The sequence below is a fragment of the Epinephelus lanceolatus genome, chromosome 1 (assembly GCF_041903045.1).
Source record: "Epinephelus lanceolatus isolate andai-2023 chromosome 1, ASM4190304v1, whole genome shotgun sequence".
NCBI classification, from domain to species: domain Eukaryota; kingdom Metazoa; phylum Chordata; class Actinopteri; order Perciformes; family Serranidae; genus Epinephelus; species Epinephelus lanceolatus.
Window position 1 is genome coordinate 10,025,018 of NC_135734.1, and position 140,896 is coordinate 10,165,913.

Sequence of the window (140,896 nt, forward strand, 5' to 3'; positions counted from 1 at the left end):
GATTCCTAAATAAATATTCTCCTCATCGCTAGATAGGCCTACTCCTGAAAAACTTGAAAAACTCGTGGGTGATGCCATCTCTGTCTGCGCAAGGCTTTCTGTCCTACGAGGCCACCATCACTTACCCGACGGGAGGGGTGAGTGAGTGAGCGCGAGTGAGCCCTGCAATCTAGAATTTGACTACTGATGTCACTGTTACTCACCATTTTTACACACTGAGGCTTTAAGATCCAAACATTCAAGAGGCTTTCAAATTATCAAATTATGCACAGAGGTCTCTTCCACTCCAAAACAAACAGACCTGGTGATTTAATTTGGTAAAAACACTGATTACAGCAGTTTCACATTATAAATCAGGAGTTTTCCAATGATGCTCATTGCAGATGGCCTTCTAACTACAGGGACTGACGCAAAAATGTGAAAGCATGAATGGCCCTATAGAGCCAGTGTTTGGTTTGTCTGTTTGAGGCTATTGTAGAAACATGGCTGTGCATCGAGTCAATCTCCATAAACAAAGACTGGTTCCCTGTGTAGATATAAACGGCTCATTTTAAGGTAAGGAAAACATAGTGATTATTATTTTCAGGTGATTATACGCTAAAGAAAACATACTTATTACATTATGTTCCATCTCTGCCAATATATCCCCCTAATCCTACACACTTGACCTTTAAGTTACATCATCCACCTTAGGGCATCCACCCTTAATTGCTTTTCCAGTAGTGGTTTTCTCTTTGTTATGTAATTTCCATTTAGAGATTGTATTTTCCAGTGTGCTTTTGCAAATTGACCTTTTTAGTTTCTACACAGGCAGATATTATTATTACCTCCGCCAAGTGTTTTCACCGGTGTTGGTCTGTCTGTTTGTCTGCAAAATAACTCGAAAAGTTCTGAACGGATTTTGATGAAATTTTCAGGAATGGTTGATAATGGGACAAGGAATAGATGATAAAATTTATGTGGTGATCGTTTGAAGCTAAGTGGATCAAATAATAAAATGGTGGGAAATCCGAGCTGCTTGGTGGAGGTCTGTATTGTGTATAAAATACATCAAAATATGATAAATAATATCCCTCTGTAGGGAAAAGATGGGAGAAAAGAGAGAGGAGACCAACATGAAAACACTGATCATACAGTTTTTGTAAAAATCGCACTGGAGTTGACCTCATATCTTATTTCATGATCCTCTACTTAGAGAGTCCACTGTGAATATGAAAACAAATCTGGCAAATCCTTCAAATCACAAACTGTCTCTTCATTCTTAGAAACCTCATTTACCATTTCATACTTAATCATTGCAAGAACATTACAGTCTGGACAAATTGTCAGTTGTGCAACTCTTTGTTAAATATTACCTCCTTTTGACAGGGAGGAGAGATCCATAATGCTCCCTTCTGCCTCATCTAGCTGCTATCTGTCTATCTCAGCGGTTCGCAGGGGTTTGACTGTCTGCGTGCAGATGATGCGTGAGGGTGTCCTGAATCTGACAATTACATCTTGCAATTGAGTTAGATGTCTGAGCCAATGCACGTCTCTGCTTTCCATGTAACGGGAAAGATAGAGAGTTCCCGTCAGGTGTCTGGGAGGAATCATTTAGCGATGTGTGTGACGTTAGTGGCGATGAATAAAGACACACAAAAGAGCCTGGTTTGCAAAATTAAACAAAGGCATACTCTCAATCCTTTTTCGAATTGTAGCAATCAGACACCTGTTATTGAAACCATGCTGTAGTCTCACAGGAACAGTACAGTGACCTTCAACACTGTATCAGCCTTTACAGAATTATTTAGACGCTGGTCTCATGCTCTGATGACATCTTTCATACAAGTTGCTTTTTTTGGAACACAGTACGTCAAGGTGTTACTGCTGTCGATTTTTTCCTTTTCCTTTCATTTTACACATCTCTAGTTCCTGTCAGGCTGTCAATCTCCTAGTCTGTTAGATCACTGTACACCAAAGATATGTCAAGAGATGAATCACCACTGGTTGGAGAGGGTCTTTTCTCCCTCCTTTCTGTATAGATCTGCTGATAGACCACTGTGGGGTAATTTGCGTGAATTAAATATGTTCTCAGTCCAACTCCATTAATAAAAACATAAAGTAATCCTGCTGGTGAGGACCATAACATGATGTTCATTAGAGAACCAGATATTTCCCTTGCTTCTATCTAAAATGTGTTACAGAGCTTCTGTAAATTTATTTCAAGTCATTAAGCAAGGGTGTTGCTTACACACTTGGATAGAAACCAATCCAACAATCCAACAATGTTTGATCAAGCAGCTGCAGAACAAATCTTTCTCTATCCACAGAGCTCTGGCATGTGGAGGGGCGGATTTCCTCCAGTAGCCATGCCAACCACATACATCTCCAGGTTTCAAAGTAAATGACGTATGGAATAGTGAGCAGCATAATCCCAAGAGCCACACAATGATGATTCTGTATGTACCATACACCCAAGACCCCACACATTTTATACAGTGATGTGAGTCATATAAAAAAGCCATACTAAAATGTGTATAAAACAAAAGAAATGCACCAGTGAAAACAAAACGTGACTTTTTAAAAAAAAGAAAAGAAAAAAGTCTTGTCCTCCCAAGCATTAAATGCATGAGGTTTGCTGTTTTGAACGGTTTGACACAAACATCCATCAAATGTGTGCTAATGAACCTCTGCAATGGACCAAGTTCATTTACATGCAGCAGGTATTTCACTCCGGCTTCTTTTCACACTTCACCACTGTGCTGCTTCTTCTCTCAAGCTCCACTACTTCTACTACATTATTGGCTAGTGGAGGTTTTAATTGCAACCAGTGTCATCTTGCAGTGTAAACAACAGCCTAGTATAGAGGAACACTATCACGATGAAGACATCCTGTTTTTAGCTTCTCTCTCTGTCATACAAACTCGAGGTACTGATGCTGATGATTGCTGTTGGGTTACAAGAGACCCGACAAGTGCATGTGCGCCTTAGTTGCTTTAGCTTTATTCAAACATAATAATAATAATGATATAATAATAATAATGTCTTAAGGTCAAGATCTCCTTTGCAAGAAACACTGGAAAACAAATTGCATACATACAAGATCACAACAAGATGAGACAGTAACATCAAATCATCTCAGTAATTAGAACTTTAAAGCTCCTAAAGGAGTGAATGTCTCTAACAGTTTGCAGAGGTGGGACCAAGTCATTGTTTCCAAGTCACAGGTAAGTCTCATGTCTTTGCACTCAAGTCCCAAGTCAAGACAGGCAAGTCCAGAGTACTTAACTTTGAGTTTCAAGCCCTGAACAAGTCATAATGCACTCTTCAACAAATTTAATGTCATTTTAACAACTGAGTAATAATATAGTGACTTTACAGAAATCTTAAATGTTTGTGCTTGAGGGAAGATATCAAGTATTTTCAGGGGCTGAAGTCCAAGTGAAGTTATGAGTCACTGGTGTTAAATTCCAAGTCGAGTTGCAAGTCTTTTTTGATTTTGTCAAATTGAGTCCAAAGTCAACAAATTTGTGACTCGAATCTGACTCTAGTCCAAGTCATTGACTTACTGGAAACCACTTCCAAGTTTAAAGATGGTATAAGGAGCTTTTAAAGCTACCCTCTCCTGCAATGTGACCTTATGATTGTTCACTTTTCCCCTCTCCCTTCCCACGCAGCTGTCTCTCAGACCCATGGCCAGACCTGCCAGGGGTCAAAGGGTACAGATGACCCTGACCCAAGGCCAAGGGGAGGGCCATGAAAAGATCTGCGGTTAACCCTTAAATGGAATCAAGTACAACAAATTTTCTTACTGACCTAAATCATGGACAATTCAAGCTATATATATTTACATGATGAATTAATTCATCCATCCTTTTTCTAACCGCTTATCCTCTTGAGGGTCACTGGGGGGGGCTGGAGCCTATCCCAGCTGGCATTGGGCGAGTGGTGGGGTACACCCTGGACAAGTTGCCAGACTATCACAGGGCTGACACATAGAGACAGACAACCATTCATGCTCACATTCACACCCAGGGCCAATTTAGAGTCACCAACCTGCATGTCTTTGGATTGTGGGAGGAAGACGGAGTACCTGGAGAAAGCCCACACTGACATGGGGAGAACATGCAAACTTTGCACATAGGGGCTCCCTCCTGTGATCGAACCAGGAACCATCTTGGTGTGGGGCGACAGTGCTAACCACCACACCACTGTGCCGCCCATTATATAATTGTAATTTTATGATTAAAACACATTTCAGCGTGCCATCTGATACTGCTCTGATACTAACTGGGTATGACTGGAAAAGTGAGAGCTGAAAGACATATACTCTTTACACCATTTCAGTTCTGCACACAGTTTAAACCAATACTTAATTAAAGTAGCCCTCTAGATTGAATGAATAGGCCTAAATGAAGAAAAAAAATATTTGTTCACTCTGATTTTATGATTTTATGATTTCAATCAATGTTTGATTTTACTTTTCCCTAATCATTCATTGGAGGGCATTTATTTGGCCCAGGAAACACATGTGATTACCTCTGCTTTTCAAAATAAGAAAACTAGGTCTTACCAGGAGATACAAGTACAAGTGGATACAAAATTCATGTGGAAATATGATTAATTGGATTATATATCACAGAATATCACAGGACCTTGAAAATGGAGAGACAGTTACAGATATGTAAAAATGATTTGCCACTGTACTTCCACAGGACCTCCTGCAGGCAGTCTGATTAGATTAGTTAGTCTTTCACACTGGAGTATAGAAGAATCAAGTCACGCTTGATCCTTTTTAACATTCCAGGGAGGAGGTACTTAAACCAAAATTCTGGGATTTAGTTACTATTTTAAAAGTGTGTAATACAAATCAAGATCATTTACAGTCCAGCTTTTAAACCTTGTGTCATATTTGCTCGGCAGGAAGTCAAAGTCACAGGCAAACTATTTGAAGATTTCGGTCCTGCCCTTTAATTGGTGTTTTTTAATTATTTCATTCCATATCTTTAGGGAGCTAGTTATCCAAGCATTAGTGGGGTCTGCAAGATGACTGGTTAATGAAGGGTCTGCAACTAATGTATTTACTGGTAGTCCTTCTGCAATTAAGTTTCCTATCTCTTTCCATCTTGATCTCTACAGTTAGTTTTTCAGTAGTCGACTAGAGGCCAAATTAGAGCCACTCCATAGTAATCCTTCAGAGCTAACATCTTTTGTATACCAGACATCCAGATTCATGCAAGTATCTAACTTGTTTGAAATTAAATCTGTGTGGCTCCACAAACAACCTATGATAAATATCAGGGGGCCTAATACTGATCCCTGGGGGACAAGAAGTCTTATTTAACAAACTAATATAACTCTTCAGGGATTATTTGTCAAAATTAAAAAATGTATTTTGCCTTCCATCATCAGAGAGAAGACACTGCAGCTGCAGTCATAATCTATCTGTTCATCTTTTGGTGTTTAGTCTATTTCAAAATTACGAATAATCAAGGTCTTTGCTTGTCACTGGCCATGATCAGGCATTTTAAAGTGGTATAATGTTTTATACATAATACTGGGATTCCTCCTGCACTTGTTGAAGACCTTGACTCGACTATAGGCTGGTAAATTAATCCTCCACAGCGCTGGAATAGTCTATATATAATTAACAAAGACAAGATGAATGGACTTCATATGTGAGTGACACTAAAATAGAGAGTGACTGCCATTATTTTTTCATGATACAGATGGGTTCAGTGTAGGAAAAAGTCAAAGTTTTCCCTTTATGATCAGAAGGCTTTCAATAGGTAGATAAAAATAAAAAATGAAGCTTAATATGAATCTTATTTGGAATTCATCACGACTTCAGTCTTATTGATATGCCATACCACAGTTCTGGTTCTCATGAAGTCTACAACATTCAAGTGTGGTCTGACATCCACATGCTGTTCTCTTATTGATCACCTATTTTCTCTTGTGTTCTGCCAAGATCACCATCAATATTGCCTCGCTCTAACACATATTGGACAGCGGGTAATCCAGTCAGCTTGAGAAGTCATCAAATGGTAATATAGGTGAAGCCTGTGTCTACTGCAGTACAGTGTATGGAACATATTTACAATAGAGTCTTGATCCCTGATATGAGAAAACATGTTATAACATACCTATTTTTTTAAAAAATATTTTATATATAATTTCTAGGGATGTTTTGTATCATGTAATTATTTATATTAATTTTATTCTATCCATAAATGTACTGAGGAAAAATAGGTAAAATATGGTTGAAATTACACCGTGATAGACACAGTTATTTGATGTAATTTCTGAAGCTGTTTTTCATCACTGGCTCATGTGGCTCTCAGCTTGCCTGCCATCAAGCAAACAATTTCCCAGTCAGTCTACCTCTGAATCTCTTACTGCGTTACTGTACATACAATCACTGGCAAGTCTATTACTCTGAACACTGGCTCTGACCTCCTACTTTACAACACAGAGCACTGAGCTCCATCACAAACAAGTGAACCCAACAGGTCCCCCTGATGGTTCTGTCCGAGTTACAAGAAATATCAGGACTCTTAAATGAAGGGCTTGCTTTAGTAGGAGTATTGTACCTTATCTTACACTGTTTCAGTTCAAGTTTGCAATACAGGGAGGCAGTCATTGGCAGTGACAGTCTTAGGCCTACGACTTTTTGTGAATGGGAATGAATGAATAACTGCATAGATGGAGATTTTGTGTGTTGATGCTGCTATGTGTTGCTATGTGTATGTTGCTATTAGGAATGAGCAAGTACAGCATTATCTCTAACTGTATTTGTATCTGTTCAACCAGTTAAATGATCTGTATCCATATCTGTACTAGAAATGGGCGGAGATTAACCTGGAAGTGAGTGGGACTTAAATTGGAAGTGGGTGGAGCCTAACTATAAATTGTTATTTTAAGCCTGAAATTGATGTGGGTTGATCAGAAGTTGCTACATGTATTATTCATTTTAAAATTGTTTACAGAGCAATCTCAAAATTGAGCTCCAGATTTTTTTTTATCACAAGGGTAAGAGATTGAACACAGCCACCCAAATAAGGATTTTCCTTTATCAAAAGGCATTTACACATTATTCTCAGATCATACAATAATTATCCGTACAAGATACTCGTTTCGTCTGAGTATTTAGCTCAACCCTTGTTACTATGTGCTGCTATGAATTTATTTGTATGCTTCTGTGCACTAGCTGTAAAAACATATCTCCCTCTGGGACAATAAAGCTAAATCTATTCTGGAATCTAACTGGAAAAAAGAGAGACAGGATGCCAGCAGAGCTCTGTAGCTGCCTGCACAGATACAAATGCCTGTTAAAAGCATATAACCTGTTTACAATTCACACTATAATCTTGCAAGTGATCAATTTGAAATACGATTAATTATGTACAAATTTAGGGCAAAAATAACTGATTACACAGGTATTCATATCAGTCAATGTTCAGTATGCAGTAGAGCAGTGATATTTTGGCCCGAGGGCTAAATCTGACTATTTTCTGTCTATTTTCTAATTCACAATGAAAATAAATTAATTCACATAGGGAATTTAATTTTAATTTGAATGTAAAAAAGGTGCCACAGTTCATTAAAAAGCATTACAATAAAGCTGGTTTATAAAACAAAAAGTGCAAAGGGTGGACCCCCCTGCCCCCTCGAGAGAGAGGTCTGGGTCAAGCACTGAATGTCCTCAAATCCTAGAAACGCCCCTGCGTACACCTGATCTGTGAGGAGCTGCTGCAACTGGATTTACCTCTCGAACAGGTTAAAACAAACAATTAATTTATTGTTATTATGTAAAGATGTAGGCTAAAGATAGGTGCACCACTGTTCAAAAATGTGTGGCTGATGTCATTTGGAGCCAGAGTCTACGCAGCAGCAATCACTGGTATCACCTGTCCAACCAGTCACAAGCAGCATCATTGATATAGACCAATACTGACTGGCAAACACAGCTGTCAAACATCAAAATACTAATTAGAACCAGACTTGACAAGAGCTACCCAAAATGACAGAAACCATTTTTGGGAAAAATGCATTTGTTGTGTACTTTGATCTTTTAGTTTGGCCCATGTCCCACCCACTAACAGCAAGGGGGCAAGGTGAATGACCTGTAGTGCAGCCAGCCACCAGGGGGCAATCAAGAAGATTTAGCTTCACTTTGGGGGAGCTGTCACATCATCCGTCTTTATTATACAATCTATAGTATATACATATATGACCATTGTTGTCACTATTTGTTTATTAATTGGCCTCCTGTCATACTGCAAAAATGCCCTCTGTGCAAAGCAAGTTGAGCATCCCTGTAGTAGAGGTACCTTCAGGGTAGATCTGTGTGAACAAGTCTGTGTCATCTTTGCTTTTTCCTCATTCTTCTTTGCAAATCTGCAGGAGCTGAGTCAAACTGGGATTGGAAGTGAGGCACAATTTTCAAGTCTAGCCAAGGATGTTTGAGTGAATTGAGGTCTGGACCCCAACTTGGCCACTCCAGGACATTGACACTGTTGTTCTGGAGCCACTGTAGCTTTGGCTTTATATTTCAGGTTGTTGTTGGAATATAAATTATTTACCAACTTGCAATTCTCTCACAGACTGCAGCAGGTTCTCCTCCATTTGTTTCCTGTGTTTTGCTGCAGGCATTTTATCCTTCGACACTGGTGGGTAGAACACTGAAAATCCATACTCAAGTAAAAGCACAATGACTCCTGCAAAAAATGAGTAAAAGAGGAAAAAAGCAATGTTACCTGATTAATTAATTACTCAAAGTACAAGTTACTTTTAACTTTAATATTTTTAGGGTGTGCATGCCAGTGCAACATTATGAAAAATATAGCACTGTTTTGTTTTGTTTTTTTTAATCAAATAAAGCAGGTAGGCTAATCAAACGAACCAGGACAGCCTACACAACGGAGATATGAACAATCTCCCACTACTTAGTCTGGCTTCTCTTTCTCAATTTCCCTAGCTATACCAGAGTGGACAAATTAAATGCCATTGCTTAAAATAACTTTACCTAGCTAACTACATTTCCACCTACAGTGTATGTGCAACTTATGTGCTTGCAGAGGTTGGAGGAGGAGTTTTTAAAGCAGCAATCTCCTAGTTTTTCAGGAGGCACAGCAAGCATATCATCATGTCTTTTTTAGATTTTTAGTATAAAAAATGAGGCTAGATGTGGTCAGGGATTGTTGCTGGAAGCTGCCTTGTGCTCTGGGTTTTGCTCTGTCATCATAGCATCATGATCAAAAGACAGGTGGTGTTTCTTTCTGTTTTCTTTTTCTTCTTTCTTTTTGTGCCAGGCAGCTGGTAACTTGGCAGTAGAGGTGCTCCTCACACACTCTCCCCGCTGCACTCAATCTCCACAGTTAGAGCAAGCTCGTTTTGGTATGAATGGAAAGTGTAGTGACGTGAAAAGTCGATTACTGGGTCAAACATATATTTGATTAAAGTGCAGAAGTTAAGTTTAAGAAAAGGAACATGACAAGTACTCTTTACCTAAAAAAATTGTTTTACTACCTATCCCTGCCCTTTAACAAGCCAGACTGTTCTCATTGCACTGTCCGTATGTAGAACTACAAAAATTAATGCACCACAAATCGTATATGGCCCAGAATCATGAGCCAGTAATTTGTGCATAATCCACGTGATCTTGAAGGCTGACATCACGTGACCAATGCACTGACAAGAGTAAAGAAGAAAGTAGCATAAAGACCAAAAGTCAATGTAAGGAGGCAGGCGGGGGTGGTGGACAAGTACGTTTTCACCGTTTTTTTTTCCCTAAACCTAACCACAGTAACCCCTTCTTTCCTGTACTTAACCTATGTCATTTCTGGGGCGCTAATTCTTCGATATTATATGAACCATTGTATGTGCATTTCATAAGATATCATATTAACCATTGTGTGAGGATACAAACATAGCACTAAACAACAAATAGGTTCAACTGTGTGATAAATTCCCAAAAATGATGGATGAGACACTATAAACAATCAGATTATACAATTAAAGAAACTTTCTCATACACTACAAGCAGAACAATATACAAACAGTATACAGATACAACAGCCCTAAAGTAATGCGTATCGACATTAACTATCATCAAAGCAAAGTCAGGGGCAGTGACAGGCGGGTAGGGTAGGCAAGGTAGGCAGTGCCTGTCCTGGCTCTCTCGTAATCTTCTAAACCAGTGATATTTCATATAATACAAGGAGTTATGCAACATCCAGTTTGAAAATAATAGTGAAAAATGCAGTGCTTTAATCCTCATTCATTGTGAATGCAAGCAGTGTTGTATGATCCTGTATGATAAAACATTATCGTCAAAAAGCAGAATTCTTCTGTGCCTTTTTACATACATATGCCCAAAATGCTCATTGTTATGTATGATACATTTAATCAAGACTCCACACTGGAGATGTGTGCAGTTGGATTACTTTCACCATGCAAGATCTCATTGTAGTTAACTTATGCCAACATCAATGTTATCATGGCGGCGGTCGTGGACATCTCTGAACTGAACAATTCTGAAAAAGTGGATTTTCAAGGCAAAAAGGGGATTATAATGTGAGGAAGCCTTAACCAAGCTGTATCACAAAAGGGAGAAAAAAGTGTTTTTACAGGGATGGGTACAAAAGAAAAGATCACCTGTGGCTTTGCAAGCATTCAGCAACCATAGTTCCATCCCACCCGTAAGGACACATTTACAATGCTGCAACTTATGTTTTCAACAAAACAGATCAACGGATGGATGTTATTAAAAAGTAGCCTATGCATAGATTGTGTATAGATAATGTACATTTATTTTTGGAATCATTTCGATTTGACTTGTATGTTTTATTGTTGCTGAACTCGAGGCAGAAACACAGTTGGCTGCCATGCCATAATTAAGGATACGGTTGCATTCTAAGGCTGAATATAGGCCACTGGTGCTTCATAGTTACTTTTAATTAAATGCTGTTTTTATGCCACTAATAGACTGTACATGAAGATGGATGACGCGTCTCTACTTTCTTCCACTGTACAAAAATGACGCCAAAATATCACAGATATGGCCACTGCCATCTTGCGCCAGTAGCATCATTTGGAGCCAGAGTCTTTGCATACACCTGTCCAACCAATTGCAAGCAGTGCCATTGCTGATTGGCACACACAGCCATCAATCATGACCTCAGTGCCCCCTTTTTAATGTCAAATTACTAGTTTTAACCACACGTAGCAGAAAAAGAAACCCTTGAACAAACATAAGCTTCGTAAGAACTACCTAAAATAACAGAGACCATCTTTGGGAAAAATGTATTTGACATGCACCTTGAGTTTTTAGATGGCCTATGTCCCAGGCTTTATGACCTGTACTGTAGCCAGCCACCAGGGGGCGATCAAGATGTTTTGTCCTCACTTCTGGGGAGCTGTCGTGTCGTCCATCTAGTCTATGATGCCACTCTTGTATGCAAATCTAGCGTCATCGTTGAGGAGAACTCGCTTGATATTGACCAGTTAAAGACGAAAACAAACACTTTTTATTCTGGCTTTCGTAACAGAGTGCCTACCCTATTACTGACCTACCCACATGTCACTGCGCAGGGGACATGTCCTCTGTGTACCCCCTGTAAATTATGCCCCTAAACTGGTGAATTAAGCCAGTGAAGCTTATAGATGTATTAGCTGGAGTGGGTTAGCAACAAACGCTCTCTAATATACTCACTGATCCTGTGTACTTCCTGTTCTTGAAAATATGTACATGTCCAATTTGGATATGCCCTCAGGAATTATTCTCTTTCTGAAGTTGAACTCATGACGCACTACATATGCCCTGCCTGCACTCCAGCTCATGTCTCCACGCTATGCACCGAAAGTAACATGGTGTGCTCCCTGCTCTAATAAATGTCCACAACTAAAAAACAGCAATAAATGCAGCTTGTTACACAATGTTTATCAGCATATAAACTCAGAGCACAAGCCAATGCACGATGAAGCTGCTTTGAAATAGAAAAAGACCACAGGATTTTTTTCTTAGCCAAATCCTACCTCACTTATTTATTCTACGGAGCAACATCCACCACAGGAATCAGCTGCTGCAGCTCTCCCATCACCCACTGACCCTATCTCTGCCTCTTCATCCCCACCTCCTTCAACTGTCTTGTTGTCATGTGTCCCCTCTCCCTCTATGATTCTCTCTTTCCCTTCCTTGGCACTTATTTCACACTCTCTTCTCTCCCTGTCTTTTTTCACAATCCATTTAGGTTGTCTCTTTCTAGTCCTTGTTCTCTCTGGGATGTTTATTGACAAATAGCGATACTGAAATGGCAGTGTGAGAGTGTGAGAGTGTGAGACACAGCCTGATCGCAGATGTCTGTCCCCAAAAGAGTGCATCGGAAGTGGGATCCTTGGATCCTCAACACATTCCCATGGGAGCAGATGGTTTTATATGTTGCAGGTGGGGGTGGGCAGAACTCTACTCCTGGTCAGTGTGTTAAAAGTCTGTTTCTTTACAGGCCCTCTCCATGTTCCTGTCATTCAGGGTGTGTATTAAAGCATGCAGGCCCATTGACCAGTCACAACCAAATCAGTTAAACTTCTGCTTACATCATAGGCTCCATCATAGCCTACTCCATTGCTGCTGTGGCTGTAAAATGGTGGATCCATTGTTTTGAGTGTCAGGCCGGCAAAATTACAGATTTCACCATTGGAATTTGGTGAGCGAGCAGTAGCTGTTTTTGTAGCGTTATTTAGCTTAAAACATTTGCATTTTTGTGTAAGTTAGCAAGGCAGAATGGTGATATAGTGGTTAGGACTGTCACCTCACAGCAAGAGGGTTCTTGGTTCGAACCCTGGGTGAGGGGTTCAAACCCCAGGGTGGGGGAGCCCTTCTGTCGGAGTTTGCATGTTTTCACTGTGTAAGCGTGGATTTTCTCCAGGTACTCCGGCTTCCTCCCACAGTCCAAAATCATGCAGGTTAGATTAATTGGTGACTCTAAACTGGCCCTGGGAACATGAATGGTTGTCTGTCTCTATGTGTCAGCTCTGTGATAGTCTGGTGACCTGCCCAGGGTGCAAAATGTCAGCTGCGATAGGCTCCAGCCCCCCCCCATGACCCCTAATAGTGTAAGCAGTTATAGAAAATGAATGAATGAATGAATCAATCAATCAATCAATGTAAGTTAGCATTACAATAAATACAATTACATTAACACCTGCCCCACCCCAACTGTGACAGGCTATCACATGCTATTAGCCCTCACTGACTCAACTGCAGCACACGCCTGCCCCCAGGGGTGCCCAGTGACACCAGGAGCAAACCATAGACTGGATATAAAGATGTACAACATGTTTCCACTTACCTCCACTGTACAAAAATGAATCTAAAATATCCCAGATACAGCTACTGCCATCTTGCGCTGGTGATGTCATTTGGAGCCAGAGTCTGTGCAGTAACAATCTCCACCGGAATCAAGTTCCTGCCCATACAAGCATCCCACCAATTGTGAGTAGCGCCACTGATAGCAACCATGTTGACTGGCACACAACTATCAATCCTGACCTCAGTCCCCCAGACTTGAACGTACATCAGGGTTAAGAAACTACCTAAAATGACAGAAACCATCTTTGGGGGAAAAAACAACTGATCTTTAGTTTGAGTTTTTAGTTTGGCCAATGTCCCATCCACTCACATGGAGAGGGCAAGCTTTATAACCTACACTGCAGCCAGCCACCAGGGGGCAATGGAGATGTTTTGGATTCACTTTTGGGGAGTAGTCATGTTGTGCATCCTTATATACAGTTCTATGGAGCAAACAGAAACTGCAGGAGCAGGCGCTACTGGTCAAAAATCCATCTGGATTAAGGATTTTAGATCAGACCAAACATGAAGTTAGCACTAATGTTAGCATTAGCTACGTTTCCCAGTCAAGCACAACTTTGAGTTGCTCCAACATGCACTCCTGTCAATCAATCAATCAATTTTATTTATAAAGCCCAATATCACAAATCACAATTTGCCTCACAGGGCTTTACAGCATACGACATCCCTCTGTCCTTATGACCCTCGCAGCGGATAAGGAAAAACTCCCCAAAAAAAACCTTTAACGGGGAAAAAAACGGTAGAAACCTCAGGAAGAGCAACTGAGGAGGGATCCCTCTTCCAGGACGGACAGACGTGCAATAGATGTCGTACAGAACAGATCAGCACAATAAATTAACAGTAATCCGTATGACACAATGAGACAGAGAGAGAGAGAGAGAGAGAGAGAGAGAGAGATGCAGGTAATGACAGTAGCTTACAACAACATTATTGAAAGTAATAATATTATAGTTATAGTTCTGGCTACTGTGGTACAATATGTTGAAAGTATGTATTAATGTCTGGCAGTATACATGTGTGACAATAGTCATATGTGTATAATAACAGTAGAAGTATGACTAATGACTAATGATGGCAGCAGCAGCAGGGGGCATCTGGCAGGACCACGGCAGCAGCACAACCACACACGTCACGCTGTCCAGGCACCGCTGCGATATGAGTTAATCTGAGAGACAGTGGAGCACAAAGGCTCTGGAGAAGAAGCCGAATTAGTGACATCCAGAATGGCCGAGTTAGCAAGATGCAGTAATAGGATACGAGAGAGAGAGAGAGAGAGAGAGAGAAGGAGAGAAGGTGCCCGGTGTATTATAGGGGGGTCCTCCGGCAGACTAGGCCTAAGTCAGCCTAACTAGGGGCTGGTACAGGGCAAGCCTGAGCCGGCCCTAACTATAAGCTTTATCAAAGAGGAAAGTCTTAAGTCTAGTCTTAAATGTGGAGACGGTGTCTGCCTCCCGGACGGTAACAGGAAGATGATTCCACAGGAGAGGAGCCTGATAGCTGAAGGCTCTAGCTCCTGATCTACTTTTGGAGACTTTAGGGACCACGAGTAACCCTGCGTTCTCAGAGCGCAGTGTTCTGGTGGGATAATATGGCACTATGAGCTCTCTAAGATATGACGGAGCTTGACCATTTAGAGCTTTATAAGTTAACAGTAGGATTTTAAATTCAATTTTGGATTTTACATGGAGCCAGTGCAGAGAAGCTAAAACAGGAGAAATATGATCTCGTTTCTTAGTTCCTGTTAGTACAGTAGTGCTGCTGCATTCTGAATTAGCTGGAGAGTTTTTAAGGACTTACTAGAGCTACCTGATAATACCTGTGGCTGTATTTGTGTGAGAAAGGTGAATTTTTGCCTCATGCACATATTAATACTAAGAATAACTGGCTTTACACTGCAAGACAAGAACATATTTCCATGTCTCTAACATGAATCTTCAACTGGTGAAATTTGGCCTGGAACATGTTAAACTTTAGTCTTAATATCATGTGTGTAGGAATCAAAATGTATGTTTACTAATATTTTATATTTATCACTGTAAACTGCATATGTTCTACATCCAAACAGACAGACTGACTGACAGAGCAACAGTAACTGAAAGCTAAGGAGCTTAGCAAATGGTCAGCAACTTTGTGAACCAATACATCATGAAACCACTCTGTGACATACAGTGTGTGCTCACACTGTAATTTCCTGACTTTCCTTCCCATCAAACCTACAAGGAGAAATATCTCAGAGCCACTACATATGGGTCTAATCGCAGCTCTGATGAATGGACGCATCCCTCAGGCCCGGGAGATAATGAGGAGACGGACCTATTCCTGGGACTAGCAGCCATCATGAAATCACAGCCCCATTTCATTTTAATTAAGCTGAGGTCAGGAGCATAAATTATACAGTGCATTATTAATCTTTGCACCCTCTTTAAAAGTTTCATGAGAAACTCTGGCCTGTGTGATATTAAAGTCCCTCAGTGAAACATCTGCACCACAGCAGCTTCGCTGTAGATTTTTCTCTCTTGTTGAATTTGTGTCTTTTGTATAAATAATGCAATCATCCAATAAGTGTTTTACGTGTCTTGGTGTGTTTGTTTTCTTCCTCTGTTCCCTGTGTCTCTCCAGGTGTCGCTCTCCCCATCCTCACTGTACAGTGAGTGCTTCAGCACACCGCTGCTCACCGTGCTGATTACAGATGTGGTGGCTAAAAGACTGGCAAGTGGTGCAAGTAGGCAGTTTGGTAGCATCTCCACCATGTGTTGTAACTCAAGTTGTGCTGTATCGGGAGCGGTATTACCATTCCTGTCCAGAGGAAGTGTGTTTAGTGATTGGTATTGCTTTGTTTAGTTTCACAGTTTATTTCTTTTTCAGTTAAACAGGCACAGCTTTCCCCCTGTTAGAAAGTTGCTTTCAGTTGGTGCCTTTAAGTGTACTGGTGAACATTTTATTTCTTTATTGTTAGGAAATACTTTATTTTGCTGATATACTTCTGTCTATCTTGATTCTTCATCCCTACTCCCCTCATCCCCTGAACATAACACTGTGAAATATGCATTTTCATAGGTAAATATAATTAAAGTGTGCCATGTTTTACAGCATTTCAATACACATCTGTTTGGTTATTCATGGAATGCTAATGAAAACTTCCTCTGCATGACATACGCAGCTTAAATATCCAGGCATTGATCAACATGTTCTCTACATGTCTGTTCTTTCTATGTATGTATGTATGTATCTATCTATCTATGTACCTATGTACGTATGTATGTATGTATGTCAATCATCAATTTTTTTTATAAAGCCCAATATCACAAATCACAATTTGCCTCACAGGGCTTTACAGCATATACAGTGGTGGAAAAAAGTTTTCGGACACCCCATGCATTTGTGAAATATTGCATTAAGAATCACTCTTAGGTCTTCAAGTGCAATTTCTTTTAGTACAGTCACAGCCAAAATACTAAATAAATCCTAAAAAAAGCCATTAAAAACTTAAAATTGATTGGTTCCATTAAAATACATAAGAAATTTTGAGTATTGGGTCATTTTGGTACCAGTGATAAAGGTCGTTCTTTTTATTAAAAGACACAATTTTTGTTGCCAAGCTTTGTGTCTACATAAAACCAGTTCATTTGAAAGTTCTTCAGACACAAAAATGGCTAAAACAAAGAACCTAACACAGGAAACACACCTGAAGATAAAGATTCTCAGCCAGGAAGGGTACAGCTGCCGCCAGATAGCCAGGAAGTGCAGATGCAGTCCTTCAGCAGTTGGATACACTCTGCAGAAATACAGATGAACCAACAGCTTGGAAGACAAACCAAGATCTGGGTGTCCAAGGGTTTCTTCAGCAAGAAATGACCGCATCCTGATCCGCATGTGCAGGCAAAACCGCCGAATGACATCACAGGAGCTTCAGCAGCAGTGGTCAAACCAAACTGGTGTCCAGTGTTCCACCCGCACTGTACGTGGCCGACTTTTAGATCATGGCTTAAGGTCCTACAAGGCTATCAAGAAGCCCCTGATCAATGAGAGACAGAGGTTAGCCCGGCGTCGTTGGGCCCAGGCACACAAGAACTGGACAGCCAGGAATTGGAAGAAGATTTTGTGGTCAGATGAGTCCAGTTTCCAGCTTTATCTTCCTCCTACTAATGTGAGGGTACGCAGAAGGCCAGGCGAAGCATTATCTCCAGCATGTACAGTACCTACTGTCAAGCATGGTGGAGGCAGTATCATGGTTTGGGGATGCATGAGTGCTGCTGGTATTGGTCATCTCACTGTCTGTGATGGCACATTGAACTCTACCAAGTATTGTACCATTCTCGAAACCCACATGCTCCCTTCTGCGCGTGCACTGTTCCGTCGAGGTAAAAACTGGATGTTTCAACAAGATAATGCCCCTTGCCACACATCCAAGGCCAGTAGAACTTGGCTGCAGGAGCACAGTATCCAGGTCTTAGAGTGGCCAGCTCAATCCCCGGACATGAGCCCCATTGAAAATCTGTGGTGGATTATCAAAAGGTCTGTTTCAAAGCATAAACCAAAGAATTTAGAAGAATTAAAAGCAGTAATTCAAGAAGAATGGGACAAGATTACCCCTCAACAGTGTGAAAGGCTCGTGGGGAACATGCCAGCCAGGATTAGAGCTCTACTACGTGCCAATGGCAGGACTACTAAATATTAATTTGATGATGTGATGGTTTTTTTTATTTTTTGTTCAGTTTTGAACACATTCTCTGTTATTTGTTGACTTTGATACCAACAATGTTGAGAACTGACATATTGAAACTGTCAAAAATTTAGTTTTGTTAGTTTTTCTTGTAAACAATGAACAAAAAAATATAATTTGTATTTGTTTGTATCTGTCTAATGCAGCCACACCTTTTGAAACACAAAAAAGATTTTTCCACAAATATTTCATGATAATATTTGAGATTGTGTAAAATTTTAAGGGTGTCCGAAAACTTTTTTCCACCACTGTATGTATGTATGTATGTATGTATATATATATATATATATATATATATACAGTACAGGCCAAAAGTTTGGACACACCTTCTCATTCAATGCGTTTACATACACATATATCGTTTACATACACATATATCTATCTATCTATATCTATCTATCTATATATATATATATATATACAGTATATATGTATATATGTGTGTGTGTGTGTGTGTGTGTGTGTGTGTGTGTATATATATAAGGTTCTGAAAAAACATCAGATGCAGATGAGTATGGTATTTAGAAAATATAATATCAAAAACACTTTATGGTTTGTGCCTATGTTTCTCATGTACCGGCAACAGCTGTGGCCAGAGGTATTATGTTTTTGAGTTGTCTGTTTGTCCATCCATCTATCCATTCCTCCTTCCATCCCATTCTTATGAACATGATAATGCAGGAAAATTAAGGAATTTTCTTAAAATTTGGCACAAACGTCCACTTGGACTCAAGGATGAACTGATTAGATTTTGGTAAATGGTAAATGGACTTAAACTTGTAGAGTGCCTTTCTAGTATTTTGACCACTCAAAGTGCTTACACAAAGCACAATCACCCATTCACACACACACATTTATACTCTGGTGGCCGAGGCTACCGTACAAGGTGCTACCTGCTACTCAGTTATGCATTCACACACGCTCACACCAATGGCACAACCGCTGGGTGCAGTTTGGAGTTCAGTATCTTGCCCAAGGGTACGTTGACATGTGGACTAGAAGAGCTGGGGATTAAACTGCTTATCTTCCGATTAGTGGATAAAAGGTCAAAGGTTGGGGGTCAAAGGTCAAGGTCACTGTGACCACATCTGTCTCATTCTTGTGTGTGTGCTATCTAAAAACACGTTAACAGAATGTCTTGAAATTTGGCACCAACATCCACTTGGACTCAAGGATGAACTGATTAGATTTCAAAGGTGAAGGTCACTGTGACCTCACAAAATATGATTTTGGCCATAACTCAAGAATTCATATGGTAATAATGACTAAATTTCACACTGATGTCTAATAGGATAAAATGGTGAGGTGATGACATTTTCTATCCAAAAGTTCAAAGGTCAGCTTCACTGTGACATCATAATGTTCTGCAAAAACACATTACTGGCCATTATTGAACATCATAACTCAGAAACTGAAGGGGAGACATTTGGTAATTTGGTTTGCAGCAACATCCATATCTCAATCATTGTCTATTGTCATGGCTACATATGAGTCTGGACAGACAGGGATGAAAACTAAAAGCATACAACCGCAAGGTGGTAATTCTAGTTTTCAAGTGAATATCAAGAGCCATGAGCTTTCCTGATCAAGAGAAATGAAAAGAGAACATCAAACAGGTCAAGCTATTTGATTGTCATTTGACTAATTGGCAGCGGTTGCATGCGTTCATGAACTGATTTACTTCATGCTTCTGTCATTTCAATGTACTTTCTATCAACAGGTGTCTGTCAATTCATTGAATGTTGACCTTGACAGTGGCCTGAGTCCTCATTTACATAAACACTAATGCACTTTTTTCCTGATGTATGCGGTGAATGAAAAGTGGTGGATTGTTGGTCTGAACTGAAAAGCAAGTCTACAATCTATATAAGTGGCTTCTTATGTAGACAGCAGTGACTCATTCAGGACACTGAGTCATTTGGAATTTGAACACGTATCAGCTCAATACAGCTCAATACATCACTTTACCACAGCAGCAGGAGGTAAGCTCAGCCACATAATTGAAGAGTTTGATTTATTCATAATTGCAAATAAAGGCCTGTATTTATAAGAATGGTGAAAACACACACAGTCTTGAAAACCTGTCCTGATTTGACAGGTTCAGATTATACTCAGCCTTTACTCTTATTGATTTATTCCATTAAAACAAAAACAACAATGAATTTACACCACCAACTAATTGTGTCTGTGAGGCTGCAAACTTATATCGCTTCTGTGTCAGCGCCATAGTTCCCCAATTTCATTCAGAACCTATTAAAAACAAATAAATATGCAATTCTTTTGCATCTTGTCTTCTGACTGTCCAGTGAAGAGTATTCCTCTTAGCTGGTCATCGTGAAACAGTATAAACACAGAATTTTGTCACTAGGAGTGCTCAGTCTGCTCAACATTAAATCTCCAAATAAATACAAAGTTGTCCTTTAACATGAGACTACTGACCTTGTTTTCAAACGTATAAGGCGTATGCTTTGTTATTTAGCGTGACCCTATGTGATATGGAAGGATCTAAGGAAGAATAAGGCTCATCCAAAATACAAAATAAAAGTAAAAGCCTTTAAATTATGGGGTGCCGTTTGTAAAGTGGCTCATGCTGAAAATAACATCAACATTTTGCCACATTTAGCTTCAAACAATGTTTAAAAAAGTGTTGTGAATTTTTTTTAACATCACCTTTTACCACATTTACAGCAATATTTGTTAACTTAGAAATATATTAAATAGTTAAATCTAAATATTAAATGTTAAATCTAAATATTAAATCTAAATCTAAATGCTAAATCTAAATATTAAATCTAAATCTAAATCTAAATGTTAAATGTAAACATTAAATCTAAATCTAAATTTTAAATCTAAATCTAAATCTAAATGTTAAATGTTAAATCTAAATGTTCTGAGTGAAACTAAATATTTAGCTAATATGCAAATTCAAACTGCCGGTCACCGGAAGTACCAAAATAAAAGCTCCAGATGGTCAGACTGTGTTTATAGAATCAAATAACGAATTAAAACCAACTTATCAGAGGAAATGAACACTTGAACATACATTAGCGTGATAATAACTACCTAAAATAACAAAAAACATGTTTGGAGAAATTTTATTTGACATGTACTTTGAGTTGTTAGTGTCCCTTCGGAGGGAATCACCTTGTTGTTTACAAATACTTTTGGGCAGAAAACCAGCAGAGTTTAGCTACATATATATATCAATATCTCACATTTTTCACGTCACTATATCACCGTTTAGACTGATCTGATGTTTGTTAAGTCTATAAACACAATCATTGAATGGTTATCGTAGATTAGCGGTGCTAACCGTTAGCTGTTAGCCCTGTTAGCGGTGTCTGTAATGACTCATTAGCTTTAAATGGTCCATGAAAAAAATATTTTTTTCCAGCGGATGTCTTAGTTACAACATGATTGAGCTAACTGGAGTAGTTTCATGCCGTATCCGACAACGGGAGGCTTTTAACAGATGACGTCCTGATGTTAGCTTTGCTTCTGCTGTTAGCTGACCCTGCTTCCTAGACATCGTGATTTTCCAAAACTGAATTAATACCACACAGAGCAACACAAAACTGCTTTGCTAGCTCAATGATGTTGTAACTAAGACATCCGCTGGAAAAAAATGTTTTTTTCACGGACCATTTAGAGTTAATGAGTCCTTACAGACGCTGCTAACGGGGCTAACAGCTAATGGTTAGCCCCGCTAATCTACGATAACCATGTTATTATTTACAAAACGTGCACACAGAAATAGTAATGTTTGTTCAAGCATTGTGTTTATAGACTTCACAAACATCAGATTAGTCTAAACAGTGATATAGTGACGTGAAAAATGTGAGATATTCATATATATATGTAGCTAAACTCTGCTGGTTTTCTACCCGGAAGTATTTGTTAACAACAAGGCGATTCCCTCCGAAGGGACACTAACAACTCAAAGTACACATCAAATAAAATTTCTCCAAACATGTTTTTTGTTATTTTAGGTAGTTATTATTACGCTAATGTATGTTCAAGTGTTCATTTCACCCAATAAGTGGTTTTAATTCGTCATTTGATACTATAAACACAGTCTGACCATCTGGAGCTTTTATTTTGGTACTTCCGGTGACTGGCAGTGTGAATTTGCATATTAGCTAATATATATAGTTTCACCCAGAACATTTAGATTTAACATTTAACATTTAGATTTAGATTTAGATTTAACATTTAGATTTAGATTTAGATTTAACATTTAGATTTAGATTTAGCATTTAGATTTAAGATTTAGATTTAGATTTAGATTTAACATTTAGATTTAGCATTTAGATTTAGATTTAACATTTAGATTTAGATTTAGCATTTAGATTTAGATTTAGCATTTAGATTTAACATTTAGATTTAGATTTAATATTTAGCATTTAGATTTAACATTTAGATTTAGATTTAGATTTAATATTTAGATTTAACATTTAACATTTAGGTGCCACATTTAATATTTAGATTTAACTATTTAATATATTTCTAAGTTAACAAATATTGCTGTAAATGTGGTAAAAGGTGACGTTAAAAAATTCACAACCTTTTTTTAAACATTGTTTGAATCTAAATGTGGCAAAATGTTGATGTTATTTTCAGCGTGAGCCACTTTACAAACGGCACCCCATATTAAATGAGTTTTGAAGCTGTACTCAGACTTTCGTAACATTATGGTTGTATCAGTGGTATTAATCATTTCACATTCTCCACTATACAGTACATACAAGATGTTCTGAGTGGTTAAAAATGAGCTCAAGCTTTTTCCTACATATACCCCCTTTCATCCACCTACATATGTACTATAGTCATCATTAGAGATGGTAAACACCTCATTTATGCACACTGATCCAGCCAATACCCTGCAACAACCTTTGAGTTTGATGTCTCTGCTGTTAGGAAAGACCTTTGAAAACAACAAAGCGTTCAGAAATGGCAGAAAGAAATCCATAATTCCATGTGATCAGTCACTGTGCTCACTACGAGTGAAGTGGATTCTCTTCAAAGAAAGAATACTTTGTGGGGACAGAGACAGAGACATTATATTAAATCTCAAGTCTCTGGCTCATTCTATGGCTGTCTTTGAGGCACTGAAAGTTCCCACTGAGGAAAATTGGTTGGATTGTTATTGGGTGCAGATGAGAGGTGCTGGCCAAAGGCAGGAGACGTGGCCAAAATGTTATAGGCCGCTGAACCACAGAAGCAAACACAGGGGCAATATGTGCTGCAATATCTGAGAATGTTGAGAGCATACATATTCCCAATATTGGCCCATACAACACCCAGAAACTCATGAACAAGAGAGGTTTGGTATGGCATGACTTGCCAACTTCTGTAATCCTTTGGGATAATGTAAGCTTCCTCCATGCAAATATCATCAGGGAATGGTTTGCTGTCGACCAAAGGATACTGATGATGTTTCTCCCACCATATGCTCCTGAATCCAGTCGTTCTTGTAATCCTTTCCTGGAAAGTGTATGATCATTGGTCTCAAGACCAAATATCTCTGCTTACTGCAATGGATGCTGCTTGTAATGACATCACAGCAGAACATTGCAAAGGATGGTTATGGCATGCAATTAGATTTTTTCCCTAGGTGCATCACGAGGGAAAATTATGTCAGTTTTGACTGTTCAGGGATGGCGTGTCAATTTGTGCTCGTTACATACATTCTCCTTCTAAAACAAACTTATGTTTTCCCAGGAAATGTACAGTTTCTGCTTGTTAAATGCATGCAGTATTTTTCCAAATGAACTTGAAATGTAGATAAAAAACTTTAAGGTTTACTTCCCTAGGTTTAGGCAACAAAAGCACGTGGTCAGGTTTACAGAAAATCATGGAAAATCAATCATCATGGTTTTGCTTAAAATAAGTTCACCTTTTACTGATGTAATATCACATCAAATGACATACATCATTAGCCTAATGTGCAACATATACTCGCATACTATGTTGTTTTTTAAAACAACTTGACTAATGTGTGGTTTCACACTGGACACGAACAGCAGGCTCCTGGGGTGAAAGTCCAGAGTTTGTTTGACCCATCCACCATCCATCCCAATGTAGACTTTCATGCTTATTATACCACGATAGTGGCTCAGAGCATCTTAAACTGCCACTAAAGGGTGCGATAGTACATCAGTAGCTGATGCAGATGGGCCATTGACCAAGCCTCAGTATCTGAGGAGACAGGAGTAGGACCTGGGTGGATAGACAGGAGTGACAGTATGTCCAGTGAAGTACAGTACTTAGTGTAGCACTCTAGCTTTACAGTGTTACAGTGTAAGGCTATACATTATTTTCCTTTTTTATATATATTTATATTGATATATCTTTGTATTATACTGCACCAGGCTGTAAATATGTTTACTTTTGCTGTAAAGTGAAGTGAGCATCTATGGGGATTGAGGATTGAGGATTGGGGATTCAAGTGGCCATTTTAGGAACTGCTGTTTTTGGCACTTCTGACATTGGCATCATGTTTCAGCCCTGGAGGTTAGTGCTTGGTAGCTGCTGAGGACGCTGAAGTAGTGGCTGCTGGTCATTCTGTTAGCGTTCAAGGTTAGAGTTGAGTCCCATCTAGCTGCCAGAAAATCTCTGATTTCTGGTGGATTTGTCCATGCAGCTCAGTGAAGGCACAGAAATTAGATATTCAAAACTTTCATGTAGTGAAAGAAAAATGCCAGGTTGCTCTGCAGCTAGTGGCACACATGGTAATCATCGGGACAAAACACAGCAATTTTCTTTGAAAATATGTCTCTCTGCCTGTCTGTCACCTGGTAGTTTTAACATGTTCCCATTCTCCAAATGGAGCAGGTGAAAACTTGCAGGTGTCATACTGCAGAAAAACAAGATAAACAGTAAACAAAACAGAAGTCTGCCCTTTCAAGATTTCAAATATGCATTTCAATAGTAAATCCGAGGAGACATTTATCTCAACAGGACAGTGCTGTTGAGAAGAAAGAAAACACACTTGTGAAAAGTCAGTTTATTTGGCAACACCTCAGAAACCATCACTCCTCATGGGCTGAGAGAAAAAGGTCTTTGAAGAATGTAAACATGTCGTAACATTAATCACTGAGCATCTTGCTGCATATTTGAAGTTACTTAACAAACAGACTCATCTGTTGTGTGACAACTGACTATTTTAGCCAACAACTAACACATATCATATATGATTATATATACAGATGTAAACTCAATAATTAAATTTAGCCTAAAGGGCATACAACACATGTGAACTGCTACATTTAACAAGAGAAACCACATTGACATTTGAATGAAACACTTTAAGATCACACAGCACATAGATGAATTATTAAAAATTATAGAATCATTTCTCATCCTTTCACAAGTTCAACTGTTACACAAACAAACATTGCACAGAATGAAATATACTAACAGCTTTAATGCAAATGGTGTCTGTTTCATGATTCTTGTTAATATTTATGTCTTTCTGATAAAATAACCTGATCCATGTTGTGCTGTGCTGACGGCTCTGTAAGGATGTAAAAAGGCTTTGTGCTAAATGCTAACATCAGCACACTTACATGCTCATAATGACAATGCTAACATGTTAAGCAGATACAATGTGCACCATGTTCACCATCTTAGTTTAGTGTGTTAGCATGCTTGCAACATTTCCTGATAAGTACTAAACACAAAGTACACCTGAGTCCGATGGGAATGTTAGTGGTTTTGCAGGTATTTAGTCATTAACCAAAGAAATGGACAGTTTCATTTGAAATCACAAATGTGAACCTCATGGTGGTGCTGGGAAATTACAAAGTCAGTGGGATTCATCCTCTGGGAACCATGAATGTCTGTTCGTTTCGTGCCAATCCATCAAGTGGATGTTGAGATATTTCACTGGACAAGTGAAAACTTTGACCTGCCGGTAGCACTTTGGGAAAAGTCAAGGAATCATGACTGTCTTTGGGATTCATCCTCTTGGGAACATGCATGTTTGTACAAAATTTCATGGAAATTCATCCAGTTGTTTAGATATTTCAGTCTGGGCCAAAGTGACTGACCAACACTGTCATCTCTTGAACCATATAACTAATGGCTAAAAACAGTTGTTATAGTCGCTAGTTGCTGTTTTTTAATGTCAAAGGATTACTGTAGATATTTGGCAGCACTTTATATGAAGATACATATATTCAACATTAACTAGTTGCTTATTAGCAGGCATATTAGTAGCACACTGACTCATTAATAGTCATTATAAAGCTCTTATTAATGCCTGTATGACAATGTTCTTAACTAGGCCATTAACTGACAGGTTTCCCTCAGTAACCTCCTAATTCTGCTTACTGTTAGTAAGTAAGGAAGTTGTTGTTCATGAATTATGATCTAAATATGCTTTGCTCTGTATGGGCCTTACAAGGTGGTAATACCACAAGGATAGTCATTCTACCTGAATAACACTTAATAAATATGGTCTATTCTTATGTGGCAAAACGATAAATGTTCATAGTGTCCAAGTAACTGTAAATTAAGTCTTTTTAATTTTAAATATATTCTCCATCTTAAAGTGAGGTCTCGCTCATAACTAATTCACCTCTACTGTCACACTTGTAACCCACACAGGTTTCCTATTCTAAAGTTATCCTCTATTCACACTTAGTAAATATACTATAGCATACAACTACTTAAGGGGAACTACACCAATTTTCAGAATTATAGAATTATAAATAAATAAATTAATTAAAAAATCAGTCTCATTTCCCTTACGGTCCTGGACACTCAAATTTGTGATGTCATCAGCATATTAAGTCTGAAGCCCCTCTATACACAGTGATCTGGGACAGATGTTGTAGTTGAAACTGAGAGCACCCAGAGGAATGTTGTGAGTATATGGGTATATTTTGTCTATTGGAACTCTCTATTGGAGAACACTACAACAGAATAAAGGTCATTTTGAACAGTTTGTGGGTTCACAGCTCCAGACTTTATACTTGATGACATCGCAAGTTTGAGACTTACTCCTCTCTTTTGTGGCTTTGAGAGAGCTGCTCATGTTCACAAATATTGACTGAACCTTCCTAGGCCATGGAAATAACTTATTAGAATCTTAATTTAGGCGGTGTTCCCCTGTTAGTGATCAGGCAGAACATCTTAATAGCTTTGTAACCCATCACATAAGCACAGGGTCCATTAATTGTATAAGTTGTGTGCTATAATGGATTTACTAAGTGTTAAGAGGAGGCAACTTCAGAAGGGGAACCTACGTGGGTTAATAAGTGTCAGAATACTAGTGAATTAGTTATGTGCAAAGCCTCACATTAGAACATATTTGGAGGATATATCTGGTGCTAGAAAGAGTTAGTTTAGAGTTATGTTGACACTATTAACACTTGTGGTTTTGGTTTTGTTACAAAAGAATAGACCATATGTATTAAGTGACTATTCTTGTGGTACTACACCTTATAATTATAACAACTCATAATGCATGTGCAACAACTTCCATACAATCAATAAGCAGAAATGCAGAGGGTTGGTGAGGCAAGACTGTTAGTTAATGGCCTATAGAATACAGTCATCAGAATAAGGGCTTTATAATGACTAATGAAGAGCCAATATTCTACTAATATGCATGCTAATAAGCAACTAGTTAATGTTCAATATAAGTATCTTCATATAAAGTGTTGGTAAAATTCTACAGTAATCCTTTAACACTGCAAAAGTATAAAAGTGACTTTATAGCAACTGTATCACACTTAATGTTTCTCTGTAACGTCCCTGTTAAGACTCGTGTGGTTTCAGCATGAAAGCATTTCATAGATTGTTCATTTCTCTAACAACAGCGAGCTGTAGTTCTGTTATAATGTTCGTCCTCACAGATATTAGAGGGTGTCAGTCTTTCTCCAAGGGATCCATATTTTATACCATGTTCACCAGGCTGGCCTGAGGTGAGACAAGCGTCCTAGGCTTCAGTACTTTTATTTGCAGTCCGATATACTCTTAAGGCTGATGTACAGGGAGCTGACCATGGTGGCGTCTTCCTGGATGGACTCCTTCATATCGGGCTGACCGTCACACATCAGGGCCATGAGCGACTTGGGCAGCTTCCCGCTGAACAGCAAGTAAATGCAGGGGTTCGCACAGCTGTTGAGACTGGCCAGAAGCATCAAGATGGTGAAGGTTGCAGCTGGAAACACAGAGGAGGAAATGAGAACAATTATTAATATTAATAATCTAATATTTTGATTTACTTTATTAGGGAAGACCAATTTCTAGATATATTTTTCTAATTTTGGAGGGTCATCAGTTAAACTCTGTTTATCCTGATTTTCATGTTAAGCAATAAGGAACAATGACCTCTCTGGGACAGACTATATTGTACAGCTTCTATCACAGCAAGTGTGTTTAAGTGGAGACCCTTCCATGTCTATTGTTATTATTAAATGAACATGTGTATTGTTAAAAAAAAGACAGCTTGGTTATAATTTATATATATTTTTTAAATTTATTTAAAGATGTTACCTTAAATAAACTCACTCACAGGGAATCTGGATTACAAAAATGTCACAGTTGTTACATAACAATTACCAGGGATAATGGTATCCTACTGAAGACAAAATGTCTAAATAAATAAATTAAAGAATAAATGCTGAAATTAATAAATAAGGACAGACAGAGAGAAAGGAAGCAGATTATAGGACCTCCTACCTCTTTATCATACAGCCACAGAAATACAAAAATAATGTTGTACAAAAACGTTAAAATAAATATACGTATGTATTAATTTATGCATTTATGTAATTATTTTCATATTTTAACATTTGCTAATTTATTATTTTTATTTATTTAGGGTTTCTCATATCTGTGTTTATGTCAGTGTTTATTATTCTTTTATGTATTGCTGTATTTATTTTCAATATTAATTTATTTATTCCTGCGTTTATTTATACATTTATTTCACTAATTATTATTTTTATTCCTGCAGTTATTTAAACATTTATTTATACTTTAGTCATTTTTCATCCTACCTAGTGCTAATAATACTAAATAAAGGCTTGTTGTTTTCATGGTTTTCCTCACGCTATGGAGTTTATAACCAATCCTTCTCTAAATCCAACACATCAGAGCCGATGATGTGCAGTAACCCGCGCCACGCATTCTTATGTGAGTGTGTGTCCCGGTGATCTTACTCTGAGTGGGCGGCACAACGTCCCAGACAGACCAGAGCTGCGCGGTGAAGAAAGGCGCCCAGCAGATGATGTAAGCGAGCACGATGACCACGGTCATCTTCACCGTCTTCACCCTCGCCTTGGACACCCCTGCCACGCTGCTGGCCCTCGAGGACAGCGACTTACTGGCCGCCTCTGCGACGTGCTGTGTCTTCATGTGAAAGTTGATGCGCACGGTGCGGCAGATGCGCACCTGGCACACGATCACCATGACAATAGGCAGGACGAATATCACGAGAGCCGTCCAGGTCACGTAGGCTCTCGGTCCCCACGGTTTGATGAACTGCGCCCAGCAGTCGTACACACCGGGAGCGACCTCGACCCGGGAGAAGATGAAGATCTGCGGGAGGCTGCCGATGAGAGAGACAAACCAGGCGGCGCACACCGGACCGTTCCAGCGCGCCCTGCGCTTCTGGAAAGTCACCATGGGGTTGCAGATGGCTTGATATCGGTCTATCGTCATTACTACGATCATATAAGTTGAAGCAAACATCCCGACCAGCTGCAGGTACTTCACTGCGCGACACAATATATCTGGCCCGACGAATCTGTCCGTGATGTCCCATATGAGCTGCGGACAAACTTGGAAGAATGTGACCACCAGGTCGGCGACGCACAGGTGGAAAACAAAGACGCGCATCCTGGAGAGCTGCTTCCTCCGCTTCCACAGCACCAACAAGAGCCCGAAGTTTAGGATTCCTGCAGTGATGAAAATGATGGACAGAATAGCTATTTCTATTTGAGCCAAGCGCTCATCTCGCGGCTCATCCCCAGGTAGCACGCTCTCCAAACTGATGTTACTCATGTTTACAATGAACCAATCCATGTTTCCACCCAGACCAGTAGCTGTGCACCGCTGATCATTCCAGGTGAATCCAGTTGAAATTGGGGGATTTAAGAACTACCAAAATATGTAAGCAGACAGTCGAAATTCAACTTCTGAATATTTTATGAAAAGGTCGTTCCTTGGGGAAAAATGCTGTTGGAGTTTTAGTGGTTAAAAGTCCAGTAAGCGACAGGTGTTGAACGTCTTAAGGCGGAAAGTGTAGCGATAGTAAAGCCAGCAGAGGCTTTATATCTCCTCATCTGTGCAGGAGGAGGAGCAACCTTCCCCTGGCACAAAAAATATTTCTCACAGCACACACATATGGAGTAGATTTAGCTTTGTATGCTGCAGTGCATGCAATTCAACTTCAGAATCCCAATGCCAGTATTTAATAAAAAGTAGAACCTTTTTATAGAACATTGTTCCACAGAAATTATCCACAACTGCAGTTAAACTGAGGAGAAAACCAAATGCAATCAAGACCAAATGTCTGCTTCCACATATAGGTATAACAGTGAAAATAACATTTTTCTATAGTAACTGCTCATCAGTACAACAGCTCTTTATCCAGATACTTTACATATCATTCATCAATGCATGTCTCAGTTCTTGTCCTTGTCTGCTCAATCAATATGAATGAGAAGAACAATCACAGTGCCAAGTGTTCAGACTGTTACTGTCCTTTGTGTTGTGTTGTTCTCATCTAAGACTTGACGTAACTGAGGAGTTCATCTTTGTCCATCTGATAACCACTTCTCTTCCAGATGTCGCGGAGCTTCTGTAAGGTGGCGCCTATCTCCTTGCCTGTCGTGATGCCCATCTTCCTCAGATCGTGACCGCTGACAGGGAAGCGAGGGATTGTCCACCTGCTGAGCTCTGCCAGCAGCTTCTCCTCACCTTGATACTTCAGTAGCTCACAGACTTTACTCTGAGTGTCCAGCTCCCGACTCTGAAAAGATACAGTATGTGTGTGAAATAAAGCCCCTGAAAACTCGATTTCAGGATTTCTTTTTTGGGATTTTTGCCTTTATTGGACAGGACAGGTAAAGTGTGAACAGCTGCTGCTGAGCTACTGGGTGCCTTGATTTCAGTATTTTCTTTCACATCAAATAATCATGACTAAATAAGCAACAGGTTAAGTTGGGTATTATGTTAGAGTCTGACATTTAACACTGCCCTGCTTCTTCAGGACTGTGTAGGTATGATTTAATCACATTTGATTGACAGCTGCCGACAACATAAGCAAGCGATCACATTACTGTCATCACATTGTTATTAAAAAATTCCTAAATCATGATTGATTCACTTAAATTTGTAACATCACATTTTTCTACGTGAGCTTGGACCACTTCTAACTGGTAAGAAGAGCACAGGGAAAAACAAACTGTGTGTAGAAATCCTCCTGTAATAACACGCCCAGTGAGAAAATACAATTAAGGCCTTTGGAATATTGTAGTTATTCTGTAGTGAAGTGTCGTTATTTATTTGGTGTACTCTCTCATCCTGCCTTGTGTAGCTCAGTAGAAGGTAGCAGTAAGCATGAACAACTCTCTCTCAAATCCAAAAACTAGAGTGCCAAATGTCACATTTGTGATTTTCTCAAATATAAAGTGTGGAGCTACTCCATAGACAATGACTTGGGAAAGATGTCATGGACCACAATGACAGCACCCAGGGGAACGTTCTGAGTGTATGGCCACATTTAGTGTTTCAGAGCTGAGAACACTACAACAGATGAAAGCTCATTTGGATGTAAAGAAGAAAACAATCATTCTGTGGGTCCACAAAATCAGGCTCCTGTTCATGGTCTATGGAGCAGAATTTATACCCTATGACATCACAAGTTTGAGACTTACTCCTCTGTTTTCTGGCTTTAAGAGAGCAGCCAATGTTCACAAATTTTGATTGAACCTAACTAGGCCATGGAAATGACATATTGGGATTCATAATTTAGGTGGTGTTCCCCTTTATGTTACAAATTCAACTGTTTTGAGAAAAGGCAAAGTACCAAACTAAGAACTGAAACTTGTTTGTTAGATAAACGACCAGAATGTTCTAGTATTTGTTTGTTGCTAATAATAAAAGGAACAGAGATTATTACAGAGATTATTATTCAATTAAGATATTTGTTGAAGACCAGAACAACTCCAAGTATTTTACCCACTTGGAACCAGATCCATTTTGATTTGGCTTTTAGGGCTCAATTCCAGTTACTGATCAAAACATTTTCTAAACCCTTTTCTCATGGGACCAATGTTACCAGGGAATCTCATGTGATCTAGAAATGACCTTCCATGTCTGTGTTTAACGAAGCACATTCACACGGGACCAGCGAAGTCTGTATTTTACATGCTTTTACTGAAATCATCCCCTGGATATGATGTGCACAAACATTTGTAGTTCCACTCTACATAACACAAACAGTGCACACCACTACTAGTGAGGATGTACAATGTTGACCTCCTCTTTTTCTTTTCAAATGTGGGTTAAACAAACAGAGCCGACTCTGCCACACATTGTAACGTCATCCATCTCATAATCTTTCAAGATTTTGTTCTTGTGATTGATTTGAGATTGTTTTTTCTGAGAACGGGTCACCATACTGTGTGGCGAGACTCCTGCACCCAAAAAGCTGTTAAAGAATTTAGTTAAAATTGCCAACGCAGCCCCTATAATTCTCTTGACTGGTACAGAGGCAGAAAAGAGGGATGAAGAAAACAAAATACGACACCAAATCATGGAGATGCTGATTCTTACGGGACTAATATTATCAACAAGACCTGTGTTTGGCCAAATATGGTTGGTAATTTGCAGTGGAATTTTTACTTGACAAATTACAGACATGGCAGATTGGCACAGGATTAAGATCACAGATGACCTCCGCAATTATTTCAAATTACCAGTCGTCCCCAGGTAATAGCAGTCCTGTGTGAATAAGGCTTAAGAATGCCTTTCACCAAGCACTATGGGTTTGGGTGGAAACATGTTGCATTCAGGTGTGGGTGAAAGATGGAGGTGGACCACTGTCGGACAAGATCACAGCGGTGAGTAGAAGGGGCCGATTTAAAGTAGAGCTGTGACTACTATTATTTTTATGATTGGTTAATTTGCTGTTTATTTTACTTGATTCGTTGTTTGTTCTTTGAGGAAATGTTGATCATATTTTCCCTGAATCCAGCTGGCGGCTTCAGTTTGCTCGTTATATCTAATCAACAGTCTAAAGCCCACACATACTTTATTCAGTTTACTATCACAGAAGACTAAGAAAACAAGCAAATATCCACATTTGAGCAAGAAAAAGTTTTGGCATGATTATAACACTACATACCACATGCTTGTGAATAACCCTGCCTGTCTAGAAAAGGATATATGCACTCTTTGAATATTCATGGCTGAAATCAATGACCACATTAAATCCCAACAATAAATGTCCGCCACCCTTTTAATTATAAAACACATTGATAACTGCCGTTTGATTGTTTCTGTGGACTAACTGGAGGAAGCTGAAACTTACGTCAATGATAAAGTCAGTGAAGGGTTTGAGGCTGTCTGGCTCGTCTTCGCTCTTGCGAAGCTCCCGTCTGTGTTTGATCAGGAACAGAGCAAGAGTCCTCTCCTCCTTGGACACCTTCAGCCGCACGTCCATCTTTTCCACCTCCTCTGGGCGGCTAAAGAGAGCAGCCAGGATGGTCATGGGTTTGGGAGAATGATCTTCGGCGTTCTGACACACTCGCTTCATCTCCTCAACATTGCCATCTGGAGGTAAACCTGGAGAGGAGCAGGGATGGGAGAGCTGATTTTAACAGCTAGAGAAACTAAGTCAGACATAGAACCCAAATGTACTACAATTTATTGGTGATGACATGCCTGCAGTATTGGTACCCTGGTATACGTCCTTTGTGGTTACTAGAAGAGTTCAATAATCAAGACTCATTGAATTATCTCTATCTAGTGCTGACGAGAACCAGAGTTCACGGCAGAGTCCTTCACTGGGTCGGGTACCATATATTTTCCCCTCAAATGCCAAAAAAACATACTTTGAAATCTTTTCTTATCCTTGCCTACCCTCTCACCTATATACTGGGCCAGTTCCAGACTGTACATCAGCTCCAGCAGATGAGCAGCATGGTTACCAACAACCATCTTCTTTAGTTCCTGCCAAATCCGTTCTCCTGATATCGCTGCAAGTCCACGACTGTTTTCCCGAATAGAAGCCAGCGTCTCAGGCTCGTGATTATCAGGCTCCGAGGCCACCCTGCCGTAGAACCTTGAAGTGAAATGAGACAATTGAGGTAAAGAGCTTTAGTGTCAAACAAATAGGAACAATGATTTTTTTCTTTGGCTTTCAATTTATGCTAAGTTTGAAGTTAAATGAGGCAACTCACCTAAAATACCGCAGTATTCTTAAGTAGTCCTCTTTGATTCTTTGATCAGCACTGCCAACAAACCGAACTTTACGGTTCTGCAGGTCTTCATATCCTTTGAAATAGTCATACAATGTGCCATCAAGCCCTGTGAGAGGGGAAAAGTCAACGAAACATAATAAAGAAGTCTGACACAAGTGTAATAAATGTCATAAAATAAGTGACAATGTCCCCTGAACTGATACCACATGCTGGGTAGCCCCACAGCACGAGCAAACACAGAGGTGAGTCATTCAACACACCAGTACCTAAAAACATGGAATTGATGGTGAGGTCTCTCCGCTCAGCGTCTTTCTGCCAGTCAGTGGTGAATTCCACCTCTGCATGGCGTCCGTCTGTCTGAACATCCACTCGCAACGTGGTCACCTCAAAGTTCTCATTGTTTAGCTGTGAAAGATGTCCAGTAAACAAAACACAGATGATAAGAGGCACAGCAAACTGCACTCACGCTACTTGGAGACAATCCCACTGACATATACATGAAGTCAGTAAACTCACTCAGGAATTGTTGTGTCACATGGTAAAGCCACCCTATTCGATTTGAACGCTGCAGGATTTTTATATTCATTCAACCTTATGGAGCCATATATTCCAGTGCTCAACCTCTGCTCAGTAGACCCATTATTTACATATTCCAGGAATAAACAAATAAACCAGAAGTAGAGCTTCCTTAATGGGCTGCTTATCTGTGAGTGACCTCCCACAGTCCACAGACGGCTGATCCATTAAAATCTTTAACTCATGAAGTAAGACTCACTTGTGTGGTCGATCAGATTGATTGCACATGAAAGAAAAAAATGCTAACAGCTTCCCAGGATGCAACTGGGTAGCCCAACAACAAAACCAATTACGATTACAATGACCTTTTTATCACTGTTGCCATCTTTCTGTACCATCATATTTTATACGAATGTAGTATGTTCGTATTCACTTTGAAGTCTCTGGGTTTAACATCTGTGGTCATGTTAGGGTTGCTAACTGTCCTGAAAAACACTAAATAATCCCGTGTTCCATATTGTACTTAAACAGGATGTGCTTTGTTCTATGTTTTTGAGAATCAATTTAGTGTAAATCTACTGAAGAGAAATATTACAGGTGATTTGTATGAGACAGAAGGAAACCCTCCTGTTCTGTCATCCCTCAGCCGGTCTGTCGTATTGTGTTCCACTACTCAGATAATTGATAATGCATGTCTCATGATGACTCACCCTCTGTGAAAGCAGAACAGTACCTTTCCTCATAGAAATATGAATCAATCTGGTCATCAGATGTAAACATTTACATAAATAGTTACATAAATACACTTTTATGTAACTGAAATCCAGCTGACTTGATCATGTTTATTCATGTATAAAGGAACATTCATTAACGGATGATCTGATGATCAATATCTTTAGTCATTTTACTCTGTGACTTGGTCTCCCCTAAAATTACCGTCGAATAGTCTGCACCAATAATTTGTCCTTTTTTTAAACCAATGCCTTGGTTGCCTCGCCAAGCTTTGAAACATAATTTTTTGAAAGCAGTATGGACTATTTGTCACCCACTGACTTTGCTATTCTTCTATGAAAGTAGAGAACCTAGCTGCAGATAGTTTAAGTAGTCTTTAAATCTTCCAAACAGTGATTTAAAGGGAAAAAAAGCAAACTACAGCTACATCCCGCCTGCTCAGACAGCCTCTTACTCTTGCTGTAATGGTCCCATGCTTCTCTCCTTTATTGTTGATCATCCTGATGCCAGCTTTCTGGAACATTTGTTTCATCTCCTCTGGAGTGGCTGTAGTGGCAAAGTCCACATCTTCAGGCCGCTTCCCTGACAGCAGGTCTCGCACAGCGCCTCCAGCTATCCTCAGCTCATGCTGGTGCTTCTCAAACACCACTGGAAAGAACAAATACAAACTTACAGCAGGTGGGAAACTTTTTAGACAGGCACTAACAGTCTTTCTGGTAAAATGAGTCATACCTGCAGGGACAGAGTCAGAGAAGAAACTTTCCAAGATAATGGAATAATTGTCACGAAGCAACACAAAAACACTTCAATTCTTGTTTCTCCCCTTTGTTCTTACTGCTGTTTTCACTTTGCCAATTAGCCAGAAAGTTGTTTTTTTACTCTGCCTGTTGATTTTTCACTCAAACAAGAAGGACTATTGATTACTAACAGAGCAGCTTTGGAAATGTGTTTTATCATACAGTCTATGGTGTGGACATATTCATCTGGATTATTTCAGCTGGACAAAAAGAATTCACAGAATCTGCGTTCTAAACTGGAGGTGTACAGTAAAAAAGCCATTTATAGTTACCAGACAAAAAAGGTCCAACAAAACAATTTTCTTGGTTGCATTATGGAAAATGTAGGATCCAGATTTTTTTGGCATTTGACCCATACTTGGCAATAAAAGTCTGAATATTCTGGTCTCTGTGGCATCATCTGTCTCTGGCGCAGTGCTTTATGGAGGTGCAATGCTAAAAAGCTGAGGTACCCCTTTAGGCCTCCGGCTCTTTTAGAGCTCAAAACAGTAAAATGTCAAAGCAATTTAAAATTGTCTTTTCAGAACAATATTTAGGATTGAGTGAGCTTTAGGACATGGCCTTTAGCTTTGGATTTCATAGAGCTTGACCAACACTGGATTTTTGAGGCAGACACTGGTGTTGAAATTAAGGGGTTACAAAAATCAGCTAACAACATCAAAGCACTCTTTTTTTTTAAATTAAAGCTGCAGTTATAACTTTTATAAAAATAACTTTTTGTCATAGTTGATGGAAATGTCACTATATCCTGACAGAAGTAAATGAGACAGATAATCTGTGAAAAAAATCATGTCCCTCTGTCTCCTCCTCTTAGCGCTTCTAATGGCATTTGCAAGATTACGTCACAACTGAAGGAAAACAACCAATCAGAACCGAGGAGTCTTTAAGGCAGCTGTCGATCATGTCAATCACTGCTCCTGAACTACAGTCTAACTGTCAAACTAGGCAGCACTGATCATATGTGAATCAGGAGTATGTTACTGCATTGCCTACTTGTCTCAGTGGCTACGGTTACATGATGGCTTCTCATTCGGAATGAAATAAATCTGAATGAAATCATTCGGAATTAAAGTTTTTCCAGGTAGTTTACATGGGAAATATTCATTCCGAATGAGGGTTTACACGGGAGATCAGTTCAATCGCCTTTATTCAGGTCTGCGCAAGGTTTGGGTCAGGGAAGGTTTCTGATTGGATAGGGGGCGGGCGGATGTTACGTGTTTACGTTTACCGGAAGAAAACACTGTAGTCCTCGCTCCGGATAACAAGATGCTTGACGATGCCGTTCTTAGTGCCTTTTTCGGTCTTGTTTTGCTTATATTCTTGAAGCAGCAGTACGACAACAACCTTGTTCTGCGAATACTTCGTCTGTTGAGGAGGAGAAGGGAGGTAGAAGGTCGAATAAGGGAGATAGAAGACCGTGCTGTGGCGAATGGAAACCGGTGAGTGCAACAAGTCCAACTGCTCTATCTCAGCCTGTTGCTATGCAGCCCGTTGCTATGCGCGCTATATACGTCATCGCGCCAGAAGGGCAACGAAACGAGCATGCGCAACTGCTGACCTAACTGACACTAACCGTCAGTTTTGATTTGATTGTTGATTGCAATCAGCTGTGAGGCGGAGTGATACATACACAGTGAAATAACCGTGATGTTGTACTCCAATATCATCACGGTTTTACTGTCTCTCGACCAATCAGATTGCAGGGCCGGAACTAACTGTTGTATAATCGGATTTAATTTTCAATCGGAATGACCGTTTTTCAATCGGAATGACCGTTTACATGACCACTTTTAATCGGAATGGCCTTTCATTCCGATTAAAAGTGGAATTAAACTGTGCATATAAACGTACTGAGTGTTTTCAGAAACATATTTTAGTGGGGGTATTGGAAACAGTCGAGCCCAAACGAAACAGCGCCCACCAGCCAGAGCAAACCATCTTATTTTACACCCAAACAGAACACTGAAATATGTTTCTGAGAACATTTGAGGCAAGAAACCGGAAATGCAGTAACAGAATCTTCTTGGGCCAAATGATAATCATGAGTATTCTGATCAATATTGAGATCATGTTTGTTTGTCTAGATTATTCATTGTTTTCAGGAACATTTATTTTTTCATGTTCACATTTGAATCAACGGAGCACTGCTTTCGCTTCCATGTTGTGCTACATTCCTGCTACTGTACTAATCTTTGCATCAAAAAATAATGTTCTTCTTCACCTGAGTTCAGTGCACCTCCTACAGTGATGGTACTGTGACACACTGAAACATCGCTATCATGACTGAGGTGACACTGGACAAGGACAGGGATTCAGTGGGGTAACATTAGTGTTGTTATTTTTCTTGGCCATCATGCATTCATGTTACTGCAGATTATACTTTTTTTTTAGGTGGTTTAACAAGGTAATCGTATTGCTTTGCGGCACAGACACAAGTGTTATGCACTCTTTGCATATCATTTCTCAGTCTTGGTGGATTCTAGCAAATGCCATTAGAAGCACTAAGAGGAGGCAGAGAAACATGATTTTTCCCACAGATTATCCGTCTCATGTACTACTGTGTGGATGTAGTAACACACAACATACACAGACATTTCTGAAAAGGATCCCTAACATCAGTTCCTTTACAGAACTTGAGAGGGACATTTCACAGTAGAAAACAAACATGCCAGTGCTCTGTGGTGGGCAAACTGTCATACACACACACACACACACACACACACGTTTCTGTGGTGTGTTAACTGTTGTTGAAGGCGACACATATGCTGATATTGTATTGCAATGAGCCAATACCTACCTGGCCAAATAATCGGTCTTGCTCTGATTATTTCATTGAAAATTAAGCGTTGAAAAAATATGCTTATATGAACTCATCCAAGTATTGATGTAAAAATCAGATCATTTTGAACTTTCTTGCTCCATCTCAAACGTTTAAATTTCTTCTTTCAAATCTCCCTCATTTGTGAAACACTAACTACTTTTACTCCCACTGTCTCTGAGACAACAAGTGTAGAAGGGTAGAGCTGTAAGAGACCATAACTGGTCAGGTGTCTGGTCACAGCTGCAACTCACCTGCTAGTCCATTCAGTCCTTCAGTGAACAGAGACTGGAACTCACTGGTTTTCAGCTGCATAGTGAAGAGACTCCTCCAACAGAAACCTGTTCTACCAACAATCCGAGGACTCAATATTCTGCACCACATCTGTACAAACAACAAAAACGTCGTCAGGTGCCTGTTTGAGCTTTTATTGAGTTAGCTAACGTTACATATCACTGAAGTCACGCTCGCGAGCTTTAGCGGTCCGCGTGCGCTTGGCACACGGCTCACACACTGGCACCTCGTGAGCAACGTCAACATGTCAGTTCAGACTCACCAAACATAACAGACAGAACTGACCTGCTACTATAACAGAAGACTTTATAACTGGACAGCGTAGTTATCGATTCCTTACAATCTTCTCTGCTGTGAAGCTTTACAGGAAGTGTTTCGATATCGTGCAGTTGCTGGCCAATAGCGTGAGGTTTCATCACTCACGGGGCGTGGTTTAAAGGCATGTGCTGTCATTAGTTTCTCGCGAGACTGTAGTTTGTCTGTTGGTGTTTTTTTCCGGCTGATGACCTGGTACTGTTGGTGTCAGAACAGTTAGGTGAGCAGAAGGCTAATGGCTAAAGTGGAGCTGACGCCGCTCAGACCATGGGACGACTTCTTCCCCGGCTCGGAAAGATTCGCTAAACCGGACTCCAAAGACTTGGCGAAATGGAACAACAGGGTTGTCAACAACCTGCTTTATTATCAAACAAATTATCTAGCTTTGGCCATCGTTGTTTTCCTCGTTGTCGGGTAAGCTACAGGCAAATAACATGACATTAATACAGTAGTGTTCATTTGGTAGTTGACAGCTGAATGGTGTTCATTGTTCAGGTTGTTCATTGACGTTTCTGCCCTGAATGTTAGTTGTATGTAGCCTGCTGTAAAAGGATTAAAAACGAGGGCACAGACAGGATGTAGACTTTGTTAATGTGAGGAGGAGGATGAACGGAAGGATGTGCCAGCTGTCAAGCTATCATGTGATGCACTAATGTTCTGTCACTGTGAACTCTCCTCTCTCTCTCATGGGAATCCAAGTTAGCAACTTTTATCCAGTTTGTGCTTGTTGTGTACGAACAAAGTCTGAAACTTTTTCGTTCATTAATAATATTAAAGTGTTAAGATTCATATATGATGACATGAGGCCCCTGTGACGTGGAAGCACAGACTGACATGAAAATAAAAAGAGGTCTGCAACTACAACTCCAGTCTGCAACCACTGATGGGCCTTGACTCATAAACATGAGCCAAAATCAAAATTTCCATAGGCCTGAAATACAAGTAACGTTACAAGCTATCTAGACTTCTGCAGACTGCCTGATGAACCAGTCTACTCTCTGATAACGTAGATACAAAGTTAGATTCAATCAGAACGGGGAACAAAGGGTTAAATCTCTCATCTAGGAGAGATCTTGGCTCCAGTTGGCACTTTGTTCCATCTAAAGCCCAGCATACTAAAAATAGTCATGCCCTGTCATGGTCCATCTACTGACCGGTATGATGACATAGTGTTGCTATGGTCATGAAGGCCTCATAAGCCCTTTGTCTTGTCAGCTGTTGCACTGCAGATTGCACAGCTGTGAGAAAACAGCAGCCCCTGTACCCCTGAGCAGGCAGATCACCCAGCATTGGAAAATTTCTCAATGAGTCAGTCCTGAGTCATCATTCATGACCCTAAACCAACAAGGCTGAACTTTGACACATTCACTTTACTTGTTTCATAAAACCTAAGGTTGATATCCAGTTTGTAAACCGTTCAGTGGGCCCCTGCATGGACCTCTTCTGTTTATAATAGTCTCACAGTGTTTCCCAATGAAGAAGAAGCTCTTTTTGCTGTGTTGGCACATTCACCGTGTGTGTGTGTGTGTGTGTGTGTGTGTGTGTGTGTGTGTATGTGAAACAGATATGCAGATGTCAAATCTTTTGACTCTGTAATCAATATGAAGTCACATGTAAAGGGACATGCCATGTTGGTCACCTGATATTTGTTTTAAAAATAGAGGCAGATAAAGGAGATATAGGGAAGTGATACCCAACTTTAGGCCCATGTGCCAAATGTGGCCCACCATAGTGTGCAGAGTGGCCCGCCAGTAGTTTTTTTTTTTTTTTTTTGTACTTTGAATCTAAATAAGGTGACGGAGTGCATTAAAAAAGTATCAGAGGAGGAACATCTGTTCTTATGGTGCGTTCCAGGCAACCCGTAACTCGTGTTTTCACAACCTGTAACCCGTGAAAGTGCACTGGAACGGCAGTCAAACCCGTAACTTCCCACCTGTGAACTCGCACCACATCGATGTACTCCCAGTTACGCTTTCTGACGTCACACAGCCTTCTAAACCAATTACCTTACTCCTCTAAATAACAATGGCAGCCCTATGGATGCCGTGTTGATGCAGGTGATACATGGTGAGAAATAGACATAAAATAACCCTAATGTTAACGCATTATTGGCAGCCGCTCTAACAGCTGGTTTCCAGTGCAAGAATGATTAATACAAAATATGTTTCCAAACACACAGATAACGTAAAATAAAAAGTATAATAGCATCTGTGACCTTGTGCGCTGTTTTCCTCCTCCGTTTCGCTCAAATGAGCAAGGAGCAGGCACCTTTGGCGATAGAAATATTGGGGAAGCACAAACATACGGTTCGCCATGTTCAACGTTAAATAGGAAGTAACTGGCAGTTTGCCGTAACTTTCCTGGAACGCTACAAAGTCGTAACTCGTGACTTGAAGTCGTGACTTAGGAGTTCAAAAGCCTGCCTGGAACGCACCATAAGCCCCAGATGTCTTCAGATCCTACAAACATCCCTGCATAGAGCAGATGTTGAAAGGTTTAAAACAGGCAATTCAGTAGTTATATATATATATATATATAAATAAATGCTATATAATATTAATGTTTGTTTATTAACTGGCTCTTTGAGAGTGGGTATCCCTGGTGTACAGGATGTATCCAGCCAAACTTCTGTTTCCAGGATAATTGAAATGCTCGCTGGCGCTTCAGCTCATAAACTTTGTCTTTATTCCCCTTCACCGTGCCATTTTCTCCTGAAGTGCCTGATCGGTACTGCACATCTGCAGCTCTCAGCAGAGATGAGAAGGAAGCGAGATGGTTCACTCCTTTGCTACTTCCATCATCAGCTTCAGAAAAAAGGATGTGTTTAATTCTTTTTTACTACTTGAAAGGGAGTTGCTGGATTTATTCGCCTGATTCTGCATTTTACTCACCCTGGGCAATCGAGCAATCCTTATTGTTGAGCCCTAATACAGCATATTGTTCAATATATACTGTTTTGGCAATCAGTATCATTTGTTGCAGAAGAAATTCAGGCAACTTTGAGGGAAATTTTTAGTGGATTTTTTTTGTATAAGGTCTTAAATATACCAAACAAATTGTCCTATTGGCAGGTGGTGATAAAGGAGGACTATCTGCACACTGTAATTGCTTTATTCATGCAGCATTTTCGGATCACATGTACTTTGATCCAGCCTTGTTTTCTTTGAGTTTTCTTCAGCTTTTTGAGCCCTGTTATCCAGGATCACCAATGCTTGTGAAGCCAAATAGCTCAAAGAGAGCCTGAATAAGTTTAACTGAGTGGGACAGGCCACACACACTGAGGTCATTAACTTGGCCTGATGACATCACAGCACTCATGCCAGACTGGATTTATCCCACAAAGCTTTTCTATCCAAGGTGTCTGCAGGGACAATACAACAGTCAATGTTGATGTACATGCCTGCAATGAATACACTGCCTACAATATATGGTTCTTTTTATTTTTTTGTGTGCATCAGAACTAAATTACTGAAGTTTTGAAATTTCCCTCAAGCCAGATGGCGCCTTTAAAATCCTTATTTTATCTGACTATCAACCAGAAACCCAAAGATATTTACTGTTCTATTATCTGATACAGCAAAACAGCAAATCCTGGTATTTTTGCCTAAAAAATACTCATTTATTAATCTGTGGTTCTGTTTCATTTGCACAATAACAGTCTGTGATACTACACTAACGGTGTCTTGTTGTTGTACAAACAACATCTAACCACTTGGTGGAGCCAGTGACCACACACACACTGTGCACCAGTTGTAGAAGAGCAGTCTTGAGCTGACCCCTCTGCTCTCGTGTGTTGTGTTGCTGCCCTGCAGGTTCCTGAACCCTCTGGGGATGTTCACAGCCATGGCCGTGGTGTCGACCGTCTTCCTGGGTTCAGTTTGGGCCGGAGAGAACAGAGCTGTGATCAGTAACTTTAAGAGACAGAATCCCACAGCGTTTGTGATTGCTGTCATGGTGGCCAGCTACATCTTAATCTCAATGCTGGGGAGCGTCATGGTGTTTATGTCTGCAATCACTTTACCTCTGGCTTGTAAGTTTAAGATGGGGATGTTGAACATTTGCTAGAAAGAGAATTTGTATCACATACATTTAATTTATATCTGCTGGGGCAGTATTATTTTGGCAAGACTGTAAACAGACTAATATGAATGTTATTAGCTGATTAAATATGTTGTATGACATAGTAGATATCTAGTTAGAGTATCATGATCAGTGCATTTGAAATATGAAATGAACTTAAGGCAACACTGTTCATTTTAAAATCAGTAAAACATGTTTTGGATTGAACTTTCAGATTCTCTGAGACTGATGTTCTTATAGTTTGACTTGAACAACAGTTTATAGGTTTGTTTTTGCTAAACATTGAAAACACTAACAGTCACTTTCCCATCTGCTTTTCAGTGATATTTGCACATGCTTCCTTTCGCTTGCGCAACATGAAGAATAAACTGGAGAACAAGATAGAAGGAGCTGGACTGAAGAGGTCACCCATGGGGATTTTGCTGGAGGCTCTTGGTCAGCAAGAGGACAACTTACAAAAAATCCAGAGCTTTCTGGAGGGAAAACTGAAGGAGTGATCGGACTTAATGCACACGTGTTCTTCTGGATGAAGCAGCTTGACTTTTTTTCTTTGGATTTGTGGATCTGTGCACGTCTCAGTCTAAACCTCTTCATGTTTGTTTCACATATGATGTTTTCAACTGTGTGTTTGTTTTGAAAAGACAGCTTGTCATCAGAAGGGCTTTATCTTAACCTCAGGGTATCTGTCACTTCACCCAGAACTTGTCAGGGCACTTTTCTTAAACAGCAATGAGTGCACCTCACATCTCTGCTATGCAATGTGTCAGTGTTCCTGTGCAGCGCAGCTGCAGACTGTAAGAAATCTGTGTTTAATAAGTTTCAGAACAGAACAGCCGTCGGTCCTGCCAGTTTACGCTCGGCTAAAAATGTGAAAGCAAATGCAAGTGTTGATTTCTAACAAAGATGAAAAAAGTGCCCACTAAAAGCTGGACTGTGTCAAGTTTTTCTTCTCACATAAAATCCAGTGTGTAGGATTGAAGGGGACATATTGGCAGAAATGAAATATAATAAGTATGTTTTATTTATTGTCTAATCACTTGAAACTAAGAATCATCATGTTTCCTTATCTTGGAATGAGCTGTTTATATCTACACTTTAACTGCCATGCTTCTACAGTGGCCCAGAGCGGACAAACCAAACACTGGCGCTATATAGGGCCATTTGCGTCAGCCACCGTAGTTAGAAACCCCTCTGTGACAAACAGTGTCGGGAAAGTACTGATATTTTTAACATGAAACTGCTTTATTCAGTGTTTTTTACCACAGACTGAATATAAAGATGGATGACATGACAGCGCCTCAAAAGTGAAGCCACAATATTTCAGTCGCCCCCTGGTGGCTGGCTGCAGCTTAGGTCATAAACCCCGCCCCCTCCATGATAAGGGATGCGACATGTGCCAAAGCAAAAACTCAAAGTACACATCCAATAACTTTCTTCCAAAGATAGTTTCTGTTATTTTAGGTAGCTCTCATAACGCTGATGTTTGTTCAAGTGTTTGTTTTTCTGATAAGTTTGGTTTTAATTAGTTATTTGGAATGGGATCTGACGACACGATTCACAGCTGTGTGTGCCATCAGGTGTGCTGGCGTTCAGTGGAGCTGCTTGTGATTGGTCGGACAAGTGTATGGGCGGGAACTTAATAACGTGGAGATCTCTACTGTGCAGACAGTGGTGCAAGATGGCAAGGGCCGTATGTGGGAGATTTTGGCTCCATTTTTGTATGCTAGGAATAAATGGAATCTACTGGTTTGTTTTGGCGAGGAAGAGACATCTGCAGATAATTTGGCTCCTGGTAAAAAAAAAAACCCTGAACATCTGGATCATAAGTTATCAGAGAAAAAAGGTGAGCATGCGTTATCAGGTGCTCGACTAGCAGCCTGTATCTGATGAGACAAACAGTGTAGGAGAAACGTGACTGCTTTATTCAGTGTTTGTAGTGGTGTATATCCCTGGGTCTGTTGGTTTTGGAGAGCATGAGACCTCTCAGCATAATTTGACTCCTGATGAAAACCTCCTGAACAGTAAACACTTAAGGACTTCTAACCAGGAGAAGTTTTAGCTGTTTCCAATCTGCAGTCCTCACCATTAGATTCACCCTAAATCTTACACACTGGACCTTTAAGTAAACAGTTGAAAGTGACCAACCGCATGTCCATGCAGATCAAAGCACTGCTTTGTCTCGAGCTATGAAATACATGTGAATCCAAACACTGATCTCTGTGTCAATATTTGAAACGAAGACATCAAAGGAGTGTGAGGTCCTAACCCACGGCCATCAGTATTCCTCCTGCACCTCTGACTGTTTAATCTTGACAGTGCCCCCTGGGTGATGGATTGGCTAACTTCACTCTCCTCTCCATTTACCCCAATGCTAATCAATGGGCTGCAGTAGATTAAAGCGTGGAGAGCTGACGGAGTGGATTCATCTGCAGTCATTCTCCAAACCCGAGTTAGTCGCTGTGTCAGCTACTTCAGCTGTTTTTTTTCTTTATTGGATTCCATTTGAAATTGACTGCAGATAACGAGAATCCACATGGAACACAATGCTCTGTTATTTTGTCTTTAAGTGAAAGCGTGTAAGGACTGGGGGAAACATGAAGATAAGAATGATAGGCAGTAAAAATAGTAATCACTTTAAAGTGCTGGTTTTTCAAACAAAGTGTTAAGCCTCAGCTTTTAAATTCCATTTCAGGAGGCATCATTTCTCTGTGAGGTATGCATGGTATTTTTTTTTAAACAGACCCTTAACATGACCTCTGCGCACTGAGGTGTAACAGTATTCCAGTGGCTCTCCGCTTTAACTTTGACTTGAGCAAGCCCGCCCCCCCCCCAACCCAACCCAACCCAACACCGTGCTACAGTAGTGATTTATGTCCTCTCCTGCGGCGCCTCATCTCCATCCACATTGTGCAAGTGCAACTTGGAGAAGTAAACACAAGCACTGGTGGCAATAAACTCAAGTAAAGTCATGTCTCCAAGGGCACAGTGGAAGCTCTTGTTCAGTTGCAGCTGCCGTACGGATCCTACCAACACACGTGTGCTTCTGCTGCACACCCAACAGGTGTGTATCTTTGGTGTTTTCTCCTCAACAGACGTGTAATCCAGGAGAGGAAGTTACACACACAAAACAACACTTATACTCTCTAGGTGTTTTTGCATGAATCACTTAACACTTAACTAACTTGTCATTTGGAAATAACTGCTTCTGAAGGTAATCTTCAGTGAGGCAACAGAAGTGATGTGACACAAAAATAAACCTGTGTACTGTTTTTGCACGAGCTGCTAAGTAACAGCACAGTTCTCCCTGTGCAGGCATTTGACTTGCAACATCTTCCTCATGTTTAGTTTCCACAACACAAAGGCGTGGGACAGGAAGTCATCTAGTATACTTATGTTGTTTGGTCATGCACACTTTGACAACACGCTGCCTTTGGGTTGACCCCTCCATCCCTCAGCTTGCCTGAGAGGCTTTGGCTTTTGGCTGGCCAAGCTGGTTAGCTCGCCTCATAACTCAAACAGCCCGTCAGTCAGCAGATCTGGCTGCTTCGACCTACACTACAGCCGATCATGTGACACATTAACGATGACCCGCAGGGACCTTTGCAGTCTGCTGTATCCTAATGAGAAGCGCTTCAACCTTCCAGTACACCCGCACTGCTTTCACTGCCTCCTCCATAGAAGGTCATCTGTATTAGCCCATGTGACCAGCCAGCTAATCCAACTATTCACCCCTCATAACTTGTCAGAGCCATTACTCCCTGGATCAAGGTAAGTGTGCTGATCCCGGGGAAGCCACGGCACAACAGCCACTTTAATCTGAGCTTGGCTGAGCCCTATGACAGGGCTGACATGTGACACCTATCTGCTCTGTGGGTACTGATAAAATGTATGCAACACTATTGCTGATTCAAAGCCAAACTTTAAGCACAGGTTTTTGTCTACAAAAACCTTTTTGCAATTGACAAAAAAGTCTCAAATGCTGATGTTTAAACACGCACACATGCATATGATTGGCAGAGCTCATTTAACTTTAATTTGATTTAAAGCAGCTTTAAGGGATTTTTTCGCCACTAGGGGGCAGAACAAAATACAATATTGATTATTTGTTTAGCCAGAAACAGCCCCGTTATCGCCACCGCCAAACCCCACCAGACTCCATTCAAATAAACAATAATTTTAGTGTGTATAGTGCCAGAATATTTTTACATCTAACTTGGTGAGTTAAGGGTTTTTGTTTCAACCAAACCAGAGTTGGTGATTGTTGGAACAGTGGAGAGATAAACCAAGATGGCTTTAGTGAGTTTTATTTTGCATCTGTCAACTTCGTATGAAGTGTGTTTACCATGACAAAATTACTGTTTATTTAAATGGAGTCTGGCGGGTTTGGCGATGGCAAGTTTGGGGCTGTTTCTGGTTAAACAAAAAGGATCTTGTGGTGTATGTATGACAGGAGAACATGTGACAGTGCTGCTTTGGATCCAGTGCTGTTACCGGTTGTCGCCACAGGGTGGTGATAGGGTATTTGGGGGTTCAGTGTCTATTGGGAGATGTCCAATGGCAGACACGTGTTTTCATGTCTCCAAATAACGACGCCATCAAAGTTGACAGAACATCTCTCTTTCATTCTTCACCTGAGATATATGTATTTCCCACAATCTGCTTGATACACAACAGATCTTACTCTTTCATAAAAAGGTCTTCGTTGTAGGGACCTTTTCAATGACCTTGTCAGTGGCAAAAACAAGAACTTTGACTAGACGTAAACTGAAGGTGCGAACATGCCCTGGGTGTTTGCTCTCACTCAGTACTTGACCAGTTTCAAAAAAAATGCTGCTCCCATTCATCACGTAGACACAAACATGGGGAAAACAAGTCCCAGGTTGAAAAAAAGGCCACCATTTAACTCTGGATCTTTTGTTTATTTGATGTGCACACAGCAACAACTCTATAGCATGGAAGCTAATGTAGTGTTTTCCCCCTTGGTGTAAAAGGATGTGACGTTTTGTAGGTGTTTCCCATAAATACCAACTGTGTCATTTATATCACTTCAAAAAGCTATGGCTAAAGTGTTAGCATACACCAGGCAACGTTAGTTTGCATTTAGCATAGTATTATTGTCCGCCTAATGAATTCAAGGCACTCTCTTTTTAGCTCTGAGGAATCCAGCTCCTGAGGGGAATATCTGGCTCTTAAGCTGCTAAATGCTACACTGTGTTTGCTAACTAGTTGCTAACCCTGTCTGTTTGGTGCTGGGCAGCTAGCATACAGTTGGTGTATTAGAGCCTTTTTGCCACAACAGCTGCCTTCTGCCACTGAAAATGGGGCTGATGAGAATGGTGAGACAGAACCAAAAAGTTGCAGACCGTAAAACCAAAACAATGAGCTGAAAGATGCTAAACGCTCTGGAGATCTGAGGGGAACTGAGTCAGGCAGTAATTCTCATCACTATGAGCAACACCTCTCACATCACACATGATTTCAATCAATGTTACCATAGAATTATTGATAGTGGGTTCCTACAGCTTAAGGCAAGTTATAGTTTACATTTTAAAATACTTTTTTAATGCCACTCCTTTTACAATTTTACAATAACTAAAACTGGTGGGGGAAAAAACATAGACAGACATCAGTAACTTTGGGCTTGGGACAATTTTATCCAAATGTTGATTGTAACACAAAACTGGGAGATACCTGGCATTTGTTGGCGAGTTCTCTTGGAGATTTTGTTTCTCACTCTGCATGTGAGATTCCACTGCTTTGATTCCCATCATGCAGAGTGAAAAACTTTTTGCATGAAATACACCAAGTCTCGTATGCACGATGTCTCGGTTAGAAAGGCATTTTTTGTCAAATAAGCACTTCTCCATGTCGTCCAGAGTTCAGTCCAGGGTTCAGTCCTCTGCATTGAGCATCCCAGCCTGAAACAAAATATGAGTGTTGCTGGTTCGGCTATCCAAATCTCCATGACGTTACCGCAAGAGGCATTTGGTAAATTGCATAGAAACTAAAAATAGATGTTAGCAATTACTTTGAGATATTACAATGCAACGTTGGAAAAAAGGATTCACTCTGACACTTTAACTACTTCTGAATGACTCATCAAAGACATTTAATACCAATAAAGACCTTATTCTTACACTGATCAACTCAGTGCCTTTAATTACTTTTTAAGGATCAGCAGGAACCCTGTTGATTAGAGCAAATTTGAATTGGTAACTCTCTGTTCAAAGAACAATTAAACAAGACCATGAGTGTGACCAGATGTTTGATGAAAGCTTTCTTTACTTTTTCTGATACAGTGTTATGGTCATATTTAAGTACCGTTAAGTATCAAAGTATCAAAGTCTAACACCCAGCCCTGACCTGCTCCTCTCCTTATCAGAGATTTGTGTGTGGTGTTTTTAATGAGGGGAAAGTATATAAGAGCCTATTGTTTATGTAGTGGAGCGTCAGCTGGAGCAGCCTCGCCTGATGTCTGGCTGCAGCTGGTGTGAAGCAGCAGAGACAGAGGGAGACAGCTGGATACAGAGCACTCCCCCTCTCATCGCCGCGGGTAAAGCTGAGGAGCTGGAAGTGTCTGAGACCTCCCCTGAGCGCGCTCAAGAAGCAAAACACTGCCAGGGCACTGCGAGCAAGTAGAGCTGCTCAACTGTGGCCTTCATAAAGAGGTGAGCAGAGGCAGGATACTCTTCTAGCGGTAGAAAACGTGTCCCGGCTGGGGAAGGAAGGGAGGGAAAGGAGGTGAAGGGTTAAAGCGGAATCTACGGGGGAGGGAATGCATGTGTACAGCAGACTTCAATAACGAGGAGGCCTACAGGGAGGGTTTGGCGCAATAAACACTAGCTTGTCATTCGCAGGGAGGACAGAAGAACAGGTTATAGCCCATAATGGGTGTGACAGCTTTTAAAGACTGGTTTGGTCGGTTTATGGCTTAAGGGAACAGAAAACCAGCCTGGTGACACAGCGGGTGGTGGGAACATACAGCAGAGCGACAGAGCTCTGCAGCAGGAGACCATTTCTAAAAGCAGATAATTTCTTCATAATTAGCTCTCATCGTGACTGATTGCAGCTCGGCATTCATTCTTACAAGCTCGAAGAACAATACAAAAAACAAAACTGAAAAAATGGGCTGTAGGGAGTACTCTGCAGTTATCTTTCCAACTATAATCTGCTTCCTTGAATGCACCGCAGACCATTTATATGTGGAGAATGTATTTTATGTGTTCCAGTTGACCAAGACCGCCTCTGAAGCCACTGTGACAAAGCCTGTTCTTCAGAGCAATAAAATGTAAATGAGAGACTTTAGGTTGTTTTCTTCTGTAAGTGGTGACAATCACTGTACTTTCTTCAAACCCCATTGCATTAACTGAACCGGCTGAACAGACATTCAATTACCTAATTTAATGGATTTGGGTTTAAATCCTGTTTTCCTGCGCTCAAATGGACGGGACTTTGTCGTTTGATTAAATTTCCCTGAGAAGATTCAAAGTCTGTATGCTAGGATTGCGCCTTGTGAGATTTGGGGCAGATACTGTAAATAACAATTCAGCCATTAGCAGATATCTTTTTTGTTGTTGTCATTGTTTATTTTACTTTTGTTATTTGTTCCCCGTTTTGTGCGAGGGAAACAAAGAAATCTTCATTATAAAAAAAAATAACTGAACTGTGTTTAAGTCATTCAGCCCATCATTACACTACCTTTAAATTAGCACAAATCCAACGATACAAATTTGTGAGGCAACTTTGAATATAACCTTATTTCATACTACCATATATATATATATATATATATATATATATATATATATGTATATCATAATTATCTCTCTAATATTTATATTGCTGGGGAAAACCAACAAATTTGTCCTTAAACAACCAAGTTTCTCGCCAAAATTAAAATTTTACAAGATAACATTTGAACGTTCCATTTTACCTTCACCCAATACTCATTTATACTGAATAGAGCTTGAACGCAACATAATGTCACTCAGTGCAGCCTCCAGTGAGCTGTTAGTTCGGGCCACCAGCAGCTAACAGTTAGCTTTAGCTAGCTCTTCTCCTGCCAGTTTCAACACAAACTTGTTTCTCTCTGTAGCATTAGGAGGGAGGCAATGGAGCGCTTGCCCTGACTCATCAATGACGAATTTACCACATCCTTTCATCCTGAAGTTGAACCAAGGAAGACTGTGCTTTGGCCTAAACAATGCCAAATAGATGACACAACAGAAAAACATTGGCCACTGCCATCAGTGAATTATTTGCTGATAGGCTGATGGCAGTCAGCAAAGCGAAATCAGTCAATTACGCTGCTTGGCTGATAATTTGGTGCATACTTACTGCTATTCTTATTAATAAATATGATCTACAAACTGTACTGATTCAAATGCTGATTTTTTTAATTCAAACAAATGCAATTATACAAATTACTAAGAACCAGCTTAACAACAATTGCTTACTATATATTACATGCTTTTCAAATACATAAAAATGCTCTAAAAAAAGACGGAACCAGTGTATTTACAATACCAACATTTACATACAGCTTCATTCTCTTGAGAGAAATTGGGAGCACCAGTCCATGATTTCCAGCATGGATGAAATAACCATGTTAAAATAAAGTAAAAAAAACAAACACAAAAGTGGATTTTCTGTCTTCCTGCAGTAACTGATCAGATGTGGCAGTGATATCAAAGTTGTTGACTTCTGATAATACTCAAGTGGTGACAGAAGCACTTGGCTCAATTGTGTCGTAAGTACTGACAGTAAGATAGATTCAATACTTGGTCAATGACAAACTGGAGCACAGTGTGGTAGTTAGAAGCTATGCTGTGATAAAACTGTATCTGGTGACTGCAGAATGTTCCAGGAAGTAGCCATCTTTTTGACTCATTTTTAACGAGTCCAATCCTTCATTTTGATAATGTCCTCATCACTCTTTGTCCAATCCTTCATAGTTACAGTGTTCATACGTGTGTGTATGTGTGTGGCAGAGCATTGTTCACTGCGGCTCAGTATCCTCTCACAGAAACAGTCCTAGTCCTTGGTTTGTGAAGCCCGAATCTCTACAGAGGAACACTGGAGAAGTTTAATCCACATTCCCTTTGGCTATACTGCACAGTCCACAGCAGGTCCTGGTATAGTTTCAGTGCACAAGTGCCATCACCACAAACACTTGCAATCCAGACATGAAGACACTCCCATGGGGTTATGATTTAAACGCAAGGTTGTGGGTCAGTTTGGCAAATGCGTTCAAGAGAACAGAAAATGAGAGGACTTCATTTCCTTTACACGCCGAATCCCACAGAGGTTAAGTTCCTTCATTCTTTGGATCCTCTTATACAGAGAAACAGGTAAGTGCAGTCTAAGGCACAATGACAACTTGTCAGGGTGAAAAAAATCATACAGCACCATGACAAATAGGCAACTACACTATTGTTCCTGGTTTTGAGTCTTCATGCCAGTAAATCTGGTCTTCTGGCTCCAGGTTAGTGTGCATTTGGTTACTGATGTGTGAGTCCATTTGGCTGACATCTATGTAGGACCTGTAACAAACACACAAGATGGGAACACATCAGACAAGTGGCAAACTGAGTGTAGCTTGTGACTGGTTAACCATGAGTTTAGAATGAATTAACCCTGGGCTGTCCAACCCATTGGGTCATATTTCAGCTTTGTCGTGTCAAGATCAGGAAACTAAATAAAAGACATACAAGAAACATTGAGCCTGTTTATACATGATAGTAACTCGGGGCTGCACCCTGAAAGTAGGAGCTTAGTAAGCATTCTTCGCTTTCACTTTGCTCTTCAGTACAGGCAGCTGCAGACATGGAGGCAGTTGGGTACAGCCTTTGTACTAACGTGTTTCAGTGATCCAAACACAAGTGGACAGCCGATACGCTGCCGCTCACACCTTTGTCAATCATGCGTCTCTAGCTGACCACAAGTCAAGGGGCCCAACGCACAGTTATTGCATCCACACTCTTGCTAGCTGCTTATTAGCATGCTCACAGTTGTGTTGGTACAGCTGCAGATATCGTTGTCTGTAGAATTCAACATATCTTCTTCCATAGGGCAAACAGTGGATGGTCACCCAACACTTCGTCCAAGTCGTAGTAAAATAGTTATAGAGTGTTAATGCACCAAAACAACCACCATGTCCTGCATTGATGACATTATCCTTGACCTCTGAATATGTCCCAGACTACTTTGTCAAACATTTTGAGTGACTGGGTCACAATACGTCTTGGTGGTCATTAACACTTGAATTTAGCACTGCCCACTTGTGATCTGATCACCCAAGAAGCATGTTAATACCAGTTATAAACAGGCTCATTCATGTACGAAGTTACCTCATATGTTTCAGGCTTATTAATGTCAGTAAACCCAGGGTCAAACATTCTCACCCAACAAAAGAGCAGATGCACACAGACATTATACACACAGGCACAGCCTTCAAATGCGACAATATTCAGCGGTCACATTTTTTTTGCTCTGCCGCACAAGTGCACTCTCACCACCACAAGACACCCAGAGAAACAGAGCAAAAATCAACCAGAGTGATATGACATGATTTGGAGCTTTCTGTTAGAATCATCACCATCACCATGATAACCACGTGGGGAAATTTTACATTCTCGTCTCACCCTTTCTTCTGTGCTGTGACTGATAATTGGGGGGAAGGGGTTAATTTTCCTGGTCAGTAGCATAGGCAACGGTACCACATCTCTCTAAAGGCCCCGCAGGGCACGCCATCTTATCACAGCTCCACCACTCAAACTCTGGGACACATCTGCACATGAGAGGGGGCAAAGGTCAGGGGTGAATGGCAGCACATAGGCAGGGAGCCTCTGCATGGGCCATGAGGAAGGCAAAACAAACTATGGAAGGCACACTGCAGAGAAATGTGACCACTGGATGACAATGTGCCAGCTGGAGAAGGAAGTAGGGCAGCCAAGTTTGTTTTTTTTTTTTTTTTTAAAAAGCCATGCAGTTACCTATTCATACATGACAATGGCAAATCTGTCAAACATCTCAAAAATGCAAAGTTCACTTCAAAACATCAACAAGCAGACTATGGAGTTACGGTGCAGACAAACTGAAAGAAGCAGACGCACAGGCTCAGGCCGTTGCTGTTTACTTACTATGAGCTACCTTTAGTAAAGGACACCTTACTGAGCCTGTGTCCTCTGGAGGATTGTGGCTGTGCAGGGCTGGAGGCCACCTGCCTGACCCGAACGCTGGGGGAATAGGAGGAGGAGGGAAAGGAGGAGGAGGGCAGGGAGGAAGTGGAGGAGGAAGCTGAGGAGGAAGAACTAGCAGGAAAAAAGGCACAGCGCCTCTGGCCATCGGGGCTGTGCCAGGAACCCTTAAAAGGCTGGGAGGCGCCATATCTACAAGAAAGCAGGGGCCAGTGGACAGTTAAGGAGGAGAGCAGAACCAGTCTTAAGCTCTGAGGAAGAACGGACTGCTGCCTGCACAGATCCTATAATCCTACTACTGAACCACACTGTCATGTTAAGCAGATAGATGTTTTCTTATTTCCTAACTTAAGGGTGAAGTTGAAGAAAAGGTAACACTGGCTACATGTCAGTCCACAGTATTGTTGCGTGTAAAGGATAACTAAACAAAACAGCAGCTTATATTTTCTGTTGCCATCCATTCTAGGTAATTAAACAGTAGCGCTTAGCTCTGGGGATAAGGAGGATCAGTGAGTGGCTTATTGGATAAGGAGCTGAGTTGAGGCCAAGTTTTTTTTCTCACCTGCTGTGGGCGGAGTGGCTGAAGGGGGCTGTACTGTAGGAGTAGGACTGTGGTGCATGCATGGGCATGTCGTATTCCGACATAGCACCACCACTAATGTGGCTGTGCCAGTTTCCACTAGAGGATGCCGAGGACACTGCAGAACAAAAATGGTACAAGTCAGCAGCTGTCCCACCTACATGTGGAAGCAGGGTCAACAACGTAATGCACCAGAGACTGTAATACAGTGATCTAACCTGAGGAGTAGGCGATGTTCCTGTTGTTGTGACTGTAGGGTGAAGGCATGGTCTGGTAGCCCAGGCTGTGCTGGGAGCCTCTATCGTAGTCGTAGTTGTATGATGCCTGTTTCTGTGCAGCGTTGCGATGGTACCAGCCTCTCAGGTGTTCAGCCACCAAAGCTTTCTGGATGTTCTTGCCAACCTGCTCATTGCTGCGGGGCGCCTGACGATTCCTGGGTGGCCGCAGTGTGGCGTACGGGTTCTGTGACATGCCGTCTATCTCGTCGGTACCGTAGTGACTGTGCATGTCGTGGCTGTGATAAGCTGTGTGATGGTACGAGGGATTGACGTTATAGTGTCCCTCCATCTCGTTGTCATACATGTAGACTCCATTGGAGTAAGGCTCTGGCTCTGTGTAGCTGGGATAACCTGTCACGTAGTAGGCCGTCGTGGTGGGTCTGGCCCGTGGCTGGTAGGCGTAGCAGCGGGTGTCCGGCTGAGCAAGGTTAGGCATGCTGCCCGTGTTGGCGTACATGTCTTTTCTGTGGCGGCCGCGAGCCCTGCGCCTGTGGGTGTGGTTACCAGGGACGCTGTACTCGACGCTGGACTGGCTTGTGTAGGAAGAGCCGTCATCGAGGACCTCTGTGCTGTTGCTGCGTCGGGCTGGGGACAAGGTGAAGGCTGGCATAACAGGTTCGGTCTCCGTCACGAACTGAGACTGGGACTCGAGACTACCGCTACGCTGGCGCAGATGTTGTGGAGCATCCTCTGATCTACAATTGTAAAAAAAAAAAAAGTAAAAGCTTGTTACCAAAACACAAATGTGAAAAGAATCCCATTTGCTTCAAACTGACTAAGTGTTACAATGAGAATGAATATTTTCTCAAATGTATTCATGTTTTGGTGAAAATTGTTGGTTATTTTTCCCCAAAACCCACAATGATGATGTCTTGTTTTGTCCACAACCTCAAAGATATTTAGTGTACTGTCATAGAGGAGTAAAGAAACCAAAAAATACTCAAATTTAAAAAGCTGGAATCAGAGCATTTTTGTCAATTTGATTAATAAAATCATTCAAATTAGTTGGTGATTCATTTATTAGTTGACAACTTATCAATCAATTCTTGCAGCTTTCTTGTCCTCATTATTCATTTATCAGCAGATGGACCATAGAAGTGTTCTAGCATAGATTTGTTGGAAACGGCACACACATGCACAGCCAGGGTGTCAAGAGCATAATTGGTGTGTGACACACTCCAAGAGCTGTTGATGAGGCAGATATCTGAGAGTAAAAAAAAAAAAACCACACACACACACACACACACACACAAAAAAAAGGGAAATACACAGATGAATCTGGGCCCTACCTGAGCTGGGTGCTGCTGTAGGCGTTGCGGGTGAGGAGGGGGGTGGGGGGCATGCTGCGGGCATCACGTGGCTGTCTGGAAGCCGGTTTAAACGGGCTGCTGTGGCTTGATAAGGCATCACGGTGACCGTAATGGAGTGATTCCTGGACTTGGCCGTAATTTAATCTGGAACAAAGATAAAAACAATGTTTTCAGGGCAGAGCACCTCTACCCTCTTTTCATCTGCACTCAAAACTGAAGGGAAAAAAATCACCTTGGGTTTGCTTTAATGCAGCACTTTGGTCATCACTTACACCTGAATGACTGCCATTACATAGTCCACTGATCTTTCTTTTCATGCAACAGTAAGCGTTATGACTTTTTAAAATGAGATTAAGTCTCTCAAGTTGAGGGCAACACATCACCCATATAATTTTGTAAACAGCCACAAGTAGCTGCCATTAAAACTAAGTTTCCAGGGCCACTTTCCTGTTTCCCTTTTCCTCTCTCAGCTTTGAATTGTTGTCTGCTCCTTCACAGGCAGCGACATGTTCTTTTCCATCTATTTTTAAAGCCGGTGCATTAGGCTGATAAGGGGGAGATTGTTGGAGAGGCAGGAGAAGTAGGGAGGAGGTGACTGGCAGGAATGTAGTTCTGGATCTACCCTGCAGGTCTGTACTAGCTCTGTGCTTAGGGCATCTACGAAAACAACTGTCAGACACACTGGAAATTCAAATATTAATTAAGGTGTCGGTGCTGGCTGTATACCTGCTGTCTGCATGCTGGTCATTGGCAGAGGCCCGTCTGTCGTTGTTGTAGTGGATGTCCAATGTTTCTGCGTGGTGTGGTCTTGGGGAATACTGGACTGATCTGGAGCGGTGCCTCTGAGAAGTGAGCTCATCATCTGGGATATTAAAGTGATTACTTGGTTAAAACTGATCTAAAATGCACTAAATGAGGGAGGAGGGAGTAAACACATGTACACTGAGCACGGCTATGCCTGGGCACTTACCATCATCCAGAGTGAGGCTGTCAGACAGAGAGCTGAGGTCTGAAGGGTTGACATCATCTGGTGACAGAAGAGAGAAAACGGTCCTCAGAGACGCCTCTGATATTCCACTTTCCACAGAAAGTGACAGACTTTTCAATCAGTTACCACTTGTCAAAAAGTTCTCAGTTGTTAAAAATAAGCTTTGATTTGCGAGCAAAGCTTGTATAGAGTTTTTACTGAAACTGCTGATGACATTTACCTGCTAAGATCAGTGAGGCTCTCTGAGTGGGTTTCTTTCCTTTCTTGATCCTGTAAGCATTGATCTCCCTCTCGATCTCCTCCAGCTTCCTCATTGCATCCAGACAGTTGTTTCTCCTCTTTTTCTTCACAGTCTTGCAGAGGTCACCCTCGTTGGATAACTTTATGGCTGCTTCCACGATCTTTTGCTGCAAGGCGAACCTGCTCTCTAGATTCCTCAGATGTGGGTCCTGCAGGGAAACACACAACACGCACACAGTTGACGGGGAATTTCCCAAAAATAAAGATAGATCCTGTCAGCAGGGGTGCTCTAAACAAAGACACAGACTTCAAACTTCTCCAAGACACAACATATGTGAATTATTCACATTCATTTTCAGTGCGCTGCCAGTTTCATATATATCATAATTCCTATTCATTTTCCAAATTTACTTGCAGAAGGAAACCAGCTATAACACACATCAAATGTTTCACTGAAAGCATTATGTGATGAAAGCCTCAAAATACATATGGAACTCTTAAAACTCATATCAAAATGTCAAATGATTTAAATGATCTCTAGGCGAACACAGACAGTGGTGTAAGAACCGTGTTTCAACAAAGCGTGACATGCTAAATTACATAATAGAAACACATCACAACACAACAACAGCTATACTAACCTCATCATAGGGGAACAGGTCATCCAGCTTGAAGGCCGTCCCAACGCGGCGGCGCACATGAGGAGCCTTCTCACCTGTGGCTAAGGGATACTCTTTAGGCAATTTGCCTGTAAGCTCCTGCAAATGAGAACAACAGCCAACAGTCAGCTGAGTGTGTGGACGTTTTAACCCATCACTGAAAAGTAACAGACTGAGAGAGATACTCACGGCTTCTCTCATGCAGATTTTCTTCAGTTCCTCAAGTTTCCGTGTCAGTGTGTCTTGAAGGTCCTTTTCTTTCTTTTTCAACTCGGCAACCTTCTCTTTCTTCTGTTCCTCGCTGACTTCGGAGTCAGCAGAACCTGGAATAAGCACACGTCCGATTAACTACAAATTACAGCAATAAATCATCACTCATAGTTCTAATATGGAACAGAAGCCATTAGCTGATTAACTCTCTGCTTACCGGCTGAGATGAGGCTCCCGTTGCTGGCCATGATAAGCTGGTCTCTGCTCTCAATACTGGAGAGTTTGGTGATCCGCAGGGCGCAGATCTCTGTGAGGTCCATGGCGATGTCACCTGAACTCCTGGTTGTGGTCATCTTTGTCTGTAGAGTAGAGATGAGACAGTCAGGATAAGGAAATGGGGACGAGGAGGAGGAAAAAGAGTAGTGAGGGAGGGATTGTGTGTACTTCATTTTAATGATAGCGCACTGTGATACTGGCGGCTCCATCTGCATGCTTGGTACTCAAAGCGCACTGCTCTCTCATCAATCAGTGTGGGCTCTATTCCTGGATGAGCACTGACACACCATCTGCCTTTGAGGGAGACAGTGGCTGAATAACCTCATTTGACTGCAGCCACACACACACTCACACTCATCCATCTACCCCAAGAACTGCGTATCACACACCACTCATACTGTATTATAGCCTCAATGCTCAGCAAATATGCAACATAAACACAAAGCCATGGACCACAAGTATATCTTCGGGGCATGTGGACAACTTTTAACACTTGCACAAGGGTCTGGGCTAAGAACACACTGTCTTCTCCTATTTAATGTCAATGGCGTGGGCGTAAAATATGTATCCCTGCCAAACAAAACACTTTAAATCTTTTAGGGCAAATTGTAGTTTACTTTGAATTGAATATTTTTTCCTCTTAAGCCACAGAAAAGACAGAAATAGGCATAATAATAACAATAATAATAATAATACCACTCTATCATTCTGCCTACTATATAAGCAGATTACAGGCTGTCGTGCATTTTCAATTTAAAGGAATACTTACACCCCATAAATGATCAAATGTATGTAAATTACAGTTACTGTGTTACGTTGAATCCAGGATTTTTTTGTTTTGTTTCTCGCATTCCTCAAGAGTGAACAAAGAATACAGAAACTGCTTGTTTAACTGAAGTTATTGGAGACCGTGTTTAACAACAGCAAAACTGTATCAAAGCAACCGTTCACAAATGCTCACATCTCATACAGAATAATCCAGTTTTGCAGTTATGCTATGCTCAGTACTTCCCAAACACATGTATTTTTGCTAAAGCTGTAATATTTAAAACCCTAGTGCAAAAACAGTTCATGTGCACTATTCGCTGTATGTCAGACTGTTTATGTGGAAGTGTTTTAAATTGTAAGGTCCTAGTGAAAATGCATGTGTTTGGGTACTGAGCATATGAATGGATAATTGACACTTAATTTATACTGCATGAGTTGTGTGATAGTCAAGTTTTGATGTAGTTCTGCTGGTGTTAAAGCGGTCCACAGAGACTAAAATTCAACAAGAATTTTCTGGTTTTGTATTCATTGTGCACTGTGGAGGGATGCGAGAAAAACAAAGTTTTCTCCACAAATTCATCACAACACAGGGTGAGTAACTGACATACACATTGGGGGTCATGAGGGGGTGAAGTATTCCCTTAAGCTACCTAACCGCCTGTTTCTTCAGGTTCAATAGAGAAAAGCAATTCTAATCCTTTTAAACTAAGGATGCAGTGATTTACCAACATCAGGCTGATCAGCACAGGACCTATTCAAATTACAACTGGTCTGTCATATCCCTTTATTAAGCTTCAACACAGGCATGGGATATGGATCAGGCAGTGCATCACATGATGCACACTCACCACTGCACCATGCTGTGACACTTACACAATAACCCTTTAAAAGAGAAAGACAGGCTCAGTATGTTTTAATCTGCCTCAAGTCTAATTTTGGTGAAAACGATCAAATGATGATAAATGTCATCACCCCAAATTAAGTTCACAGTAGGGTCATTACTTGACAAACTGATCTGTGGAGAACACAAACACATTATATACATCAATCTTTTAATTTGCTCCTCCAGCAGCAATGCTTTTCCCCCATGGGACCTCCCTAACACACACAGACACCTGACCCTGATCTGCAGGTGGGTCACCTATGCATGTAACTCAACATGAGGTAAGCTTTCTACACCGGTCAAGCCTTAGATTACTCGACTGTTTCTACATTTGAGTTGGCAGGAAATGTGACCGAAGTAAAGTGAAGTGAAGAGAAAACAGACACTCACTTTGCTTTGTTTCCTGTCCAGGTAGAACTGGTGTTGACTGATGGCCATCACCCAGATGGTTTTAATCAGAGAGTGGCTGGCATACCATGTGTGGATAACCAGACCAGTCTGTCCGAAAGTTCGCTTGGTCACTGTTCTTCTGTAGAAAAGAACAAGTCAAACATTCAGTATTTGTGCTGATCCAAGAGGCAAATCTGTTCAGCAGCAATAAAAACACTGAGCAGCCAACTGTAAATAAACAAGGCTTTAATTATGATAAAAAAAAGTGTTAAGCAAAGATTAGAAAAGAGTTCTTAAAAAACGTTTGTCCAATTAAATTTGTGGGTGTTTGTGTAATAATATACTGAAGAGCAGACGAGCCGCAACATCAGACTCATTTTGAAACAGACAGTAGGATTTAATAACAGCTTTAGAGGCTGAAAGTGCCACATTAAAGCCTGTGTGAGAGGCGAGGTCTTATAACAACCTTAGAATAATAAAGTGGCCATTACACAGCAGGAAAACACTCATTTCACAGACAAGCCACAGCTATTAACATGGTGCCCTCAATGGGCCACTGGCTGCAGATGCCCTTCACAGTGTGTAAGGTGTAGGATAAGGACATCTGAAGCAAGCAGCAACTAAAATAGGAACACTTCAAAAACAGCTAATGGACCTATTAAGATCAGTTGAGATAGATTAAGCTGTTTGCTGGTTTCTCTGACCTTTGTGGGTCGTTCACTTCCACAGCAAATTTCTTCTCGCGAAAATACAAATTCTCCAACTGCTTCCACTGATACAACTGCAGAGAGAAAGAGACAGTTTGGCAGACAGGGGGGAGGGGAGGGAGACATTACACATCAGTGAGTACACAAGCTAACACAGGACTATTGATTAAAATGTGGATTTGCACTACATAAACAGAAACGTCACTCGATACGCAAAGACTGTAAAATACACACAGTCGCATCAGTTTCCACAGAAAAGGTAGAAGCTTCCCAACCCACTTTGTGTCAGCAACAGCAGCAGGCCTTTTAGCACCATTTCGTTCTGGTTAACTTGCAACATTAGCAGAAACAACAAAACAGCTGAAGCTGTGAATGGGGCTCAGCGGGCCAGCCAGTCAGGTGTACGTTCGGGCTAACACAGGAGCAATTATAATGCTGCTGCAACTGCAGGGAGCAGAATCGTGCCAGGCGGCAGGCCAGTTTCTCATTTCAGAGGCAGGACTTCTCTGTGTCAGAATGAAACATCTGCTCCGCTGATACTGGGCTCACTAAACAGATTTAAAGCCACTTGCATGTGAACAACTCCTCCCTGCTCTCATTTTGGTGGAAAGAAAAGACTCTGCACAACAGTGGGGCTGAGATTAATGTAGGAGAGAAGTTATAAACTGCTGTTTTATCTGATACCATACTATAACAACCTCAGTAACTGAACTACAAATACACATTACACATCTCATACCCTGAGAGAAACTGTGGTAAGGAATCACAATAAGGTGACACACTGCCCCTTCTGCTGGGACAAACATATTTGCTGAGTGTATATTATACCCAACACACCAACTAGAACACATTCCATATTTTCCTTTACAACAGCGTGCTTCACTCAGTGACACAGTGCCTGTATCCAGGTCCTATAAAGCAGGTACAATACCACACTAAAGAAAACATTCACAGGAGCACAAGGAGAAAATAAAACATCAAAACCCACTGGCCATTTAAAGCAGCTGGACAGGTAATAGTTGGACACAATGAAAAGGCTTACCGTGAAGGGTATTTTTTCGCTTATCAAATCCCTGCTGAAGTCTCCTGGGTTTGTACTGAATCCTTTGACTTTGAGTTTCCCACAGGACTTGAGCTTCCTCGAACAATACTCTCTCTTGTCTGTTCTCAGGCAGCCAGATAGGTGTTGCAAGAGTTTCAGCTGAGCTGTACACACCCCTTTAACCACCCCCCCTCCTCTGACATCACAGATACATCATAGATACCTCAGGCTGCCTTCAAGGCTCTGCTCTGCACTGCTCCCTCTCTTTCTCTCTCCCTCTGCTACACAACTCACTTCCTTTTTAGTCAGACCAGATGAGCAGGTTGTTCACAAGTATTTGCTAGGCTAGGTTTTTCCTGGTTTGCAGACTTTTAATCTCTGCTCTACTTCCTGGCAGTCACAGCTAAGTGATCAACCCTGCACAGACTTTGAATACTGCACTTCCATCTGGGAACTTCCTCTGCTTTTCATATTGTAAATACCACAGAAAGCACTGCTGTGTGGCTGAATCCACTAAAACCATCTCCCCCACCAGGGCAAACATGTCAGGAATCTGCTACTATGGTCTAATCATTAATAGCAGGGGCTCCCTTTGCTTTAATGTGGCCAGAGAGCACTCTGTCAGGCCACTTCAACTGGCAAAATGAAACATTATGTCCTATGTTTTTACTAACAGTAGCCAACAAGCATGACACCTAAAGCTACATGGTTAATCCGTCTTTGCGTATACTTTTACAGGAAACTTTGATGTTCTATGAACATCAAATGTAGAAGTTTTAAGGCTCCCACACATTTTCATGCACAAAATATAAAAACTATTCCATGACTTTTCAAGGACCCACAATGACTATTTTTCTTGCCCCACTTGCCTGATGTTTTCATCGTTTCAGCTAGCTGGCATAAATGGAGGGAGAAATGGTTTGCAAGGAGAAAATGGAGAGATGTATGCGATAGTAAATGAACGTCACACATCGACATATTAGAACTATGTTACGTCAACAGCTACAGAAAATATATTTGGCTTATGTTATGTAAGATTACTGTGACAATTTCATTACACACAACAAAATTCCATGACTTTTCAAAACTTTCGATGAGTTTTACTATACCAATGACTTTTCCAGTCCTGGCAAACATGATGGTAAAATTTCATGACTTCTCCAGCTTTTCCATGACCGTAGGAGCCCTTTATTATCCATGGCAACACTGAATGCAAACGTTTTATTTCTTGTCAAAGTATGCCAACACTGTCTTTACAGTCGTGGACATTACACAGTCAGCCTTCCAGTGAAATTAAAATAATAGTACTTGAAGAACAATGGGAACCACCCAGCAGGACACTTTCTAAAAGCTCATCCCAACATAAAGGGGACCCCAATTCTCACCTTGTAGTCACCTTCACTAGCATCATTTACATTGTAACGACAGATAACGAAGGTTGAGACAATAGATATACATTTTCACTGGCCCATTCTTCCTAGAATAGAAACTCCACACCTGTGTGACAGCACACTGATGAAACTAATGAGAGGACTCTCCTGTGACTGCTGCTAAGACTGCTGCCAAAATATTTCAAGGATGTTGACACACCTCAATCTCTACAATCACGAGACCACAAGCAGTCCTCTTAAAGAGCAACATGCAGGTTGAATTTCTTACCTCCTGGTCTCTTGGATGCCTGACAGGCTCATAATAATAAGGATGTGGTCCTTTATCTGTGTATGAATCAGATTTATAATTGCTTCAGTGTAAAAACTAGCGTTGGGATCCATATTTATTCTTCTTAAACTTGACCTAGCTTGGGTCATATTACAAAAAACAACTTCAAATGTTACTTTAGTGTATACAGATGGATTTTTTCTATATCATTTTCCTTAAAGCTGATCCATTGGGGTTGTCTACCTGAGAAATCATTCCGCAGAAACAGAGACTCATCGATAAAGCTCCGAAGTAGAGAAGTAACCATTTTCTTAAAAGGAAACACCGGTTTAACAGTACACTTATGATTTGAGTGACTACACAGAATTTCTGTATCTTCTATCTTTAGTATTTACATCTCCCTTGTTTTTGCCAAACATTTCATTACAGGCACGTGGAAGTGAGCCAGAAATGCCTGTGGTTTCAGATGGGATCAGGCTGTTCAGATCCAGCTCACACCCACAACCCAAGGACCCCCAGGGCCACGAGTCCACAAAATCATACATGGATGAAAAATGTGTTAAAGGCTCTGACTCACACGCCCGTACAGAAAAAGATCTGCCCCACCCTTTGCATAACACGTCAACTGGATCTGGCTGGCTGGCAACACTGTACCTTTCCACAACATGACGCACTACTTTAAGTTGTAAAACTGTGACAAGGAGGAAACATAGAAAGGATCTTTATTCTGTTTAGATTTGTGAAGGGGTGAGTTTAATCAACATAAAAATGACAAGGGGAAAGGATCTCCTCAGTTTTTATTAAAACTTCCTTTTAACTTTCTTTTTAGTTAAAGACACTGAGCGGTTCTTTCTGCTCTCTCATATCATGTCATTATTGCCCACTGACACTGTCACCCATAATAAACTGGAGATTTATTTTGGAACTGCTGGCTCATCATACATGTAGCCCAGCATGTGGTCTTTAAGAGTGTCTCATTACTCACTGGGAGAGAGCCTGAGCGACACACAGAGAGCAAGAGAGAGAAATCTGCTGGTTTAATTCAGGAAGAATTAAATCTTAACTTGCCATCTGCCTCAGTCCCATCGCAAGTCCTGAAAACACATTTCTCATGTCTGTGCAGCACTGTTTTGGTCCTAAATTTGTTTTCCGTAATTAAATAGTTTCATGAACGTTTCCCCATCCTAAATAAAATGTTGTTTCTCCTTTTAGCATCTTTTATTCATTCTTTGTCCCCTCCAGATCTTTGAAATAAATAGCCTGTGCTCTTTATCTGTATCGACAGTGCATACTTACATACACTGCTCCAACCCGTAATGGAAATGACAGGGTATTCACATTACTAAATGTGCCACTTCTCTCAAACACAGCAGGGAGAGTGGGCTTTTGAGGTCCAGGCTTTTCAATATGGAGCGATGAAACTGGCATGCATGCAGAGAAGATAATGTGAGGTTAAGCTTCGGCAGCGTCTTTCAATGATTTTTACAAAACTTAAAGATAAAAACATATTTATTAAAAAAAAACTACACAACTGCTGACCTCCTGTTACCCCTAAATCTAGCCCCCAGCCCCCTAAACAGATAGTTGGTTTGTATTGTTTGATCAATTGTGTTCCCTCCAAGACTCACACACATACATTACCATAATGAATGCAGCCTGCTGAGAGGGGCTGGGCAGAGGGCAATGAGGGATGGTCTGGGTTGAATACAGGGGCTGTGAGCTGAGGCAGGAAGCACTATCTACATTCACTACATAGAGAGGACTCCCTCCAAGGCAAAAGGAAAGCAGCCATACACTTCCAATTATCAGTTAGAGCAACAAAAAGGTCATTTAAAAAGGCAACATTTTTCCCCACAGCAGCCAACTCTTGAGAGGTTTTCATGTAACTGATTTGGAGAAGGCAGACTAGTTTTGAACCCTCTCAGCACCCCAACACCCTCACTGCTGTCCCCCAACTCCAAACACACACCAACCCCCTGGCAGAGTGCCAACCCCAGTCCCAGAGGCCTGATGCTTCCCACAGAGAGCCATAATTACACCGTCCTCTTGGAGGGTCGGGGAGAGACGAACTGTGGCTGTGCACATGAATGCCTCGGTGTAACAGCACACCCTGCTAAGTCAACAGGTTCCTGCCATATAACAACAGCAATGACGAGTCTAATGAAAGAGGCTGGGGAGAAATGCTTGCTTGGGACATTATCACATAACACCTCTCAAACAAAGGGGAGGGTAATCACAGATGCAAGTACAAACATTGTGGTACAGGAGCCTTACTTTTTTATAAAAAGAGTACTGTATTCACAGGTGCACCATAACAAGCACATGACGGGCCCTCTGCAGACTACAGGAGTAGCTTAATATCCACCATAAGCTTAAGAAAGTTATGTCTAGGCCTTTTATGCTAACTATTTTTGTTGGACAATTTACTATCCCAGAAATATCTGTGATTATAAACAATTATTTTTTATTTTGAGACCATTTTACTCCACTGATAAAATAATAATATAATAGCATCCGGGTTCGGATAACAAATCAGAAATTTTGCTCGGGTTCGGTTCAGGTTCGGCTCACTTGACATGCTGCTTTGTTGTGCTATGGCCTATTCAAGTGCTGGAATTTGTTACTTATGTGACAACGCCTGAACCCAACACAGGCTCTGCTTCAATTGAGTGTGTGTGCTGTGCTGCGCTGCTGTGTGTGCATGTTTGACTGTGCGTAACAGCAACCTTTTGATGGTCATTTACACACTGTCAGAAATGCTGCTGGGTTCGGACCAAGCTTGGTTCGGTCAGGAATATGAGGACCGAGCCGTGCTCTACTGGGAACATGGCAGTTATCTCCACAGTCTGGCTGGTGTGCTGCAGTCGGCTCCCAGGGATGGACAGCCTGGGAGCCGGGCAGTTTGCTGGTGGATTAACGTAGTGGAGGATAAAGTTGTTGGAGGGTAAAACTACAAACGATGGACTTTTCGGCTTGTTGCCAGGGGCCTGCGCCTCTTCTACTCCAAAAGTGCGGCTTCAGGCTATCAGTAAACTAAGCTGTGTTGTCTTTGAAGTGATGTTTCAATTTTCTTCGGACTCACACAAGTAGGTGGGAGTAGAGAGGGGGAAAAACTGGGAGAACTGTTGCACCCAGCTCCCATTAGCTAACATTTTGGTGTTGTGTCTGATTTTTTAATTGGTTCTGCCTGAATAAAGGTCAAAGTAAATTAAATGCTAATTGTTTAAAAAGCTAAGTTTAGACACTTACATACATGCATCTTCTCAGGACATCTGTATGCTGAGCGTGTAGGTATTTGTGCATGTTCTGTTTGTTCTGTTTTAATTCATTCCACCGTTGCTAGTAGTGTACTGTATTTGCTCTTTTACACTAACAGCCTTGACTTCACACAGCGCATGCTGATACTCCCAAATATTTTCCCCATCTGTCTTCCTCTTTCTCCTGACTGACATGGGAACCAGGGTCTTAATTATGCCTGTTTACAGTGTGGATGGATCATTAACCAGCTAACAAGAGGCACTGTGATGAAATCTGTGTTTTCAACCAGCAATTTCAGTATTTATATAAAAGTACTCAATGATACACACTTCCACAAGAAGTTAAAAGCAAGTAACTTTAAAAAATAAGTGTGTTTTACTTGTTTGAGTATTTAATGTTTCTGTAAGAAAAGCAAGTTGAGTTTATTAACAAAGGTCAAACCCCATGTTATTCCCAAAAGGCTTTACAATTTGTATGACATATGCAATCTTGTAACCTTAGCTTGCTGACATGGATAAGAAAAAACTCTACACAAAAGTAAACAACTAACAAGAAAATGCGTTTCATGTGGTATACCTTTTGCTTTGAAAAACAAAACAACTTTTCAAATGTAATCTTACAGGCAAATCAAGCAGCTGTAAAAAGAGGTCAACCTACCTTTCTCGGCTTCAGCTTATCTTGCAAATCGTACTGGCCGATGCCTTTGTAGCTGACTCCAAGCCACCACGGTATTCCTTGCTTGTCCTGCATGAAAGCACACACACATACACACAGCACCGCCACTCATTAGAGGTAGCTTTATTGGTGGGAGTTTGGAAAAAAAAGGCCTGTTACCAAAGCAATTACCCCATTTGGCTCACAGCAATAGCAGCACAAGAAGACATCAAATACACTGAAGGCCTTAAAATCTCTGCAAGCCTGACTGAGTCGTTTTAACGCCACTATTTGATCTCCTCAGACACCTTGATTTAATAAGATTTGGTTGGGGAAAGTTAGAGGGTGGAAGTAAAAGCAGGGAAAGTTGGAGGAATCACTTATACATGCTAAATGAAACGTGCTACAAGGGTTTACTGGATTTTGACTTAATCATTTTGAATTACATACAGTGCAATTCTGTACTAAGGCAGTTTGTATTCTCTTATCCCACTTTAACGGTCCCTACAGTAACATACGTTTTGCTGGTTTAACTGCAGCACAGAGTTTTTAAAAGGAAAAGGCCTCATGATTAAAGCATTCAAGCAAAAATGTTTAACAGTTAAGTGAATTAAGGTTAGACTGATGTGCTAGATTAGATGAAGAAAGAAATGAAGACAGCATGTTGACAGAGGCTTGTTCAAAGGTTAAGCTACTTTATGACTCAGGGTACCACTGTTACCTTCACTTGGTAATAATGGACTCCGTATGTCGGCAGTGACTCCACCAGGGCCAGATACCTTCAGAGAAAGAGGAATAGGTGAACAGGAATTCTTCCATTTACACTTCATCACTGTCAACCGGTGGCTGTTGTTCAACAGACAGAGTGGGATTTAAGCTACAGTCATTGAGAAGCCACAGTCATTTGTGGTGACAAGCTGATCGATTTGTTTCAGGGCCGTGACAGAAAAAGGGGGAAGTCCATTGATCAGTTCAAGGGCACAAATCATCCGAGTGTAAATGATCCAGGGTTGCTCTGAGTTACAGTCCCAGGAAAAACACAGTGGAGGACTTACATCCTCTCAAGGCTGGCCAGCTGCCTACTCTAAGAGCACCTCCTCTAATTAATGACACATTTTGGCATGGTGACAGCCACCCCTAACAACAACAGCCACCACCAAAGTGCAGACACATGAGGTCAAAAAGGAAGGCTTGGTGAAGGTGCTGGAGAACTGAGGCATCAGAAGGAGCAGTGCATAATGAGCACAAAAGTTAACTTACCAAACTCAAATCATTTTAATCACAAACATATTATAGTTGTTTTTAACTTACTGCACAATGGCCTGTCCTCTGGTCAGTCCTTTCAGTTTCTTGTAGTGTTCAATCACTTTGTCCTCACTGCAAATGGATAGATAAAACATTTAATGAATAATCCATCAAGTGTTGCACATTCCAGCCACAGAGGGATTTTGTGTGAGAGGGCTCTTTCTTTGACACACATTCTGTCTGCTCATGCAGAAAATGCAGTCTGGCCTACTGGCCTGCTGATGGCTCTCATCTACCTCTCCTGCAAATGCATCCCATTTACTTCCCACTGTAATCATCCCTTTTAATAGCATAGTGGGACCGCAAACTCACTGTGGCTTAACAGACACAGAGAGACAGACGTGTCCATGTGCTCTGTAAGACTATAATTTTAATTTGGATATTAAACTGTATGTAGCCGCTTTAGAGGCTGCAGCAGCCTCAGATGACTGTTTATCCAGAAGAGGAGTGGCAAGCAGAGGAGCAAAAACAGCAGCATGGATTGAAGAGACAAACAGCAATCCTTTAGATAGCCAGTGGCTGTCAACACCTCCCAGTGTTCTCGCGGGGCTAATGGGCAAACGTAATTAACACAACCCAGGCATTAATTAGTCACCTCATCAGAGGCAAAACAATCTGCCAAGAACCAGGCAGGTCTGACACCGTACCACCCAAAACTGCTCTTCTGGGGAAATCACAGCTCTGTATAATCCAGTGGTACGGACCACTGAGGTGATTTAACAGCTGAACTGTGAGTATATTTGTTAGAGGAAGCGCTGTTACAATGGTTGAACCACAACTGTCTATAGGTGTGTGATCCCAAAACACTCACCCCTCTAACTTACCAGTAATTGAGAGATGGGTGCTCCCGTAATACTCTGGTGGGCAGAAGTGGGAGCTGCTTCAGGTCTGATCTGGCAGTCTCAGCACTGAAAAAAAGGTCATATACAAATTTTAAGAACAGCAAGTTTAGTCATTCATAATGACAAGAGTCTTTCTAGTTACTCATCTCTGCTTTACAGCAGGAAGAGACACGACAAAACACCAAATGTACACTGTTGATAAATGAGTTATCATGGTCCAATTACTAAGTCCTCTATACTAGGGATGCACAGTGTTATTGGCGAAACATTGGTATCAGTCGATATTCGCCCTATTGACTGCCATCCACCTATCAGCACGTAAGATGACATTCACCGATGGGAGCAGCTGATATTTTTCTGTTGTGTCACATCAATTTTGCACAGGCTAGAAAGCAGGGATTTAGACCAATGTCATCCCGGGGACAATAGAAAAGGGTTTTGGAACTAACGAAAATATTCCCCAGGGATGTCTTCAAGGAAAACAACACAGTGAACTGCTATGGACGGCTGAGTGGGTGCACCCTATATTTCCCATGATAATACTACATTGTGAACAACCAATCTGTGTTGAAATCAGCAGGAGGGGAGCCAGTTAACGTTAGCTGTTAGCAGCTGGTGGCTGCAACTAATGCTGTGTTTCCATTTACCTCAGACATTGGAGGTCAGAGCTGAGAGTGGTGTCACACCCAAGTTGACTGAATTCCAGTACAACAGGTTGTAAAACCAAGGCATCTTTCAGCAATACCAGTACTAGCCAAGTTGGCCATTGTTATCAACACTAGTTGATAACAACACGTTACACTGTATTTTGTGCATACAAACACCACAGTATAATGTCCACAGATAGAAGTTGGACAGGACTGCGTGTGTGACTGTTTTATTGAGACACAAATATGACAAAAGTGCTAATAAACAGTATATTACTATAACTGTGACTAATAATAATGTGTGGAGCAGCCATCTTGAATTTTGAGCTTGGGGTTGGTGAGGTTCCTCTGACCTTTAGAATTGGAAATCTGACATCAGGGGGCGTTCCAGTTGAAATGTTTTTTGACTTATGACTCTGAATATCTGACTTCCTAGTGCAAATGGAATGCACCATAACAACTAATTTGTATTTTTAACACTGGTATCGGCCCCGAATTTCACAATCACTGCATCCCAACACTATATATAAGAATCTCTACATTTTAACATATATAGCTCCCTGTAACGACCCAAACTGAGCGCTCCAGAGCAGCATGTGGACCATAAGGATCATAAAGGTAGATGTTTACTCAAAAATCTCAACTCAAAGTCTAAAAATGAGTAGAGAACATTTCTCCACGTGTTTTGTACTTTCACAGTGTGGTTTGAATTTCTATCTTAAGGCATGACAGCAATAATTCATGTTTGCAAACCTTTAGAAAAGGTGCAGTGTCAGGATATTGTTTTCATCTTTCTTATCTATAAAGAGAAGTTCTGCTTGCCAAGACTAAACTTGAGCTTCCCTCATGTCTTGCCAGACCTAATTTATAAAAGCACATGCAGGGCCTTAAAGTCATAGGGAGCCTTTTAAGGGGCTTGGCAAGAAATCTTTTCAAAAATATCAAAGCTATTTCATGCAGGTTCTCAACGGTAATGCACTCCATAGTTATTCCATGTACTTTGGGTTTACTACTTTATATTGATTCCCCTTCACAGATGAGCTAATGATCACATCATGACTGATGCAACAAGTACAGTTGGTCTCACCCACAAACTTCTGCCAAAAATGTTAAACACAGAGGTTTCCAGTAATAAGCACTGAAACCGACCATGCTATCTGTGCAGACAAACTGTGGTGTTTGTCACTGTCAAGGTCTATGATAGTGAACTATGAGTCACTCCAACATCATGTAGGAGGGAGCACTGGGTCTACAGTTTCTGCTGGACAAAAAGGGCTCTGGCTTGGCGGACCAGTGCACTGGAGACCTGCACAAAAGCCATTCACAAGCACTTGGCAGCCTCACCATGTGTTGAAAAGTACTGTATGAGCCCCAGCACTGTAACAAAACAGGCCATGGCCTCTCAGACAGAACTGAAATGAGTAGGTCAGACCATACATGATATAAACTATTAGAACATCCACCTTTATTGTACCAGCCATAAAGATAACCTCAATATAATAAAAATAAGTAGTACATGATTTCAAGCCATTTGACCTTGAACATCAATGTAACTCTTCTTCTTTAAAGATTAATAGAATTTAACAGCCGCTGACATGGTAGGACAGAACCATAATGATCCAGTTATGGGAATCAGCTTACTAAACAAAAATAAGGGTGAGCCGCTGCAAGGGCAGAGGCACTTGAATCACTCTTCCCTGTAGCTACCTCTCCTAGGTTGACTGAGTTTTGCTGCCACGGCACTTTGCCGCGTGTTTGATGGCACACATTTTATGGGGAGCTGGGGCCTGGCGTTGTCGGGGTGATCTACTCCACAGCCACGCTGCCCTGTCAGCAATCTGGAATTCATTACTACGTCTGTTATCTCCCCACAGCCTGCAGTGTGGGGGCAATTCCTACTCCCGGTGCAGCCCAGCCCAGCCAAGCCCAGTGCAGCCTACCCAGCGTGGGGAGAGATAATACTCATGTGTCAGCTATTCCACAGGGCTGAGACATGGTGACTGCAGAGGGAGTACAATGAGAGAGCCTGTTGCTGTGAATGAACCACTAACTACAGGCTACACCTGCAAATAGAACTGAGGACTAAAACTGTCTGGGTGTAATACTGGTCCATGAGGGTCAAATTTGAACACAACTGACATTGTGTTAATCTAAGTGATTTAAAACTAAACCAGTCAAAATATTGTGGCATAAACCATGAATGTTTTTAGCTTACATTTTAAGTTGAACTGTACAAGAAAACAAATCCCTGCACGCTTAAACTGTTCAGCATAATTAAAGACATCAATCACTTCAGTGATTTCCTACATTTTCTACAATCCCTTTCATCAACCTTCAGAGAGGAATTCTAACTTGCATTCAGCAATGGATTATACCTGCAGGTTGTGTAAATCAGTACAGTAAGAACCAGATACAATGCAATATGGACAGCAAAGAAGAAGAAAAAATTCTGATAGAAGTACAACGTGAAACCTGATGGTGCATTAATTCAATGAACAGCAGGGGGCTGGCCCACACTACCACAATAACACGACTACAGTGAGTTCTCCTGATGCCAAGTTGTCTACCATTGGACAGTGGGTCTGGCTCATCCCTCTTAAGGCAGCTGGCTGTGGGAGGAGGAGGTCTCCCTAACTCCTTCACAGCTAATCTCACTGCTCCAGGGCCCTTTGCTGATACAGTGTAGAGCAGACACATTTGTATTATATTCTTTATGAGGGGATTTACCGGACCTGTTCTCTCAAAGAAGTAGAAATAAAGGACATTGCAGACAGGAACACAGCCACAAGACAGCAGGGGATGCACCAGTATATCAATAGCGTTAGATATTTGGGCCAGTGGTATGTTCAAGCACCTGAAGTTTGGGGAAAAGAGCTCTATTGTGTGTTATTCTTAAAACCTAGTGTGTAGAAAGCGTATTCAGAATGAGCAGGGGGAAAGTAGCAATGTGCAAACAAAAGAGAAAAAAGACAGCTCAATTTGGACACACTCCCGTCCTCGCTGATTCTACCAGATTTGTTGGCAGGTTGTCTTGTATTGTGCTTTCAGAGTCAGGACAAAGTACAGCCTATCCCCACACCCACATGAGCTGAAAGTTCAGACCGCACACTACACTTCAGGGTGAAGCAGTTTGGATTCAAAACACTAGAGACATAAATCTGTACTAAAGCTGCAATGAATAATAATTAACATTTATCAGGTCAATCATGCCTGTAAATAATGGGGCGCTTAATGAGCACAGGCAGATGCAGCCAAGTTTTTCTTTCTTTCTTTGCAAAAGAACAAAGGCAATGGTTTGACAAGGGGTCAAACTGCATTTTCAGCATTGCATGTATTGCCATTCAAACCATACACGGGCACAAATCTTTGTGTTCACATAATGGACTGAGAGGCCTTTAGAGGCAAAGCACTTTGACAGCACACAGGTTGTGCTGCTTCAACCTGCTCAGTCACTCACTCAGCTCAGACAGAGCTGTGTTTACTAATTACAGCCAATGCCCTTCACTCCTTTGGCTGGCAAAAAAAAAAACATACCTTATCAGCAGGTCAAGCCTCTAAGAGCACAGCCCACTATGAAAACATTTATCTCCACTAGTGAACAGATTATTGAGGTTCTGTACAAAGTCTCCCACCAGCATCAGACAAAATCATGCACACAATGTCCATGTATGTGTGCAAGCAACATATAGGCTGCGTTTGTCAGGATTATGTGACATTTATTAAGAGGTGATGCAATCGCAACATGTCAGAAAAGAACTGCCTTTGTAGAGCTTTGTTAAAACTGTAAACACTATTAATCTGAAAGAACAAAAGTGTTTTGATTTTAAAGGCAATTTGTTTGAACCATGTGAATGGCAGCTGGCCAGCAAGGGTTCATTTGTTCAGTGTTTCAAGAGCAAATCAAGGGAATTATTAACTGAGGGAAGTACAGCGTAAATTAAAATCTGACCTAGTCAAGTTGAACATTAACTGGCTACACACATCATTTGTAAGCTGAGCACTGACTAAACAACTTGCCAAACCAGACCCTGCTTCCTTGTCAGAGCACAGAAACAAACACTTAATAAATTGTGCAGGGTTTGCATTCAATTGCAGACATGAACTCAGGAAAAGTTTTATAGATGTCTGTGTGTACCAGTGCAGGAAAAATATCAGAAGGCTAGTACACGTTACCTTACAAAAGACAAAAACAAAGCATCTTTACAAGTGACTATTCGTTGACATTACTCTTTCCTACCCAGCTAATTTACTGCACATTTAATACTTTTTAAATGACAAGTCAACTTGATGCGACAAAAACCATATGGGTAACGTTACGCCTTTCTACATTTAACTCATTAAGGTCTTTTACGTTTTAATTTAATAACTTCTTACCTGCTGTAATCTCCTTTGGCCTCCTTAAAAAGGAAAATAACACAGTTAGTAAAAGCAGTATATGGAAACTGACTCAGTTGCCCAGTAACTTAACGGTTATGCTAATATTAGCCACCTGCACAATCTGCAACAAAGATAACGCTAAAGTTAACGTTACACGACATGAGCACGTATTTCATTTGACTACATTTTCACTTCTGTAATTACTCAAATTAACACTGCCTAGAAGTACATTCAAATTCTAAAGGCCATTATTGATATAACGTTAAAGAAGATACTTCCTTTGACAATAGCCCACCCGACCAAAGTAACCTCAAGAGACAACTGTTTTCAAATGTTGCTGCCCCCGACCGTCTTCATTCACGTTTGGGGTGAGTGACAAAATTTCAGTGTAGAAAGCCTGCGACAAACTCTTTCTTACCTGCAATGCGAATGCGGCTAACTTGAAAACATTTTCACTCTCCACTTCGATGGTCTCCTGTTGTAAAAATTGTAAAATTAACGGGGTCTTTTTAGAGAAAACACGCACACACAAAGTGCAACCTGTCCTAAACACTTGACTTGAGACAAAATCTTCCCGTCCCGTACCTCGGTCCCACCGTTACCGACTGAACCACTGCCACAGAGACAACACGGTGTTTGAAACTGTCCGTGAAGTGTGTTTACTTCAGTTTTTCGGGACCTGAGTTAGCACGACTTGTTCTATAAGCGATAAAACACACACACGGGTGCACTGAAAGGTTAGTTGAAGGTCTTGTCGGAGCTACAGCCCCCTCGGTAAAGTGGTACGGTCCGAAAGCAGGTTCAACAGTCTCCGTCTCCCATGGAGACCAGTCTGCTCTCCCCGCGAAAGAAACTGCACTGCAACGTTTGATCACATGCTGCATTCAAATGCTCCTCGTACGGTTGTAAAACTCCCAGGTCCCTCTAGTACTAGTCCATGGGTTTTAATAGTCCATCAAACTGTGCACACCTGATTGCCATTTTATTATTTCATTATATTTGACAACATTTATTACTAGACGGACACGAATAGTAATCTTTCAATCTCACCTATGTTATCAAATTGTTTCCAGGAAACACTTGGAATCACTAGTCCTACTACAACTCTTGTCAATGAGTAAACGTAACTTATTCACACTAAGTTACACAATCAGTTTTAAACTCACTGTGATCAAACTTCCCAAACCTCATGTTATCTAAATAATAGCCGGAATCTCTAACTTTTCACCATGCTGTGACTGTTGTGTGATTTGTTTGAATGGAATGCGAAACAACTGCATTAACAATAACATCGCTCGCATGACAGTGAATCATTAACTTTGCGTAATATTGTGAAATGTCCAACAGCACTTGAAAGCAGCATACTGAACAGTGTTTGAGAGCTCAGTAACATACAGTAGCAGTGGGAAATCTTAGGAGTTTCAAAAATGTAAATGTTGTGAAATTACAGAGATAGATATTTCCTAAATAAACAGCATGCTATGAATCACATAAATCTTATGCACAAAAACTCAGTACAGGGATAAAAGAGGACAAAGTTATGGAAAACAATGGACACACAATGTTGTGTGTGACACATGAACAATATTTTGCAACATATTGATCATCTAACCATCGACTGAATGAACTCTGTTCCTCATGAGTCTATAGTAAATTAAGAATGATGGCAGATCAATTGTTGGATTATGTGTGTTCCCATAAGGCAATCAGCTATTGTTTTCAATGATCTGGAACTAAAGCATATGCCAATTTCACTGGCCTACTAGAATATTTGTCACAAGTTTTAAAATAAAAAATGCTTTACAACACTTACATTAAACACTAAAGATTTGGCATTCATGAAGAACAGCTCCACTGTTGTGTTGTCTTTCAAGAAGGTGATCTTCTCGATATAAAACCTGTGAAGAGTTTTTTTGGGTTAGCAAGGTTCGCTTGAAATAGAATGTCAACATATCTTGCCAGTGCATCAGCATTATTCACAGATTTAATCATGTTCAGTTTACAGTAGCTCAACACACAGCAAGTCTTAAACTGTGTTCCATCACTGCCACCTGCTGGTCAGTACAAGCCTTGGAGGCTGTGAAGCTCTCAATACACCAATGTGCTTGGTAATAGGCTTCTGCTATTCACCAGTCAGTCTAATATAAAACATTAAGGTTTTCAATCACCGGTGTGGACGGATGTTTCTGATAAAGCACAGCAGTATTCCACATTTGGCAAGCGAGAGCACTCACCTCACCAGGAACTTGAGTTCCAAAGGCCCTGAAGACTTGGAGAAGTCATGATCAAGGACTTTACGATCCAGCTGTAGCCAGTTACTCTGGCCACTGATCAGGAATACAAGAACAAATCATGTGTTACTGCTATCGTAATGTCTCTCTCTTCTTTTTTGTCCTCCCTTAAGGCTTCTGTAAACAAGGATTAGTTCTAAATCAACCAATCCCTTTGATTAAAAGAGAATGCAATGCAATAAAACACAAACACACACTAGGACATAGCGCTTTTTTCATTAAATGCCTATTATATCAGGAAATGTACTTACGTGTCATCTATGAAACACAACCCAAAGTATTCTTTCTCCTTTAGGTTAAAATGGGAGGCCACCAGATCCAACAGCTCACGGGACAACAGCTTGGGCTGGAAAGTTTAGATTAAAACACAGCCATGCGTATGCTAACTCAAAAGTCATGTGTTAAACACCGTGAAACACAATAAAAACTGTCAGAAGGTGAAAATCAAGTGTAGGGGAGAGTGGGGTCAGGTGGGACACTTTTGTATTGATATAAAATAACCTTCCATTATTCACAGACTACTTGAACAGTGATTAAATTAATTTGATCCCTGAACAGATAAAGGTGTCTGCTAACAATTTACCAAGGTCTTTTGGAGCCTTACCCAAACCTAGAAGGCACAGTTATGTTAAATGAACAAGAAGTGCATTGTTCACAAAAATATGGAATCTGGCTGTCTTCTGAGTCTTCATTTCAATAGCACCTGTCAATAGGTTATGTACATTTATGTAGCCAAGCATAGCCAACTTGCCGTTCTGGAGACACATGTGGCGGAATATGAATAACGGTTATTTTTTTAACATATTAATTTCTATTTATCTATGTTGTAGGCCTAAAGAAATTCTTACACTCTCCAACTGTAAAAATATGAAGCTTATATACCAAATAAAAAAAAGTTTTAACATTTAAAAAACTAAAATGTATGTAATACATCTACTGCCTGCCACATTTTCCTTGAAATTTTGTTGAACCTCAATAGCAGTGGCTCATCTTGAGTCTTCCTAACTGGTTAGCTATGGATGCCAAATCCAAAAAAATAAAAGTTTCTGAATGAAAGATAATTTAGCAGTGCGTGGACAGATTTATTTGCTTTCACAGCTGCTCCTGCAAAGTTTAAAGGGGAACTAATGTTTTTTTCAACCTGGGCCTTATTTTCTGATCTACTTTTGTCTAAATGAGTGATAGGATGTTCACTATTTGACAGTACGAAACTAGGGCTGACCTGCCTGCAGCCCGTGAGTGCGTGATATATTAAATAATAGGGCACTCAGACAGCGGACATGTTCCTCTGCCTGTTGCAATTTTAGTTTATGTGCTACCGAAGTAACACTGCTCCCTCTCTCCTCGTCCGCTCTTCTATTTCAATGAGCTCTGCATCCGTGTACATCCGTGTACTCCATGTTCTAATAAATACAGTCCATCCAGATCCAGTTGGTCAAAATCAGGTAAAAATTCGGATTGTGGCAAGTCAAAACACTCAGAGAGTGAAAGTCTGGCTCTGAAATCTCACCTGGTGAAGTTTCTCACATCCCTTGCGGAGATCGGTGGGGGGAGCGGCTAGCACACCGAATGGCAGACAGCGCCCCAGACTAATGTCCAAGAACACAAAATTGAATCCACAAAGTATTTCCATACTGCTCATCCGTAGTGAGCCAAGTGTGCTGCAGCCCCGATATAAGAAGTTGTTTTGAAAAACGTCATATGAACTCTGTTTTTAGCCTCACTGTAGCCTGTAGCTCTGACTGCTTCTCTGTGCTCCGCACTCACGTGTGCGCACTTGCGCGCGACCAGCGAAAGCATGAGCTTTGCTCACCCGTGTTTACATCACGTGACACGTGCACTGCAGGGAGACAGCAGTAACCACAGAGCTAAAAAATAATTTGCACTACGGTCTTTTAGCAAAGGACAACCCAACATGTCTGAAGACTTTGAAACTGAGGAGGAACAGCATTTCTTTGTTGAGCCGTATTTGTTTGAACTCGAGTATACAGACGCGGAACTCAGGCTACCGGACGAAGCAGCCGCCGCAGCTCATGAGCCTCAGCCAGCCGCAGAATACTGGAGTCGAGCACTGGAAACCTGGTGGTGTAGTTGTTTCAAATGCAAAGCAATGCCAACGGATGAGGAAAGTCTTTGCTGCTCAGACTGGGAATTGGCGATGCCTGCACTTGAGAATCTGGACATCAGTACTGACGAGACTGCTGCTCTTCAGAGACCGTGCATCACCGATCACCCTGAGCGCGCACACATGAGCGCGGAGCACAGAGTAGGGTGACCATATTTTGATTTCCAAAAAAGAGGACACTCGGCCAGCCACGACATAGCCTACTTAAATGATACTCGCAGTTTACTCAAAGATGCCTTATAATTTTAATATATTTAAAATTTATATGTATGGATAGAAAATTCAGTTATATTACAAAATAATATCTCTCAAAGACAGAAATTCAGATAGGCCCCAATAGGGGACACATACACACAGTGTAAAAATAAATAAAATCCTATTGTCTGTCCTGTTTATTGCTTGGGCACTGTTATTTACGTGACAACACCTGAACACAACACACACAGACACATTGGCTGTTTGTTTCTACCTCTCCCCTCGCTGGAAGTCTCGGACCTCCAGCCGCCCGCCTCCGCCTTGATCAAACGCTGAAAATAAAATAAAAGAGGGAGACAGGTTTTTCCTATTTTATCTCATTTTGTTTTATTTCTCCCTCTCCTCTGGCTAGAAGCATCGGACCTCCCGCCTCCCGCTCCCGTCTCAAACACGGAGGTCTCCCTCTCCGCAGCTGAGCACCCACGGCGCACGCCCGGCCTGTTAAATAGCCTGTAACCACTGTGTGACACAAACTCAGTGCTTTGGTCATTAAATAATGTCGGGCTCGGTTCGGGTTCGGACAGAAATATGCTGCCCGTGCCGCACTCTAACACACACAAACACATGGAAAACCGGACATTATCATCAGTTTATAAAAATCCCCCGGACGCCCGGACAGGATGTGAAAAGTGGACATGTCCAGGCAAAAGAGGACGTTTGGTCAGCCTAGACAGAGAAGCAGTCAGAGCTACAGGCTACAGTGAGGCTAAAAACAGAGTTCATATGACGTTTTTCCAAACAACTTGTTATGTCTGGGCTGCAGCACACTTGGATCACTACGGATGAGCAGTATGGAGATACTCACTACTTTGTGGATTCAATTTTGTGTTCTTGGACGTTAGTCTGGGGCGCTGTCTGCTATTAGGTGTGCTAGCCGCTCCCCCCGCCGATCTCCGCAAGGGATGTGAGGACTCTAAAACTTCACCAGGGCCTCCATCGGCATATGGGTGAGTAGATAATGGCTGAATTTTCATTTTTGGGTGCACTATCCCTTTAAGTTTGTTACATTTTGCAAAACATGAAACGTCAATAACAACTTCAGTTTAAAAAAGTTAAATAGTTGAATCCATTAATTCCACTTAGCAGTCTCTGTCTCTTAATAAGTTAAACATACCTTAAAACAGAGACCATGGGCTTTAACCTAAAGCAAATTCACTAAAACATTTTATTCATCTTAGCAGTCTAAATTTCAGGCTAAACATGACTCAAAACATGGTGCACATGGGCTATAAGCTAAACCGAATTAATACAGTTATTCAATTAGGAAAAGCCTTTGTCTTGTTTTTGTCTCCTTATGGTTGATTTGTAACAAGGTAAAAAACAATACTGTACCACCCCTGGGTAACAGTCCCAACAGTACCAAAGAGAGAAGACATACTTTGGACTCCTGTGCTACCAACACAAATTCTGACAGCTAATATTAGCACCAAACGACAGGACAGAAAATCAGCTTTCCAACAACATATAAATATTTGTAAGTGGCATAACTAAAACAGTATGGTAGAAGAAAAATAACAAAAAAAGCCAAACATTTTAGTTCATACTGTAGCTAGATTTCAAAATTGTGAATAAAATGTGAGGTATAGTCAGACAGTCTCCACTTTGAGGTTGAGAGTGAAGAAGGTGTGACAGAGTATGAGCATGGTGCATGGCATAGGCATAACTGCTTTCCATACTACTAAAAATGCACTGTCCATACCATCCCCGTGTACCAACTGACCCCGCTCTCCCCTACATGTGACACTGGCAAATTAAACAAATAAGATCAATTTGCCAAGAAATAAAAGCAAAACAGGACCCCTGGGAAATGAAGATTAAGACTTCTTTATAGTAGTTAACAACACATATTATTAAATCTAACACACATTCAGTACATCAGCATAATCTTGCAGGGTATGTGGCATAATTTGTGCCTGAGTGTGAAAAGAAGAAAGTGTCCCATACCTGAACCAGCAGCTCCAGCTTCCTGCCATCGAGGAGGTGAACCTGGCACTGACGGCCCTCTGTCATCTGGAAGAGGACAGATAACATGAGACATGACAATTCCTGCAAAACACAGTAACTGCAACAGCACACTGTCTCTACCTCCACCTGAACCCCTCCACTCAAAGCCGTGCTGCCACTATTTTAGTCCAGGGGATAAAGTGGCTGCTTTCTTTCTGGAGTTGAACAGTGACTCACCTCGCTGTCATGTTTGCCTTTGTGCTGAAAGAATAGGTAAGAGGGGCCACTAGGCAAGTGTCCATATGGGACCCATGCCCCCAAACATCAAAGTCACTGCATCATCATCCTCTTTATTTCTATAAAGTGTTAAAAAAAAGTGCAGCCGTGATATTTAAGCCATAAATCAGCTCTTTATAAGCGCAGCGTGAATCATAAACAAAGAATCTGAGGTTCTTTTGCCATTACAGCTCCACACACACATTGTCTGTCTCACACACATATCCTTCCTCTGCAACAACACTGGTCTAATGAAAATCCCTGAAATGTCAACATCCCACGTTTTCCTCTGCCGTTAAGAAAAGAAACCGAAAGACAATGAAGTCCTGGTGCAGAGTTTAATTGAATTCCCGCTGTATTGTTAAAGATGAATGGCTTTAGGGCTCATTCTGTTGCAGTCAGCAGAACTGCTTTCAGTACAGGACAAGGTAGAAATAATATCTATTCTATTAACGTTAGTCAAGTCATATTTCAGTGTGTTAAGCTGTTGCCAACAATCACACTCATATTCTGATTTTTAATTATTTATTTATTTATTGGTCTTCTCTGCCAGGTAATCTTGGTGGCTTGGATGATATTTAATAAATTGTTCCTGTATTGTAAAAAAGCTCTGTATTTTCCCCTTAGTGGCGTAAGTCAGTTTTTCCATGGCTAAACAGCTGGAAAGCCTGTTAAACTAATGTCCAACTGCAGGTGTCTGAGTGCTTTTCCAGGCAGTTGCAATACAGTGTTTAGCCTGAGGTGAGCATAAAGTGACTGTATTTCTATTTGCACCTCACAGTCTGAATCCAATAGAGATAATATCAGTAGAGACAATATCAAATATAGTTTGTATGACCTTTTCCCAGATTTTTTCTGGATCTTTCCTCTTAATGCAGATTAATGTGCCTTCTTCTAGGTCACATTTACATACATGAATTACATACTCCATTTAAATTGTACTAGTTTAAATCTGTTGTTGATAGTCTGGCTTTGTGTGTCTCGGCAGACTCTCTTCCATCATCTTTAGAGATTTCTACATCCAAGTCACTAGACCAAGCCAATCTATTTCTGTTTGAGGATTCTTTCGAGTTATCTACAAAAAGTTTAGACAAAACGGAAACCTGGCCACGACCATGTAGATAATCTATGATGGCCTTTTCAAGGCTAAACAGGGGAGGTCTGCATGGGCATGTCATGGAGTTATGACTATTGGAGGACTGTTGTTGAAGTGAAATCTCAGGACTACTTATTACAAATTATATAGAAAACTATTTGTAATGTATAACTGTGGACTATGACTATGGACAGCACCAAATATCATGATATTTTTGACCAAATATCTCAATATCGGTATTGCAACAATATTGTAGGGTTGACTATTGGTGCTTTTACAAAATATTTACACAAATAATCATCAGCAATGTGGCTATAATGACTAAGTGAGTAAAGTCCAGCCTCACACAATTGCTGGCCCTTTCTGGCAAAAATAATTGAAAGCTAACATCACTGTCTTACAGAAGCTGTGGCACATTTTTTAAACTAGCACGCAGACAGTGGTAACTTGTGAAACCAGACAATCAAAGGCATCCATTGTCATGCTAGCTTGTCAGGACGGGGGCTAAATAACACTCCAAAGGCAACATTTTGGCACGGGAAAAAAACGGAAGAACATTTTCAAGGGGGTCCCTTTAACTTCCACTCTAAGATATCTGACTGAAAATGGGTTCTATGGGTACCCATGAGTCTTCCCTAAACTTGAGAAGGCTTGTCCCCAGTAAATGTTTTGTTCCTTACAATCAATATACTCCTTCAAAATAAAGCTGTATATTTGTCTTTTTAAGGAAAAGAACAACGAGCCTATTTGAAGAAAAAATAATTGCCAAACATAACACATTAAACAGAATTATTGTTGAACTCAAAATGTTAACTGTACCAGTATTGGTCTATGAACATAGGATAATCAATAATAATGACCAAAAAATACCAGTAGGCCTATATCAGTATGCAATTCCTTAACTTTCATATTAATATAGTTTTAAACTGGCCTATAAACTTCAATAGCATCATTGGATCCTTGAAATTCAGTTATGGCTTTTGGTCTTGGTGTGCCACCCCAAGATTTTCAGTCACCCTATCTGGCCACCACTGTGGGCTAAAAGCATCGATTTTTACCAGAACTATTCAATGTCAAAAACCCATTCCATCAGAAGAAATGGAAATGTGCTATATTATGCTCATTTAGAAATTTTACACAGTGGTTTTACTGTAATAAAAATACAAAGTGCCAATAGTTTATAATGGTTGGGAGATTAGTACAGAGTCAGAAAAGGGTCAATCCTGCAATGCTATTCCATCATTCTGTGAACCTTTTGTATCCTCACATTACAGCATCAGCAGTGTTTTACTACTGTTTGATCTCAGTGACACTGTGCAGAAGTGTTCATGTTGACTGGATGCTGTTTGCGGCCCAGGAATGTGTCCAGGACGCCTTTTATTCCTGTGACTCCAGTAAAAAACATGTGGCATCCAACTGCTTGGCTGCTCTGCTGGAAAGTGAGGGTCATGTTAACGTCCAGCATGACCGCAGGGCGGGAAAGACGCCTTCTGGCGTTGTGTTAAACTTCCATCTACTAGGACATATTGTTCTCTGCACCACAACAGAGCTGTCATTTCACTTTTATATACTGCAAGCTCCTTTTCCACTTTGCTGTTTTTCAACGCCCTAAACCTCAATGAGATTTACGGTTCTTTGGACAAAACTGTACTTCTCAACAAAGGATTTCATTTGCAGTCACGCTAAGTTGCTATTATGCTAACGTTTGCTCTGAAGCCCCAGATTTCAGCACCATACCCTCTGCATCTGCTGTCTGGTGTGGGCTGCACAGCAGGACTGTGTTAAGCTTCATATCTCACGGGTCCAGAGGAGGAAAGAATCTTTGTCACTAAATATAGACCAACTGAAGCTGACCTCAATGAAAACCACACCTTCACTGATTTGTCTTGATAGGGAAAACAATTGTGGTTGTTAATTACATGTTACATAGTTTAAGCTGCGTATTAATCACTGAAGTAACCCTTTCATGAATTGTTGTTGTTGTCCAGGGCACAATCCATTCACATCTATCAATGCTGCATTGTTGTAGAGCAGTGACATCAAAACATTGAGAGATAGACAAAGGCCTTTAGTCAACAGTCTGAGTTCAAGCTCACAGCCGGCCACTGAATTTTAGATTCACCTTCAAAATCTGTGCATGTTACCCCAAATCCAAGTCTTTTCTCCTTAATGCTCAACCATGTTTTAAAGAATGCATAAAACATGAAATGAATTCTTAAAGGGACAGTTCATCCAAAAATCAAAATACATACTTTTCCTCTTACCTATAGTGCTATTAAACAATCTAAATTGTTTTGGTGTGAGCTGCCGAGTGCTGGATATATGGGCCATAGAGATGAATGTAATGGAACTAGATGGCACTCAGCTTGTGGTGCTCAAAGCGTCAAAAAAATACATTTGAAGAACTCAAAAGCAAAAACTCTTTCCAGAAATAACGACCTGGTTACTCAAAATAATCCACAGACCGTGTTGTGAGTTATATAGGAACTGTTTCAATCAAACTATACTGCTAGCTCACCTTGCACAACTGCACAAGCTAACGTTACAGCTCAGCCCAGGAGGATGCCGTTAATATTTATGTCTTGTGCTGTCACAAGCATGAGCCTCTCGTCCATGAGTAGATGCACGCTTCCTTCTGTGTGGTGCTGCAGTTGTAGTTTGGTGGAAAGAAAACAGTTGCTCACAACAAGGCCTGTGGATTATCTTGAGTAACTGGGTCATGATTTCTGTAAAGGGACATTGCTGTTGAGTTTTTCAAATGTGTTTTTTGGTGCCGTGAACACCACAAGCTGCCATCTAGTTCCATTATATTCAAGAGAAGGCAGACACTCTGTGGCTGATATCTCCTACACTCGGCAACTCACACCAAAACAATCTAGACTGATAAATAATACTGCCGGTAAAAGGACAACTATGTATCTTTATTTTGGGGTGAACTGTCCCTTTAAAATACTCAAAATGCATATTAAGTGTACCTTTTTAAGTGGATCTACTGTAAAATATTCACAATTGCATTAGTGAAGCAGCAGTGGCAAAGCTACTACTGTTCAAAGACAATTTTATCCATGTTTTTAGAGGCTGACAGAGTGCTGCCCTCAGTCCAGCTGAAGAGATGAGCTGAGCTTCAGAGTGAGGTCCCCAATGGTATAAGAAAGGTCTGTGTCAGGGAGGTCATTCCCCTGAAGCCCTGTCATTAAGGGCCCCGATGGTACTCTTTTCACATGACCCCCAGCCACACTGACCTGCAGGCTGAGCTGCCCCAAACTGCATTTATACTTTAACTCTGCTGCATTTCAGAAGGACATTTTGTACTTTTTTACTCCACTACACTTATTTAACAGCTAATGTAGTTACAGCTTACTTTTCACATTAAGATTTTACAAACAAAACTTATGACTGGTTTGAAAGTATACAAAGCTGTTACAGTAATATCATAGTATAGCACAGACAGGGGCTATTGTGGATAATGAGAACTTTTAGATTTGATACTTTGAGCATATTTTGTTGCCCCCACCTCTGTACCTTGAGTGAAATTGGAATGCAAGACATTTCGTTTCTTTCAGTAGAGTGGTATTGCTACTTTTACTTAAGTTAATGTTCTGAATACTTCTTTCACCACTGTGTATGTAATTCTTAAGGGAAATAAGGTACACGGGATTAAAGGGATCTGATACCTCTTAGAACTCTTTCAAAGAAAAAGTAAGAAACTCAGAGGGCTGTTTAAAGCTACAGCTGGTAACTTTTACAAAAATAACTTTTTTGTCATATTTGCTGAAACTGCCACTATATCCTGATAGTAGTACATGAGACAGGTAAAAAAAAAATCATGGTTATCTGCCTCCTCGTGGTGCTTCTAATGGCATCTGCTAGAATCCACCGCGACTTAAGGAAAACAACCAATCAGAACAGAGGAGTCTCTGACGCAGCTGTCAGTCACTGTGAACTGCTTTTGCAATTATGAATCAAGATTCCGTTACTGCACTACATATTTTCTCACCAAATTTTTTCAGAAACATATTTTGGTGTACTGTTTAGCTGTAAGAAGAGACAGTTTGCTCCAGCCTGCGGGCGACGCTTCATTTTGGCTTGGCTGTTTTCATGTGTGCCAGGTCACAAATTTTTTTTCATTTACAACTAAACATCACACTGAAATATGTTTCATCTGTCTCATGTACTACTGTCAGGATATAGTGACAGTTTCAGCAAGCATGACAAAAAGTTCTAAACAAACAAGAGGGTCTGGTGTTCTATGTCTTTTTAAAGGGTATTGCATACCTGAGAGAAATTATATGAGTATTGCAATGTTTCTTATGTCATCTTTATACCTTTGTAATTGTATTAATAAAAGAGTCCCAGGTGCCATGTCATACAAATTACATTTTCACGTGGCGGTATGCTGGGAAAAAGCAAGGAAGAGGAACACTTTCAAGTTTACACAGGGGGCATTTAATGTGTTAACCACACAGACAGTGTTCAGGTGTTCCAGCAACAATACATTTCAAAGACAACTTTGAAAGTTCTCCTCATCAGCCAGACAGTGAGATCAAACGGCTGGTCATGCTGCTTTCTAATGACTGCCATATGTGCTGTGGGAGAGACCCTTGTTAAAAAACAGGCTTTGTGACTCACCGAAAAGCAGCCTGCCTCTTCACACTCACACAAATAAACACATGCATGTACACTAATGAGCCAGATGAGGAAAAAGTACTGACTCACTTCACTCAGAGGAAAGTTGAAGAGAAATTAAAGGTAATCGAAGCCATAAAAATTCAATGGATAATCAAAGAAATCCATCTGGCATTCAGTAATGAATCCCATGTGCTGTCAATAAAGCAATCACTAAAACCGGCTATATTTAAACTCTTCCTTCTACAGTATTTATTTATGCTGCTGTGGCTCAGGGAGCTGTCATACCTGGTAGCATTCTCCAATCCTGAACCAGGCTTCTAGCAAGCGTCTGCACGGCATCAGCCCACGATTGTACCACCTCCTCAGAGTCTGATGTGCCATGCTCCAGACGAGCTGGCTGCTCGATGCCACCAGGTCTTCCATTCCACGTATGATGCGCACAGCCATGGTTAGCTGCCTTTTCTCCCTGACGGCCACTTTCTGCCTCTACTGATGACACCTCACCATTTCAGATCCAGGAGAAATGATGATCACAGAGCACTTTGTTTTGCTTCAGAGCAACAAGCTGAAAGGAGCATCTACACTCTAGCACACACACACATAGTCTACTATGTCTCCCCAGCTGATGTAATGTCAGTGAGAGTCCGCGCTCTGGAGAGGCTGGAGCGGAGCAGCGTGCCTCAGGCTTAGTCCTGGGCCCCGGTCCAAAACACTGCCTCATAGAGTGCAGGGGAGGGCAGGACAGAACCACGAGGCCCCTGCTGCAAAGGCTCCGTCTCCCCTCCACATAAACACACTTGTATACAAACACAACGCACACGGAAACAAACTCCAGCTGGCCACTCGACCCTCTAAAGTCATAAATACTTTCCTCTGTGACTCACAGGAACATAATGGTAAAAATGTTTTAATTTTTTCTTATCAAAGAATGAAGTTGCACCACAATATGCCCTTTCAATTTTGCTTAGATAAGACAAATGACTTCATCTTTTATTTTAGTGTTTAATTTCAGCATGCATTTCAAATTTATTGTCTGAAATGGGTGTGGGAATGGTCTGTCACTTTGTCTGGGATGTGGGAGCAATTTCCTGAGGAGACCAGACATCTCCACCCATTATATTCTGCAGGAACACTAAAAACAATTGGTCCTGTTTGGATCAGCAGTGATAGTAGACCTGACGGGGCAAAACTAAAAGTGAAACTGCAGGGAAAAACATTCAGAAAGGCTTTGATGTAAGAATATAGAGGCTTGAGACTCACGACCAGACGTCTTCCTTTGTACAGCTGCAATTAATAACGAATGTTGCACACAAGGCGTACACCTGACTCAGATAAACAAGTCAGGGAATACTGAGAAAAGCACTGCAGAAGGAAAAAAAGAGATGGGACCGCTCTCAGCAGAAACAATATCCTGCTGTTTGCTTGTGTGACCCCAATTTCAAAGAATGCTTAAGTGTCCACAGTCAAAATGGTGCTGTTTCATTAAATATGATTAGCGTAATTGTCTCAGAGGATGTAGACTAAAGGTTAGAGAAGCAGTCATGTTTTTAATTAATAATTCCCAAAAACATGGCAAGGAAACCTATATGAGTGATGTATTCTGGCTTATCAGCTATTATTAAAGAGGCAGTAGAGCTGCTCAGTCTGTGGCAAACTGTTATAGAACTTCACAAATGTGGTCAGTCACCCTACACCACACAAACAAATAATAAACAAAAGCTTAGCTCCAGTAATGATCAGTCATGCCACTGAATGCTTTAGAGCATGCAGTAATGCATGTAATGTGAATTCATTCCGAAGCACACGTGCTGGAAACAAGAATATCAATTACAACGCCTATGCAGGCAGTGAACTGGCTAGTGAGCAGTGGCAGGCAGCTGTGACACTGGGCTTTTAAAAAAAAAAAAAAAATAGAAGCAATCATCAAATGTATCCTGGCACAAGTCATCCATGCACTGTACTATGCTCTTAATGAAAAAGCTCAGCATTTTATGCAATACACTTATTTCTTTCTTGCCAAAATTAGCTGAGGAAACATATAGGCTTACCATTCTTTGTACATGGAATATGAAGCTAAAGACAAGTGAAAGTTAGCTTAGCTTAGCCTAAAGACGGGAAACAGGGGTAAGCAGTCTGGTTCTGTCCAAATAAAAAAAATCCACCTAACAGCATCTCTAAAGCTTACTAGTTATCAAAATGTATCTTGTGCAGCATTGCTGGGTAACTAGCTGAGGCTTCAGGAAATTATTGTACTCGGCCAAGAAATTAGACTAAGGCTGTGTCCGAAATCACTCACTACTCACTATATAGTCCACTATATATACAGTGGACTCAAAGTATCCCACAATGCACCGTGAAAAGCAGTGTACAACCAATGGTTACTTACCAAGTCATATATCCCATCATGCATTGAGCCAAAGGAACAGACAGACTATATGGGAGACAGACCGAGATGGACGAGGGGAGAAAGAGCAGCTCCATTACCACCTGCTGTACATGTTTAACTTATAATGATATATTGAAGTTTGTTTAACCAGTTTCTTTGCCATGTAATAAACTGCCAATTTCATGCATAGCCGGCACTCCCCGAAGGGATAAAAATAAATCGGCAATCGATCTTCTCTAGTGCTTAACAGTTTCCGATGTTCGGACAGAGTAGTCTACCTTCGGACTACAAGAACAAAAACATGAGCTGAGTTGCTCTCCTCCCTGGTCTATAGTTCATAGCACCGGTTAGCATCATAACTAGGCTAATGTTAGCATTTAGCAAATGCCTGGACAGGTATAGCCAATCAAAGGCAGAGTAGGGATAGGTCTTCCCGCAAGGCATACTGGGTAGGTGCGCCCAGCGTGTCAGTTTAGTATCTCCCACAGAGAAATAACAAATAACCAGTGTTAATTCACCACACGTTTTAGTCTGCCTTTCTGTACGCCCACTTTATACGGATCAATCGACAGGCCATGATGTGTAACTCACACGAGGTGTAAATGCAGAACCCTCAGTCAGATTGGCCCAGTGACAATTCCAATAACCATCCTCAACAATGCTGACAAAAAATGGTATCAATCCTCTCATTAACTCTCAGCAAGAACGTGAATAGGTAGGGTGTATTTTCTAAAATCTAAAATGACTCTTTTTAATCTCTGGAAAATATATCCCAAGATGTCTGACTGGCAATAAATCTTCTGATATTCTCTTTATTTTAAATATAATAGGCACTCAGAGCTTCTTAACATTCACTGGTGGCCGCTGGGAAGCAATTTAAAAAAAACATAAGAATAATAATGTCCACAGCTGAACCAGAAATAATACTGACACAGCAAAAGTGCCGTTACTCTACCATTCAAGTGAACAGAGTTCATTCCTTTGGAGTATAAAAAATGTCCTAACAGGATTAAATACTATTGATGCTGTAATCCACCACTGGAAGAACTGGGTGGATCTATTTCTGGAGGGCAGGATTCATCAGCAGAGACCCATTTTAAAGGTATGGATGCACCATAACCAGCTAACCATGATAAACACAGTCAGATGTGCGAGGTCGCAGCTGCCTGGAGCGATGGAGGGCAGGACAGCCAAACATATGGTAGACACAAGCTGCTGCTTATCATACACATGATCGCCACGTGTTCTGGTCCACATAATGTTAATAAATACATCTGGCAGCACAGTATTTCTCAGTTGAGCTCGCATGCAGTCATGAAATTTTTATTTTCAAGTTTCTGCCAACATTCCACTTGTATGATCACTCTGACGGAATGTCAAAAAGTTTCATTTGGAAATATGCAATCAACATTTAATATAAACTAAGACTTTAAGACGACAAAATATATTAAATGACCTAAATAAAGCCTATGCAGTGCAGTGGAACAAAGAATGGTTATATTCCAATCTTGGCATGCAGGCATTGTCTCTAGAGCCATGCACACTTCTTGTGAACACACACACATAGACACACATATGCCAAATGCCTGCAGGCGGCTGATAATCCCATTGATTTCCACGCTCTATACTGGGGGTTTTGGTGAGGTGAAGATGTAGGAAGAGGCAACAACCTCAGCTAGAATCAATCTGTGGGAGTCTACGCTCAGAGAGGGTGTCCTGGGGGAAAGTGGGAATTAACTGTCTGTGCTAACTCTGAGAGACGTACAATAAGCAGTCTGGTCCTCAGGTGTCCATGTCTCAGTGCTCTCTTTAGTATCTTTTACTATACTGTAAGTATTTATCATTACCTCATTAAAGCCTTATTAACTGATTAGCCACCTCGAGGCAGTGGAACATTTGATATATTATCACCCCAAAATTAAAATTGAATATGTTAGCTAACAGTTGACTAATTTTCTCGTCAAGCAGACCAATATCAACATTAGCATTCATTTGGAGTCCTGTCTTTCGTCTTATCTCCTGCACTAGGCAAATTTAAGTCCAATATTTGCTCTCCTTTTAGCTCTGGTTTGGTCTCTACCAACTCCGGAGGGAAACAACTGGGCCTGTAGCAGCTAAATTCACTAGCCAGGCGCTAACTTTGTCTATCGAGCATATGGACTAAATGAAAGGGATGACAATGAACCTTTCACAGTTTACACATCCAGCAGACAGGCAGTCTTATTTCTGGACAGCCGACAAAGATTCACCCTCTTTTTACACTGCCAAATTCTCCACTGTGTTCACCAGCTGGTTGCTAACTTTGCCTGTCCATTGCTTGGAAGCAAACAATAGGTTTACAATACCTTTTCTTTAATGAGCTGAAACAGGCTAATATTAGGGCTGGGTACTGTTTTAAAAAAGTACGATACCACTACCAATACCAGTATCCTTAAAATGATGCCGATACCAAGGTTATATGTCATGTGATACCTCTTTTTCCTACTTCATTTTATAACCAGCATAGGATTGGAAGCATTTAGAACACATTAGACACAGCAATTTGATTTATTAAAATTTTGATGGTAGCAGCTTTAAGCTTTGTGTATTAAATAATCAGTGTCATCTAACGTACATCACAAAGGGTTCTTTGTCTCCTGGATGACTTCTTGTTGACAATTTCACAATTAAATGTTCCAGCTCTCAAGCCAAACAAGATGTGTTGTAACTTTTTGGAGTACATTAACAACACATGTCAACTTTTTGGGGGGGTTAAGTGCTCTTCCGATCTTTTCACAAGCAGCATCCATTGCCTATGTAACTCACATGGCAGCTGTCTCCCACCTCTCCGTCTCCAGCCTGGCACCACGGCTGTAAACACCGTGACCTCACACCACGGTCCGTCACCCCCTCTGATGTCACTCCAGTGTCACTCCAATTCTCTACACAAGTCATGTGCTGCACTCAAGATTGTGCTCAGTTAAAGGCTCATTCTTCTCAAGCTGGTGTTACACTTTGTCCCTGAGTACAATCAATTGTTGTTGAAGCGCAGCGGTGGCTGACATACATAGTGTTCATGCTGCATTGCCCCTTCATAGCCAGCAGATGGGGAAATCGAGTGTCTCACACAACCCTCAGGGACCAAAAGGGGAAATACATACATTTAGTGCTGGAAATTATTTGGTAAATTATGCTGTCTGGAGGGTTTTCCTATTAACTTTACGCCAATGTCATGCCCTTTTTCCTGCTATAAGGGCCTCATTCCACTTGTGATGCCTGGATTGAAAGTTTAATAGAATACAGACAGACAGGCTGTTCAGTCCCACAAGTTCAGTATTAATAGGCCTGAATCTGTTGAGGATACAAGGCAGGGCACGACAGGGGCAACCACGCTGCCAAGATCATCACAGTTCCCTGTCCCTGGGCTCATTTCAACATGGGATGACAATTACCATGTACAGTAAGTGGTAGATTAATTGTCTAAAAGGGGAAGGCCTCCGAGTGATCATAACAGAGCCTGTGCAGGGCAGGGAAACAGCTGTCATCCGCATGGACCTACAGCTGACAAGCTACACCACATACTGAGACTGCAGCTGACACGCTGAATGGAAGACATTCTGTGCAGTATGCCTGACACACTCCTTAACACACACACACACACACGCAGGATTGCTGTAAGATATAATGTGCTCTCCTAACAGGAACCTGCCTGCTCCCTTTCAAGCTTCCTGACTGTCCCTTAGAAATGGAGCAGGTGGACACAGCTGTCAGAAATCATGAAACTCGAAAGGAGGATGATTTGTAGTCATACATCATACATGAATAGATTAGGTTCATAAAACATGAAAGAGGGCCATCTCTGGTCATGCATATAGCATGCCCCACCTTTAATGGGCTTTGCTACTGCAAGCCTGATCCAGAAAATAAAATATCATGCCTTCTGTCTGTTTTTGCTATTGCTGATTCTCTCCCAGACACGTGCTTTGACAGCATTAAGTCAACACAAAGGGAATTACACATTTTAAATATGTCTACCCTAAGGTCTTTTTGACAGCTGTGCCAGTAAGTGAGAGGTTGCCATTATACATCTTGACAGAAATCATGGCTGCATCTGTTTAAAAAACCACAAGACGTCTTAATTACAGCCAATCAACACCATGTGATAAAGCTCCATTTGGCAAATGACTGGCGAGACAAAAAAGCTTTTTGTGTGTTTAGGCGGTATAGTCAAGCCCAGCTTTGTGTGGCCAGGCAGGGGGTGGAAAAAGAAAAGAAGGCTGGGGAAGAGACGAGGGCCCGAAGGCTTCTGGCTGCCACCATTCACCTTTAGGCTTGTTGGGTGCATCTAGGGATTTGTGGCAGGCTTCTCTTGCTGTATGGGACAGCGCATGGGGGCTCGCTGGAGGCCACAGACCATGACAAACCATGTGTGTGTATAAACCAGATGCTATGAAGAGGAGGAGGTCAAAGCAGGGGAAGCGGGCGAAGGGCAGAGGCCGCGGTGTCAGCCTGCAGCCCCACACTGTCTGCTTCAACAAAATGTTGCCCTGAGGGACTGTGGTTGCCCAGATTTGTCCAGACATTTCTTAGAAGGAGCATAAAGAGCCTGTGTCATTAGTTTTCAATATCATAGCCAAGTGATGGAAAACATGAATGGCCACTGTGGACATCACCACAGGCGTCCAAATGAAACAAAGAGAAAGCAAGAGAGATAAAGCAGGGGAGGGGGAAGGGAGGGGAGGAGACACCACCAGTGAGAGGCTATAATGAGCCTTAAGGCGACAGAGGGGGTGAAATTATTGCAGGGAGAGAGAAACTAAAAATAATTTAAAAATTGTTTGGCTTCTGAAGACTATTAAACTGGTATGGTGCCTGAAAAAAACAAATAGATGGGGCTTAAAGGTAGGGTCTGGAGGATTTTCCAGTTGCTGTTTGTAAACACACATTCAAATTCGGCCCCTCCTATCAGGTTCAACTCTCCCGGGTGTACGGAGCCCGGAGGTACGGAAGAAGGCTTCACAGAAGAGGTTCAGGCAAGGCTCGCGCTGGTGCACGCTCGGACATGCTCGGACACGCTCGGGCACGGCACCTGCGCTCTCTCATTGGCTGGGGAAATCTCCGCCCAGAAGCGGTCCGAGCTCACAAAAACATCAAAATACAGTTAAAGGGCAGGAGTTCTGCAAACAGAGTCACCACCACACATGAGTAGAAGCCCATAGGTGATGATTAAGCAGGATTTCATTTGTATATGTCTGTATTTTGTTTTGTTTGAAAATCCTCCAGATCTTACCTTTAAAGGAATACTTCACCCGCAAATTCATTCATCATTCATATACTCATTACTCACCCTGTATTACGTTGAATTTGGAAGAAAACCTTGTGTTCCTCGCACGTCTCCACGGTGAAGGAGAATTCCAGAAATGAAGAACATTTTTTACGAGTAAAAAGGACCTGGTGTCTTAAATACTCAAGTGAAAATGCATGTGTTTGGGAAGCACTAGATAAGACTTGGACTATACTGTACATGGGGTGTGACACTTTGTAAACTTGTGTTTTGATATTATTTTGCTTTTGTTTAAAGCAATCCCCTTTTACTTAAACTCAGCAAGAATTTTTGCCGGTTTTGAATTCTCCATTCACTGTGGAGGCATGCCAGAAAATCATGTTCCTCACAAATTCAGCACAACACGGGGTGAGTAATTGTTATACAAATGATCATCTTGTGGTTGAAGTATTCCTTTAAGGTCTGAAATGAAGGAGCTGTTTGAAAAGCATTCCCATGTTTATGTTTTATGACTTCCTCTAAATAAATGTCATGCGACAAACCATCATAGTTCACTCATGGTTTACTTTCAATAACAGCACAAAGCTGTTTTCATTCAGACCTTAACTGGGAATTCATAAATGCATAAGAATTACAATCCTTGGGAAAATATAAGTCAATTAAACCATAATCTGTTTAATTTCCATCCACAATTGTGAAGACTGCCCAAGGGATAGTTTATGGTAGAGCACAAAAAGGCCACAGCTCATAATAATCCTCTTAATTTGATAGTTTCAGAGCTACACAGGCAACACTGAACCCAGCTTTTAGCTAAACAAGTCTTCAGCCCTGCATGCTAGCTGCTCCTTGAGGCTCTGTGTAGGCACAGCAGTTCTTTAAGCTAAATGCTAACATCTCAATGACAATGCAAGCATGCTGATGTTCAACAGGTGTACTGTATAGCCCACAGTGTTCATCGTTAATGTGTTAACATGCTAACACGTGCTGCTTAACACTAAACACAAAGTGCAGCTGAGGCTAATATTATTAGTTTTGCAGGTATTTGTTCATGAAGTGAAAGCTCACTGACCTGATGATTGCACTAGATAAAAATGCGAGGCGTAACCAAAGTTAATACAATTCATCCTGACTGGGGACATGGATGCCTGAACCTCATCTCATGCCTATCCAATACTGAGATATTTCAGTCTGGACCTGAGTGGTGGGCCGACTGACCAACAAAATGACATTGCCATCCCAAAAGCCACACAGCCAGTAGGGATGAGCATGAGCACTCGAATACTGGATTTTGCCATTTGTTAAATGTGTAGCTTAGAGTAATTGATGTTTAACCTTCCACATGTGAACTTCTCTATTTGTTTTTCGTTGTTTAGCTTAGCACCTCCTTAAACAGCTGTCGCTCTCTCTCTGTTTATCATTAGACATGATACTACTGCTGCAGTAGTGTTTGCTTTATTGTCCACAGCTAGTGAGAGTTCACCCCCACCCACACACAATGACAGGGCTAATTTTTAGCATCACACGGCTAAGCTAACCTAAAGGTTCTTACTGGGATCAACGACAGAATCGAGCTGTTTCAGTGTTGGTGTGAGTTTGTTGGGACCATTAAACAGCTTGGTGTTGGGTGTTAGTCGCTATTGTGTTAGCTTGTGCTAACCGGGCAGATATTAAACTGATGGGAGGAGAGCCATCTGAAGATGGGCCCTAAGCACTGCATCTAACCTATGTAACAGCAGCAACACAAAGTTTGATGATTAACTTCAGATTCTATAGTTTGATTGACTAATTAAAGCGTGACTATTCCATTGTTGGTCAATTTACATTCCAACGTTAGATTTTTTCCTTTCTGGTGAGTACTTGAGTGGCCTACTCTACAAAGTGCTCCAGGGATGACGTTTTTCTGTAGGCTGTCATGGAAGTTAGCATTGCCCTGGTTCCCTCGTCAAAAAGCCTGTGGGATTTTTCCATGGGATTTTGGATTATTGCCAAAAATAAGCTCTGTGGAAAACACACATGTATGATATTTACAGGTTTTGTTTGGCAAGATTATCCTCTTAAACGACAACAAATAAATTCCATTAACATGACTACTGAAGCCTAAACGCAATCGTCACAAGTAAAAAGCCAGCATTAGGCTATAAACAAACCACACTATGGTTGCATGACCTAATGTCACCACCTTAACAAGACTGTAAAGCTGTGCTCAGTGCAGCTTGGCATGATATCATTCTGTTGTCTCATTTAGCCACTTGTTAGCAACAGCCTTTCATGGGTGGAGTATCTACTGACTTATTTTATGTTGGAGAACAAAACATGAAAGTCTCTTAAGCTTGTGTTAACTGCAGACCTTATTTCAGGCATCAAACCAAAAAACATTTAAAAAATCCACTGACTTTGGGATGAGGGAACCATGAGTGGTAAAATGCTAACTCAGTTGCGGGTTTTAGGACTCATTCCTTGCAGACTCTATAGGCTAAATATTTAATACAAGTACTTGAACAGGGAAATTAAAAAAAGCCCATCCCCGATAGGCTCCTCCCTCTTTTGCTTGGTGTAAAAAACCTATTTATGGATGTTCACTTTCATTTCTAACATGTTGCATATTGGTTCTTTGTTATTAGGTTTTAGAAATGAGGAAATGGTTTAAACCAGAAATTATGCCTTTAACACACACAGAGTCACGAACACTAAAACCCCCTGCAAGAGTTATAGCTTCCTTCAATTAAATCTCTGCATTTACATATATACTGTATGGACACACTGAAGTGTCTAAATCCAGTTCGCAGCTGAAACTCTGTAATGAGGAGAGTTCTGGATCTGCATTTAGATGATGTACAGTAATAAGACCCCCTGGCTTATCACTCTCAATCCAATTTACTAGCTTGATAATCAGATCACTTACATGCTGTTATCTGGCCAGAAGACAAATTTCTGCAAAATCGCAACTGATCCACATACAGTGTGTTGAAACCTGCCCTCTACTAGCCAATGTGCTGTGAAGATACACTGCAGAACCTGCGTGGCACAAGTGGACATCACTGTGAAACAGAGAGTGTAAAAGCCTCTTGTCCCTAGCTGCTGTCCTGTCAGTATTACCCCACCAATATGACAGAAAACCTCTATTTTTGTCCTGCTGTATGAACACAAAAGCTCTTGTGGGCTGAAAGCTCTCAAAGATTCCAGCTCTGTCAGAGTGATTTCAAGAGGTGTCATGATTTGAAGGGAGGCTGAGTTCACTGGGAGTCAAATGGGGATTTATAAGTAGGTAGAGCTTGTAGTAGAGAGAGACTCAAAACAGGGCATCTGTTCCTGCTTTACTGCTGCTGGAACATCTAATTCAGTCCTTTTATTGTTTCTATGCCATCACATATTCTGAAACAGCTGCTACACTGCAGATGGAAAACATGTCTCATTGCTTTTTAATATTTTATTGGTTAGAAGAGACACCGCATGTGAACAAATTAAGTTTTTAACTGTAGAAATTCTCTCAGAGGAGGAGTTGCTGTGAAGGCAGAACAAGCCTCATTGGCTGACCTCAAAGAACAGTGTTTTTTGTTTTTTGGTAAAGTAGAAAAAAAGGCAAAAAGTATCACCAGATCAGGCTGCAACTAGAAACTTAAATCTACACTTATCAATATTTCTATATGCACAAAAACCCCACAGAGGATTAACAGTTAATTTAAGACCTGTTTTGGTTACTCTTATGGCTCTCAGCTTTGTTTTAAGTCACATCAGGCAGCTGTTTTATGCCACCTGCCCAGCACCAAATGCCAAACAGAAAAGGTGACAACTAGAGAGTGAGAAAAGTGGACAATCTAGGCAACAGCAATCACATTTAATTCGGTCATATCAATACTGTGTTGTGCAGTATAACAATGTACAAAAGCAAAATTTCAAGATTTTACAGAGGAGTAGCTGTTTAACAAAACCTTCTGTTATCTACTGAAAGTGAAGCATTTGATTGAATACTGTGTTCTGTGTAGCAGCCTTAGCTTGAGTCAGTCTGTATGCAGATCACTGTTGCTCACATGCACTGTGAAAGTATCTGGGCAGAATTAGTATTACAGGGAATGCCAGTAATTTCATTTCAGCCATTCTTACAGATCATCAGTCATCTGGACAGTTAAACAAATTATGTTGGGTCCATGCTAATCAAGGGATGAGCCACATAATGTCATCCACAGTGGAGTGAAAAAGGCCTAACCGCTTCAGCAAATTCATATCAGATTCACTTTCATCACACTAGATATTTGCATGGCAACTAATATATTTATGAAAGATTTCTGCAATACCCTAAAACTCTCTAAACCATCAAAATATCACGCATAGTGATAATCTATTTAACGCCTTTGCAATGTGGGGCTGCACCCAATGATTACATTCCTTTTGATATAAGAAGTATTTCACTACTGGGAAGATTGTCTTATAAATGAAATGGTCTGTCTATGCAATAGAAAGACACAAATACTTTTGAAACTGGTGCTACATGACCAGAGAAAACAGAGAAAAGGGCCTGTGGCAAAACCGACAACTACCAGAATGCACTGCGCTCAATGACAAGGCTCAACAATAAGGTTTGCCTCATTGCTCGGGGGAAAGTAAAATACTATGTTGGGCTGGTAAATCTAGCAACTCAATTAGTAGATTGGACAAGTGGTTAAAAAAGAATTACACACTGTGTTTTTCTGGAGCTGATGATAGAGGTAGCTAAGTAGTAAGCTTCCTTGTTGAGAGCTGCACGTGAGCGATCGAGCAATTGTGAGAAGATAACTGCTAATAAATAGAACACTTTATATAGGTGCCAGTAAAAATTGACTTTGAATGTTTGAATGTTTCTGGAGATTTTAAGCAAGAAGCAGGCAATTCCATAACAGATTCTTGGTTCATATTTAATCAGCACTGCTTAGTTTTACCAATTGATCTCAGAGTTTTTTTTTTGCCTCTGTTTTTACAATCCAGGAAACAGAACTTCCTGGTCACAAATTCTTGTATTACAGCCAAACAGTGCACTAAAATATGTTTCTGGAAACATTTTAGGTGAGATATTGGCAATGCAGTAACATAATCTTGATTGATATTTGATCAACACTGTACAGTTTAACAGTTTCATCTAAGTTTGGTCTGAGTTTGTTCCAGTGCACTAAAATATGTTTCTGGAAATGGGGATGTTCCTCATTGATAACCATATATGATCTTTGTGGTCATGGTGGCAGCGGACATACAAAAACCAAGGCTAATCAACAAAGGCTGCAGAATTGTAATTCTCATCCATATATTTATTTTCCGTATAAAATATATTCCCACTCAAGGCCGACTGCAGCCATGTTCTATGATAGTGCACCACCTATTGAGCCTTTCGGTAACTTTAGACCAGATTTCACAGTGTATATGTTGTTCACCAATGATGTGACATGATACGACTCCTCCTCTTTTTAACCTGCTTGACAAAAATGAAGTACAATCCATACTTTGAGCAACAGTCCAGCAAGTGACATGTTGAGCTGGGAGGTGAGCAGGGAGATCTGGGTGCTGGTAAGATGGAGGAAAATTTCACATAGTTCATTTACATACACCACCCACATTGTTGTTGTGACACAATGCTGGTTAAAAATTGGTAAATTGAGTATCCCTTTAATTGACTGTCATTCAGTCTAACACTAAATATATCAATTTTACAATGATACAAAACTGAGAAGCAGTAAATCTTCACATTTGAGAAGAGAATAAATATTTGGCATTCTGCTCGAGAAAGCAGATAAATGATTCCTTAATTATCCTTCGACTCATCAGTTAAATAACAAATTCTTTCAGCACTAGTGTCAAGGAAACATTTCCAAACCCAGTCCAGTCTGGAAGGCATAAATAAACGTATTTGCACATAATGCTAACACCACCATTCATTTTCCCCAGCCTAACCAACCACTGCCTTCCCCTGGGGATACAGTATTATCTTTCCTTACAGTGTGCTTGACACCTGTTATAACTGCGCCCTGTCCGCCACCCACATATCAGCTTTCTATCAGAGTCCAATCTATAGTAACACTGTCATTCATTTCTGCACATTGGCTGTGACTACAGAAGCCAGTGTTGACGGGCATATTAAGTTGTTGTGTTAAGAGGGCACGCTTCTGTAAATGTGACCAATCCGGCTCTAAGAGGCAGGTGTGCTGCTGTTACAATAGAATACAGTGCAGTAGGTGAAAGGGCATACACACACACACACTCATTTACTGTATATAACCCATGTATTTCAAAAGGAAGTAGCCAAGTCTCTTAGGAACACAATGCAACCTTGAAAAGACCTCTGGATCAAAGACGGCTTTTTCTATTGAATTACAGGCTATTCTGTGACACATCTCGTCATTGTATCCCCACCACATCTTTCCTCCATGTTGCTGCTAACATGCAGTCTTTCTCCACAGCCCTCTGTCCCTGTCACAGAGCTCAGAGCGGCCTGTCTGAGTGGACCAGCGGGGTGCTCGGTTTCGGTCCACAGGGCAGGTGATAATGACTTCCCTCCCCTCCCTGCTTCTCCTCCTCATCCCAAGCTGCAGCGGTGAAGGTGACTGCAGCTGGATGATTTCTTTCTTTCTAAACTGCAGGGGATATGAGTTGTGTGTATGTGTGTGTGGGTCTAGGTGGGGGTGTTGGTTCCCAGTGTTAACCCAGTAAGAGGAGGCTCACATATCACTCCATTAATGATGAATCCAAAGCTCTAGAGGGTGAGCAGCTACTCAATCTCTATTGTCAACCACGCTGCACCCTAATGACACCCACACTACAAATCCACTATGAACCCAAACTAAATTAACTCATCGAGGCAAGGTTTGCAAGAAGAAATTACTTTGTGGGGGTTTGTGAGACTGAGAGCATCCCATATTCACAGAGGTGTTTCTCCTTACCATGTCTCCATCCCTTCTGGCGCTAAACATGTGAAACAGCGTTGAGAACTATCGATCACTGAGGATCTGAGGCTGTGGGGTATGTCTGCTGCTGTGTGTCGACACCATGTACCTCTCTGTTTGTGCCTGAGAGGGTAATAATAGCAGCTCGGGCCGCCACCCCCTCCTCCTTTACCTTTCACTCACTCGCAGTGCAGGGAGTCTCATTCTGGTCATTACCATTCAGGCTTTCAAACATCCCCTCAACATCATCATCACACAGCTCTCCTGGTGTGTGTGTGTGTGCATGTAATCTGTGTAGTGTGTGTTTAAGAGGGAAAACAGGAAGAAACGGAGAGTGATCACAAGAGAGGGATGGATGGATAAATGGAGAGGCACACAAGCAGCATAATTAAAGGGAAGACCGCCCCTCCTCTCTGCCTGTTTCCAAAAGCTCGTAGGCAAGCCAGCAACAGCACAGACACAGAAAAAGGTGGTTGAGGGCTTTGCTTTGTTGTGATTTTCATTTTCTCAGCCTCACAGCAATTACATCCCAGTCTGAGAGACACATGAGGAGGAGGAGGAGGAGGAGGAGGAGGAGGACACAAACAAAAAGAGGGATATTCTGCTCTGGAGTGTAACGTTGCATAGATGTGTGGGGTTCAAGGCTGTCTCCACTGCCTGAGGTTGTGGATAAACCCACAGGGGGGCAGGTGCTCCCTGTCTAGGATCTATATCTCACCTGCCCACCTGTGCAGCAGCAGCACACTGTATTTAGATTTTTAAATACTGAATAATTTGGTTAGGAAATCTAGATGGTGATCCTCAAAAGGCACACAACAACCATTCTGAACAAAAGGGTTTTCATTTAAAAAGCATTTCTTTTTCTTTCTTTAAAAACTGTACTTCTAAGTTTAAACTTACAGCTTTGCCTTATCCCCATATATTTCTAAGCTGGGGTAGGCAGAATTCTGGAAAAGGCAAAACAAAACAAAGAACAACAAAAACAAAGAACAAAAAAAGGCAGAAATAGAAAATACCCCCTCCTCCTGCAGCTCTCCTCTCTCTGTCCTAAACCACTCCCACCAGATGACCACAGACATACGCACGTGCTTCATACAGTAACCCAGTATTTCCTCTTACCCTTACCCCCCACTACTGTGAACTCCTTCACTGGAAGACAGTAAGGAGCAGCCTGGGAGACAGACCTTCAGTCAGCAGCTGTAGTGGCTTGAATTTGGCCAGCGCACACCCCCTAACTCCAGCTGTCACAGCGGGCTGGTGGCCAGCGGCATTGCCAGGTTTAACATGTGATGGCAGCAACAGAAAGTTTGTTGATCTGATGGGGAGTCAAGGCTGTCCGGCCCCCCAGAGCTGGGGTTTGTGCTGGCTGGATTTGAGTTGCTATGGCTGCTGACTGGGGGTCTGTCTCCAGGGCTGCTCTCCTCCTGGCAAGGTGGTCTGTAGCAGCGGGGAGTGAGGTGGAGGACACACAGTGATTTGAGGCTCGAGCTAACGTTAGCTACATAAATGTGAACTTGAAGCCGCAGCAGTAAGCCTTTGGCTCCAGTCAGCAAGAGGCTAAACAATTACCAACATTTTCTCTACATCTCTGAAACCATTTGGCAACATTGATATTTGTTTTATTTTATTGTCAGGCTCTCTTTTAGACTCTCTTTGGAACGGCCTCTCTCTCTGAAATTACCTGTGATCAGCAAAGTCACCTGTCAAAGCCTAGATTTTCTAAAGCCTGAAAACAGACCCAAGAGGAGGTGCAGACCACTTGAATTACAAAATGCTCAAAGTTTGATTTTTCCCACTGACACCAGAATGAAAAGCCCAGTTCAGACCAATGATTCGTCCATTTGAGAACATAGCAGAGAAAAGTTGCGGCTGTGTGAACTGGCCGGTCTGAGCTCGACTCAAGCTGGCTGATGGTGTCACTCGCAACTCAGCTGGTCAAATCGCCAGCGGCTGGGTTTCAGAATGTAAAGCTTGTCACCTATTTCAACAGCCAATCAGCTTATAGAGAAGTCCATTGGTTAGGTGGCAAGTGCTCTGTCCCTGCTGAGCCCCTTCCATCCTCACGGTGTGCCGTTGGACAGTGAGTTCTCACTGACTGATTAATTGGCGCTAGTTATTTATATTATTGTGGCGTATTGATTATGAATACAGTCCATCTGATGCCCCTTTTGGTTATGTTTTTTGCCATTTTATTACTACTACAAATGCAACTCAGTATCAGTATGAGTTGTATCTCACGCTCACTACCCTCATTCATATTTTAAGAAGCTACAAAATATATTCATCCACAAAATAATTCTGAAAAGCTGGAAATCAGAACAGAAGTACAGAGAGTTGTTGCATAGAGATGATACACCGTCTCATCTAGTTGCAGTTGTGTGAACCTGCAGGTTTTTAGAACGTTGCAGAACGGCGCATTGCAAGTATTTACCTGTTTCAAGTCATCTCGTCACAAATCTTTGGCCTGAACTGGGCTAAACAGCCCATCCCAGCTTAAACTTTGCAGGTGAAAACACATAGTAAGAGATTTAAAGGTTCAGTACTGGGTCATAAAAGCTGTCAGCCTGCATCTTAAAGCTAAAGTGTTTATACCTGGTGAACTATTTCAGACAGTCTCTCCTCAAAGACATTCATGGAGTTTCACTCATACACATGTAAAGTATCAGAAGTAGTTGTGTGAAAATACCAAATAAATAACAGTATTATATTTCTTTAAATGCACCATTCCTGTTAAGACAAATTGAGTGAACTGCGCAACATGCTCCTCAGCAAGGTTATGTTGTCTGGCTGCATTTTTTCTAATTGGCATGATTATAAATTAAACACAGGATCTTTCAAGCATTCCTTATGAATAATGATTTCACAATCTTCACTTTGAAATAACATAAAATAAGTTTCAATGTCATCCAAAACAATCAAAAAGACTCAAGGGTTATTGAATTTTAACACTATGGTGAGATTACTTTAAGGCTTTATATCATCCGTGTTTATGTTTTTGAGAAAATTAAAAAAACAAAAACAAAACACAGAATCATATAGCTATCATGTCAAGCTTTTTCGTCAGAGCAGTTGTGAGCATGATGATGTATAACCAGCCCACTGTTTCCCCTAATTCGTATAGTTTGTTGTACTGACAGAATGCACTGTTGGAATTGTGATTAATTTCCCACTAACGTTCCCCCCGGGACAGGGGGCTTTTACTCTGAAGTGCTCGGGTCAATAGCCACTGATACACATGGGTAACCTATAAATCCATCCTTGTGCACATTTTTTAAATAATTCATAAGGAGGTGGGTTTGAGCGCTGCATTTTGAGGGGAATCTGTCCACGAACTGGCAAGTGTCAGTCCTTAAACAGATTGGAGCTTGTTTTAATGCAGTCTCTTTCATCTAAATGATATGGAAACCAGCTCCCAGAGGAGTCAGTAACCAGCTGAGAGCCACTCTCCAGGGCTGACGCTAGTGTTTTCTGATGTATTCTGAAGGGGAATAAACACACAAACCAACCCTGAACATCATTATTCACCACGGCACCACATTAAAGGACCGAATCCCTCAAAATCAAACAAAACACAACATTATTTTTGTCTCATAAAACCCTCCACACGTTGTATTTCTTGTATCGTAAATTTTGGAACACACAGTGAATGCAGGACATTTCACAATGTCTGTGCTTTGCACGTGAGACTAAGGGCCAGACTCTTTGTTTTACTCAGGATGTCCTGTCTGAGGGGACAAAGCAGACATGAAACAAGAAAAGGAGATGTAGTGCCCGTACTCTGCTGAGCTGGTTTACAGCCAATGAGGAACAGATTCCTGTTGACACAACTTTCAGTGTGAACTGTGTTTGCAGTGATTATGTTACAGGGGGCTCTGGAAGCACTGAGGACATTTACAGCAAACACAGGAGCACTGAGACATTTGTGGTAAAACTTTTTGGAGCAAATTCTTTTACTAAACACACTCAGCAGCCTCTTCATTTAGTTGTCCCCTCTGGACTGGATCCAAATTAATTTCCACTGCTAAGCCTATTGATTAGAGTTGACCCACAAACACATTATCTAGAAAACACTCCAGTGCCTGCCCCTGAAATTGGCCTCCAGCAGCAGGCCTGTTTACATACATTAAAGTGCCAATCCACAACCTCCATGTTTTCCACCTCTGACAAATGCCATGCACTGTTTTTTTGCCTTGCACTGAGACATCACCTGTCTATCAAGGAGTAATGTGACATCTTTTTGCTTACTATGGAACTGAAAAGAGAAGAAATGATTTTTTTTCAGATTTGCTACTTTTCTTATTGTGTTAATTTTACAATAGCTTAGCATTCTCCATAAATACTAAGGCCACATCCACACTAGTGTTATCATAATAATTGTCATAATACCGGAAATTCTAACTGCGATACAATACCTTGAAAATACTGATATTCTTTACCATTTTTGATACCACAAGGGTAACTGATATAAGGGCATAGAGTTTTGACTCTTTTGACTTCTCTTTCCTTGGTTAGTAGCAGTGTATCACTACTGCAAAAATGAATATTGAAACCGTTTCAAATATTCATCATATATATCGACAAATCGATATTTCGGACAACCCTAAGCCACACTAATATGTTTTCATTGTGTACACACGAGTGTTTTAGCACCATGTCAGAAATAATCTCTACTAACGCTCTAGAAAACGGATGTCAAATGACTCACATATACTGGACATGCGTGTGCCAGTATAAACAGGAAGCAGATTGTCTACTTTTGGTTGATTGCCTAGTTACAGAACATACTATGAAAAAAGTGAAAAGTAAGACCAGATATTTCTTTACTCGGACGAACGATGAGGTGGATCTGCTACTGAAAGTAACACAAGTATATGGCAGTCAAGGCAGTGGAAAATAGATTGGGAGTTGTTACAAAGAAAATCCTGCGGCATATTAGAGCAGCACTGGGAGTATTATCCATTGCCGTAGGAAGCCATGGCGATGGAAAAGGAACAACTACACAAGAAGGACCAAATCACAAAAGGTATGAAGACCGAGCTATAATGTTTTAGCTTGACGTGTCGTGACTTATAAGACCCATCGGGAAGCAAAAGTGGGTGTCTGTGTCATTTTTTTCAAAAGTCTTTGTTTCCACCCATCCAGACTAAAATGCAACCCTGAATTTTTCAAACTAAAATGAGATCAGCAAAGGTCTCCATTTTAGAGACTGTAAAATGCCAGAGTAGTACAGATACAAAGCGTATATGTAGCAGTAGTTATGTGTATTAAAACAAAAATGTATTAGTGTGGATTACTGTTTAGCTAACAGGAATTTAGCATTTAGCAATGACTGCTGTTCAGAAGTTAAAATCTTGACTTAAAGGGGCATTCCACCAATTTTACAACAATGTCCTCTGTGGTTCTGGAGCGAACACTCCAAAGTCTCACTCTGATGATGTCATGAGGGCTAAACTGATCCAGTGGTTTTGTGTGGAGCTTGGCTTATAGTGAGGGTAAATTTGCTCGATAGGCTCATTTTCTTTATATGAAACATGTACATTAACTGATACTGTTACCTGTACATCAAAACAGCACATTCCCACCTGTCACATGCCAGACTTTGATCAAGAGTTTGATCTTTCTCAGCAGAGGAAATCTGTTGTCAGAACCAGTCTGGCAGGAACTTGCTCTCCAGCAGAAGTGTTGAATTGTGTGAACCTGCATGACAACAGTATCACATAGCCTAACTGACAAATGCTCTCATTCAAATCTCTGTGAGAAGAGTAATAATCAAGATGTGTGTGGGAAAGGAAAAGAAAAATGCTGATGAACAACTTTTAACACAAAACAGAGGCTTTGAGGAGAGGTGGGATCACACCGTCAGCTCAGGTCACACTCCACAGGTTGACTGGATGTGGGGTTTAATCCTGTTTACTCTTTCATAGGTCGCCTATATGGATAAGGTCATTAATGGACCCTGATTGGCAAATCACTTTTATCTGTACCGAGCCGAGCAGCGGCGTTGGAATATTCTGTGGTGGTTAATAGCTTTATTGAATCGGAAGCGCTGACCCCATTAAAAGCAGCTGAACATCCCAGACTAAAGTCAACACAAAGCAGCGCTGCCTTTGCAGTTTGTCTCTGTGTCAGAAAGAAAGAGAGACAGCACATGTTGCTCTCATGGGGTGCAAATTCAATAATGTCACCTACACAAACCAGCCCTGGGCCTTTGTTCTGTATCACTCACACGACTCATGTCACAGGGTTTCCTCACGCCAGAGCTGCTGTGTGTCAGAACACATTACTTTATATGTATAATATGTATTTTTAGAGCTCTGTATGAAAGTGTTCATCCTGTTGTTTGCCAACCTCAGCACTACACACACACACACACACACACACACACACACAAGACCCATACAGGATATCATATGCCTGCCTCCCCATTGTTTGTTTTGTCCAGGAAACAGGATATTCACACAGAGGAGAGCAGACTGGCTGACCACAGAGCCAAAGCAGACAGAAGATTCAGTTTTTACTTTAAAAACATCACAGAAGTATTTTCCTCCCATTCTTTCAGTTTAAGGTGCATAATGTGTCCACAGTCTCCTGTCAATGTGCCTTAACTGTTCTAAAAGTAACCAATACAACTCCAATAGAAGTTTCTGATCAGCAAAGCACACATGCTGACAGTTAATAACCCCGCTGACATTCAGGTAACAGAGGTCAAGTAAAACACATGTATGTTCACAGGAGGCGTGCGTCCATTTCTACTCAGAGCATATGAGCGGTGTTTTGGATAGATGAAGTGAGTAATAATGAGCACAAACGACGTTTCTCCATAGAAATGCTGCATAAAACAGAGCATTTAAAGTCGACAAATAACGCAAATACACGTTTAAAGTGCCCAAGCCTTGGAGAAATAAGTGTGCAAGTTATTAAAAATGCAAGATAACAAAACGAACCTGCCAGTAAAGCTGTTACAGGTGATCGCAGAACAGGATGTTGTTCTAAAACAAAAGATAAATGCCACATAAGCTCTGAATTGTTCTGTTGTATGGAAATGACTCGTTTCTCACCTTATGTCTTTTGTTGTGATCTGATCGCTCCCGCTTATTGTCTGCGCGCAGCGCGTCAGCCGGCACCGGGTCAGTCAGATAAATCCACCTCTCTCCCTAAAAGCGGACTAACACTGAATAAGAGGTTCGCGATGGAAGAAGAGTTGGTTCTGCAGAGTTCATCAGAGACCGGGCTGAAAAGTCCAGGGAAGCAGCTGCCTGTTCGGCATAATAACCTCGTCTCCCGCACTCCACACAGTCAGTCAGTCAGTCCCATCCATCCACACTCTCCGCCTCCTCCTCCTCCTCCCCGCTGCCGTCCACACAGTCAGGATGGGACAGATGAATCCCCCTCTGCCGCTGCCTCAGTGCGCAACACGGCTGTTGACCAACTGGGGAGCGCTGGCTAAAGAGATCAGGCGAAATGGTCATTCAACAATTTCTCATTTTATCCTGTGTGTTATGGTTTAAGGTTTACATTGCATTATGGAAGTTTAACCCGTGTATAGATTAACTGGTAGGAAACATGTCCGTTCATACAAATACACTATGCACACTACATGTCGACTGTCTTTATCTATTACTGTGTCTGAAATGTCTAATGTGCCCTTCATAGGACATATGCACAATGTATTTATGCAGTGATAAAGATAAAGATAAGATAAGATAAAACTTTATTAATCCCACACTTGGGAAATTCACATCACAGCAGTTCTGAAGCAGCTTGAAGTAAAGGCTGCGAAAATATGTAGTTCAAATGAAGTTGCAGTTATGTCATAGCTTTGTCTCTCACTGAACAACCCCTTCTCACTCCAAAGTCGTTGAAATCCAGTGCTTGGGCAGTGACTTCTGGTGGGACAAGAACGAAAGATAAGGTGGCAAAAGTCCAAGTAGGGTAGGTGGGAGGCGTGGTGGATGGGTCTAACAGACCTTCATCTGGGAGGCCGGTGTTCACTTCCCATAAGATTCTAAAGCCAATCCCTGTTCTTTTTTCCTAAACCCAACCACATGCTTTTTGTTGCCTAAACTCAACCATGTGCAAGTGTTGGCAAAATGTAACCATGTGCGTTTGTTGCTAAAGGAAAATAGACGTCAATTTCTGATGTTGTTCCGACGTAGTGCGTTTATTTTGAAAGAGACTTTATGCAAATAAACTGTACTGCACTGTACATAGAACATAGCTGAGTAACCTAACTAGCTAACTGGTGTTAGTTACGTAGCCTAATTGTACAAGATGAGCGATATGGTTTACTGAGCTGAGTTTTTCACACAAAACTAAATGGTATAACAACAAACCTATATCAAACTGTGACTTTCTTGACTTGTAAAATTATCTTTTAAATTGACAAACATTACATGTGTAATTCATAGCACAATTTAAATGGAATAAAAAAAAAAAACAGTTTAAAAAAATAAAAAACTTCACCTCTCTATTAAGCCCCCTTTCCCCCTTCACAAAAAACTGACTATGACCTGCTAACATCGGGCTTTTAAAGGTTACGAATGGCATCCACATGACTCTGCATAGTCATGGCTATTAATCTGCTCTGTCTTTGATCGTCATTGATGGAAATACATCACCCAAGTTAACGTGCTAATTTTAGCAGGCATGATGCAATGGTGTGCCACCACAAAATACTGTCTATCTCTACCCAAGCAGCACTCAAACATTGTTCCAAAGTAGTCTAAACTGAGTTTGAAAGACAGACTGAATAAGTAAGGAAAATATAAAAATAAGTAGCCACCATAACATTTTCACTGACCTCCAAGCTGCTTTCTGCTGTTTACTAACCTGTTTTCCAGCCTGTCCGTGATACCAAATGTGAAACACAGTAAAAAAACAACAACAAACAAACAAAGACAACAGGAATGCATGCTCGTCTGCACTACTGGCAATGGACAAAGAGTCTACAGTGTATTTTTTAGCAGGTTTACCCATGTTTAAAAAACCCATATACGCACTAATTTGGGTGGAAAAGGGGTATTAACAATGTATCGTACAGCCATGTGTAATGTAAAAGGGGTCTCTTCTTGTGCCAAACCCACATAGAATTAGCATCTGACTCTACAGAGCATTTTAGAGTCCTTGTTTTATTTTGCAGCTGCAGCTTTTTGTTTTGGTTCACTCTCACAGCTCTCACCTGTGTCATTTCCAGCAGCAGCAGCAGTAGCATAGCTGCCTTATCCATGAAGAAAAAGCTTTGATAAACCCCACTGCACATTACCTGCTCGGCAGCAAGCAGCAGACAGACACATTAAATGAGACCAGCTGGTAAACATTGTGAAGCATTAAGCAGCTAAAGAGTGAGATATTTCCCTCAGGAGTCGATCCTCTCTCCTAGAAATTAAACCTGTATGTTATCAAATTACTTACTTAATTATGCTGTTGTGGCAGTGTAATCACTGTCTGGACTATGTTCAGAGACAGCATTTCTTTCGTGTAACAAAATACTACATTTATGTACCATGTACGCCTCGCAAGGAGTTGTTTGGGGAGGATGGTGGGCTTACAAAATGCAGGATTTTGACACCAGAACCCTGGGTTTGTGTCTAGACTCCTGTCTTAGGTTAAGGCAACATAAGAACTTTGGTTAAGGTTACGGAAATGTCATTATTTTGGTTTGATGTTAAAGCAAAGTAAAAAAAAAAATGTATGAGTGGATAGTGTATGATAGCTTATTTTGGTTGAAAAATGCTGAAATACATAGCCAAAGAACATTTTGTTAGTATGTTCAGTATCAAAAGTTTTGTGACTTGCCGGGTACATTAACTATCAACATCCTCATTATATTCATAGAAAACATAATTCGCTCTGCATTATGTTTCACCCTTTATTGAATTAAGTGAATATGAGTATAATTTCTCAATGCATTCTCATCTCACCTTGTCAATATCCCTGCTTTGTCTGTGGTCTTGCGCGTCTACAGATGATGTGCTAGGAAGCCTCCTGCATCTGTTGTTGACATAAAGGACGCTGTGTCAATTTATGTTTGTTACATGCATTGTGTCTTTTCAAAGTACAGTTCTGTTTTCACAGGAACTGTGAAGTTTCTGCTTCTTAAATGCATATAGTCTTTTTCAAAATAAACTTATAATGTCAGTAAAAAAAGAAATTAACAGACAGCTCTTGAGTGAAAGTTTCAGGTTTGTTGGACCTATCCACCTCCCCTCCCACCTCTCTCTGGGCTTTCCAGCTCCATTCATTACACTGTTACTGATGGCGGTTGATGTGTGTCATAACTCCGCAGAAGGTGCGTGTTGTTATCTTACGTGGACGTCCACTGACATAGCGCTGGTATTTGATGACTTGGGTTTGTGATCACTGTGTTTACAAGTGCTGCCACCCAGTGCGTATTATACTGCTGCAAAAGGTGCTCAGAGACAGGGCTGTAGGTTGTTGGTGGAGACCAAAAACAGAGCTAAAAGAGAGAAAAAATTTGGACTTGGGTATACTGTCCTATATATTCTATATTCTATAGTCCTATATAATCTATCTATCTATCTATCTATACTATAAAAGAAAAAAAATGTACCCAGACAAGTTGTCTCTTGAAGTCATAATCATTGTGGGTTACAAGAATGGCTTTACAGGTTTGTTAGAACATTATATGTACCATGTAGACACACCGTAGATTTTCCAGTGACTGCACAGTAAGGGGAAGGAAAGGAGTGCCACACTGTTGTGGCTTCATGACAGGCTGAACAATGGAAAAGCCCAGTAATCCACAGAAACTGCAGGAGCAAGGAAATGGGAGGAATGAAACTGTCCAGTTTATTATAAACCAGTTGAACCAAGTGTCAGGGCAGCTACAAGGTGACGTTTCCTCGGCTATCTCAGCTGTGCAACAGTAAAAAAAGAAAAAGAAAAAGAAAAAGAAAGAAAAGATGAAGCTTCATGTCTAGGCAAAGGCCGAGTGTGTTACTGGAACAAAATGCTTTCTTCGAAATCTAAATGAGTCACCCCTGGGACAGCCCCCATCCCCCTCCCCATTTGTGAGGATTTCTGCTAGCCCGTGATTAGGCTCACCCCAGTGCCATGTGTGCACCAAGTACGCCCCCCCCCACCACCACATGCACACCAAATCTCTGCCTGGCCTCAGCTCCTACTGAGATTAGCCTACTAGCTATTGTTCTGATGACACTTCTTATCAGCTATACTCTCATTATGATAATACAAAGACAGCATTGCATTACTGAGTGATATTGGAGAATGAAATATATGCAGTATTCGTTGGGGTTTGGTTTATATAGTGCAAATGTACAAATTAATTACAGAAAAATATGAATACAAAAAAATCCAGGCATGATCCGATGAGCAAAGCTTTTATTTACATCTTGTTAGATGTGCTAGATACTTCATTTCTCAGATGATTTTCAGAAAATGTTGGTCATTTATTTAATACAATTTAACAAAACCACAGATCTGTAGTTAATGTTAAACAATTAAGGATACCAGAGAATGCAAACAGTCTAAGAGGGGAGCTTTGTTTGTGCAGAGGGAGGAAACGATGAATTTTAAGTACAAGGGGATTATGTTGTGCTTTGGAACAGATGTTAACATGGAGAGGTCTACCCTCCTGAGAGCGGCCCCTGACTGACACACTGTCCCAGAGTCATTGGCCCATTGTCAATGTGCATCCTGTCTTCTGAGTCTTTAGTTGCAGATTGCCCCCACCCCCTCCAGGACAGATTAACTTTGCCCCCTTCCCATCAGCCTTGACCTTGATGGACTGGTAATGTCATCTTCTTTTGTGCTTTGACAGACATTAGCCCTGGCCAACTTTCATGCTTCCCTTTAAAGCAAACTTTATGCGTTCATGAATAGCTTGACATAAACAAAGGATAGATGACAATAAGTCACATCAACAATAAGTGAGCACTGACCCATCCATCCCATCTCTCATCAGACCTCGAAGCAGGTCATCTGTTATGCTGTTGTCCCCCGACCACCAGTCCTCATTCTTCTTGATAGCTTGGTCATTTCAGTGTGTCTTTAGTATTTTCCAGGTCATGGTGAATTAATTAAGTAGTTATTTACCATGTGTTACCCCTCCCCCACACCTTCTTGTAAAAATTAAGACAATTTTCTTGAAAAACTGGGGGCAGGAGTATGTTTATGTGTAAAATGTTCTTGATACAACCCACAATCCATGTGCAGTGGCAGTTAAATATAAAAAAATATATGAATTTAAATACGTTTTAATAATTTAAAATGTAATATATGAGATAGTAGAGGTACAGGAACAGGTAGAGGGAAGAATGGATTCAATTAAATTCCAGCAAATTCTGGAAGCAAATATCCCACCATCGGTAAAAAAGCTGAAGATGAAGAGAGAATGGCTTCTGCAACAGGACAATGATCCTAAACACGCCTCAAAACCCACAAGATTCCCTTAAGAAGCAAGAGCTGAGGGTTTTGCCATGGCCCTTACTGTCCCCTGACCTAAATATCATTAAAAAAAAATTACAGTGGCAACTTTACCACATAAATCTGAAGAAATTTTCCAACAGTGGGTCTTCAACTTGACACAGAAGTAGTGTTATCATTTCTAGCACACAACACAATGACTAACAGTAAAAGACTTTATAAACTGTATCTAGCTAATGCTAAAACTAGCTAATAGCATGCCCCTTGCCTTTCCAAGTAATGTAGGTTAGGTGAGAATACGCTTTGATCTTCTTCGTGTGCTTTTCCACCAACAATTGACCTATGGCTAAGCCCCGCCCTCAGACACTATGAGTCAAACACAAAGTTATATCTCTAGCTAACGTTGGCTAAAGTTAGCCTAACATTAGCTCCTAGCTACGTTGTTCATCATGTCACCTTGTTTGCTGGGAGTTCATTAGCCTTAGGCAAGCGGTAGCACTCCCTTTGCCTCCTAGTTATGGGTGAAATACAGTACAGGCCAAAAGTTTGGACACACCTTCTCATTCAATGCATTTTCTTTATTTTCATGACTATTTACATTGTAGATTCTCACTGAAGGCATCAAAACTATGAATGAACACGTGGAGTTATGTACTTAACAAAAAAAGGTGAAATAACTGAAAACATGTTTAATATTGTAGTTTCTTCAAAATAGCCACCCTTTGCTCTGATTACTGCTTTGCACACTCTTGGCATTTTCTCGATGAACTTCAAGAGGTAGTCACCTGAAATGGTTTCCACTTCACAGGTGTGCCTTATCAGGGTTAATTAGTGGAATTTCTTGCTTTATCAATGGGGTTGGGACCATCAGTTGTGTTGTGCAGAAGTCAGGTTAATACACAGCCGACAGCCCTATTGGACAACTGTTAAAATTCATATTATGGCAAGAACCAATCAGCTAACTAAAGAAAAACGAGTGGCCATCATTACTTTAAGAAATGAAGGTCAGTCAGTCCGGAAAATTGCAAAAACTTTAAATGTGTCCCCAAGTGGAGTCGCAAAAACCATCAAGCGCTACAACCAAACTGGCACACATGAGGACCGACCCAGGAAAGGAAGACCAAGAGTCACCTCTGTTTCTGAGGATAAGTTCATCCGAGTCACCAGCCTCAGAAATGGCAAGTTAACAGCAGCTCAGATCAGAGACCAGATGAATGCCACACAGAGTTCTAGCAGCAGACCCATCTCTAGAACAACTGTTAAGAGGAGACTGCGCCAATCAGGCCTTCATGGTCAAATAGCTGCTAGGAAACCACTGCTAAGGAGAGGCAACAAGCAGAAGAGATTTGTTTGGGCCAAGAAACACAAGGAATGGACATTAGACCAGTGGAAATCTGTGCTTTGGTCTGATGAGTCCAAATTTGAGATCTTTGGTTCCAACCGCCGTGTCTTTGTGAGACACAGAAAAGGTGAACGGATGGATTCCATATGCCTGGTTCCCACTGTGAAGCATGGAGGAGGAGGTGTGATGGTGTGGGGGTGTTTTGCTGGTGACACTGTTGGGGATTTATTCAAAATTGAAGGCACACTGAACCAGCATGGCTACCACAGCATCCTGCAGCGACATGCCATCCCATCCGGTTTGCGTTTAGTTGGACGATCATTTATTTTTCAACAGGACAATGACCCCAAACACACCTCCAGGCTGTGTAAGGGCTATTTGACCAAGAAGGAGAGTGATGGAGTGCTGCGGCAGATGACCTGGCCTCCACAGTCACCGGACCTGAACCCAATCGAGATGGTTTGGGGTGAGCTGGACCGCAGAGTGAAAGCAAAGGGGCCAACAAGTGCTAAACACCTCTGGGAACTCCTTCAAGACTGTTGGAAAACCATTTCAGGTGACTACCTCTTGAAGCTCATGGAGAGAATGCCAAGAGTGTGCAAAGCAGTAATCAGAGCAAAGGGTGGCTATTTTGAAGAAACTAGAATATAAAACATGTTTTCAGTTATTTCACCTTTTTTTGTTAAGTACATAACTCCACATGTGTTCATTCATAGTTTTGATGCCTTCAGTGAGAATCTACAATGTAAATAGTCATGAAAATAAAGAAAACGCATTGAATGAGAAGGTGTGTCCAAACTTTTGGCCTGTACTGTAGCAACTGGGCAGCTCTGAGTGCTAGTAGGCCTACTGTAGGCTACAGTAACACTGAGTGTTAGCACAGTAACTGCATAATTAATTTCCCCTCCTTGTGATTGTCTTCATTAACAAAATTGGTGCATATTTAAATAAAATATTTCAGAAAATTTGTAATATAAAAAATACTTGTCTTAATATGAGTGATCAACTGGACAAGTTACATGGGGATATCTATTAGTTAATTTTTCACCCTATTTGTAATGTTTTGCCTACACAGGTGTAAGTTTGTTTACAGAGTGATAACTATAATTAAGCTACTAGATAGGCAGGGCTATCATACCAAAATATAAACTAGAGACCTCTAGAGTGATAAAAATTCCAAAATTGTTTGGTCCCCGTGGGTGATAGGGGCCTACCAAGTTGTGAAAACGATCCCTTTAGCCCCTGGACTATAGGGCCCCATTCTATTTGTTTGACATTCTGGCTGCACTAGTTACCTGTCAGGGGCTGGTGACATCAGATGGTGAGGTGAATAATCTAATAACCTACTTTTATGATAAGATGACATTGTTTGGCACATATAAATGCAATTTTGAGGTGATTGGCTTATTTACATTAATAATGGCGAACATACATGCCTTTTGGATTTTTTATTCCTTATTCCATGTCCGCCTGTAATTCGTGTGTTTAGGTGTATACATTTTTTAAAAGGAGCAAGGTACTGATGAAATCTTTGTTGCATTGTGTGCAGCAACTGTCTGTGAACATTCAGTCCAAATTTGGTGACATTCTGATAATTATTTCCCGAGATTCATGTGATAAGGCAGACACTGTCCCTTTTGGAGAAGCCTTGATTTTGACTATTTTCAATTTTGGGGAGGACCCAAAGATCACCCAAAAAAAAATTATTAAGCTACTACATAGGCAGGTCTATCATACCAAAATGTAAACTGAAGGCATAGAGGAAGTCAAAAATACCAAAATTGTTTGGTCCCTTTAAGTGATACCAATTTGTGAAAATTAGCCCCTTGGCCCCTGGACTAATTTTGTTCTAGTTTTTGTATTTTGGTGATCGTACATCATTGTTAGCTGTTGTCCAAAGGGCTCTAGTTAAGCTAACGTTAACTTCTGGAGCGTAGCTTCATTAATTTATCTGTAATAATCGCAGAGATAACAAAGGTTGGCAAAGTGTTACGCTGAATGATTCAATGTAAATACTGTAGCACCAAACTAACGGAGAGACACTCTTGGTAAAGATGGTAAAAAGGCCGTTAACTTTTCTCATATTCTGAGCCAAAAACCTTAACTTCAGTGGAACAATGCTGATCCTTTATCGTGTTGTCTTTGATGGTGACGGCAAAAAGATGCGGTTTATCACACTAACACTGCGACCTGTAAATTTTGGCTTGTAATTTAAGCTTTTCATCAACCTTCTCAACAATAAAATGATGAATATATCCCTCCAATGTGTAGTTTAGGCCTTTTTGGTTACTTCTCAATGACATCTGATTGTTATGTCTCCAAAAATCATCAATTCCTTCCCGCGAAATGTTGTGTACTGTGACTGAATGTTGATGTTTTGTCCGAGTGAGTGGAGGGGGGCGTGGCTTAGCCATAGGTCAATTGCTTGCCTACTTGAGAAACAAGAACACAGAGTGTTTCCTGTACACTTTATAATACACCACCTAGGCCAAAGTTGCATCACCCCCAGTGGTCAGGGTGATGTGTCCACAGACTCTGTTATGGTGCTCAGATTTTACTATGTTGAATCATTACAACCCACACTAGCAGTATCATCCTGGATTTGACTAAATAGCTATCACAGAAAGATCAAGCTGATGTAATGATTTAAACAAATATACAATACGATAACATGACATTTATCACAGACACTAAAGTTTATAATCAGAAAACCCTCTGAAACTAAACTGCATCAACATATGAAATTATCTGTAAAAACTTCACCATCGGGACACGTGCCAAGACTTGTTGGAGGGAAGCCACCTGAAAACATCTGGTTCTGAAAACTGCAGGGATTTTTTGGAGTTCAACTCAGTGCTGGATATGGAGGAATCACAACTTAAAATGTGCTCTAGAGAAAACCATTAAAGGATTTGATGCCTTGTCTGGAGGACTTTCTTCGGGGCTTATCCTGTTAACAATGAATGAATTGAATATTGGAACTTTGTTCCAATATTCAACTCAGTCTGAGGCACACAGTGTGTGTGAAATCAAGAAAATGGGCTCAACAAAAATCATCTTTTTACACCAAATCAAGCAGTAACTATTACTGAACTCTAAGCATTTAAATGAAATCACATCTTACAGTTGCCTTATTCTGCTCCGAAATACTGTATGTTGCCTGACATGTGTCAGCCTTCGATATTTCTTACCCTTTATCTGTTTGGCAGATGAAACATTTCCTAGATGACAAGATACTGTATGTCCGAGGTGTTTTCAGAACCAGTCACGTGTGTAGTCCCCTGTGTGACTTTGCCTTGTATAGCTGCTGAGGGGACCTTGAGTCGGTGTCCTCAAGTGTCCTGACTCCTCACATTGTCTCTGTGTAATCAGGTTATCGTGCAGTAAGAACTAAAGGGCAGACTGCACAAAGTGTGTAGGACTACTGTAGTGAGATGTGTAGTTTCTAGGCAATCAAGTCTCGTGACTCTGACTTTCCCCTTGGCTGCTTGTCTCAAAACACAGTGTGATCACACTGTGGGAGAATCGAAACCTTTACATGGTTGTGGATAATCAGGACAGAGCCGGAAAGACATTGCACGTCATCAGGAAGCTGAGTAAGGATGTATGACTTGTAAAAGTGAAACCGACCAGAAGACACATCTGACAAAATCAGATATTGTACTCAAACCTTTGTCAGCTTTGTTCATAAATTTGTTTCATTCTTTCTTAGAATCATGTACTTTTCTTTTCTGCTCTCATTGGGCATCCTTCACAAACAATGCATACATACAAACTCTGTGCTTAAACCGTGTGTACAAACACTTCACTTACTAACCCAGGACTCATCAATATTTTCTTAACTGAACTTATTCGTCCTCTGCAAACAAATTTAGAATGGCCTCAGACCATGTGTACACACATGGTGTCTTAGAAAATGTAAACACACACCTTTTAACTAAATGCAAGGCATATTAAAACTACATTCATTACAAAAGACTTTAATAGACAACAATATTTAAAACCATTAATTTACTAATGCATTGGCCAAATGTATTAAGTAACCATATAATTGCATTCACTGCAGATAACTAATGTAAATGCCAAAAGCAGAACTGAATCTCAAAATACTGCTTAAAAGCAGAAATATGATAGAAATTCCCTAAAAAAATCTGAAAAAGCTCATATATGGAGTTTGTACAGTCACCAGACACTTTATAAGGCACACTTTGCCAGTGCTGGGTTGGACCCCTTTTGCCTCCAGGACTGCCTTAATTCTTCATGGCATAGATTCAACAAGGTGCTGGAAACATTCCTCAGAGATTCTGGTCCATACTGACATGATAGCATCACACAGTTGCTGCAGATTTGTTGGCTGCACATCCATGATGCAAATCTACTGTTCCACCACATCCTAAAGGTGCTCAATTAGATTGAGATCTGGTGACTGTGGAGGCCATTGGAGTACAGTGAACTCATTGTCATGTTCAAGGAACCAGTTATGATTTGAGCTTTGTGACATGGTGCGATATTCTGCTGGAGGTAGCCATCAGAAGATGGGTACACTGTGGTCATAAAGGGATGGACACGGTCAGCAACAATACTCAGGTAGGCTGTGGTGTTTAAACCATGCTCAGTTGGTACTAAGGGGCCCAAAGTGTGCCAAGAAAATATCCCCCACACCATTACAGCAACACCAGCATCCTGAAACCTTGAAATAAGGCAGGATGGATCCATGCTTTCATGTTGTAAACACCAAATTCTGACCCTACCATCTGAATGTCGCAACAGAAATTGAGACTCATCGGACCAGGCAACATTTTGTTTCAGTCTTCTATTGTCCAGTTTTGGTGAGCCGGTGTGAGCTGTCGCGCCCGGTGTGGTCTTCTGCTGCTGTAGCCCATCTGCTTAGAGGTTTAACGTGTTGTTGGTTCAGAGATGGGCCTCTAGTTTCACAAACTGGGTGAGGCGGAGGTGCAGCACCAACTGGGTGTGGCCAGGCGGATTTTGCAAGTTTGGCACACCATGCGCGCTGGCATAGCTACAAACTTCCACTTACACCGGCTGCGCTCTGCCTGCGCTGACAGTAGACCTGGTTTCAGCTGGCGAGTTTTTAGCGCACCTTCGGCAAAGCCTTTTGGCATGAAACTGTCACTGCGCCAAGCTGGATCTGTCGACACCTCCCCCTGCTGCCCCGCCACACCCATCTCAGCGCACCTCGGTCTGCCAAACTACCAAACTGAGCGCACCTCGGGTTGCGCTGCTCGAAACTAGCTCTGCACCGGGTTCGCCACCCTGTGCCACCCTGCACCGCGCCGGGAAACTAGAGGCCACGGTCTTTTGCAGACCTTGGTTGTAATCAGTGGTTTTTTGAGTTACTGTTGCCTTTCTATCATCTTGAAACAGTCTGGCCATTCTCCTCTGACCTCTGGCATCAACAAGGCATTTTCACCCAGAGAACTGCCACTCACTGGATATTTTCTCTCTTTCGGACCCAGTAGATCAGCAGTTTCTTAACTTCAGCAGGTCACCTTGAATTGTCAGCTCATTACACTCTGTTTCCAACATCAGTCTGACATTACATCCTCTCTAACCAATTGCTGTGGGGGAGGAGGATTCCCTAACCAATCACTAGAGACAAACACACCTGCTTAAATCTAACGTCATTTTAAAGACGCTGTATGTAAGAATGTGGCCAAAACAGTTACTGTACTCAAATTCAAAATACTGCCGCGAGTCGTGTCCGCCCCGCCTCCCCTGCAGATTCGAGGTTGCTGGACAGCGGCACGCTGGAGACTGATTTGTTTGCCCACGGGCAGATGCCGTGGCAGGGCCGCGTCACCGTGTTGCCGCATCCTTGATCTTCGGTTTTCCAGCGGACGGTTCAAGCAAGTCCGGCTTCTCTGCTGCTAACGCTGCTGCCAGGATACAGCTGAGGAGGAGCCGGCTGCTAATGCTATGTACCGGGACACTGCTAACGCTGCTGCCGGGATACAGCTGAGGAGGAGCCAGCTGCTAATGCTATGTACCGGGACACTGCTAATGCTGCTTTCCATGCTGCTGTAGCTCAGTCGTAACTGTAGCTGATGCTGAGACTCTACTGACTGTGTGACTGATAGACAGCGGTGGGTGGCGCAACAGGCCAAAACACAAATTCAAAACATAAACATGATTTGCGGACTATAAAAAATATTTTTAAATGCGAATATTCTGGCCGTACTATTGTTGTCGGTGAGATCAGTATGTTATATGAATATTATACCTTAGTCTCTGTGACACATTAGGATGATCATCTATCGTGTCCACAGCTCTTGCCATTGTTGTTATTACTCCTTATTGGCTCTGCTGCACCGCTTGACAATGCTTGACAACACTTTGACACTGGCATTAGTCCCTCTGGTGGCACTCATTGACTAACTGAGTCAAACTGTGGTGCTCAGTGGTTGTCTTTTTTTTTTTTTTAATCACACTGGGTGGAGTGGGTGGATTCCAAAGTCTGGACCTAGGCAAATACTAGCTTACTTTATAAACGTTGATGCTACATTAATATGCAACATATAAATGTAACATATCTATGGACAGTACACAACAGGCTGGTGTGCACATATCATAAATCCAATGGTAATTCTTCATGCACACTTATTTTGTGCGCATAGTAAGATCATTTCTACGTACATGTTAGTGAATGAGGCCCAAGTTTAAATATTTCATAAAGTTTATTAACTACTGGTAGTCTTTTAGTATTTCACAAATACATTTAATAGACTTTTTCTTCTGTGACATTATATTTTTATGTTTCACATGAGTACCCTAACCACTATTTGACTTACCAGGATAATGAGGCCACTTCTCAGTAGCGATTGAAACTGCCCACCATGTGGACCTTCTGACAGCTTCTGTTTATTTTCAGACTTCTCTCTCATCCCATCTTCTTTTTTGTGTAATAATATACTGCAGTTTTACCCTTTCAGCCCTCTCTAATTTATAACAGTAATATGAACAGTTTGAGAAGGGAAAACACACATCAAATGAACTACTCAAAATTTATAGACAGGAAACTTCTAGATTGAAGATATTTCACCAACAGCGATGGAGGAAAGATCGGTGCCATAATATGGCAACATGGTGTGGCTCACGCTGTGTGTCTGCTTGGTGGGAGTAATAAATATTCAAAATCTAAGGCAACAGAGTTTAGTTCCATACCTTAAAAGGAGAAATACTTACTGAAAATCATTAGCAACTGTGAAAAAATGATTTTTAAAAAATATTTTAGTGAAATAATCCAAAGAACTGAATCAAATCAGCCACCAAACCAGACCTGAACAGACTAAAACAGACAGTCAGGACTATAGAAAAAATCACTGGTGTCAGCCTGCCCTTCATCCAGGACATTTACACCTCCAAAGTCAGGAAATGGGCAGGTGACATCAATGCAGACCATCACATCTTGAACAAAACCTGTTCCACCTTCTCTCCTCTGGTAGGCACTATAGAACACTGTACATCAAAACAACCTGACACAAAAACAGTTTCTTTCCACAGACCATTTCTATGATGAACAGTTAACACCAGTCCAGTGCCAGGAACAATGCCTGTGAAGCAACTCTGTAACATTATTATATACAACCCTGAATCAAATGTTTTGCATGTGCACACATGGCCTACTTAGCAAATAATGCTGATTCTGACTCAGATTTTAAGTGGACACAAATAGTGCTTGGCCTCTCACGTGCAATTGGCGCCCTCTAGTGAGCATTTTTCAGCTATAGCAATAAACAGATTTAAAGATAAAAAATCATCTCAAAACAGTATTGTTGAAAAAAACTGTTTGTGTCCTTTGTAACAGCACATACTCACTTACACCAACCAAATTTTCTTCTGGAAATTCTGGAGCAGCCAACACACACACACACACACACACACACACACAAACACACACACAGAGTCCTCAACTCGATCAGCCCTGTCTGACATGGCTTCCAGCTGCATGACAGTCTGCCTCTGTAAGCTCCCACCTCATGCAGTCTCTCTGACCCTGAACCCCGAACATCCAGACATCGAAGACAAAATCTCCCCTTGGGTAATATATGAGACATAACAAAAATATCTCTTTTTATTGTGGTTAATGCTCTGTGTTTTGTGTCCCATACTATCTTTGCCCTACATCATCAGTACAACAGTTTTTACTTCTTGCTATACACAGACCCTGAAGTAATGTTTGACTGTCAGATGAACTCTCTCATATACAATAGGCATTGATGCAGTGTGTGCAGCAAGGGTAGAAACATGTGACTAACCCATATAAAATGACAGGAATACTGACTGTGTCAAAACATAACTCATATCTGTTCAACAATTTAAGAAAAAGACAAAGTGAACAAAGAACTTTTTTTCTGTGAAACAAGAGGGGAAATAAAATAGCAGGACACAACTGTCTCATTGATGTCATATACGTATATGAAACCTGACTTTAAAGGGGCTCTATGCGTAATTCAGAGCATATGACTTGTCTGGACATGGGTCTCATGGTGATGGCTATGCTGGCGGCGAACAGCTAATGGTGCTAACTTCAACAGCGCTAAACAATGGCAATAGTGCGGATAGAGCTAACAGTGCTAACCAGGAGGGAACCAGGAGGTGGGCGCTACACTTTCGTGACTACGCCTTTCGTGACTACGCCCTGCCGATATCTGCCTTAACCACCGTATGAGCACAGTAAAAAGCAGCAGCAGTGATGAGCTAGCCAGTAGGATATACATGCATTAACATGTACGCACAGTCGGACCACCAACTGCAGCAGACCACATGACTTCATTCTATGCTCAGGATGCCATTACTCAACTATAACTTTACATGGCAAATATTGGTTTGCTGCTATATAAATGCCCTGAATGTCACACAGAACCTTAAAGCTAGGCTAATTGCCTCCTGGCAACAAAATAAGAGTATGTCACAAAATGTTGTAATATGCCACAAAGCAGGGTGGGCAACATGGCCAAAGCTAAAGTATTCAGAATTTGTATCCATTGTTTTTCCACCTCAAATTGGAAAACGCTGCATATACAGAAACGTGCTGCATATACTGAAATGCACTGCAAATAAGAAAACAAATGCAAAGAGAAAACACTGCATACACTCACACAATGGAAGTGCTCCAGGCCTCTAGGGGGGGAATGGCAGTGCTGAGCTTCCACCCAACAGACAGACAGTGGACGTATCAACATATGAAGCAGACGAGTGAGCGAGAAAAAGAAAGTTATGTTTGGAGGAAAGTTGGAGCCGGGACAGGCAACACAGAAAGGTACGTATTCTTTTTTAATTTTTCTTTCTTTCTTGTTTTTTCACATGTGGCCCTCATCTTTTACTGTATAATGAAAGTGAAGCTGATTTACACAGCTGACGTTAGCGTGCTAGAGACTTTGAGTTCTACATGAGTAGTGTATCCGTAGTAGTAATGTTAGCTAACATTACTGTAACTAACGTACTTTCCGGGACACCACAGGGATTTGATTGCATTTAACGTTAGTTTATTTTCGACCTTGTCTCCACATATGATTGGATACTTTATTGATCAGTGACAGGCTTTTGAATAAGAGGAAGGTGGAGAGAGGTGAAAGGGAGAGCAGAGAAGGTGTGTAAAAAGAAATGTAACGGGCAGAGGTGCAGAGGGCAAAAAGAAGTTAAGCTGTGAAGAGATGACAACTGTTTAAGCCACAAAAGCTATTTAGATCCCGATGAGCCTACTCTGTCCTGCTCCTTTTCTTCTGGAGCAACGGAAACAAACTATAGAAACCACGTGCATGTGAGCATATGAAATATTGAATATGTGGACTTGCGAGATGACATCAGCTGGCATTCAGAGCAGTCTGAGGCTTATGCTTTCTACTCACAGGGATTACTTCTACATATTTTATTTTACCCCATTATTTTAAACTTTGGCCATGTATAATATGAGCAGCCGATATTTTAACATCAAATACATACATGTATATTATATATATGTAATGAGGAAAAATGTATGCATGCAATGTGTGATAAGTCCCCTTTAAAAAGAGTTAATAAAGGAGTAATGAATAAATAAAAGAGTAATTAACGTCTCATTCCTGTCTTTTCTTATTTTCATTGTAGCAGCAAGGTCTGGTGTAGAGTCCTTTCTCAAATTTAGGGAAATAAAAGAGAGGGAGAGAAAGACATTCTTTTCAAAGACACATCTTAAGTCTAAGAAGGAACAGAAAACAGTGAAGGTATGCTCACACACCAATGACCATGTAGACTCATACAAAGTCAAATGACAGATTATATAGATGTGTTACATTTTATTGATTTCCATTTTCTTCTCTTTCTTTAGATGGAAATACTTCCGAATCAGATCCTCTGCTGTGGGGCTGTCCGATGCTGACCCTGACAAACAAAGGGAGAAAAAGATAAAGAGACAACATTTTTCAGCAAGAACAGGCTGCAGCACATTATCCAGTCTGCAGAGAAGACCTTCAGCTGCAATCTGCTGTCTCTTGTGGACCTGCACACATTGGGCCTAATTCTGCAAACAAATTTAGAACTTCCTCAGACCATGCGTATGCACGAGTTATGACAGTCTGGCTGTCTTACAAAATATTGACACTTGCCTTTTAACTAAATGTAAAGCATATCAAAACCACATTCATTGAAAAACTTTGATAGAAGTTTTGGAAGTGTTTTTATGGTGGATTTATTTGATTTGATTTTCCTTGTTTTTAGGATTTTAATATAAATGTCATGATAATCTGTTTCCTATGTTAGGCTCTTTTGTTTCATTTTTACGAATGTATTGTGTTAGATTATTTATCATTATCATTGCTATTATTTATTATTATCATCATAATCATCGTCATTGGGTGAAATTCCTTGCTGGATGTCATCACTTTCACCTTAATTTTTTTATCCCACTCGTGTATATTTCCTATAATTGCGCTGAGTCTCTGATCTTGGATTATTGCAGCCCATGGAGTTTTTATTAGCAAAAGTGTTTTTCTGCCCTCCTCCTCAGACTCGGACAGTGCAGCATTGTGTCCGCGGTACGGACTGAATGGGAGGAGGCGGCGCTCAGTGCTGATAGACAGCAGGCAAATCAGAGAAAACATTATTTCATGATTGTTTCACAGCGGTTCAGCTCTAAACACTAATAGATAATATTTAATTTTATAACCCAAAAACTAATATCAAATTATTTATGATATGAGCTGTTAAAAGTCTATAATAAATAAGTCTATAGTATAATCATTACCTCTGCATTATATATTAAGAAGTGTTCAGAAAAGTAGGCCTCCAAACTGAAACCTGGGGTGTCCCGGAAAGTAACGTTAGTTACAGTAACGTTAGCTAACATTACTACTACGGATACACTACTTCTGTAGAACTCAAAGTCTCTAGCACGCTAACGTCAGCTGTGTAAATCAGCTTCACTTTCATTATACAGTAAAAGATGAGGGCCACATGTGAAAAAACAAGAAAGAAAGAAAAATAAAAAAGAATACGTACCTTTCTGTGTTGCCTGTCCTGGCTCCAACTTCCCTCCAAACATAACTTTCTTCTTCTCGCTCATTCGTCTGTCTCTCGGGAGGAAGCTCAGCACTGCCCCTAGAGGCCTGGAGCACTTCCATTGCGTGAGTGTATATGTAACGTTTTCTTTTTGCATTTGTTTCCTTATTTGCAGCACGTTTCAGTATATGCAGCACGTTGCAGCGTTTTCCCGTTGCATGTGTTTTCTCATGTGCAGCGCGTTTCTCTATTTGCAGTGCATTTCTCTGTTTGCAGCACGTTTGTCCTTGTTAGCCACCGTATTCTTTTTCAGCCGTTTCAGCATGTTGAGTCAGCATCAAACCTTGCAGAGCCCGTCGGGGAATGCAATGGCGGAGCTTCCTTTACTGTGCATTCACACCAAAAGCGCCATGAGCGTCATAAGCGGCCGGCAGCCATTCATTTTCAATGTACGCTTGCTACGAAGGGCGTCTGGAGCGTCGGCTGCAGCGAGCAGCGCGATGTCAGCGACCGGAGCGTCACTGTGAAGTTGAGAGAAGCTCAACTTTATGCAAATGAGCAGCGCCACCGCCGAGGCAGCAGCGAGCAGCAGCCAATTGCAGACCGTGAATATTCTAGGCGGGACAGTGAAAGAAAAATAAAGAGAAGACGAATATGGAGGAGAAGTTGATTGTGGCGGTCTCCAGTTTCCCGGAGCTATATGATGTGTCTCTGTATATTTACAGAGACATTCAGAAGAAGTCAGATGCCTGGAAAAGGCTATCTGAAATTGTTGGTTTGTCTGGTAAGTAAAATAGGCTCGTGTAGATCCATGTAAACAAATGCAAAGCACATAAACAGGTAGGAATGCATAAAATGAATGATAAAGCCATTAAATAAGCTAGTAATTATACTGGTATGTAAAATATGCTCATATACATGTGTAGATCCATGTAAACAAATGCAAAGCACATACAATGTAAGCTAGGTGAACAGGTAGGTTAGCTAGAATGGATGAAATGAATGACAAAGCCATTAAATAAGCTAGCAATTATGCTGGTATATAAAATATGCTCATATACATGTGTAGATCCATGTAAACAAATGCAAAGCACATAAAATGTAAGCTAGGTGAACAGGTAGGTTAACTAGATAAATCCAATTAGTAAGCTTGTAATTATGCTTGACATAGAATCTTATTTACATTCAGAGGTGGTGGTGTTGATATTTCTATCTGTTGTACAGTTGATGATTGCAGGTAGAGGTGGAAGAGTTTGAAGGACACCTACAGACAGGAGAGGAAGAAGGAGAAGGACAAGTCCAGGAGTGGAGCAGCGGGAACGGTCCACCGGCCATGGCGATACGCCCAAATTATGAGTTTTTTAAACCCTTTTTTAAACGAGAGGGCCACCAGCAGCAACATGCCGGCCAGTGGGAGTGGAGGAGTGGATACTGCTGCCGCCGCCACCACCACCCAGGTCGAGGTCGAGCCCAGCAGTGAGGAGGCTGATACAGAGGAGCTCTTCACCCTCATCTTGGAGCCAGAGCCAACCCCATCACCTGCACCCATGAAGGGTGGGGGGTTTAACACTTTGTTTGTTTCTTGAAATTGTTCTTAAACTCCCACTATTTATTTTGTTATAATATTTTTTTTTTATAAAAGATTTATTATTAATGTTTAATGTTATTAATGAAAGACTGTTCATGTGACTGTATATGTAAAGGTTTATAAAGATGTTTAAAAAGACAAATATTAATAGATAAAAGGGATTTAAAAAAAAACAGTATATGCAGGAATTGTTGGAAATGTTAAAAGGTCAATGGAACAATATTAGTTTATTATGGGTTCAAAGTAAAATATAGTTAAATATGGTGGAAAAATATACACCCTTGCCTATATATTATAATTTCATTGTGTCTTGAAGAGTAATTAAAATGCCAATTTCATAGTATTAGCTTTGTACTCAAACATGTCAGCAGAGGGCACGTAGCACTTGTGAGGAACATTAATACCCATAGAGACAGAAGCTGAAATTAAATATTAAATAAATAAATAATAGAGAAATATTTGGAATCATAAATAATGACACTATAATTAGACTCTGTCTTTGGTAATAATAAAGATAAACTATGTACGGTGTGAAAAGGTATTTCTGAGCCAGACAATGAATAACAAAAACAGACCGATAGGAAAAAGGAAACATGCCCTTTAGTTTAATGTGGATAGCTCTTAAAAGAACCTTTTACTGCACCCTCAGCAGAAAAGTAGTCAGTGTAGGTCTCCCTCACACGGATGGCCTTGTTGCTCCCCACTCTTCTCAAGCCCTGCAGCACTGAGACATCCTCCTCTGACCCTGGCACTGGTTCCCTTCTGGTCCTGGTGTTTCTCCTGATGTAGTTGTGCAGGACCCAGGTAGCCTTCACACATGCCTCCACATTTTCAGGGCCCATTGCAATGACCCGCCGGTACACGCGCCACTGAGCGGACAGAATACCAAACGTATTCTCTACAATGAGCCTTGCTCGGGACAGCCTGTAATTGAAGACCCTGTTCCTTGGAGAGAGGTTGGTTCCTGGAAAAGGCCTCATGAGGTTCCTGCGGACGGGAAAGGCTTCATCTGCCACAAACACATGGGGTTGAGGTCCCAAGTGCTCAGCTCCTGGAAGCAGGGCATCCTCAGGGATTTGGAGAGTGCCATCGATGAGTGCCTGACCAAAGGTGGAGTGTGCCAGGGTCCCTCCATCGCTGGTCCTCATATAACCGCCAACATTGACCACACGGAAGCAGTACTTGGCATCCACAACTGCCAAGAGGACAATAGAGAATGTCCCCTTGTAGTTGTGGAAGAGTGACCCAGAGTTGTTTGGAGCCTGGATCACAACATGCTTCCCATCTATGGATCCCACACCGTTGGGAAAGTTCCAGCGTTGGAAGAACTCACCTGCAATGGCTCTCCAATCATCAGAGGTTGGGACAGGCATGTATGCTCCCACCAGGCAATCCCATATTGCCCTGGCTACTTCTGCCACAATACCGCACACTGTGGAATGCCCTACACGGTAGCTGTTGGCAATGGTGCGAAAAGAATCCCCAGTTGCAAGGTATCTGTTAAAGGAGAAATTGTACGGTTAAAGATTACATTTAATATTGATTAGATTCCTCATTAAGACACTAGTTCGATTAATGTGTGTGTGTGTGTGTGTGTGTATACATTGTACGTTTATTTGTACACACAAACATACGCACATTCACATGCATACATGATCATAGTTGTACACACAAATACACAACACATACATGCACACACTACAGATGGAAAAGGTGAACAGAAAGGTGAATATATGAATATGAACATGTAAATATAGAAATGATAGAAAAGTTTAACTTTTCATTATAGACAGCTAAACTGAACAGGGGGTGAAGCAGGCAAGAGAGGAGCTTATTTTAAAATTAAATTGTTTTATTATAGCTAATTTAATGTTATATTGTGCAGCAAAGTTTTGAAATTTAAATTACTTATATTATTTCTTCATGAATTAAACTGTTTCATCTTGCAAACTGACTGACCCATTTTTGCTGATCAGACTGCCCTTCAACCTGAATTCATCTATTGTGGGACAGTTGATGGTTCAAGAGCTGAATGGTCTGAATAATTTCATTTTATTAACTCTATCCAACAAAAATCATTAAAAACAGTCTTCATTAATCACACAAATACAATTTAATATAATAAAAAATGCGGCCAAATTAGCTTCTATCAGGTGTGTGTGTGTGTGTGTCGGGGGGATACTCACCGCAGACGGATAGCAAGGCGCTCACTGGGACCAATGGCTCGCCGGTAGTTGGTGTCCATTCTGTGGATCCGCGGACCAACCTTGATGAGGAGATCATCAAATTGACTTTTGTCAAGTCGGAAATAACGCTGGAACCAAGCATCATCAAAACGCAGCTCCTGTACCACCCGGTAATATTCCCCGTGGAGTAGCCAGGTTCGCAGGACTTGATGGACCCAGGTGGCCCGACGGTACCGAGCCCTGCGTTTCCTCAGCAAATACACTGCTGCAATACAAAACAGGCTTCCCAAAGTGAGATCCATGGTGAAAGGGGAAGTGGAAGATGTTCATGCTATATATAAGACACACTTTTTCCCTCCAAAGAGCTCCCACTTATTTACCACCAACCAAATAAGTTCCCGCTTATTATTTACAACCAATTATATTTCTCTTGGTCCTACGAGTCATCCTGTGCACAGCTGATGAGCTGAACACATCGGCAGCGCAGCTTGAAAGCCCCGCCCCTTGGCAGCCCCTGTCAGCCTTCTGCAAGCCCTGCCAGAGCTGCCAGGCAGCACGATGCCAGCGACCTGAGCGACTGCTGACGCTCATGACGCTTTTGGTGTGAATGCACAGTTAGGCAACACAAGCAGCCACCTAGGGACTTGGGAAACCTTGCCTAGGGTGCTGAATGTGCTAGGTTCAGCACAGGGTGAATGAACTCACTCTGATTGGCACTTAAGCTCAGTGAACAAGAAGAGCAACGAAAATGAGGAAAGTAAAAAAAAGTGGCTAAAGCCAAGAGGGAGTAAGATCAAAACTAATATTATTTTTTTTAGCCATTGAGCTGTTGAGCAGAAATAGTTTGTAATTGCTTGTATTATTATTTGCTAGTGCACAGTAAATATATTTTGTACTTTAAACTTCAGTTTGCGTTGTTAATGTGCTGACTGACTACCTAGTGTCTTGAATACTTCCTGTCAGTCTTATGGTTTTATTTTTGAATGACGAATACATACTACAGCCGCCTGCTGGTGTAGAGAGTTAATTTCTTTCACACGGGCACAGAACATATGTGCTAGTTGGCCGTTGTCTGTAGTCTTTGCGGTATGTTCAAGCATAACTTTTTGGCCAGGACACAGGCGACGTGACAACATTTTGCCTTCATCACCACTGGTTCTTTGATGTCAGTTTGGTGTGTCTGGGCCTAAACTTGAAAAAAGATGTCAGGCGCACACTCTAAGACTCGATGCAAAAATGTTTTCTTTTATTCAAGTAGTCAGGGTACCCTGATGAAGACGGTCTAGTCGAAACGTTGGTACTTGAATACGTACGAGTATTACGTACGTACGTAGGTACGTTGACCTCCCAGCAGGGTGCACTTTACATGTGCACTTTATATTTCTTTTCTTTTTGCACCAGAAATTTGCACATGAAAAAATTTCCTGGAGGAAATATCTAAAAGGCTGGGGTGTTGTTCCTGTACAGTTGTCCATGGCAAAAGTTGTACAGTGTTACGGGAGAAGTCGTGAACGACAAAATGAAAATCAAACATGCCAAATTTCCTGTTGTGAAGCCTCCCAGACATGACATCGGTTGTCGTCTACTATGACACACTACAAGAGATGAAACAATGGATAATTGCATACGACACTCATTGTCATTCACCGATCCGAGCTGACACCACACAACGCTATAATCAGGCTGATATCGTGTAGTGTGTATCTGGCATTACGCTATGTCAGTTGCTCATAGTGTCTAATATTGCCCCAGATGGGTTTACATTAAAGTTAAGTCTAGTATGTCTCATAAAGATGCTAAAGGGTGCTTTGTGTGATGTATCAGATGCTGAGGGACGTGACAAAGTGACCAAGACCAAGTTGCGGTAAACTATGGCAGGCACATGCATAGTGTAATTATTCACATCACAGTTTACAAGATGGTCATTCTTTAAGACAGCTAATGTAGCACCAACATAACATATATACAGTATGTTGCTTTTTGACTAAAATTAACCTTTTAGTGTATGTTGCAATAACTTATTTGAGACGTTTTAAAACTATTTATCAAGTTTATTCAATATAACAATAATATAACATAGAATTTAATTACATTCAACAGGAGACAGTTGAATCTTCGGCATCTTGGATTTATTGTCCCAGAGACAGTCATGTTGACTTTTTCTTTTTATAATGTAATATCTAGATACAGAAAAAAACAAGACCGAGTATAGAGCCTTGGGGGACCCCGAGACAGATTGGGGCAGAGGAAGAGGACAGTGAAAGATCTGTTGAATGAATACAAGAAATCACTCTATTCTTCAATTTCTGGCTGTAAAAGCCTTTTAGTTAGGGACAAGGGCCATCTTTGCCACTAATTAACTATAACACAACATTCATAAGCATGTAGGCTCACAATAGTTGTTTTGAGCATTGCTGTGAGGCTAAATGATAGAAAAATGAACAGATACATAAGGTGCAACAAAACAGACTTGGTAGTATTTTGCAGGCCTAGACCACACATTGACGGGATAGATCATTTGGAAAAGGAAACATTATCTGTACTATTCTGCATTAGATCCTGTGAATAACTCATTATTTCCTTGGGAAAGAACACACAATGCTGCTTTGAATTGTCCTTTTGTGTGCAGACAACTGCCCTTATAATGAGTTGCATCCTCACACATCAACCAGCAAAATTAATATTTCCAGTTATGGAGCAGAGAGACACAGGGAGCCTCCTCCAGTGACATATTTTCCAGCTCCACACAGTCATGACACATTATTCAGAAATTATGTTTATATACAACTAATTTGAAACAGCAAATACATTTGAGGGAAACGTGATGCTGAGCCAATTATGTTTTCTATTACCATACTAATGAAATGTTGCTAACTAATGTACCTGGTAAGGTGCAAAAAGATTGACACCGAATCAGTGAAATGCTCACTGACAACATATTATATTTGTTTTCTGCCAAAACAGCCTATTTTGCAATATACTAACTATCCACTTGTAGCAACTACAGCATTATTTTTTATTATCACCTTTTTTTATTAATATTTAAAGGCCCAGTGTGAGGGATTTAGGTGGATTTTCCTAAGTGTATAATCATCTGAAAATAAGATTATTTGTGTTTTTGTTATGATAGAAATAAGCCATTCATATATTCATATGTACATAGAAAGAGGGTCCTTGTCTACGGAGATAACCGTATTTCTACAGTAACCCAGAACAGACAAACACTGGCTCTAGATAGGACTATTCAAGCTTTTGCTTTAGCCACCATAGTTAAATGCCCCTCCACGACAAGCAGCATCAGAAAAACACAACTTTCTTAAAATGAAACGGCTTAATTCAGTGTTTTTACCAGTATATTTTACTGGGTCTGCTTGTTTTGGAGAGAAAGAGACCTCCGAGGATAATTCAGCTCCCGATAAAAACCTCCTGAATGTGAGCACACTTAGCAAGGCCCTTCTGCGATGTGCCAAACAGCGTAGAAGAAACACAGATTTGTAATGTGTTTTTACCGGTTTTTATCACCTGGTCCATTTTTTGGAGAGGAGGAGATCTCCGTGGATAATTTAGCTCCGGGTTAAAAACCTCCTGAACAATGAACACTGAAGGACTAATCAGAAGAAGTTTCAGCATGTTGACATCTGCAATCCTCACCGTTAAATGCCACTAAATCTCTTTACATTTTACACATTGCTCCTTTACAGAAATGATGATTTGTCCCTAACCCTAACCAAACTGCTATTGTTGCCTAAACCTAACTACAGACAGGAGTGACATGAACCTGGGATTGTGGTATCAGAGTCCTGTGCTTTATATGGCCAGCATCCACCCCCAAACCTCCCTGTGAATTCAATGTGGTTAATTTCATTAACTCAAAAAAAAAAAAAAAACATTGTCTGAACAAAATCCAGGCTGCGATTACGTTGTCAACACAATGTAATAATGAAAACAATATACTAATATACAAATGTAATTTAAAGGAGACAAGGTTGAATTGTTATTTGATGTGTTGAATGGTGATTTTTGCACTATATGTGAGAATTTTGCTGTTAATTAAAAATGATGAAGAGTACCCTAAAACATATTTCTCCACTAAAAAAAAAAACAAAAATAATTTGAAGTTAGTGAAACAAGACAATTCTCAACCTGTGCCAGAGTTTTATGTCGCTCAGCAGGATTCCAGACCTATGGAAACCCTTTGAAAAGTTGAAAGACTATGTTGATGTACTATCAAATAGGTTTAGCACTACTGCTACATTGTTAAATCCTTTATGAAGGTACTCAATAGTCTCTCAACCCATGCAGCTGGGAGGAAGGTGATGAAACCGTCTGGAAAAGAAAGCACCAATTTTAGAGCTAAGTCTCAGAATGGAAATGGCTTAATCACAATCCATGCTTCCTGTTTTCAGTGGCTGCAGTAGCTGTGCTACATTTACATACAAACTTCTAACGGAAAACTGCAGTCAGCCATGAGTCATATTATCAATATATTCCACATGCATTTGTCCACGGGTAGGCTATATTTGCAGGGGAGTCAGGGATCTTTGCTTTGCTGTGCATCAAGAAAAAAAATAAAATCAGATAATACACATATAATTTCCTCACTTAGAATAACTGTAATTTAATAATATGGGACAGTAAAACATTTGTACAAGAAATGACTTAGTTGAGACACTAAACCATAATTCCCTGACGATGACATGAGTCTAATTTCATTCAGTGTATATATACAGTGAACATGAGCAAGCTAAAACTAGAAGCGAGATAAGGATTGCTTTTGCAAATGAACAAGGACACTGACCCCGTGGAGTAAGTATCACGGGTTGTTTCATGGCTCAGATCTGGTATCACCACTGTGAAACAAACCTGTGTGTCCAAGCTCAGCAGACACAGAAGCACATCCATTGATTACAATTATTGTGCTTTTCGTTCTCATTGCATTTACTCCAGAAAGAGTGAGAGTTCTTCACACTGATGTTATTTGAGCATGATAATTCTGAGAATACAGATTAGTCCATGAGAAGTTTGTAAATGGAAATAGGCTGAAAATGAAGTGTTGAAGTAGAGATTTGGCTCTTTTTATGCATGCTTTCATGAATTCTATTTCAAATAATTCAGTAGCACAAATGGGCTTTTGTGGAAGGTTGTGCTAACACAAATGGACAAAGCAATGCCTACACTTGCAGAGTTTGTTAAATACAAAACTACAGCCAGGAGATAGATAGCATATTAGCACAGAGGATGGAAGAGACACTTATCTACTCTCTTGCTGAGTGTTACATGGGAAGATTGATACCATTCAAATCTGTCCATGAAATCTAAGGCTACAGCCAGCAGGCGAATAGCTTAGCAGCAGGCCGTTAGCTTGACTGGCAATGGGGAAACCAGCTATTCTGGCTCTCCGAAGGTTTATAAAAAATCCACCTATCAGCTCTTCTAAAGCTCTTTAACCTCCTCAGAAACCAAAGAGTAAAAAAAGACACATTGCAAGTTATAAAGTACTAATTAGTGAATTTGGAGGTGGAAGAAGGCGGACTGTATTACCTAATGACAGAGCCAAGCCCGCTGCTTCCTGTCTTCATGCTAAGCCAAGCTGCAAGAACTTTCTGCCAGAGAGCCCTTTCTGGCAAAAATCTTTTTTATTTCAACCCAAACCATAATCTTTTTCCTAAATCTAACCAAGAGGGGCCACCATCTCCACACATTTTCATCGACAAAATTTTAAAACTTTTTTCACGACTTTTCAAGGACCCCCCAAAACTTTTCCAAACTATTCACAATGTATAGCACAAACATTGCTCCATCTAAAAAATCTAAAACTAGTAGTGGGGCATAGGGGATACGTATTGGGATTCATGATTAATTGTTGGTAAATTGCACTGTCACAACACCATTTCTTCTTATTCAAACTAATCACATTCAAACCTAGTCAAACGTAAGTACATCTAACTGGCACACATGGAGGGAGACTTGGAATGTGGGTTGAAAATGAAAAAACATGGTAAACAAAACTTCACGCATCAGTGCATATTAGAGCTACATTATGTCAACAGCTACAGAAAATAATGTAACATTAGGTGGAAGGTTATCCACTGAAAATTATTGTAACAATGAGCTTCATAACACACAACAAGTTCCATGACTTTCCCTGGCCTGTGGTGACAACCCAAGCCAATGACTCAAACCAAGCTACACAGGTTTAGCAGCGTCTGTAGCAACCACCATAGCAACCATAGAATTTTGCATTCCATCAATTTTTCTGGCAAGACCTTAAGTAATCATTTACTGTATTTACTGTATCAGTTACTGTACAATACACATTTCTCACTAGAAATATTTTCAACATATTTAAACACCCAAACTTTTTAAAAATAGTGCATTTTCTGCTGACAATGAGTGTCGACCTTTTTTGTTTTGTTATCACAGAAAGACACTTGGCAGTCACAGGAGGTTGACGCAGGTCAATAGAAAAGAATAGGCTAAAAAATGAAAATACAGGTATCTCACAATTTTAGAGCTGTAATTGTGAAACTAATATGTTAAATACTCTAAATCAATGTAGCTAAAACACATTTTGATGTGAGACTGTGTTGCTTTTGGAATTGTACAGAATTTCATATTAATATCAAGTTTCAGCATAATCCCTTTTCTCTCTGTAAACACAGTTTGGGTATTTTTTAGATACTCATGGAAAATACACCTCAAAGACACTCCACTACAAAGTCCCTTTTTAATAAACAGTTATTTTGTCTTCTGCCTTTCTTTATTATGACTGTTTTCTACATTTTCCTTCAAATAGCCAGTGGATACAGTCGTGGTCTTGCAGACACTGAGATAGTGCTTAAACGTTGACCCCTTAGCTGAAATATTAATTAACTTGGGAGATCTGCTTTTAGCTTCTGTGCTCCCTTTACATGCAACACCCTCCAGTGTACTTTTAAAAAAACAAAAACATTTCACTCCAGTCTGCAGATGCTTCAAAATTGTTCAAAGGTCCAGTGTGTTGGATATCCTGGCAGAAATGGCAAACAATATGATAAATATGTTTTCTTCAGTGTATAATCACCTGAAAATAAGAATTCCTGTGTTTGCATTACCTTACAATGAGCTGTTCATATATACATACAGAGTGGGTCCTGCACCTCCATGTTCCTACAGCAGTTACAGGAGAGCGCGAGGAAAAGAGGCAGCACAGGGTGACTGAGGCTCCTCAGGACGTGACGCAGGGAGACAATGGAGCTCCTGGAGTTACTGTGACCCTCTGCCCACAAAGGAAAATGCTTATGTTTTAGAGACTGGTTTGTGTTTGCACATTTCTGACCTGTGCCAAGAAAAGGTGGAGTTACACTTAGAGCAGTAGACTTTGTTGGATATAGAGGCGCTAAAGTTTTCGCTAACTGTGCTACAAATGGATCCTAACCCTCCTGTCCATACATTGCACATGAAGAAATGCTGGTCTGCAGTGACCACCAGGATGACAACTACCTGTCAAAGAGGAGAAATCCGGAGCTTATTTTCCTAAGGAAAACTGCAGTTCCAAGAGTGGATTTACCTAAGTGGAGGTAGGCCAATGCTATTAGCTAAAGTTATTATGTTTACATTGCATACAAGCACAGCAGGATAACGACAAAAACAATCAATCAATAAACGATTAGGAAGCACAAAATATCAACTGATTCAGTCTGATTATAATAAATCTGTATAAACTGATTCCCCATTTTCATCAGCTGCCATTCAAGTGCTATCAACAAGCTAACACTATGCCACAGTGTGTGCGTTGTATGTCATATAAGCCCCTATACATTGTCTTTTCTAATAGATAATCATTTTTCATTCCCACAGCGGGGAAATTTCTGGTGTTACAGCAGCAACGAGGATAGTGTAATAACAAGAAGCACCAGCAAGATCTAATGAATATATAAACAGTAAAATAAATACCTCCGCTGCCTTTTTTTCTCTCTCCTCCTCTCTTCATGTGTATACTCTGTCACAAATAAATATGGCGCCCTGGCTTCACACTACCAACGTTTTGTGGCCAAGCCGCTTCATGAGCTCACCAAAAAGTATGCACGTTTCAGCTCGACTGAAGAATGCTAGGAGGCATTTCAGGAACTGAAAAGCCGGCTGACATCAGCATATGTCCTTGGCTACCCTCTTAACAGTGGTGAGTTATTCCTTGACACCGACACCAGTGGGGGATTGGAACAGTCCTCTCCCAGGTGCAGGGGGGTGAGGAGAGGGGTCTAGCCTACAGGAGCAGGCGGCTGTCAGCTACAGAACAAAACTATCGCACCACATGTCAAGAACTACTGGCGGTGATGGAATTCACCTTGCATTTCTAGCAGTACTTGCTCGGGAGGTTGTTCACCA

General features: G+C 41.0%; 4 protein-coding genes across 8 annotated transcripts; 1 reads left to right on the forward strand and 3 right to left on the reverse strand.

The window, feature by feature from the left end:
• Window positions 1-25,084: 25,084 nt before the first annotated feature.
• Window positions 25,085-30,369, reverse strand: avpr2b.1 (arginine vasopressin receptor 2b, tandem duplicate, 1). The gene is made up of 2 exons (XM_033627791.2): window positions 29,249-30,369; window positions 25,085-28,245 (listed from the first exon to the last, which is right to left on the reverse strand). The coding sequence occupies exons 1-2, from the start codon at window positions 30,111-30,113 to the stop codon at window positions 28,037-28,039; spliced, it is 1,074 nt and encodes a 357-aa protein (XP_033483682.2). The 5' UTR covers window positions 30,114-30,369; the 3' UTR covers window positions 25,085-28,036.
• A 131-nt stretch (window positions 30,370-30,500) lies between these two features.
• trnt1 (tRNA nucleotidyl transferase, CCA-adding, 1) lies at window positions 30,501-40,065 on the reverse strand. Its single transcript, XM_033627790.2, has 8 exons — window positions 39,962-40,065; window positions 39,637-39,766; window positions 36,222-36,415; window positions 34,786-34,924; window positions 34,499-34,625; window positions 34,187-34,380; window positions 33,628-33,881; window positions 30,501-31,062 (listed from the first exon to the last, which is right to left on the reverse strand). Exons 2-8 carry the CDS (start codon window positions 39,764-39,766, stop codon window positions 30,817-30,819), a joined length of 1,284 nt encoding a protein of 427 aa, XP_033483681.1. The 5' UTR covers window positions 39,962-40,065; the 3' UTR covers window positions 30,501-30,816.
• Window positions 40,066-40,156: 91 nt separating this feature from the next.
• arl6ip5a (ADP-ribosylation factor-like 6 interacting protein 5a) lies at window positions 40,157-45,002 on the forward strand. Its single transcript, XM_033626092.2, has 3 exons — window positions 40,157-40,405; window positions 43,804-44,021; window positions 44,393-45,002. The coding sequence occupies exons 1-3, from the start codon at window positions 40,227-40,229 to the stop codon at window positions 44,566-44,568; spliced, it is 573 nt and encodes a 190-aa protein (XP_033481983.1). The 5' UTR covers window positions 40,157-40,226; the 3' UTR covers window positions 44,569-45,002.
• Window positions 45,003-52,443: 7,441 nt separating this feature from the next.
• On the reverse strand, window positions 52,444-110,790 carry frmd4ba (FERM domain containing 4Ba). Of its 5 annotated transcripts, none has more exons than XM_078173510.1 (24): window positions 110,571-110,790; window positions 82,958-83,023; window positions 78,885-78,979; window positions 78,577-78,669; window positions 78,156-78,240; window positions 76,761-76,817; window positions 76,340-76,362; window positions 71,301-71,384; window positions 70,483-70,548; window positions 69,893-69,950; window positions 69,175-69,261; window positions 62,556-62,632; window positions 61,852-61,990; window positions 59,752-59,893; window positions 59,514-59,647; window positions 59,307-59,423; window positions 58,646-58,874; window positions 58,408-58,464; window positions 58,164-58,299; window positions 57,417-57,581; window positions 56,068-56,822; window positions 55,832-55,967; window positions 55,213-55,461; window positions 52,444-53,613 (listed from the first exon to the last, which is right to left on the reverse strand). In XM_078173510.1, coding segments are annotated over exons 2-24 (3,051 nt in total). In that variant the 5' UTR covers window positions 110,571-110,790; the 3' UTR covers window positions 52,444-53,612. The 5 variants fall into 5 exon arrangements, with proteins under 5 accessions (XP_078029636.1, XP_033481347.2, XP_033481346.2 ...); XM_033625456.2 differs by lacking the exon at window positions 110,571-110,790 and adding an exon at window positions 89,244-89,567 and having other exon boundaries at window positions 55,223-55,461; XM_033625455.2 differs by lacking the exon at window positions 110,571-110,790 and adding an exon at window positions 89,244-89,567.
• Window positions 110,791-140,896: the final 30,106 nt, after the last annotated feature.

Coding starts and splice junctions, on each gene's coding strand:
- trnt1 (XM_033627790.2), bottom strand. CDS start 39,766: ATGTGGTGCAGAATATTGAGTCCTCGGATTGTTGGTAGAACAGGTTTC. Junction 34,381..34,498: donor AGAATACTGCGGTATTTTAG/GTGAGTTGCCTC, acceptor TTTCACTTCAAG/GTTCTACGGCAGGGTGGCCT. Junction 33,882..34,186: donor GGAACTGGCCCAGTATATAG/GTGAGAGGGTAG, acceptor GCTCCTCTCCAG/GTTTACCTCCAGATGGCAAT.
- arl6ip5a (XM_033626092.2), top strand. CDS start 40,227: ATGGCTAAAGTGGAGCTGACGCCGCTCAGACCATGGGACGACTTCTTC. Junction 40,406..43,803: donor GTTGTTTTCCTCGTTGTCGG/GTAAGCTACAGG, acceptor GCTGCCCTGCAG/GTTCCTGAACCCTCTGGGGA. Junction 44,022..44,392: donor AATCACTTTACCTCTGGCTT/GTAAGTTTAAGA, acceptor TCTGCTTTTCAG/TGATATTTGCACATGCTTCC.
- avpr2b.1 (XM_033627791.2), bottom strand. CDS start 30,113: ATGGATTGGTTCATTGTAAACATGAGTAACATCAGTTTGGAGAGCGTG. Junction 28,246..29,248: donor CGTTGTGCCGCCCACTCAGA/GTAAGATCACCG, acceptor CTGTGTTTCCAG/CTGCAACCTTCACCATCTTG.
- frmd4ba (XM_033625456.2), bottom strand. CDS start 89,405: ATGGCTGTGCGCATCATACGTGGAATGGAAGACCTGGTGGCATCGAGC. Junction 59,424..59,513: donor AAATCTGCATGAGAGAAGCC/GTGAGTATCTCT, acceptor TCTCATTTGCAG/GAGCTTACAGGCAAATTGCC. Junction 58,465..58,645: donor AGCCTCACTGATCTTAGCAG/GTAAATGTCATC, acceptor TTCTGTCACCAG/ATGATGTCAACCCTTCAGAC.